Source organism: Dromiciops gliroides, chromosome 2, assembly GCF_019393635.1.
Source record: "Dromiciops gliroides isolate mDroGli1 chromosome 2, mDroGli1.pri, whole genome shotgun sequence".
Lineage (NCBI taxonomy): Eukaryota > Metazoa > Chordata > Mammalia > Microbiotheria > Microbiotheriidae > Dromiciops > Dromiciops gliroides.
Window position 1 is genome coordinate 319,763,484 of NC_057862.1, and position 132,238 is coordinate 319,895,721.

At 42.6% G+C, this 132,238-nt stretch overlaps 1 protein-coding gene and 1 long non-coding RNA gene across 3 annotated transcripts; both read left to right on the forward strand.

Annotated features, from left to right (window-relative positions):
* Nucleotides 1-25,164: 25,164 nt before the first annotated feature.
* Nucleotides 25,165-53,331, forward strand: LOC122741443. Its single transcript, XR_006354840.1, has 3 exons — nucleotides 25,165-25,351; nucleotides 44,511-44,699; nucleotides 52,998-53,331. It is a non-coding gene; the product is annotated as an uncharacterized LOC122741443 (long non-coding RNA).
* Nucleotides 53,332-53,363: 32 nt separating this feature from the next.
* NDST1 (N-deacetylase and N-sulfotransferase 1) lies at nucleotides 53,364-89,403 on the forward strand. Of its 2 annotated transcripts, XM_043984928.1 has the most exons (15): nucleotides 53,364-53,899; nucleotides 58,953-59,435; nucleotides 60,375-60,462; nucleotides 64,222-64,376; nucleotides 66,541-66,726; nucleotides 67,179-67,307; nucleotides 69,392-69,574; nucleotides 70,392-70,488; nucleotides 71,990-72,113; nucleotides 73,128-73,302; nucleotides 73,640-73,810; nucleotides 75,894-75,941; nucleotides 77,063-77,172; nucleotides 78,638-78,740; nucleotides 81,555-89,403. In XM_043984928.1, exons 1-15 carry the CDS (start codon nucleotides 53,387-53,389, stop codon nucleotides 81,672-81,674), a joined length of 2,685 nt encoding a protein of 894 aa, XP_043840863.1. In that variant the 5' UTR covers nucleotides 53,364-53,386; the 3' UTR covers nucleotides 81,675-89,403. The 2 variants fall into 2 exon arrangements, with proteins under 2 accessions (XP_043840863.1, XP_043840865.1); XM_043984930.1 differs by lacking the exon at nucleotides 75,894-75,941.
* The last annotated feature ends 42,835 nt before the right edge of the window (nucleotides 89,404-132,238 follow it).

The following is a 132,238-nucleotide window of genomic DNA, read 5'->3' on the forward strand; positions in this document are numbered from 1 at the left end:
TCACCAGCTCATTTCCTACTACCTACAAGCATGCCTCTGTTTCCCCATCCTGAAAAAGATCTTCACTTAATCCTGCCATCCCTACTAACTGTTATCCTATAGCTTTTCTGTTCTTTGTAGCTAAACTCCTTGAAAAGAGCATCTGTAATAGGTGCCTCCACTTTCTCTCCTCCCACTCTCTCTTTAACCCCTTATTAATCCAGCTTCTGAGTTTATCATTCCACTGAAACTACTCTCTCCAAAGTTGCTCATAATCGCTTAGCTGCCAAATCTAATGGTTTTTTCTCAATCTGCATTCTCCTTTACCTCTCTGGGGTCTTTGATCACTCTCTCCTTGATAGCCTCCTCTCTCTAGGTCACTGGGACTCCACTTTCTCCTTCTTGGTTCTCCTTCTGTTTTTCTGACTGGTCCTTCTCTTTCTCATTTGCTGGATCTTCATCCAGATCATACACTCTAACCTAAGGTGTCCTTGAAGGTTCTGTCCTGGGCCACTTTTTTTCCTCTTGACTACTTCACTTGGTGATCTCACCAGCTCCCTTGGATTTAATGAGCATCTCTATGCTGATGATTCTCAAATCTGCCTATCCTGCCCCAACTTCTTTGCTCAGCTGCCTTTCAAACATCTTGAGCTGTATGTCCAGTAGAGACCTTAAACTCAACACGTACAAAAATGGAACTCGTGATCTTTTCCCTGAAATTCTCCTACTTACCCTGACACCTTTCCTATTACTGTAGAGTACATCACTAGCCCAACCTAGGAGTCATCCTCTATTTTTCACTATTTCTCACCCCCAGATATCCAATCTGTTGCCAATGCCTGCCAATTTCACCTTTACAGCATCTCTCAGATACTTCCCCCTTTCTCTCCTTGGACACTGCTACCACTCTAGTGCAGGCCCTCAGTATCCCACACCTGGACTATTGCAATAGCTTGCTGATGGGTCTGCCTTTTTCAAGTCCTTCCTCACTCCAATATATTCTCCTTTCAGCTGGCAAAGTGATTTTCCTAAAAAAGAAGAGCCAACCATATCACACACACACCCCACTCCCTCTGCCCCACCCAGTAGACTATTGCCTCTAGCATGAAATACAAAATCATTTAGTTGGCATTCAAAGCCCTGCATTACTTAGTCCTTTCTATTTTTCCAGCCTTCTTATTTATACCTTACTCTCAGACAGGTACTGTTCAGTCCAGGGACACTACCTCCTGGGCTGTTCTACAAACAAGTTACTCCTTGAAGTTCCAGGGATTTTCTCTGACTGTTTCCTCTGCCTGGAACATTCTCCCTCCCCTGCTCTGACTACTGACCTCCCTGGCTTCCTTTAAGTCCCAACTACAAATCCCCTCTCCCACAGGAAGCCTTTCCCAACCCCTCTTAATTTCAATGCCTTCCTTCTATTTATTCCTATTTATCCTATATATAGCTTATTTGTCATCTCCCTGATTAGATTGGGAACTCCTTGAGGGTAGGGACTATCTTTTGCTTCTGTTTGTATTCCCCAATGCCTAACTGAGTGATTGGCAAGTAGTACAGACTTAAAATAACTAGGTGATAAGTGGATAGAGCATTGGGTTTGGAATCATGAGTTCAAATCTAGCCTCAGACACTTGTTGTTTGACCCTGGGCAAGTCATTTAATCCTGTTTGCCTTAGTTCTTCACTTGCAAAATGAGCTGGAGAAGGAAATGGCAAACCATTTTAACATCTTTGCCAAGAAAACCCCAAATGGGGTCAGGAAGAGTCGGACACAACTGAAAATGGCTAAACAAAGGTGCTTAATAAAATATTTATTTGTTAATTGATTTAAGGTGCAGCTTAGGCACCATCATCATCAAGAAGCCTTTACTGGACCACTTTCAAAGCCACTAGCAGTTCAGTGGATAGAAAGCTGGGCCTGGAGTCCGGAAGACCTGAGTTCAAATTTGCCCTTAGGCACTAGCTTCATGACCCTGGGCAAGTCACTGAACCTCTGTTACTCTTGTTTCCTCATCTGTAAAATGGAGATAATAGCACACAGGGTTGTTGCATCAAATGAGATAACATTTGAAAAGTGCCTGGCACATAGTAGGTGCTATGTAAATGTTTATACCCTTCTCTTCCCCTTCTTCTGCTTCCAAATGAGTGTTTTCATGCAAAGTAGTCACTTACAGGATACATACTTATTCCATTAGTGCAGCTACTGCTCTAAACATTGTTAGAATTCCTCTTTGAGAATGACCATCAAAACAAATCTTGAGGTGAGGAAGGGAAGAGGCTGGGGAGGCAGGTAATAAAGTTACTGAGTTAAGCTGAGCTGTCATCTACTCCATTGAGAATACCATCAAACAGTATTGCAAGGGTATGGTAGGAGCAACAGAGCTGGAGATGTGCCAGGCAAGGCTTCCAGACATATCACTTGATCCCAATTTACTACCTGGGGACTTTGGATTTAGTCTTTTCCCTTATCCTCACATCAGTAAAGCAAACTTGACATGTACTGACCAACAAAATGCCAGCTTCTTCATATTGTTCAATAACATCTATTTAAGGAGATAAAGAATAACAAAGATAATACGATTAAGAGATATCTCCCAGGGCAGCTAGGTGGCGCAGTGGATAGCGCACAGGCCCTGGATTCAGGAGGACCTGAGTTCAAATTCGGCCTCAGACACTTAACACTTACTAGTTGTGTGACCCTGGGCAAGTCACTTAACACCAATTGCCTCACCAAAAAAAAAAAAAAAGAGAGATATCACCTACCTTCTCTGGACTTCAGTGTGAAATAAGGAGGTCAGACTAAATGATCTGTAATGACCTTAAATGGTTTAAGACCTAAAATCCTATAAGTCTACTTATTAGAATACATTCTATAAACTTAAAAAGAGAGAGAGAGAGAATTGGGGAATTCCAGGAAGGCAAATTTCAGTTCAATGTAAGGAAGAGCTTCCTGACACTCAGCTCTCCAACAATGGAATAGTTTACCTCATGAGATAGTGAGCTTCCTGCCATTGAAATTCTTCCAAGGCAAATGAAGAATACTGTAAAGGGAATGCCTGCTTAGGGAAAGGTTAGAGAAGATGCCCCCTGAGATCCCTGCTAACCCAAATTCTTTTTGGGTTTTTTTTGTGGGCAATGAGGGTTAAGTGACTTGCCCAGGGTCATACAACTAGTAAGTATCAAGTGTCTGAGGCCAGATTTGAACTCAGATCCTCCTGAATCCAGGGCAGGTGCTTTATCCACTGTGTCACCTGGCTGCACCCCTAACCCAAATTCTTTAACTCTAATGGCTTTGCATGTATTATTCCTGTCTCTTCATCTAGGAGTTGAAAGATGATAGAAAATAATTAGTGCTGTAAACAGCCATTTCATGTCTACTTTTTCTGCCAAGGACAATGATCTGTGAAAGATGGTTTTATGGCATTGAAATCTGTTATATGAGGAGATGATGAGAAAGTACCTAACTGCCCACCAGCTAGGCCAGATGTATTCCATCTCAAGGTGAAAAGGACTGAAATCTTAGAGAAATCATAGAGAAGAGGAGAGGTGCTCGGAGACAGGAGAAAGATACCTTTTATCTCACTTGATCCCCAGGACAACTATGTATGGCATATGCTGTTATTATCTCCATTTTACAGTTGAGAAAACTGAGGCATGGAGGAAGTAAATCACGTTTGAAATATCCAATTGCAATTGGTGATGTGGGACTGAACCTCAGGGAAAGACTGCGGTTAGGTGTCATCTGTCCTTAGGAGTTGATGAGGTTACCAAGAGAGAGAATATAGAGGAATAAATGAAGAGAACCCAAGAAAGGACCTTGAGGAGCAGCCACAGTTAGGAAACCTGATGTGGATATGAGTCCGTAAAGGAGATTGGTCAGACAAATCAGGAGGGGTACCAGAAGTGACCAGTATCAAGAAAACCTAGAGAGGAGAGAGTATCCAGGGGAGAAGGTGGTCATTGGTGTCAAATACTGCAGATAGGTCAAGAAATATTGGGGTTGAGAAAAGTCCCAATTTCCATCATTCAGCAATTAAGATAGTGCATTGGTACTCTGGAGAGAGCACTTTGGGTTGCAAAGGACTGAGGAGGGAGTGAAGGTGAACTGTGAGTGTAAACAATTTTTCCAGCAGAAAGGGAGGATAGATGCTGAATGTCCTTTCCTTGCCCTCCTTCAAGAATTCATATTAAACAAATATTTTATACCATTTACTATGTATAAGTCAGTGTTGATGCAAAAACAGATGACATCACTTGTCAAGGTGGTGGAGTTGGCATACTCTCTGTTCCCCATTGCTACTTACGAGCTCTCCCTCTAGCACCACTACTCAGTAACCTCTTCTCAATCCATATACACCACCCAGTCAAGATTCTGGTAGCTGTTCTCTACTGACCATGAGGATGCCCTCCTAAATGAGTTTCCTGCCTCCCTCATACTTTCTTTCCTCCTTCCCAATTACTGCCTTCATACTAGGGCACTTCAACATATGTACTGATACTCTCTCAAACACCTGGATTTCCCGTGATCTCCTTTACAACACCTCAGCTGTAAGCAGAGATCGTCATACTCTGTTTTTTTTTTGTTGTTGTTGTTGTTGTTGTTGTTGTTTTTTGCGTTTTTTTGTTTGTTTGTTTGTTTTGCAAGGCAATGAGGGTTAAGTGACTTGCCCAGGGTCATACAGCTAGTAAGTGTCAAGTGTCTGAGGCTGGATTTGAACTCAGGTACTCCTGAATCCAGGGCCGATGCTTTATCCACTGCACCACCTAGCCGCCCCCCCCCCCCAATCATCATACTCTTGACCTCACCATCGCCCATAAATGTTCCATTCCTATGTTGATGAGCTCTGAAACTCCCTTGTCTAATCATAGCCTGTTGTTGTCCCAGTTCTTCCTCTGCCTCTACACATGGCCTTTTGTCTTTGCTCTGATCTTCACTGGGACTTCAGTCCCTCGACTGCTCAGTTCTTTCCCAGGCCATATCACCCCAACACTAGTTACATTCCTCACCCTTCTCAATCTATACCTTTGTTGAACTGCAGTTCAGCATCATGACCTTCCCCATTGTGGTATCAGTATATCACAGGTTGGCATCAGAAATTAAATCGGTAGGGGAAGGGGAGCAGCTAGGTGGTGCAATGGATAAAGCAGTGCTGGCCCTGGATTCAGGAGGACCTGAGTTCAAATTTGACCTCAGACACTTGACACTTACTAGCTGTGTGACCTTGGGCAAGTCAATTAACCCTCATTGCCCCACCAAAACCAAAACAAAACAAAAAAGAAATTAAATGGGAATGTTGGGGAAAATTTTGCAGAAGCCATAGATGACAGACCAGCAGACAACACACAAAAAGTTTAGAAACTCAGAAATGTGTGTGTGTATAATATTATATAGTATAAACATATTTTATCTTTTAATACCATCAGACTTCTTCTCTGGTACAAAGGAAGGACCAATAGATTTTATGTGAATTTTCCAGATCATGGGGGTAGGGGTGGGGGGCAGGGAGATACTAACCCTTCCCTAACCCTCCCATTGTTGAAGGGATAACTGTAGTTCAGCTCCACACTATCCTTTTCGTTTTGGTTTTTGGTTTTTTTAGTGAGGCAGTTGGGGTTAAGTGACTTGCCCAGGGTCACACAGCTAGTGTTTGGTGTCTGAGGCCGGATTTGAACTCAGGTACTCCTGACTCCAGGGCCGGTGCCTTATCCACTGTGCCACCTAGCTGTCCCTACACTATCCTTTTCTCTCAAGATCATGCTCTCCCAAGCCACAGACTTGGATTAATCCTATCATCTGATGCCTTCATCCCTATTCACGTGCTGCTGAGCAGAGTTGAAGAGAATCACAAAACCATGCTGACTGGGTCCAGTACAAATTTATGTTACATAATCACAATTGGATTCTCACTGTAGCAAGGCAAACTTTCTATACATTCCTAATTGATTCACTAGCCCAATCACCACATACCTTTTCCTAACTTTTCCATTTTTCCTCAAACCCCTTCTCCCCAGCCTCTCAGAGAGAACTTTATCTCATATTTTACTGAAAAAATTGAGACCATTAGCAGAGACTCCCCTATATCCCCTTCTCCTCATGTCACATCCCTTCTGCATTCTGCACTTCTCACATGAAGAGGTTGCCCTTCTCATTGACAAGACTAACCTCTTTATATGTGATCCTGTTCCATTCCCTTCTTCTCTAGCATTTTCCCTCTATCATTCCCACTCTCACTAATCTTAAATTTCCTCCTGTGTATTGCTTGCTTTTTCTACAGCCTACCACTATACTAATGTCTCCACCATCTTCAGAAAACCCTTACTTGAGCTATCCATCCTCAATAGAAATAGTCCCATGTCTCTCTTCACTTTTCTGGCTAGACTCCTTTTGGATGTTTACAAGTGCCCCTACTTTTCCTCCTCTTAAATCTCTGTGGTTGGGGCAGCTAGGTGGCACACTGGATAGAGCACCGGCCCTGGAGTCAGGAGGATCTGAGTTCAAATCCGGCCTCAGACACTTAACACTTACTAGCTGTGTGACCCTGGGAAAGTCACTTAACCCCAATTGCCTCACAAAAAAAAAATTATATAAAAAAAAAATCTCTGTGGTTTGGCTTCCAAACTCATCATTCAATTGAAACTACCCTCTCCAAAGTTACCAATGATCGATATCTCTCTCTCTCTCTCTCTTTTTGCAGGGCAGTGAGGGTTAAGTGACTTGCCCAGGGTCACACAGCTAATGAGTATCAAGTGTCTGAGGTCGGATTTGAACTCAGGTCCTCCTGAATCCAGGGCTCCTGCTTTATCCATTACCCTACCTAGCTGCCCCTCAGTGATCTCTTAATCACCCAATCCAGGAGCCCTTTTTCTTTCTTTCTTTTTTTTTTTTGTGAGGCAATTGGGGTTAAGTGACTTGCCCAGGGTCACACAGCTAGTAAGTGTTAAGTGTCTGAGGCTGGTTTTGAACTCAGGTCCTCCTGACTCCAGGGCCGGTGCTCTATCCACTGCGCCACCTAGCTGCGCCCCCCCCCCAGGGGACCTTTTTCAAGCCTCATCCTTCTTGATCTCTTTAACATTTTTGATGATCCTCTTCTCCTTGATATGCTTCTCTCTTCAGATTTTCATGACACTACTCTCTCGGTTCTCCAGCCTATCAGACTTGGACTTCTTTGTTTCTTTTGCTGGATCTTCATCCAGGTTACACTCACTAATTTCGAGTATCCCCCAAGGCTATATGCCGTACCCCTTTTTCTTCTCCCTCTCTACTTTTTTAATTGGTGATCTCATCAGCTCCCATAGAGTCAACTATTAGCTCTATGCTTATGATTCCTAGATCTACTTATCTAGCCCAAACTTCTCTCTTGGCTTCCTGTCTCTCCAACTTCCAGTTGGATATTGTGAATTGGAGATCCTGTAGACATCTCAAACTCAACATGTTCAAAATTGAACTGAATATTTTTTCACCAAAAACCCCTTCCATCTTCCTAATTTTCCTCTTACTCCCAAGGGCACTACCATTCGCCCAATCTGTCATCCTCAGCTCCTCACTCTCACCCTGTTCTGTATCCAAACTCATGCCAAGTCCTGTTAATTCTAGTGTCATAGCATCTTGCTTATATACCCCTTTTCTCCTCTGATATTATTATTGAGCTACTGCTGATTGGAGAAACCTTGAAAGGCAAAGATAGGGAGAATCATAAACAAAGGATGGCACAGGGAATGAAACAGGGATGGAGAGAAATCTAGTTTGCTCAAACAGATAGTAGGTAAAGGGGAACAGTCATTTATGAAGCACCTACTATGTGCTACTTTGTTAAGAGCTTTTACAAATATCTAATTTAATCTTTACGACAACCCTAGGAAGTAGGTGCTATTAGTATTCCCATTTTATAATTGAGGAAACTGAGGCAGATAAAGGTTAAGTGACTTGCCCAGGGTCACTTAAGTAAGTGTCTGAAGCCTGGTTTGAGCTCAGGTCTTCCTGATTCAAGGCCCAGCACTTCACCCACTATCATCTAGCTGCCTCAGAAGATGAGGCTGGAAAGGTAGGCTGTGGCCTGATTGTAGAGGATCTTAAATTTTAGGCTAAGGTGTTTGACCTTTCCAGCACTAAATCCTTTAGGAAATATGGAGTCCTTGAGCAGGGTGAGAGATGGGTGATATGACCAGATTCGTGTATTAGGGTGATGTCCATGGGAAAGATATATTGAAGATTGGTGGCAAAATGACTGCTTTAGGAGGCTATTACAGTGGGTGAGGGAAGAATTGAGGTGATGGCAGTAGGAGTAGAAAGGAGGGGCCAGATATGAGAAATTGTGATAGTAGAATCGAGAGGACTAGACCAATTTATTGGTTTAGCATGATCAGGGACAGTTTATGCATTATATGATTCCCTGGGGGCTGCCTCCAATATCTTAAACTACTATATTAATGCATAAAATAAAAAAGTTTTCTTTCTAATAAGCGTGTCTAGAAGTAGGTTTCTATGCATAGCATCAAATCTGTCATTATTTACAAATGCAATTTGAATTCACAGTATTATATTCAGTTATTCCAGTAGTTTGTTGTAAGCTTTTAACATGGATAAAAAACAATGCAAGACAAAGATTTTTAACTCTAGAATTCTGAATTCTGTATGTGAAAAAAAACCTCAAGTACCTCATTGAAATAAATACAAACCAAGTATATGTTCAATTTTTACTCCAATAAAAATTTAAAGCAATGCTGTTGTTTTTCTTTGCCCTTGACTCCCTAGTAGAATATAAGCTCCTTGAGGAAAGGAACTGTATAATTTTTTTTATGTGTGTAGCAGGGGTCTGGTGCATGTGCACAGTGTCTTCCACAGAATCTTTCTGCCCTGTTCATAGGAGAAATACCAGGAGAATCCTAATGACATGTAAGAGACAAATGCCTTGGAGAGACTGTAGCATCTTAGATATCCTGTAACTGATTGAGATCAAATAACTGTATACAGAAGAGGAGGTTTGTTTGGTTTCAGCATTCAAAAGACCTGTCATCAAAGGATATGAACAAACAGTTCTCAAAAGAAGAACTGCAAAGTATTCACAACCACATAAAAATGCTCCAAATCACTAATAATAAGAGAAATGTAAATCAAAACAACCCTGATGTTTCATCTCCTACCCTGCAAATTGGCAAAAATGACAAAAAATGGCAACAGTCAGTGTTGGAGGAGTTGTGGGGAGATAGGCACACTCATACATTGTTAGTGGAACTATGAAACCATTTTGGAAAGCAATTTGGAATTATGCAAATAAAGTCACTAAAATGTCCATATCCTTTTAACAAGAGACTTCATTACAAGGAAGCCATTGATAAGAAAAAGTTACCATATACTTCAAGATATTTATAACAAGATTTTTTGCGATAGCTAAGAATTGGAAACAAAGTAAATGCTCATTAACTGGAGAATGGCTAAACACATTGTGGTATGTGAATATAATGGAATATTACTGTGCAGTCAGAAATGATGTGTATCAAAATGACTAATATGAAAATATGCTTTACATGATTGCACATGTATAACCTATATTAGATTTCTTACTGTCTCAGGGAGCGGGGAAGGGAGAGAGGGAGGAAAAGAATTTGGAACTCAAAATTTTTTTTTTTAAGTGAGGCAATTGGGGTTAAGTGACTTGCCCAGGGTCACACAGCTAGTAAGTGTTAAGTGTCTGAGGCTGGATTTGAACCCAGGTACTCCTGACTCCAGGGCCGGTGCTCTATCCACTGCGCCACCTAGCTGCCCCTCAAAATATTTTTAATAAACATTTTTATTTAAAATTTTGAGCTCCAAATCCTATCCCTCCCTCTCTCCCTCCTTACCCTCCCCCCTTCCTGAAGCAGTAAGCAATCAGATATATCATGCATGTGCAGTTATATAAAACATTACCATATTAGTCATTTTGTGTAAGATGAATAAAAGAAAAAAATGAAAGAAAAAAATGAAAGAAAGAAAGTGAAAAATAGCATGCTTCAGTCTGTGTTCAATTAATAACAGTTCTTTCTTTGGAGGTGATAGTATGCTTCATCATTAGTCCTTTGGGATTGCTTTGGATCATTGTATGGCTGAGGATAATTAAGCTATTCATAGTTCTTCTTTGAACAATATTGCTGTCCTTGTGCACAGTGTTCTCCTGGTTCTGTTCACTTCACTATACCTCAGTTTATATGTCTTTCCAGGCCTTTATGAAATCATCCTGTTTGTCATTTCTTATAGCACAATAACATTCCATCACAATCATATACCACAGCATGTTTAGCCATTCTCCAATTGCTGGGCATTCCTTTAATTTCCAATTCTTAGCCACCAAAAAAAGAGCTGCTATAAATAATTTTGTACAAATAGATTGATCTCTCTGGTGAGGCAATTGGGGTTAAGTGACTTGCCTAGAGTCATACAGCTAGTAAGTGTTAAGTGTCTGAGGCCGGATTTGAACTCAGGTACTCCTGAATCCAGGGCTGGTGCTCTATCCACTGTACCACCTAGCTGCCTCCTTTTTCTCTTTTTTGAGATGTCTTTGGTATATAAACCTAGCAGTGGTATTGCTGAATCAAAGGGGGGTATGCACAGTTGCCCTTTGGGCATAGGAACTCAACATTTTTACAAAAAAAAGAGAATGTTTAAGATTGGTTTTATGTGTAGTTGGGGGAAAATAAAATATTATGTTTAAAAAGTGATGTGGGTGACGAGAAGCATGAAAAGATCTATATGAATTGATGCAAATTGAAGTAAGCAAAGCCAAGAAAACAGTATACATGGTAACTACAATTTAAATGTTAAGAATGACACAACAAACGAAAATTTTAAGTAAATATAACAAAATTATAAAGCTCAAGTGGGACCCAAAGAGCTATGAGAAGACACTTTTTCACAGAGGTTTTTGCACATGGTTTTGGACTTTTTCAATGCTGACTTTCTCTCTCTCTCTCTCTCTCTCTCTCTCTCTCTCTCTCTCTCTCAAAAAATACCATTTGTCATATGGGATAGCTATCAGGGATGAGGACTGAGAGGGGAAGGAATACACGTGATACCAAAGCAATGTAAGAAACAGAAAACAAATAAAAATAAAAAGCCCAGTTAGCTTCAGCTATAGCATCTTTGCCTCATTTGACCCCGGGGGATCTCAGTTACCCCTTCATTCGTGGTGATGGGTGAAAGGAGTAGGGTCTCTGACTTTGAGAGTTTTGAAGGGTAACAAGCTATAGAATTCTCAGACTTAGAGCTCAGGCCAAGTCTTTCAGCCAATCTCTCATCAATGCCTGGTGAAGCAAGGAGCAATCTTCCAGAGCGACCTCCTGGACACACACCAGCAAAAGCTCAAATTAGGACTCATGGGGCAGAGATCCTGCCTTTCAATGTAAACTTGGGGCCAATCCTTTGTAGGAACCGAGTTAAGTTCAGGATGGTAGAGAAGCATATGCCCCCAGCTATTTGAGTGGTAAATGTGCTTTGTTCTTGCTATATCTTTGAAGTAAATATCACTTTGTAAAAGCTAGTTAATGTTAAGTGGCTAAATTGAACTGGGTTGCTAATCACTGTCTCCTAATGGTGAGGAATAGAGCTGGTGAGGACTACAGCCAGGTGACCATGGAAGAAATACCCTGTCCTCCCATGAAGCCTGAGGGGAGACATAGCAGGGTTGGCTCTGAGAAAATGGGGCCAGAGAACTTTGTGACATTTGTATCCTTTACAGAGGCATAAAACAGAAAGGCATATTTGCTGAAGGTGTTTGTCACTGTCAGGAGATTCAGCATGAGGTAAAGTCAAAGAGAGGTTCCTTTCATATTATGAAGTCTTCCAGCTATGTCCTTTGCAGATCTCTTTGTGTTGATTGCTTCAGCCAATTGATCAATCAACCAATCACTGGAGTTTATGAATTGCTTGTTATGCTCCAAGGCCTGGAAATACAAATACAGGAGCTAGAGAGTCCTTGACCTCTGGGGGCTTAAGGGATACAACATGTTCACAGAGAAGTAAATATATGATATGTACAGAATAAATACAACATGACTGGGGGAAGGTTAGGGGTCAGGGGAAAAACAACTGAGAGAACTGGTAAAGGCTTCTTGAAGGAAATGGGACTTAAGTCTTGAAGAAAGTTAGAGGCTCTATGAGGTAGAGGTAAGGAGGAAGAGCAATGCAGACATGGATATAGCAGGGAGGTAAGAGAGGCAATGTCCTGTTGTTAGTTAATTGGCCAGTTTGGCTAGATTGTAGAAAGAGAATGTGTGGACAGCTGGAAAGATAGGTCAGACCATAAAGGGCTTTAAGTCACCTAGGATAATTTGTATTTTATTCTATAAGCAATAGGGAACCCATACAACTTCTTCCATAGCGGAGTAACTTGGTCAGCAACTTTGCTTTAGGAACATCTATTTGGCAGCTGTGTGGATGATGTTGTATGGAAAACAGATTGGAGAGGTGAGAGCCTAGAAGCAGGGAGACCACATGAGAGGCTATTACAATAGTCCAAGTGAGAGGTAATGAGGGTTTGAACTAGGATGATTATGGTGTGAGTGGAAAGAAGAGGGTATATGAAAGAGAAGTTGAGAAGAAAAAAAAACTTGGCAACTTGGGCATCAATGCTCAGAATGTTACAGAGTTTCCTAATGAGATACATCACCATTCTGGAATATTTGGCTTAACCATCCACCTGGGAAAAACCAAGTGTGCCTATTGTGAAAACAACACTGAAATACCTCAGAACTCTGATCAATGCAGTGACCAGTCATGACTTCAAAAGACTACTGAACTATTTCTCTTACCTCATGATCAGTCCATAAGTAAAAAAAGCACTGATTGGGCACCTCTTATGTGTAAGGCACTGTGCTAAGTGCTAGGAATACAAAGAGAATAAAAGACAATCTTGGGGGCAGCTAGGTGGCGCAGTGGATAAAGCACCAGCCCTGGATTCAGGAGGACCTGAGTTCAAATCCAGCCTCAAACACTTGACACTTACTGGCTGTGTGACCCTGGGCAAGTCACTTAACCCTCATTGTTCTGCCTCCCCGTCAAAAAAAAAAAAAAAGACAATCTCTGCCATCAGGAAACTCACAATCCAATGCATCATTACAGTGTATAATAGTGTAGAGGGGGAAGCTAGGTGGCGCAATGGATAAAGCACTGGCCCTGGATTCAGGAGGACCCGAGTTCAAATTTGACCTCAAACACTTGACATGTACTAGCTGTATGACCCTGGGCAAGTCACTTAACCCTCATTGCCCCCTACCCCAAAAGAATAGTGATATAAGAAAAAAGAAAGGAACATCAGTGAAACTCTGAAGTGTATTTATTGTCCTATTGTTCAGATATTGATAAATAGTTAATTGACTAGAAATCAGAATATCTATCACATTATCACAGAATTTCTGAGTTGGAAAGAACCTTGGAGGCTGTCTCATCCAACACCCTCATTTTATAGATGAGATAACTGAGGCTCAAAAAAATTAAGTAATTTGCCCAACGTTATGCAGATAATAAATGCCAGAGGGAGGATTCAAATCCAGGTCCTCTGACTCCACAGCCAGTGCAGTTTCTGCTATACAACATTGCTTTATATAGAAAAAATGAATCCCCACAATAACAAAAGTGGTCATCTATAGTCTTCAATCTATTCTCTTCCCTTTATGACTAATGGCATGTACTTTTATAAGATGGTTGGCCAAACTCAAGGCAGTGGAGAATGAGGAATTGATTTGTATGGCTAAGATTCAGTGCAGACTATTGTTGGAGAACCTATCTATGACTTTTTTTTTACTTTATTTTTTTTAAATTAATAAAGTATTTTAGGGGCAGCTAGGTGGTGCAGTAGATAGAGCACCAGCTCTGGATTCAGGACTACCTGAGTTCAAATCTGGCCTCAGACACTTAACACTTACTAGCTGTGTGACCCTGGGCAAGTCACTTAACCCCAATTGCCTCACTAAAAAAAAAAAAGTATTTTTTTTTTCCCTGTTACATGTAAGGATAGTTCTCAACTTTTGTTTATACAAGCTTTACAATTTCAGATTTTTCTCCCTCCCTCCCCTCCCTCCCCACTCCCCTAGACAACAGGTAATCTGATATAGGTTTTATATATATATATATATATATATATATATATATATATATATACATACAATACATACATACACATAATAACATTAATCATATTTCTGCATTAGTCATGTTATAAGAGAAAAATCAGAGCAATGATGAAAAACCTCAAAATAGAAAAACAACAGCACCAAAAACAAACTATCTATGACTTTTGCTTTATTTGAACCCATGCTCTGAATACAGATAGATCTGTTTGTGTCCAGAGTGCCAGGGAGAACTAATCTTCCCAAGCTTCTGGTCCTGTGGGCCAACGGTAGGGGACAAGTCTATAGGAACATGGAGAAACAATCCTCTGGGCAATGTTCCCAACTTGCTGGAGAGGCAACAAGATGGCAATGAGGTGGTGTATAGAGTACTAGGCTTGGAGTAAGGAAGACCTGAGTTCAAATCTGGCTTCAGATACTCACTAGCTGTGTGACCCTGGGTAAGTAACTTAGTCTCTGTTTTCCTCAGTTTCCTTACCTGTAAAAAGAAGCGGGGCAGCTAGGTGGCACAGTGGATAGAGTACCTGCCCTGGAGTCAGGAGGACCTGAGTTCAAATCCAACCTCAGACACTTGACACTAGCTGTGTGACTCTGGGCAAGTCAGTTAACCCCAATTGCCTTACCAAAACAACAACAACAACAACAACAAAGAAGATAATAATACCTACTTCCCAGGGTTGCTATGAGGATTAAATGAGATAACATTTATAAAAGAGCTTAGCAAGAATACCCATTATCACCACTATTATTTAATATTGTACTAGAAATGTTAGCTATAGCAATAAGAGAAGAAAAAGAAATTAAAGGAATTAGACTAGGTAATGAGGAAACAAAAATATCACTCTTTGCAGATGATATGATGTTATACTTAGAAAATCCTAGCGAATCAACTAAAAAACTACTTGAGATTATTAACAACTTTAGCAAAGTTGCAGGATACAAAATAAACCCACATAAATCATCAGCATTTATATATATATATATATATTTTTTTTTTTGGCAGGGCTATGGGGGTTAAGTGACTTGCCCAGGGCTAGATTTGAACTCAAGTCCTCCTGAATCCAAGGCCAGTGCTTTATCCACTGCGCCACCTAGCTTCCCCCAGCATTTCTATATATTACCAACACAATCCAGCAACAACAGATAGAAAGAGAAATTCCATGTAAAATAATTGTACACAATATAAAGTACTTGGGAGTCTACCTGCCAAGACAAACGCAGGAACCATATGAACACTTTTCACATAAATAAAGTAATATTTAAACAATTGGAAAAATATTAATTGCTCATGGGTAGGTCGAGCCAATATAATAAAAATGACAATTCTACCTAAGTTAATCTATTTAGTGTCATGCCAATCAAACTATCAAAAATATTTTGTAGGTCAGCTAGGTGGCGCAGTGGATAGAGCACTGGCCCTGGATTCAGGAGGACCTGAGTTCAAATCCGGCCTCAGACACTTAACACTTACTAGCTGTGTGACCCTGGGCAAGTCACTTAACCCCAATTGCCTCACTTAAAAAAATATTTTATAGATCTAGAAAAAATAATAAAATTCATCTAGAAGAACGAAAGTTCAAGGATATCAAAGGAATCAATGAAAAGGAATATGAAAGGTGGTCTAACAGTACCAGATCTCAAACTGTATCCCAAAAGTGTATTATAAAACGGTAATTATCAAAACAGTCTGGTACTGGCTAAGAAATAGAAAGTTAGATCAGTGGAATAGAATAGCTACAAATTATACTATAGTAAACGACTATAGTAATCTAGTATATGATAAACCCAAAGATCCAAATCATTAATAGTAAGAGAAATTTCAATTAAAGCATTTCTGAGGTTTTCCCTCACATTATTACATCTCTTTTGCCTTTTTTTTTCAATGTTGGGAAGACAGGAAGACTGTAAATTGGTCCAACCATTCTGGTTATCAGTTTGGAATTATGCTAAAAAAAGTAACTAAACCATTCATATCTTTTGTCCCACTATTGAGCACATAACTCGAAGAAGTCAAAGACAAAAGCAAAGGTCCTCTATACATACATACACACATGTATAATATATACACATTATATATAATATATACATATCAATATAATATATCACATACAAAATGTACATATTATATACAATACACACATATATAATATATACATCTTTTATTTCTATATATGTATGTATGTATGTATGTATGTGTATGTATATATATAATCTGAGCAGCACTCTTTGTAATAGCAAGGAATTGGAAACAGAATAGGTGCCTGGAAATTGGAGAATGGCTGAATTAAAAACCTTTGACATATGAAATGTAACAAAATATTGTTACATAACGATAGCATTTAATTAGCCTTTAAGGTTTGCAGAGTACTTTACAAATATTAGTTTGTTTTAGCCTTGGAACAACCCTGGGAGGTAGGTGCTTTTGTTCTCATTTTGTAGATGAAGAAAGTGAAGGAAACAGTTGCATTACTTGCCCAGGGTCACATAGCTAATAAGAAATGACAAGGATGACAGTATATACAATGACTGAAACAATGTAAATGGAAAAAATAGCCACCGCAAAAATGTTGCAATAGTATAAAGAATATGGTTGGCCCCAAAGAAGAAATATAAGAAAATAATCCGCCCCCTCTCCTTTGCAGAGGTTGGGGTCCACAGTATAGAATAGTGCCTATAATGCCATGGTTTAGAAATGTGTTGATTCGTTTTGCAGACCTTTTTTTTTTTTTAATATTTGTTATAAGTAGTAGTAGAAAAGTCATTGGACTCAATCACCCCACCCTTTATATGAGGCATAGTGGAGAACAAAGGATCCTAAGAGAATTTAGAGAAACATGGGACATTTTGTATGAACTGATGTATTTAAATAGAAGAATGAGATGACTAGAACAAAAGATCACTAAAAGAGAGCAAAACCCTAAGTGATTAAAAAACCAACGATGAGGGGCAGCTAGGTGGCTCAGCGGATAAAGCACCAGCCCTGGATTCAGGAGGACCTGAGTTCAAATCCGGCCTCAGACACTTGACACTTACTAGCTGTGTGACCCTGAGCAAGTCACTTAACCCCAATTGCCTCATCAAAAAAACCAAAAAACAATGACAACAACAAAACCCAAGAATTCAGAGGAATCACTATGGAACTGCTCACCTCCTGACACAGAGGTGATTGACTCAGAATGTAGAATAAGACTTTTTTTTCTTGGACATGGCCAACACAGAAATTTGTTTTGCTTGAATATACATGCTTGTAGCCGAGGTTTTGTTTCTCTTTTCAGTTGAATATGGTTGAAATAGAAGGAAAATTTTCTATAATTGAAAAAAAAAGAATTTAAAAACAATTCTGATCTCCAAGAACAGATAATAAAACATATCTACATCTTCAGTCAGTCAATGAACATTTATTAAGTGCCTACTATGTGCCAGGCATTGTGCTAAAGGCTGCAAAAAGGATAGGAAGGACTAGGATAAAATATTATATACTACATATTATCATATGTATTTATATCTTCTTGGCCCTTCAAAGCTAAGATCATGTGTAGTATATCAAACACGTTCATTGTATTTAGGTAGTACAGTAGATAGAGTGCTAGACTTGTAGTCAGAAAGACCTGAATTCAAATCTTGCCTCAGCCACAACTTTAGTTGCCTCTAGTTCCCTACTGACATGCTCTGGGCAAATCATTTAATCTTGCTTTGATTCAGTTTCCTTATCTGTAAACTAGAGAGAACCTAATTTGTGAAGATCAAATGAGACAACATGAAATGTTATTATTATTGCTGTTGTTATCTGTGTTTTTTGCTTAACTGTTTTTCTTTGTGCAATGGGAGGGTTTCTTTTGCCTTCAGAAATGAGTGGGATGTGGGGGCAGCTAGGTGACGTAGTGGATAGAGCACCGGCCCTAGAGTCAGGAGTACCTGAGTTCAAATGTGGCCTCAGACGCTTAACACTTACTAGCTGTGTGACCCTGGGCAAGTCACTTAACCCCAATTGCCTCACTAAAGAAAGAAAGAAAGAAAGAAAGAAAGAAAGAAAGAAAGAAAGAAAGAAAGAAAGAAAGAAAGAAAGAAAAGAAATGAGTGGGATGTGAAAACAAAAGACATCAAGGGTCTCCTGGCACAGTATATAGAGCAAAGCTTCTTAAACTCTGGGTCTCAATTCCATATGGGGTCGAATAACTGAATGTGGGGGTCAAGAAAAATTTGGCAGTGAGTGTTTGGTTTTTATACCTATTTTATATACCTGTATGCCTGAGGTCAAATAAAAATTTCTCTGACAAAAAGGGGTTACAAGTGGGAAAAGTTTAAGAAGCCCTGGTATAGAGCATCCAGCCTGGAGCCAGGAAAGGCGAAGGTCATATCTGGTCTCAGACATTTACTAGTTGTGGGACCCTGGGCAAGTCACTTAACCTTTGTTTATCTCAGTTTCCTCATCTACAAAATGGTGATAATAACAGCACTTACTTCCCAGTGCAGTCCCAGGAACAGAACACTGTGTCTCTCAGCTCTGGGCATTTTCTCTGGCTGCCTCCCATGCCTGGAATGCTCTTGTGTCTTATCTCCACTTTCTGTCTTCCTGGGCTTCCATTAAGTCCCAACTGAAATATCCTCTTCTCCAGGAAACCTTTCCCAACCTCTCTCGATTCTAGTGTCTTCCCTCTGTTATTTATTTCCCATTTATACAATATATAACTTGTCTGTATGTATTTGTTGCTTTGTTTGTGATCTCCCCTATTGGTAATTGTGAGTTCCTTGAGGGCAGGGACTGTCTTTGACCTCTTGTATCTCCAGTGCCTGGTATTTAGTAAGTGCTTAGTAAAGGTGTATGGATTGGGTGTAGGATCGTCAAGTGCCTTTTCAGGTAGTAAGTGATGTTTAACATTTTTATTGATGACTTGTATAAATTCATCGATGGCATGTTTATCCAAATCGAAGATGACATGAAACCAGGAGGGATGGCTAAGAATGGGATGACAGACTAAGGATCCACACTGATCTGCATGGGCTATAATAAAGGAAGGAAATAAGCACTTATGAAGCAACTCCTTACTATGTGTCAGGCACTGTGCTAAGCACTTTTTACAAATATCTCATTGGACCCTCACAACAATCTGGGGAGGGAGATAGGTGCTCTTATGATCCCCATTTTACATTTAAGAAAACTGAGGAAGACAGAAGTGAAGTGACTTGCCCAGAGTCACCTAGCTAGTTTAGTCTGAGGTCAGATTTGAACTCAGGTCTTCCTAACTCTAGGCTGAGTGCTCTCTCTATCCATTGCATCACCTAGTTGCAATGGAGTTGGGTTGAATTAAGATGAAATAGTCATTGTTACAGCTGAATTAAAAAAAAATGGTTTCACCAGTAAAACATGTGAGAAGCATGACTAGAGAGCAGTTGATCTGAAAAAGATTTAGGGTGAGGTCAGGAGACTGCAGGTTCAGCATAAATCAACAATCTGATATGGCAGTCCCCATAGCCAATACAATCTTAGGCTGCATTAGAGGAGGCTTGGTACTCAAGACTAGGGAGGTGATGCTCCTATTATATAGTGGTCAGACCATATCTGGAATATTGTGTTCAGTTATGGGAGGATCTTGACAAGCTGAAGATCTTCCAGAGGAAGACAACCGAAATGGTCAAGGATCTTGAGATCCTGCCATAAGGTACCAGGAGAAGATAGAATAGGTAGAAGTGTAAGGCCTTACAGCTGAATTCAAAAAATCAACTTCACCAGGACATCATGTGGAAAGAGAATTCTTGGACAGGAAATAATACCTGTTATCAAGTATTTGAAGAGAGGAATAAGCTTGCCTCCAGAAGGCAGAATTAGGAGGACTGGGGAGAGATGTTAGATCAGAGGCAAACTTCCTAACTGTTAGAGCTATCCCAAAGTGAGCAAGGCCTTAGGAAGTGTGGGTTGAAGTGGATTCATTTTCAGGAAACATTAATTTCATACTTTTTACCAGGCACACAACGTCAAGGTGGTCTCTTCCTTCAAGAAGTTTATATTTTAATGGAGGAGGGGCAGACAGGTGGCGCAGTGGATAGAGCACTGGCCCTGGAGTCAGAAGTACCTGAGTTCAAATCTGGCCTCAGACACTTAACACTTACTAGCTGTGTGACCCTGGGCAAGTCACTTAACCCCAAATACCTCACTTAAAAAGAAATAAATAAAATAAAATAAAACATTTTAATGGAGGAGTTACAGAGATCTTCAAACAAAGTCTGAGTGAGCACTTGCTGGATATGTTGTAGATGAGATCCTTGTTCAGGTATAAATCGGACCAGATAGCCTTTGAAGTCCCTTCCAACATTGAAATTCTATAATTCTGTGCCTATTTTAAGAATTTATAAGTCATTTTCTGATTAATAGAGTTAGAATTCCTTAAAATAGTTTGTCTCTTAAGTAGGTTAGATAGTTCCCTAACCTCATTTGAACTACTAGTTCATAGCCAGTCTTTTTCTCCTAAACCTATAATAGCATAAAGACAAACTTTAGCCTTTCCTTCATTCTAATCACCAGCTAATGAGTAGGGTTTGAATTAATGAGGCATTACTGTGTTAAGTAATAATACTAACTGGATTCCTTTTTGCTTTGGGGATTCAGATAACTCATCTTTCCCTTGTACATGGCAGGGAGTAAAGAATAAGAAGACTAGAAAAGTAGGAGAGGACTAGGTCATGAAAAGCTTTGAACTCCAAGCAGAGCATTTTGTATTTGTTCATGAGGGCTATAGGGAGCCCCTGGAGTGTATTGACTGACTGGGGGAGGAGAGAGAGTGGTCAGACCTGCGCTTTAGGGAAATTGCTTTAGTGACTGAATGGAGGATGCATTGAAGTAGGGGGAGGCTTGAGAAAGGCAGACCCCACCAGCAGGATTATTATAATAGTGAAGACAAGGGGTGATGAGGGCCTGTGCCAGAGAGGTGGCAGTGTCAGAGGAAAGGGCTGATATAAAGGTGAAATCCACAGGCCTTGGCAACAGATTAGATATGGAGGGGTAAGAGATAGCGAGGAGGACTCCTAGGTTGGGAGCCTGAGACACTGGGAGGATAGTGATGCTCTTTCATTAATAGGGAAGATAGGAGAGTCAGGGAAGGTTTAGGTTGAAAGATAATGAGTTTTGGGCAGCTAGGTGTCACAGTGGATGAAGCACTGGCCCTGGATTCAGGAGGACCTGAGTTCAAATCTGGCCTCAGATACTAGACACTTACTAGCTGTGTGACCCTGGGCAAGTCACTTTAACCCTCATAGCCCTGAAAAGAGAGAGAGAGAGAGAGACAGAGAGAGAGAGACAGAGAGAGAGAGAGAGAGAGAGAGAGAGAGAGAGAGAGAGAGAGAGAGAGAGAGAGAGAAAGATAATGAGTTTTGGGGCAGCTAGGTGGTATAGTAGATAAAGCACCAGCTCTGGAGTCAGGAGTACCTGAATTCAAATCTGACCTCAGACACTAGACACTTACTAGCTGTGTGACCCTGGGCAAATCACTTTAACCCTCATAGCCCTGAAAAGAGAGAGAAAGAGAGAGAGAAAGAAAGATAATGAGTTTTGGGCAGCTAGGTGTCACAGTGGATGAAGCACTGGCCCTGGATTCAGGAGGACCTGAGTTCAAATCTGGCCTCAGACACTAGACACTTACTAGCTGTGTGACCCTGGGCAAATCACTTTAACCCTCATAGCCCTGAAGAGAGAGAGAGAGAGAGAGAGAGAGAGAGAGAGAGAGAGAGAGAGAGAGAGAGAGAGAGAAATAAAGATAATGAGTTTTGGGGCAGCTAGGTGGTATAGTAGATAAAGCACCAGCTCTGGATTCAGGAGGACCTGAGTTCAAATCTGGCCTCAGACACTTGACACTTACTAGTTGTGTGACCTTGGGCAGGTTGCTTAACCCTCATTGCCCTGGAAAAAAAAAAAAGATAACGAGTTCTGTTTTAGATGTCTACTGGACATCCATTTCAAGATGTCTGAAAGGCAGTTGGAGAAGTGAAATTGGAGGTCAGTAGAGAGTTTGGGGCAGGATGGGTCAATTTGAGAATCATCAGTAGAGAGATGATGATTAAATCCATCGAAGCTGATGAGATCACCAAGTGAAATAGTGTAAAGGGAGGAGAGAAGAGGGTCCAGAACAGAAACCTGAGGGACACCTATAGTTAGATAAGATCTCCAAAAGAGGATCCAGCCAAGAAGACAGAATGAGCCGTTAGATAGGTAGGAGGAGAATTAGGAGAGAGTGGTGTCCTGAGCACCTAAAGAGAAGAGAGGATCATATCAAGGAGGAGGAAGTTATCAGCAGTGTCAAAGGTTGAAGAGAGCTCAAGGAGACTGAGGACTGAGAAAAGGCCATTGGATTTGGCAATGTGGGAGAGAGAAATTTTGATGGAATAGCCTAGGTCATTCTACTAAAGTCATTTTAAATGGACACAGACTCAATCTAGTAACCCTGTTGTGGTGGTGTTTTTGTTTGTTTGTTTGTTTTTTGTTGCTGTTGTTTTTTGTGAGGCAATTGGGGTTAAGTGACTTGCCCAGGGTCACACAGCTAGTGTTAAGTGTCTGAGGCCGGATTAGAACTCAGGTACTCCTGACTCCAGGGCTGGTGCTCTATCCACTGCGCCATCTAGCTGCCCCCTGTTTTTTTTTTTTTTTTAAGAAAGTTTTGCATGACTTTTGGTGTTATGCTGCCGTTTAAAATTTTTTTTGGGGAGGGGGGCAATGAGGGTTAAGTGACTTGCTCAGGGTCACATAGCTAGTAAGTGTCAAATGTCTGAGGCCAGATTTCAACTCAGATCTTCCTGAATCCAGGGCTGGTGCTTTATCCACTACGCCACCTAGCTGCCCCCACTTTTTAAAAAAAATAATAAACATTTTTATTTATAGTTATGGGTTCCAATTTTTATCCCTCTTTCCCTCCCTCCCTTCCACCTTCCCTGAGTAGCAATTAGATATGGGTTATACATGTATAATTATGTAAAACATTACCATATTTGTAATTTTGTATAAGAAAACTTGATTAAAAGATTTGATAACTTTTTAAGATAAGCTATTCCTAAAGCATTCTTTTATAACATGCTCCAATATTTAGCTTGGAATCAGAGTCAAAATGACTGGCCTACAATTTGAACACTCCATTCTCTTCTTTAATTGAGACATTTGGCCTTCTTCAGTTTTGCAGGTTCCCTCCTGTTTTCCAAGATCTTTCAAAAAATTGCTGACAGCTCAGCAGTCATATCTTTCAGTACTTTCAGTACCCTTGGTTATTTTTCTTTTGGCCCCTTTCTTGGATTTTTTTTCTTCTGAATTTCTGGGTGCCTTGTCTGATATCCTTCCTACACTGTAGCTGCTCTAGCTTGGTGGATATACATGCATAGGAAATCTTCTTTTTCTCCTTTTTTTTTCCTAGTTTAAAGTATCCTTGCAGATAAGATAGGATATAAACAAGATGGTCATATGGTCAGGTGGATTCATAGCTAATTTAATGACTGCCCTCCCCCCCAAAAGTGTTAATTGATGGAAATCTAGAGGGAGACGGGAGCTATCAGATTCTGTGATTGGCCTTGCCCTATTTCAACATTTTTTACCAGGGGTTGGAGAAATGGTATACCTATCAAATTTTCATATGATAGGATCATAGATTTAAAGTTGGAAGAGATCTTACAGGTACATTATCTAATCCAATTCCCCCATTAAATGACTTGCCCAAGATCATACAGGTAGTAAATTCAATTCAATAAATATTTGTTAAACACCTACTATGTAGGGCAGCTAGATGGCGCAGTGGATAGAGCACCGGCCCTGGAGTCAGGAGTACCTGAGTTCAAATCAGGGCTCAGACGCTTAACACTTACTAGCTGTGTGACCCTGGGCAAGTCACTTAACCCCAAATGCCTCACTTAAAAAAAACCACCTACTATGTGTCAGGCACTGTGCCAAGCGCCAGGAATACAAAAAGAGGCAAAGGACATTCCTTGCCCTCAAGGAGCTTACAATTTAATGGGAGCAAATCCAGAATTCAAACTTAGTTGTCTGGTGACAATGCAGAGCTGGAAAGGATAGTGAATACAGAAGATGGCAGAGTTGGGATTCAGATTAATTCAACAGGCTGAAATGATCAAACACAATTTAGAATACCAGAACTGGTAGAAACTTTGGAAGTCATAGATTCCAACCCGGATAGGTGAATCTCCTGTACAACATGCTCGTAGGGTGGTCTTTCAATTACACCCAACATTTATTGAAAGTTTACGTGTGAAGTGTATGATACCAGGCTCTCTGAGCTCCTAGACTATGATCATCCATTCAATCACAGAAGGGTGGAAATTGAAGGGCCTGAATGTCATGTAAGAGCTCACAGTGATTTCCTTGGGAAAGTGATTGAAAGAATTAGGCATGTTTAGCACTTATTCTTTATTCTCACTTGTATCTCTGAAGTAATATCTCTAGACCAGAAAGAGGTGCCTGGAGTTACACAGGCATTTGATAGAGCCAAGAACAGATTCCAGAAGTTGTAAATGGCCCCTATGCTGTGCATTTATTTTCAAGAAATGTTGTTCTCTAGTTCTCCCGGTGAGTCTGGGGTTGCTACTCACTCTGTTTTTACAACCTTAGGGCTAGTCCAATGGGTGCTTCTTCACCAATCCTTCCTCCCCCTCCCACCCCCTCCAATCTTTTTACTCTCGTCTTTATATGTTAATTTCACCCTTTCTCCTGCCCCTTACCCCTTCTGCTCTAACTTTCCCCTCTTCGTCCCTTGTATTTGTGGCTCCCACTCCATTTAAAAACCTTCCCTCCAATACTTGTACTAATGGTCTTTGTTCGACTCCAGCCCTTGTGGATCCTCTTTCTGGCTTTTCCAGAACGGTCTTCCGGTGATAAGCTTTCTTTACCCGAAATAACTTGTTAGTTTAACTAAAAACTCAGGTTGGCTTTTCCCGGGGTCAGCAGTTACTCCGGCCCCAGCCTGTCCTTGGCCCCGGCCATCGCCCTGGTCCCACATCTGACAAGCACCCCCCTCCCCCCTTCCCTCCTATCCTCCCCACCCCTTCACTCCCCTCCCCTCCCCAAATCCGCCCCCAGACAGGGGTCAAAGGCAGACCCGAGCATCACGTGTTCGCACAGCACCACAAAACAGCGAAGAATCCGCCTTTGGAGTCAGAAAATCCAGTAGGAGATTCCGGAATCCTGCTGGGCCCCGGGGTCGGAGACTCCCTGCAGAATCGGGGCTGAAACCTCGGGAGACCTACGGGATCCATCTCCGAACGCCAGAACCGGGCACGTTCCTAGTTAGGTAGGGGAGCTCATCTGGGGGGAGGCGGGGAGAGTCCCCCCCTGCGCTCCGCGTGCGCCCTATTGTGTGTGAGAACCCCCAGTCGCCAGACCCCGGGGAGCTGCAGCCCCGGGACCTTCACAGCTCAAGCCCAGCCTTTCCTTTCCTGGGAAAACTTCCCAGCCCGGCTTGGGGGTGCCCAGCTTAGAGACCGGGGGCTGGGCACCGGGAAAGAGGAAGGAAGGAAGGAGGGCGGGCTGGAGGAGGCGGTGGTGGCGGCGGTGGCGCTGCGCTGTCGGGGAAGGGTTACCCACGGCGGGGGCGGGGGGCCCGGGGCCGGCGGTTGCAGCGGGGCCCGGCCCAGGGCTTAGGCAGTCGTGGCGGCCGCTCCAGCCGGTGTGTGCACGGCCCCCAGCTCCTGGGGACGCGGCTCGGGAGCGCGGGGAAGCAGCGGCTGCAGCTGTCTGCGCCCTCTCCCAGGGGCGCCGGGAGCTCGGCAGAGCAGCAGGTAAGACGCGAGCCAGAGCCGGGGGCCCGGGAGGGAGGGCCGGGGGATCCCTCCCTCGCTCCCTCCGCTGGGCTGGGGAACCATGCAGGCCGCGCAGCCGGAGCACGAGCAGTCTCCGCCGGCAGGGAGCCCCGAACCTCCGGTGTGGCCCGGCCGGGAGGGGCCCAGAGATCGGGCCCCGGGAGGGAGCGCCCAGCCCGGGGCGGCGGAGGGGGAGGGGTGCGGGGCTGGAGACAAAGGGGAGGGGGCTCCCCGGGAACGGAGCTCCCCGGGGAAGGGGGAGAGAGAGGGAGGGAGGTGCAGGGCCGGGGCAGCGGCAGCTGGAGGTCACAGATAATGTCACTTGTGAGGAATTTTCCCCACCCCCCTGGCCTCCCTCCCCTTACCCCCTCCAACCCCCACCCCCCTTAGCCTCCTCTCCAGAACAGGGAAAACTTTTGTCTTGTGTGTCCCAGCTTCGTGGAAAGGGAATGGGCTCCTATGGCAATGCGGCCCAACCGGTTTTCCCCCCAATGGCTTTTTCCTCTTGGGAAGACAGTGTACGCACTGCTCCCCAATCTCCTCCTCCCTTCAGAACCCTTGGGAAATGTATCCCCCCCACCTTATAAATAGTGGTTCTTTTTTTTTTTTTTAAATGAAGGTCGGGAAAGAAAAGAGGTCCAGGCCTCACTGAGAGCACCTTGTTAGGCTTCAGCGACCCTTGGCTAGGGGTCCCAGGAGCTGGACTATTTGTTCTTTGGCTTTGGGGTTAAGGAGACGGCTTGAGATGAAGTTAGTTCAATTACATAAACATTTATTAAGCTCCTACTGGCTGTAAAGCCCTATAGTAGTTGCTAGGGGTAAAGAGGTGAAATAAGAGTTTGTCTCTGCCCACAGGGATGAACGTTAAACTTAACAGCATTTGTCACCGTTCTCTTAGGCTTCTGTGACACTGCTTCTTTCTTCCACCTGTCTGCTTACTCCTTTATTGACCAGTCCTTTTCTTGTCCCCAGAGTTTGACTACTCCTGAGGCTCTATCCTACAGCCCCTTCCGTACTCTCTCCTTTGGGGATCTCCAGAGGTCCCATGGGTTTAATTATCATCTCTGTGCAAATGACTCCCAAATTCGAATTATCCAGTGGCCCTAATCTCCCCTTTGCACTTGAGTCCTGCATCTCCAGCTGCTTTCTGGATATCACCACTTGGATGCTCTGCTTGGCACATCAATCTCAGCATGTTAAAAACTGAACTCTTCATAATTCCCTCCTAATCCTTCCCTGACTTCTAATTTGAAGATCTATTTTGATGGCACCTCCATTTTCCATTTTTGGAGGATCTTTGACCCCTATTTGTTCCTCAGATCAAATCAGTTGCCAAGTCCTTTAAATTGTATCTTCTCCAATTCACTTGTATTTGTTCTTTCCTACCACCTTTGGTTAAGCTCTCATCACCTCTTTTTTTGGACTGTTATGGTAGCTTTGTAACTAACGTTTTAATCGACTCCAATCCATCTTTTACACAGTTGACAAAAATCTTTCTAATGCATAGATCTGATCTAATCATTTCTTGTCTTAAACTTTCAGTGGCATCCTGTTGCCTGCCCCCAGGGTAAAATATAGAGTCCTTAGCTTGATACTTCAGGTCTTCCAAAATCTGGCTTCAGCCTTCCTTTCCAACTTGCATCTATATTGCTCTCCATTTAGCTGAACTGGACCACTGCTCTTTTTTTTTGTGTGTGTGTGAGGCAATTGGGGTTAAGTGACTTGCCCAGGGTCATACAGCCAGTAAGTGTTAAATGTCTGAGGCTGGATTTGAACTCAGGTCCTCTTGAATCCAGGGCCAGTGCTCTATCCACTGCTCTTTGAACTCGATATGCACTCTTCTGCCTCTCTGCAATAATGCTGGCTATTCTCCATGCTGGGAAAGTACTTCCTTTACTCCGAGAAGCCTTCTCTTCCCTGCAGGCTCACTTCAGATGTCACCTCCTCTTTGAACTCTTCCCTAATTCCTCTATCTCAAAGTGTTCTCTTCCTCCTCAAAATTTCTTTCAGTTCTTTTCCAGAATCTTTCCTTTTTATTTATTACATGGTGCTTTACATTACACTTTTGTCTATGCATCTTATATTCTCCCCTAAGTGGATTGTAAGCTCCTTGAGGACAGGGACTGTCTTTTTTTGTGTGTGTGTGAGGCAATTGGGGTTAAGTGACTTGCCCAGGGTCACACAGCTAGTAAGTGTTAAGTGTCTGAGGCTGGATTTGAACTCAGGTCCTCCTGAATCCAAGGCCAGTGCTTTATCCACTGCGCCACCTAGCTGCCCCCGATTGTGTCATTTTAAAATCTTTGTATCCCCAGGTTGGTGATGAGTTGAGTCTAATTAGGTCCAGAATAGCGGTGCCCCTCTGGAAGCATTAGTGACAGTTGTTCATGTTTGTTTGGCTCCATTTTGCTTTCCTATCTTCACAGTTATCTTGGGTGAAATAGGTATTGTTCTTGCCATTTTACAGATGAGGAGCCTCCTTACAGACCTTACCTTCTTGCTTTATTTTGTCCCAGAGGTAACACTGGACTCTCAAAAGATCATCCAGTGAAACCCAGACCCTACCAAGCTGGAGAGACTCCCAGGTGAAGGACTAATTTTGTCATCTGACCTAACTTTGCAGAGAGTCTTCACTGACGAATTCACCACCATCAGCTGATGGAAGTTTTTTGGCCCATTATAACTCATGAAGGCAGTTCTACTGAAGGGTTAAGGAGACGGAGGGTGGGGGAAGAGCAGAGAGAGATGTGTAATTGACATCTGTGGAAAGACTACACATGCTGGGAAACTGAGACTTGGAGAATTGAAATGACTTCCTTGGGTGACTGAAACTTGTCTTTGGACTTCAAAAACAGTGTTCAACTGTTGTCCAGAATACCATGTGCTGCCTCTTCCGTGTGGAGAAATAACTGGATTTCTTTTTCTACTCCTTACCCCCTTTTATTGTAGGAGCTTTGCTTAGGTTCAATATATTCTTGGATCTCTGGAAAAGAGGATAAGAAAAGTGCTTGAATACTTTGATTATCAGTGCAGTTAACAAAACAAACATTTGCAGAAATGCTAGGTTGTAGTAAGAGTAGGTCCAGCTACATCTTCAGTGATCAAGATTCTTGGATAGCTAATGAGTGTGTAAACAAGGGTTCTCCTTGTCTTCTTCTGAGGACACCTATCTTCCTATCTTCAGATTAGCAGGGGGCTGGAAAAGGGATATTACCTGATTACTGGTTTGTAATTGCTAGACCCATTTTGCAGCTGAGAAGAAAGTATAGAAACTCAGCTTGACCAAGAAAATAGATCAGCCACTTTGTGGCTCAGAGAACAGATTCCAGCAGCCTTCTCCTCTGAAGGGGGGTGCTGCTTAAAGAACTTATAAATGCCAATGTGAGTTCTTGGTCAATAAAAAGGTATCTGACCTTGGCCAAATCAGGACAGATTTCTGTCATTGGGTCTCAGTTTCATAGTCTAGACAATGGACTAGATGAAATCTGTGGTCTTTCTAACTTTAAAACTTTTGTGTGTGTGTGTGTGTGTGTGTGTGTGTGTTGGGGGGGGCAATTGAGGTTAAGTGACTTGTCTAGGGTCACACAGCTAGTAAGTATCAAGTGTCCGAGACCGGATTTGAATTCAGGTCTTCCTGAATCCAGGATGCCCTAACTTTAAAACTTTTAACAAGCGTTTATGAAGTACCTACTATATGCCAGGCATTGTACTGAGTGATTTACAAATATTATCTCACCAGATCCTCTTAACATAAATAGGTGCTATTATTACCCTCATTTTACAGTTGAAGAAACTGAAACTGACTTGCCCAGAGTAACACAGGGCTCTACCCGCTGGAGTATCACTGGTTACTGGTTGGATCTGGTCTAGGCATGGGTGTCCCACCTTGGTTGAAAAGCCATTTAACAGTTGAAGTCAGACTGCCCTCTGAGGTGGAATTTACCTTTCTTAAGATTGCTTAGCATTTGAAAGATTGAAGATAAAGGAGGTTGAAGATGAAGGAATAAGCTCACCACTTTTTAAACTCATCATTGTGCTGCTAATTTAGGCCTTGATTGACATCAAGTCCCTTAGCCTCCTCTCCCCTCTGACTGGAGGGTGGAGTACCAAATTCCTCCCAATGCCTTCTTTTATAGAGTGCAAACACAACTTCAGCTCACTTCACTTTCCTTCTGTTGCTTTTTCTGGTTTCAGCTCCATGGAACAAGATGCACACACCCCAGGTCTCCTCTGGTGTCCCATCTACCCCCCTCTCTTCTGCCTTCTTTTGTGGGATGTCTCCTTTAAAGTGTAAATTCCTTGAGGGCAGGTATTATCTTTTTATTAATTGTATGTCCAGCTCTTAGCAAGGTGCCCAGCACATGGTAGTGCTTAATTGTTTATTGGATTGGATTGATAGAAATCTTGATGTAGGTTACACATATTCTAGGTGGCCCTGTGGGTAGAGCCCTGGACTCAGAATCAGGAGGACCCTAGACACTAGCTGCGTGACTCTGTGCAACTTATTTACCTGCTCTCTGCCTCAGGTTCCTCACCTGTAAAATGAAAGTAATAATAGCACCAACCTCCCTGGGCTGTTGTGAAGATCAAATGAAGTAACATAGGCATAATACTTTTAAAACCCGAAAGTGCCATGCAAAGGCTGGCTATTATTATTAGTTATCACATTCTGGCATCCCTGGATGGTACAATAGTTCCTTGCAGCTTGCCTGGCCGGTGGTCAGAATGCCTGTTGACATGTTCCTTGGTGTCATAGGTGAAAGAGGCAAAGCAAAAATAAGCCTGAGAAGTTGGGTGTGCCTTTCAGGAGGCAGCATCTTGGGGGTAAGGAGATCAAATGAGATGATATTTGTCAAGCATGGTGCCTGACACCATGGTAAGTGTTTAATAAGTTCTGGTTCCCTTCCCTCCTCTGTCTCCTGTGTCAGACTTCCTCCCTTTACATTTTTATGAAATGAAACCTAGTCTCTTCGTTTTACAGATTAGTAAAATGAGGCCCAGAGAAAGCAAGTAACTTGCCCCAAGGTCACAGAGAGCTGGGACTGGAATCTTAAGTCCTTTGTCTCTGAATCCTGCTTTCTTTCCTTGATGCCACTTTGCCTCCCCAGGGAGGCAGTCTTCCCATCGGTGCTGATTGTAACCCTTCCTTATATGCAGTCCTTAGGCAGTTCTTGCCCATGTCTTTCCATAAGTCCTTCAAAGAGAATTTGGCCAGTGCACCAAAGACCTTCCTTCCTCTGGGCCTTTTTAGATCTCTGGGGTGCTAGCGGGGCACTTAGGTGGCTGTTCTCTTCTCTCTCATTTTTACCACATTTCCCTTCTTTTCTGGTCTTGTGTGTCCTCAGCCTTGTTTTCCCTGCTACTGCTCAGGCTCGTGTCATTAGTATTATCCTACACTTCACTTGTGGCTATCATAGGTTTCTCCCTTGCTTTTTAGATTACTTGCTATTGTTATTCTTCTGAGGTTATGATAGTTTCCTTTTCAAATCTTTATAGCACCACTGGGAGAATATTGGTATAGAAAAGAGGCATCTGAGACAGCTGCTAAAAGAGTGTATAGAGTCCTGGGCTTGGAGTCAGGAAGACCTGAGTTCAAATTAGGCCATAGATACCCAGTAGTTCTGTGACCTTGAGCAAGTCACTTAAACTCTTCCTGCCTGTTTCCTCATCTGTAAAATGGGAAACATAACATCACCTACCTTGCAGGGTTGTTGTAAAAGCACTTAGCATGTCTGACATATAGTAGGTGCCACAGAAATGCTTATTCCCTTCCCCTTCTCCCCTTTGAGACATCAAAGTGTTTGGAATCAGACTTTCCCAAATGTCATCCAATTAGATCTCTTTTTCCTATTTTGCTGCTGGGGCACAGCTTACTGTCCATTTGTAGTACCAATTCAAATTAAAAACTTTTGTGTGAAGAAATGAAGTATGGTGAAAAGAGGACTGGGTTTGGAGTTAGAAGTTAGTCACTCATTTGTGTCTGACACTTCATGATCCCATATGGGGTTTTCTCAACAAAGATATTGGAGTGGTTTGCCTTTTCCTTTTCTAGTGAAATAAGGCAAGCAGAGGTTAAGTAACTTGTCCAGGGTGTCTAAGGCTGGGTTTGAACTCGGGTCTTCCTGACTCCAATCCCAGTTCTTTAGTCATTAAGCCACCTAGCTGCTTCCTTGGAATCAGGAAGACCTGAGCCACTTATTGAGGAGTCCTGGATTCAAATTCTGGTCCTGTCATTTACTACTTGCATGACCTTGGGTAAGTCATGTAATTTTCCTGAACCTCAATTTCTTCATCTGTAAAATGAGGTGTTTGGATTAGATAATCCTGAAGGCTCCTCTCAGTTCTAAGTATTAGTTCATAAATGTGGAAAAGAACATCCAGGGATACCAGAGTCTTGTCAAGTTCTTTAAAATTCTAAATCTATGATCTTGTGTACTTGATGGTCTCTCTTCTTCTTCTTTTTTTTTTTTTGCTTGGCAATTGGGTTTAAGTAACTTGCCCAGGGTCACACAGCTAGTAAGTGTTAAGTGTCTGAGGTCACATTTGAACTCAGATCCTCCTGAATCCAGGGCCAGTGCTCTATCCACTGCACCACCTAGCTGCCCCACTTGATGGTCTCTCCATCTCAGCATTGCCTCACCTGGAAAATAGGTGTTTCTCATCCACTCTGTTTTATCAGTATGGCTGCTTAAACCAATCTTTTTTTCATTGGTTAGATTTTAGCACAGGCTTTGTAGTGTTCTAAGCCTTGATGTAATTGGTCCAATGCTACCTGTGGACAAGAGCAATTAGGGTAGAGGTGTCAAATTTGGAGTCTGTAAAACTCCGGAATGCAGCTGGAACCAGATGAAATGGAATTGGGAAATGCTTAACAAAATAAATAAAAACACAATACAACATAATGTTAATTGGTGATTTTCTAAGTCATTATGGCACCTCTCCCCCATTCTATTTCAGTGTGACACCACTGATTTAGAGTATCTTTCAATCAAATCTGATAGAATAGTTTTACAAATAGCTGGGCTGGAAAGACCTTTGTTTACTGAGAGCTTTGTAATATGTTGACAACAGTAGTTCACATTTATATAAGTTTTAGTTTACAAGTAATTTCTTCAAGTGTTTTGAGGTAGGTTGTGTAAATAGCATTATTCCCGTTTTATAGATGAGGAAACTGAACCAAGAGAGGTCAAGAGAATTGTCCAGCATTCATAGTGTTATAGCTATGTCTCAAGGCCAGGTTTTCTGATTCTGAATCTCTCTACTCTGCCACCACTGTGCCCCTCATCTTACAATTTAATGTTCATTCATTGAGCTGTAGGCTCCGTTTCTTCCCACTTAGGTTTCTCCCTCCTCACAGATCATCTGAAAGCATTTGTTGAATTCCTTTGTGTGCTTCCTAGGAACTGAATTGGGAGATATAATGGTGTGATGGGGAAAGGATTGGCCTGAGAGTTAGGAGACATGGCTTTTAGTCTTAATTGTGTCATTAATTCATTGTGTGACCTTAGGCAACTCACTTCCCCTTTCTGGGCTTAGACTGTCTTTTCATCTGTGAAATAAAAAAGAATTGGACTAGATGCTTTCTAAGGTCCTTTCCATCTTCTTTGTTCTCAGGTTCCGTTTAGCTCCAAGTCATTTTTTGGATATACTTTTTTTTTTGCTTAGATTTTTTTTGACCTTGATTTTTTTTTTTCACTTTACCTTTCTGGGCTTCAGTTTCCTAACCCAGAGTTTCAGTCTTTTTCCACTTGAGACCCCTTTTTGCCTGAGAAATTTTCACATGACCCCAGGGTTTATAGGTATATAAAATATGTATGCAAATCAAACATTTGCTGCCAAATATTTTTTCCTTTCTTTTTGGTAGGACAATGAGGGTTAAGTGACTTGCACAGGGTCACACAGCTAGTATCAAGTGTCTGAGGCTGGATTTGAACTTAGGTCCTCCTGAATCCAGGGCCAATGCTTTATCCACTGCACCACCTTAGCTGCCCCCACTGCCAAATATTTTGTAACCCCCAATCTCAGTTATTGGACCTCATGTGGGGTTGCGACCCACAGTTTAAGAAGTTTTGTCCTAACCTGTGAAATGAGGGGTTTGTTTTGACTGACTTCTAAAGTGCCTTCCAACTCTTAAGTCTGGGATCCTCTGAACCTGTGTCCATTTTCCTGCTTAGAGATTTTAATTGCTCCCTATTGCTCCTAGAGTAAGAATTTTGTATCCTGCCACGTGAGGTCCTCCCCAGTTGGCTTCAGCCTCTCTCAGTAACCCTATTATCTCTGACTTCTGTTTGTATACTCTACATTCCAGCTAAAGTGGGACTGCCTCTTGTGCCTGATTCTCCTACAGCTCTTTCCTATCTATATTTCATTGCTTAGGTGTGGACTTTCTTCATGTCTTTCAATTATTTTTCAGTTGCGTCCAACTCTTGGGCAGAGATGTTGGAGTCGTTTGCCGTTTCCTTCTCCAGCTCATTTGGCAGATAAGGAAACTGAGGCAAACAGGGTTAAGTAACTTGCCCAGGGTCCTATAGCTAGGGAACTGTCTGAGGCCAGACTTGAACTCAGGAAGATGAGTCCTTCAGACTTCAGGCCTGGTGCTTTGTGTACTATGCTGCTGCCTAGCAGCCCCTCTTCATATCTATGATCTGTTGAAGTCCTTTCCTGCCTTTTTTTTTTTTTTTTTTTTGGTGAGGCAATTGGGGTTAAGTGACTTGCCTAGGGTCACACAGCTAGTAAGTGTTAAGTGTCTGAGGCTGGATTTGAACTCAGGTCCTCCTGAATCCAGGGCCGGTGCTCTATCCACTGTGCCACCTAGCTGCCCCTCCTTTCCTGCCTTTAAGGTTCAGGACCAGCATTGCTCTTCCATGATGACTCCTGATAACCCCAACTATAAGTGATGTCCTCCTCCTTAAATGTATGGTACTACTCTGTTTGAACCCCTACTCTGCTCTTATTTTTTAAGTTGTAATAGGGCTGAGTATTTCTTTTATTCATATTTGTAATATTGTAAGCTCCTTTGAAGACTGTAATTAAGGAGTTTTTCATCTTTGTGTATCCTCATTGTCCAGTGTAGTACATAGCATCTTATAGGCATTTAATAAATATTTGTTGAATTGAATTAAGACCTGACCTGGGTCCTGGGGAAGTAGAAAAGAGGAGTGAAAAAGGACATTCTGCAGATGGAGATGAACGTAGCTTTTTGGGCAGACTAGATTAGTACAGATGGAGCAGAGGCTTGGGAAACACTGTTAGTAGTAGGTGAGGTAGATTGAAACCTGACTGTGGAAGGCACTGAATGCCAGGATTGAAAATTGTATTCTGTTGGCATTGGAGCAATGTTAAAGGTTTTAAAGGAAGGGAATAGCATATGTAGGTAATGTTAAATCAGGAGGTGTAGCTCCCTTTGGTAGTTAAGAAAATAAGGCCCAGAAATGTTGTGATTTTTTTTTTTTTTTAGTGGGGCAGTGAGGGTTAAGTGACTTGCCCAGGGTCACAAGCTAGTAAGTGTCAAGTGTCTGAGGCCGGATTTGAACTCAGGTCCTCCTGAATCCAGGGTCGGTGCCCTATCCACTGTGCCACTTAGCTGCCCCAATTTTTTTTTAATCATAAAAGTATTTTATTATTTTCTAGTTACATGCAGAGATAGTTTTCAACATTTGCTTTTATAAGATTTCTAGTTTCAAATTTCTCTCCCTCTTCCCTCCTTCCACCCTCCCCAAGACAGCAAGCAATCTGATGTAGGTTATATATGTACAATCACATTAAACATATTTCTGCATTGATGTTAAGTGATTTGTTGGAAATTGCATAGCAATATGTGACTGAATCATGACTAGATTTCAAGTATCTTGTTCTGAGGCCAGTTTTCATAGAAGAGGAGGAGGAGAATGGAGAAGAGTCTCTTGGATGGGAGGTATCAAAATGAGATGACATTCAGTTTGGTAGCATCCTGGGAAAACACCAGAAACTAACGTTGGGTCATTGAATGTCATAGTGGGAAGGACCTTAAAAGGTGTAATGCCTTTGTCAGAGGTAGAGGGGATCTTTTAGATCATCTGTTCATTTTCTTTCTTTTCCTTTCTTTTTGTTCTTTTTTTTTTTTTTTTTTTTGGTGAAGCAATTGGGGTTAAGTGACTTGTCCAGGGTCACACAGCTAGTAAGTGTCAAGTGTCTGAGGCCGGATTTGAACTCAGGTCCTTCTGAATCCAGGGCTGGTGCTCCATCCACTGTGCCACCTAGCTGCCCCCATCTGTTCATTTGCTAGAGGAAGAGGTTATGGTTAAGAGGAGAAGGAGGGATGTGACTTGTCCCACATCTAGTCTATGGGAGAGCCAGGATTAGGACTCAAGACTCCCGACTCCTAGTCTAATGTTCTTTCTATAGCTCTGCAGACCTTCTCTGGTCCCCAGACTCCTCCAAGCAGAGTCCTTCCCCATTTACCATTCTTTCTTCTTTGCTCCTTTTATCTTGGGCTTTCTATCCTTCCCCTGGGCCCTGGGGATGTGGCCGAGGGAGGAGACTTGTATGAGGGAGGATGCCACCATCGTCCTGTCTATGGGGAGTTGGGTTTGCTCAATCAAAGGGGTCCATTCACAACTTGCCATTTATCACACTGTTTTAGGTCAGGTGGTGTGGCCCAGCCCTGAGTGTATCTCACCTAGGGAGGAGCCTAAGGTAAAAGTGAGAGAGCCTGCTTGGTGGCTTAGTTGAAGTTTTCCTCCTCTAGGCCCATGTGGGTTTCAGGTGTGGCATTTTTGACCTGACGGTGCCAGCTCCTCACCTGCTTAACCTGCTTCTTCTTGGACCTTGTGCCATTGGGCTTGAGGGGCCTGAGCTTGTGTACACTGAAGACACAAACAAGAGGCCCTGAAAATCAAGCCAAGAGCCACCTGAAGCAGTGTTTCATCAGTTTCCATGAGGCCCACAGCTGGCCTTTTCCCAGCTTCCCTCCTGCCAGATTTTCAGGTCTTAGCACTCCACATCTGCTCCGTTCTATCTTGACGACCCTGAGCCTTCTCCTCTGAAAGGAGCAGAATATTCCCTTCCAGTATCTGGAGTTCCCTGAAAAGCACAAAGCCCACCCCAGCTATTCTGCAGTCTTTTGTCTGTGTCCCTAGCGTAGCTCAAGAAAAAGATGACAAGGTGGGAGGCCAGTGGGTACCAGGAAGAGTCAGGAGACCTGAGTTCAAGGATTCACTGGTTTGTTTTTTTTTTTAGTGAGGCAATTGGGGTTAAGTGACTTGCCCAGGGTCACACAGCTAGTAAGTGTTAAGTGTCTGAGGCCGGATTTGAACTCAGGTACTCCTGACTCCAGGGCCAGTGCTCTATCCACTGCGCCACCTAGCTGCCGATTCTCTTAAATTTTTTAGATTCTCAATTTTCTTTGAAGTGAGTGGGGCTGGAATAGGTCATTTCATTTTTTTTTTGCAGGGCACTGAGGGTTAAGTGACTTGCCCAGGGTCGGGTAATAGGTAATTTCTAAGGTTCATTCTAGCTGTAATGTTCTATGCTCTAAAACTTCCTAAAACATTAAGAATTTCAGTGCTTCATATATAACCTATATCAAATTGCTTATCTTATTGAGGGGGTGGAACAAGGGAGGGAGGGAGGGTTAGAATTTGGAACTCATGGTTTTAGAAAACGGATGTTAAAATTGTTTTTACATATAATTAGGAAAAAAAATTTTTGGAAAATAGGGGGGAAAAAAGAATTTGACTGCTTCCTGGATACCTAGTATTATACTAAAGCACAGTCAAGTACACAGAGCAACGATAAGACATGAAACTTGAGCATCTGCCAGTATGGTTGGAGATAAGTCTGAAGTGATATGAGGGGACCGTATATGCTGTCCAAGTGGTGGAAGTGAATGGCACAAACCAGAAGTACTTTAGAAGCTCAGAGAAGGGAATCAATGGGCACTGGACTGCAGCAGTTAGAGAGGACTTCTTGGAGGTGGGAGGACTTGGATTTGCAGGCCTCAGAGCCAGGAAGGTCCAGGATCAAGTCTCTGACACATATGTACTGGATTATTTTGGGCCGGGCATCATGAGTGAAATCACAGGCCCACTTCCCATTCCTATGATTCAAAAAAAGGGTGATGAATGAAGTAGGGATTCTACACAGGGAGCCACAGTATAGAGCCAGCAATGAGCATAGTGTGAGGGGCAGAGAGGGAGGGAGACTAGTGTGCCTGTGGGGAGCAGAGGAGAAGAGCTACAGAGCAGCCGTCTAGCAGGTTAACTTTGGAAGGGACCTTAGAAAATCATTTAGTATAACTTTGGGAAGATGGGGAGGCTGAAGCCCAGAGGAGAGTGATTTGCACAAAGCAAATCCAGGATCAGGATGGAGGTTGCTCCACTTGGCTATGTGATCTTTCCCCTTTCTGCTGTCTGTCTGTCTCTCTCTGTGTCTGTCTGTCTGTCTCGTGCTCTCTCTCGTGTTTCAAGGTTGAGTTAGATGGACTCATGTAGACATAGGAACCAGACTGGGACTTAACCCTTCTCTAAGACTGAGGAGTGGTCCACCGCAATACTCTAGCAGGGACTGGCAAGGATGGGGCATGTTCCTGGAGATAAAGGTGCTGCTCTTCATTGTATTAGGGCAAGGAGGAGCCCAAGTGGCTGCCAGCCAGATAGGGAGGGAGGAAGGACTGAGAAGGAGCCCAGTGCTGAAGGAAATCATGTATTTTCCAAGCTCTCTGAGGATACTGGAAACAATGGGAGAGTGGGGAGGAGGAACTATTAAAAGGACCTGATAGTGGGGGGGGGGGAAGGGGGGGGAAGAAGGGAAACAGACTCTTGGATTTGGCTTCTGTTTCTTTGAAGGATGTTTATGTAATTTCCCTAGAACTATAGGGCATGATCTCCTGTGCCCCTGTAGGGCTATACTCACTGAACAGCTGTCTTGAGCCCGGGCCTCCCTCCATTTCCCACTGAGTTCAGTTTTTCTTTGCTCAATCACTCTGCAGCCGTCGGGAGGGGAATTAGTACAAGGCTGGCGGAAGCTCAAGGCATCTCTGCCTACTTTTACAGTCAAGAAGTCCCTGATCAGAACATGTCAGAAGTGGACAGGATCTTAGAGATCATCTAAATCCAAACCCCTTGATTTTACAAGTGGGGAAACTGAGGCCCAGAGAGAAATGATTTAAGGAGAAGTAATTTGCCCATGGTTACACAGAAGGAGCTAGGAAAAGAACCCAGGTGTCCCAATTCCCATTCCAGAGGGTTTTTTTACTCCTTTCCCCATTAAATTAGTTAAGTATGATGCATGTGTGAGGAGCTATAGGAAGTATTTTAGAGATGCAGGGTCTTACAGTAAATGGTGGGCCATCTCCCACACAGGGCATTTTTGTTATTCTAGTTATTAGAACTCTCTTGAAATTAACACAATTATTTTATATCTAATTTGTATTTGCTTGTTTGCTGGTTATATGATCCCTTCTCCCCCCTCAAGGGAGGGTGTTATTTCTCTTTTGTATTTATTTATGTCCCCGGTACCTTATTTATTTATTTTTTTTGTGGGGCAATTGGGGTTAAGTGACTTGCCCAGGGTCACACAGCTAGTAAGTGTCAAGTGTCCGAGGTCGGATTTGAACTCAGGTCCTTCTGAATCCAGGGCTGGTGCTCTTTCCACTGCACCACTTAGCTGCCCTTGTGGTACCTTATTTTTAAGTTGAATGGAGAGGCCATTAGAAAAGACTCGAATGAAATTATGAAGAATAGGCCAGGCTCAGAAGGTGAGATGATAAGATGTACCCCCACCCTTTTGCAGAGGCAGAGGGTTCACAAATGTTGTGCATTGCATTTATTTTCACACTTTTGAGGTCATGATCGATCATGCCAATTTTCCCCCCTTTATATTAAAAAATACTATTTTTCATGGGATGACTCTTTGGGAAGGGGAAGAGGAAAAGATTACTAGAGGAAACTATCTGATATAAAAAAAAATCCAGCACCCAAATTACATCAGTAAAAGCTCCTTTTTAAAAGTAGAAAAGACTTGAAAGAAAGAGAAAAGAGAAGAGGAAAGATAGCTCAGTTGCAGACATGCCTTAAAGTTAGGGATCTTTGGTGGTGCTGGTGGTGGGTGTTAGGTGACTGCAGAGAAAACACTTTCAACTGCTGGGTTTTCCAGGTCTTCATTTCCACACCCTTCCCTACTCTACTTAGATGGGTGACTGAGGCCTTCTTGGAAGTGTCAGGTTAAGGGCATGAGCCGCATGTTCTCATCCTTACCCTGCTGCCTAAACATTCTGTCATATTCCCATGGTTTCTCACCCAGTGCTTTTTTTAAAAAATGAAATGTTTATTGATGTCTTTTGTTTCTTACATCATTATCATCTTCCCAAATATCCCTCTCCCTGCCCCTCCTAGAGAGTCATCCCATATAAAAATAAAAATAAATAAAAATTAAAAATAAAATTTTAGAGAGGAAAAATATTAGCACAATTGACCAATAAAAAAAGTTTGAAAACATATGCAACAAATTACCCCTGTGGACCTCCCACCTCCAGGAAAGGGTAGGTTGGGGGTGTCTTCTCATCTCTTCATTTGAATCTTCTTTGATCTTTTTTTGGTTAAATTTGCTTGATTTTTTTTGGTGTGTCTTTGTTCTTTCCATTTACATCATAGTTATTGTATTTATTGTTTTGTTTAGCCATCTTTTGGTTTTGTCGAGAATGAAATCCACCTGCCATAGTTCAACTCAGGCACCACCTTTCAATAATAGTTATTATAATTGCTAGCATGTATACAGTGCTTTTAGTTTTACAAAGCACTTTACCTAGGTTATCTCAGTTGATCCTCACAACAATCCTGTGAGGTAGGTGCTATTATTCTCCCTGTTTTATAGATGGGGAAACTGATACTGAGCAAAGCTAAGTGGTTTACCCAGAATCACATCACTCGTTAAAGTGTCTGAGGCCGGATTTGAACTCAGGTCCTCCTGAATCCAGGGCTGGTGCTTTATCCACTGTGCCATCTAGCTGCTTCCTATTTATTTTCCATATGGTGTACATGTTGTCTGCCCTGATAGGATGTCAAAGCTTTAAAGGCAGGGAAGGTTTCAGTTTCATCCTTTATCTCCAGCACTTAGTATGGTGTCTGGCTTAATTGATTGATTGACTAACTGACTGATTAACTGTAGAAATTAGCTGAAATGTTTTGTGGTCTTCCATTAAATTCAACAGCCATTTCTTAATATCATAAAAGTATTTTATTATTTTCTAGTTAACATGTAGAGAAAGTTTTCAACATTTGTTTTCCTAAAATTTCTAGTTTCAAATTTTTCTCCCTCCTTCCCCCCCTCCAAGACAGCAAGCAATCTGATATAGGTCATATATGTACAATTACATTAAACATATTTCTTCATTAGTCATGCTATGAAATAAGAATCAGAGCAAAAGGGAAAAACCTCAAAAAAGAAAAACAAGAAAAGTAGAAATTGTATGGTTCAATCTGCATCTAGATTCCATAGTCCTTTTTTTCTGGACTTGGAGAGCATTTTCCATCATGAGTTCTTTGGAACAATCTTGGACCATTGTATTGCTGAGAAGAGTCAAGTCTATCACAGTTGATTAACACACAGTGTGGTTGATACTGTGTACAATGTTTTCCTAGTTCTGCTCATGTCACTCAGCATCAGTTCATGCAAGTCCTTCCAGGTTTCTCTGAAATCTGCCTGCTCATCATTTCTTACAGCACAACAGTATTCCATTACATTCATATACCACGACTTGTTCAGCCATTCCCCACTTGATGGGCATCCCCTCAATTTCCAATTCCTTGCCACCACAAAAAGAGCAGCTATAAATATTTTTGTACGTATGGGCAACAGACATTTCTTAAGTAGATAAGGGCATTATGCTATACCGTGAAGTCATAGGGTCATAGAGCTTACTTGGGGCTGCAAGAGTCTTCAGAGGCCAATCCTCTATTTTACAGATGAGGAAAGTGAGGCCCAGAGAGATTCAGTGTTTTGCCCAAGGCATGTAAGTATTAAGTGTCTGAGGCAGAATCTGAACTTCCCAGGTGCCCCACAGTGATTGAAAAAAAGGAGGCAGTCCCTGCTCTCATGGGCTTTTATACCTTGTAGGGGAAGTTCTATGAACTTAAATAACTCCAGTGCTAAACAACAGGATAAATGTCTCAGAATTACAAAATTGTTTGTAAGATTGGAAGATTGTCTCTGACTGTAAGGGTCTCCGAAGGCTTTCTGGAGAGGAGGTGGCATTTGAGCTGGTGAAGAATGGGTAGAGTTAGGGGTAGAAAGCACTCCAGGTTGAGGGGCTTGTGTGAAGCAAATGACAGACGTTTATGGAAGCCAGTGGTAGTCCTCTTTGGCTAGGGCAGAGTAGGTGTTTTGGAATATCATGAGATAAGGCTGGATAGATGCCACAGAGGGCTTGAATGCTATGCAGAGGAGTTCAGACATGATTCAGTAAGCCGTAGTCGGGCAGCTAGGTGGCGCAGTGGATAAAGCACTGGCCCTGGATTCAGGAGGACCTGAGTTCAAATCTGGTCTCAAACTCTTGACATTTACTAGCTGTGTGACCCTGGCCAAGTCACTTAACCTTCATTGCCCTGCAAAAAAAAAAAAAAAAGGTAAGCCATAGAGTCATTGAAGGGTTTTGAGTGGGGAACTACATGATCAAAGCTCTAGATTAGTAAGATTCATCTGACACTTGGGCAGTATAGTTTGGAAAGGGGTAGGGGGGTGAAGCCTAGAGACCAGTTGTGATAGTGTAGGTGATTGGACCTTCATTAAGGGGAGAGGCAGTAGGAATAGAAAAAAGGGGACAGGTGAGAGATGCCACAAGATGGAAACTTCTAGCCACTCTGACCCCCACATAGGGTTGGCAGTGGACCCACCTCTTATGATGTGAGGTTGGTTCCAGTGATTAAAAAAAACCTCATGTGTTCCATTCATGATGGGGGAGGGCCAGAAGTCTTTTTACTTGTCCTTGTGGCAGTTCTTTGCCTTCCTGACCCCAAATGCTGTGGCTTCAGATACATTGCGTGTCATTTCCAGGGCAGCTGGGAACTCTGAGTCATATCCAGTGGACATGGAGAGCGGGAGCAACAGAGCTATTGTCTGTCATGAATTCCATTATTCTCTAGGTGTCTCTGCCCTCCCCCACTCCCAGTTTAGAAGAATCTGAAGAAAATAAATGATACCAAATCATAAATCGGTGTGCACAAATGAGACATAGCCCATGAAACCCAGCAGAATTCCTGCCTCCCTTTTTTTTTCTCCACCTTTGTTCTTGTTCAATTGTTTTTCTTTTCTTGGGAGAGACACTGGAGTGGTTTGCCATTTCTTTCTCCAGCTCATCTTACAGATGAGGAAACTGAGGCAAAAAGGGTTAAGTGACTTGCCCAGGGCCACAGGGCTAGTTAAGTGTCTGAGGCCAGATTTTAACTCAGGAAGAAGGGGGTCTTCCTGACTTTAGACCCAGAGAGCTGCCTCACCTTTATACTTTCTGTAAAGTCCCAAAGTCTCCCAGCTGTCTTCTGATTGTCTTTTCCCTGCCCCACCCCCCCTTCTCAAATTCCCCTGGGAATTGGAGGCCATTGGATATTTCTGAATTTCCATACCAGTTTTGGGGAGCAAGCCTGGGCTTGCTATCACACTTGAGGAGGAAGAAACATCAGGATTAATGTAAAGAGTGATAGACCTACTCTGGGCAGCAGGAGACCTGGGTTTGAGTGTTTACTCTGCTGTTAAATTGCCCTGTGATTGCAAACAAGCCAGTTTCTTCCTCTGAGCCTCAGTTTTCTTTCCTGTTCAATAAGGAGGTTGGACTAGATGTTCTCTGTGATCCCATCTATGCCCTGATATCTGGCACTCTCTGGTTGTCCTTTGAGTTTGGATAGTCTGTGTTCTAAGCTACTGCCTTAGAGAGCCTTGTACTTCTCTGCTGGTTTTTGGTGAATCTTGGGGACAAGGGAGGATGTGATAGGGAAGGGAGCCACATGATTTTTGAGGGCCTGAGCACAGGCCCTTCCTGGTACTGCTTTGCAAATAGCTTTGTCACTGAAGCCTGGGTTATGTAACCAGCTGATCCCGACCTGGCAGTAACTGGAAGAAGATTTTTCTGTTTCATTCTGTCTCAGGCAAATAGAGACTCCCCCAACTCTGCCTCTAAGCCTCTTTGGCAGTTGCCTTAGATAACTTGTTAGCTGGCCTTGGTGATGGAAATTGGACCCTGGCTATTCTGCTACTCGATTTGTTTAATCTCATGGTTTAACAGACCCTTCCTTGTCCTGCTGGTTTTTGTTGGAACAATGCAAAAGTATCTGCAGCCTGTGTGAGGGACAAAGATGTTTATCAATCCCTCTGGAAAAAGCTCCCCCCACAACACACACCAAGCAGCAGGCAAGAAGCCTGTTTTGCTAACACGTGACTGTCTCCCAGCCTTTCCTTCCCTGGAAGTTCCCCTGATTTATAAGGGGCCCTATTCTCTCTCCTGGAAGCCCAAGGACTTAACAAATCAGCCCCTGTGCTGGGTTCTAGTCCCAGCTCTGCTATGGAATCCTGTGTGATTTAGAGTTAGTCACTTCACTAACATTGATCCTTGGTCTTCTCCATAAAAGGTGATAGACTATATGATAACTAAGGTTTCTCCTCGATTTGTTCTGCTTCACCAATTTGCAGGAGTCACTTGCTGAGGCCGAAGGTAAAACCTGAACAGAAGGTAAAGGCAACAGGTGCAATTCTGAGGAATGGAACTGAGGCATAGAGAGTCCTGCTCCTAGCCTGGGAGGAAGGATGAGCTGACCAGTGGCTTTTATCTTCCCAGCACCTCTTTAAGCATCTTAATGAAATTCCAAGACACTTGTTCAGGTATGAGGAGCAATGCATGGTAGGTGGAGCATCCCCTCAATTATCTTCATTTTCCAGTATTTTATCCCACTAGCCTTAGGGTGCTTGCGGGTGAGGGTGGGGAGGAAGGGGGTGGGGGAAGGGGCAGCACCTGCTTTCCCTCACAGCAGAGGACAAAGAGTCCTTTTCTGTTTCATTCTCATTGTCCTATAAGAGCTATCACAGCTGTCCTAGGCTCCAGCCCACCATCTCAATGACTTGGGAGACCATAAAGGTCCATCCCTAATCCCCACCCATGACTTGCCCATGGTCATATTATACTGTCAACATACTATATTTGACTTTAACGAGGCGTTTGATGAAAGCTCTCCCGATATCCTTCTAAGCCAGAATGAAGAGATGTGGACAGATGTTTATAACCATTAGGGAGACTGAGAACTTGTTGAAGATAACCAGATGCAAAGAATTGTGATTAATGGAATAAGGTCAAGCTAGTGGAAGGTCTTTAGTGACCTACAAACAGAGGTCTGGCCTTACCTCTATCAGTGTCTTCCAGGAAAGCACAGTGACACAATATCCGTAAACAGCGCTGTGCTGTAAGAGGATCGCTAATAACATTGGATAAGAGAATTGGGATATAAAACAATCTTGGCTAAAGCAAGGGGCCAAATCTTATTATATATGATTAGATTGTATTCCTCTTATTTGATGAAATGTGTTGGGGACAAATATAAAGTCCTACGCTTGCCTGCTTACTGTAAGATTGGGGAATAGGTGTCTAGGGAGCAGCTCTTGTGATGAAGAATTGTGGGTTTTCATGTTCTGCAAGCTCAGTGTGAGTCAACAGTGTAACTTGAATAGCCAAAAAAGCTTGCAAGCCTTTGGGCTGTATTCGTAGTTGTCTAATGTCCATAACCAGAAAAGGCTTCGCCTCGCTGTGCTCCTCCTTGGTCAGAACTGAGTTCTAGGAGCCACAAGTGAGGAAGGACATGTACAAAGAAATCGAATGGCTGTAGAATGATTGGATTACAGAAGGAATGAGAGAAGGAAAGGGAAGACTAGAAAGAATGTCTTCAAGCATTTGACAGTATTTTGGATGGAAGAAGGACGAGATTTGTTTCCTTTGGTCCCTTAAATCAGAACTTAAGGTGTAATGGGTAGAAATTCAGGGGTACATTTCAGCTCAGTGTAGGGAAAAAATTATTAGAGCTGCCAATATGTGGCATGAACTGCCTTAGGAAGTAGTGAGGTTCTTGTCATTTGAGGGCTTTAACCCTAAAAGCTGTTTGGATACTCTTTGGGGATGTTGCTGAGACAGAGAGATGAAAGGAGACCTTGACCTGGAATGAGGGAATCTGAGTTCAAATCTTGGCTCTGATACCAACTAACTGTGTGTTCCCTTATCCCCTTCAACTCTGAGAGTGTGTATGAATCTTTTTGCTGGCTTTATCATTAATTGACTTACAGGCTTGAATCTCTTTTCATTTACCAAGCATTTTTTTCTCTTTCCCACCTTTTGCCACTGGGGAAAAATAATGATAATAGCTAGCATTTATATAGCACTTACTGTGTACAGTAAGCTTACTGTGCTAAGTAATACTTTGTTTGATCCTCACAACCACCCTGGGAGGTAGGTGCTATTATTATCTCCATTTTACAGATGAGGAAATTGAAACAAACTAAATTAAATAACCTCTACACTGCTATTAAGTATCTGAGGCTGGATTTGTTTTTGTTTTTGTTTTTTAGTAAGGCAATTGGGGTTAAGTGACTTGCCCAGGGTCACACAGCTAGTAAGTGTTAAGTGTCTGAGGCTGGATTTGAACTCAGGTACTCCTGACTCCAGGGCCAGTGCTCTATTGAGGCTGGATTTGAACTCAAGTCTTCCTGACTGTGGGCTTGTACTCTATTCATTGCACCAGTTAGTTGCCCCAGAATTACAAAAGCCTTGTAACAAACATGCACAGTCAACCAAAACAAATTTCCATATTGGCCACAACCAAAAATGTATGTTTCATTTTGCATTTTTAGTATAAGGATTGAATTTTACAATGTTAGAACTTGAAAGGGATTTTAGATTGAGTACAACCCTCTTGTTTTATAGATGGGGAAACTGAGGCTTGGGACTGGGGAAAGAGTGACTTTCCTAAGGCCATACAGTAACATTCAGTCTCAGAATTCAGGTCTTCTGTGTACTTCTGTTGCATGGGGTTCATCGATGAGCAGAGTCCACAGGGAGACCTAATCTTCACCAAGATCCCAGATCTTTTCTAAGATGGGGTCAGATAAGAATTAGAGTGTATGTACTGCAGTTGCAGGGGGAGGGGAGGAGAGGAGCGGGGAGTGTTTGCAGACTCTCAGAGCTCGCAGAGGCACAGGGCAGGCTCAGTTTGAAGTGGCAGCAGAAAGCACCAAAACATGACAGATTTCAGCCGAACATTCTTTGAGTTTGTGTCTGGGTCTTTGGCTCTGGGGAAATAACAGCACTGGTCCTGGAGAACCCCTTGTCACATTTAGCAGAAGTTATTGTAGGAGATGTAAAGTGCTTGTAGGGCTGGGGGTGAGTTTTATTCCTCTTCCTCCTCAACTCCCCCTTCCCATCCTGTCCCCACAAGTGAAGCAATAGGGGGCATAGTTCTAGCTCTAGTGTGGATGAATTTCTTAGCATTACAGACTGAAGGTGAAGTTTGTATGTTCACAATTCATTCTGAATGTGAAACAGGCTCTGGGACATAGACTCCGGGCAAAGCCACTTCTCTGTGAACCTCAGGAGATGCCAAGGATTATGGGAGCCAGAGCAGGAAGGAGCTTCAGAGGCCTTCTAGTCCATTTTATAATTGAGGAAACTGAGGCTTGTGGTAGTTAAGTGACTGGCCAAGGTCACGTAGGTCGTGTCAGTCATGGTGAGATCTCCCTATGGTGCTCTTTCAGCATAAGCAAGTTGGTTGCATATGTTATTAAGGATGTTTATAACCCCCAAAGTGGGTGAACCGGTCATGTAATGAAAGCAAGGAATGACAACAGCAGAGCTACATCTGCAGCTTATTAAAAGAACAACCAGGAAAAGCTCGTCTCTGCATTTGATGGCTTCTCTTTGTGGAAGATTTACAGGAGGGTATGGACAAGAGGCAGAGAAAGGAGGACCTAAATGGGCTGTAGTCTACACTTGGAGATGATAATCCCCCTAGCAGTAGAGGATCTGTGGGAGTCTTGAAGTTGACTGAATAATTTTTTTTTTTTTTTAGTGAGGCAATTGGGGTTAAGTGACTTGCCCAGGGTCACACAGCTAGTAAGTGTTAAGTATCTGAGGCCGGATTTGAACTCAGGTCCTCCTGACTCCAGGGCTGGTGCTCTATCCACTGTGTACCACCTAGCTGCCCCTGACTGAATAATTTTTAAGGTCTAATGCTGTGTGATTCTAGTTCTGCGTAGGTAGGATGATGCGGCTGTGTGAGGCAGCAGTGTCCATAGGACCGAGGTGGGCTGAGACTGGAATGGGAGGTGGGGGTGTGTGTGCGTCTCTTTCTCCTTTATGCTGCCGGCTGTGGTGATCATTAAAGCTTAATGTGTAGGGGCAGCTAGGTGGTGCAGTGGATAGAGCACTGGCCCTGGATTCAGGAGGACCTGAGTTCACATCCGGCCTCAGACACTTAACATTTACTAGCTGTGTGACCCTGGGCAAGTCACTTAACCCCAATTGCCTCACCAAAAAACAAAAAAACAAAAAAAACAACTTAATGCATGATCTCTCTGCACCAGTGGCCATCTCCTTGCTTTGCATCTCCAGGCATTGACACTAAAACTCTGGATGTCATTTCTCAGTTTGTAGCTGATCGAGCTTCTGTGATGCCCATTTTGGCCACCTTTTCCCTTGGTGCCCTAGGAAATGGGCCCCATGCCCGCAAGTGGAGGGAGGTTCCCTCTATTTGGGTTGTTTTCTTCCTGGTTTTCCTAGGAGGATAGAAATGGTCAGTGGACCAGGGAGATACATATGGTGCTTTGTGTGGGTCTTCTGAGTCTGTGTCAGTGACAGGTCATAGGATTTCAGGCTGGAAAAAAATTAGAGATTATCTAGTTAAAACCCCCTCCTTTTCCAGATGGGATGAGAAAAATGAGGATTGTGGGTGGGGAGGAGGAACGATGAGTAGTGCTCCCAACTTCGAAGGCCTTCCTACTGAGGGAGGACTCAGGGCCTGGCCCCTCCCTTCACTGTCTGACAGATCCCTCTTAGCTTGAGTGTTCTTCTGCTCTCCTTTGGAGTCTAGCTTAGGAGGAGTTATTTCAGCTTCCAGGAAATGTTTGCCTCATTTCCCTCCCTTTTCCTTGCCCTGAGCCTTCCCTGACTTGGTCAAGGCCTGGGTACAGAGGGACCTCCTATCTATGGCGTTGCTGGTGTGTGTGTGAGAGAGGGGTGGGGAGAGGGAGGGAAGGAGGGTGGGTGTGTTTGGGGAGTGTTCATTGCCCTAGTCCCATTTGGCCCTGCCTGGTACAGGTGATGGTGGAGGACCCACCTTTTCATTTGGAAAAGTTTCAGGTTAATAAAACTTGTCCCAGATCCTTTAACCTCATCACTTTTGCCTTCCCTCTCCTCCTCACTCCCAAACCAAAGGGTTTCTGAGTACAATGCAGGGAGGGGTAGGGATGGGGCCAAATTTGGTTGTATGGGTTTTTGGTTGGGTTTTTTTTTTTTTTTTTTTTTTGGCCTAGGGAGGAGAGGTATTCTTACTGCCCTGGTTACTGGGCTACTTTCCGAATTTTCAGGGTTGCCATGGTATCTCCATGGACACAGGAGCATCTCATTCATTATTGCCAGCACCTTGTCAGGTAGATTAGGGTCTAGGGGCAGAGAGCAGAGCAGTCAGGCTCACTATACTGAAGGCTAGTTTCTCATTTTGTCCTCTTCCTGCTTTGCCTGGGACTGGTAATTGTTGTGGTTGTTGTTTCACACTGAGAGGGGTCTTGAAATGCCCTCCAGGCTTGAGGATAGCTATAGTCTTTCTGCCTTATACAGCTCAGTTCTGAGACTACCTTTGGAAGTAGACTGAGGCACTTAAGGTTGTAGCCCTTATAATCCCAGCTGTCTCAAGGAGGCAAGTGTCACTAGTGGGGTTAAAAGGCCCTGACTTTCAAATGAGTGATTTAGCCCCTTATACCACAGTGCCTTTAGTAGGTGGGTATGTACAAGGCGGGCACCCTGCCCAGTCCTCTATTGGGAGCAAGCCATTTAGTGTGGGATTTGTCTGTGTGAGGGGGAGGGAGGTTGGGGCTGGAAAGAATCCTGCCTTCCTGGGTGGTCAAGGTTTTGTTTACAAAACAACTGTGTTCCCCTACCTTCCACCAGTTCCAAGCTTGGCTTTACTAAAATGTTTTTCCCTTATCCTCCCTCCTGATGAGTAAGGGAAAACCTGGCATCTTCTATATCATTGGCAGCCCTGCCCCTCCCTCCCACATGCAATTAACCTGGATAGGACTGACAGGATTAGGCAGGAAAAGTAACCAATCAGTTTTATTCTGAGAAGGTGGATGACATTAATCTTCTTTGCTGGGAAAGGGTTGTGAGACTATGTAGTGTCAGTGGAAAGATATGAATTGGAAATCTGGAGGCCTGGATTCTAGTCTCATCTCTGCTACTAATTAGTCAATCGATAAGCATTTATTGAGCACCTACTATGTGTCAGGCACTGTGCAGAGGGCCGATACCTCCTTATCTACAGTCCTTCCCAGCACAGCTCTTGGAAAGGCTTCCACAGCTCCCTTTTGCAGCGACTGAAATGGATAAACCAGGGTTTTGGGGATAAATTCCCAGGAGGAAAAGGAACACGACTCACCAGTTGAATTGAGCTTCAGTGGACAAGCTGGGTAAAGGAGCAGCAGAGATCTGGTGCTGTGGGGAAGACATCTTAACTAGCCCTGATGGCTGCCAACCCCAGCTGGCTGGCAGACTGTGTTCAAAGCTTGTGACCGGCCTGGACTTCTAGTGGCCAGTTACATATTGGGAATATTCAGCCAGAGAAATAACTACCTGTTGAGTGCTGGAAACCTGGAAACTAGCCTCTCAGAGCATGCAGGAAGAGTAAAGGTTTTAGCTTCCCCACTGCCTCCTTGCCCCCAACTTACAGGAAATAGAAAGAATGCCAGACTTGGTGTAGAGAGACTTGGCTTTGAATCCTGGCTCTGACAAACAAGTATATGAGCCAAATAAAACTCACTTAAACTCCTTTCCCCGTCCCCCCCCCCAATATTAGGGATAGTCACCCTTAGACTTGTTTCACTTGTGTCTTTGATTTCGCAGTATGTATATAGTACTTCAAGGTATCCATCGTTGCCTTTATTATCTCATTCAATCCCCAAAAGGAGGGGTGTGGGGATGTGTGCTATTTTTATCCCCATTTTACAGTTTAGGAAATTGCTGCAAACACAGGTGAAGTGACTTGTCCAGGGTCACATGGCTAGAAATTGTCTGAGACAGGATTTGAACTCAGACTCCACCACCCAGTCCAGGACAGTGCTATCTACTGTACCACCTAGCTTCCACAGTGAGCACTTAATGTTTGTTAATTGATTGTTGTGGGGAATGCACTTCATAATGCTTAAAGCATTGTAGAAATGTGAATAGCAGTTACGATTTTCCCTTTGGTATCTGCCAAGTGAAATGGCAGATGCTCTGCCTCTACCTGTAGAGAAGAAGGTTGGTGGGAAGCTAGATGATCCTTCCAACTTCTTCATTGCATAATGCAGGAGAGGCAGTGTGACGTAGGAGTTTCAGGTAGTCCGCCTTCTGAATACTGGCTCTTCTACTTGTGTGACCTGGGACAAATATTTGACCTCTCTGGCTAGCAGTTTCCTTCTCTATTAAGGGGTTTATCTATTTTGATCTTTCCCAGCTTTGAACATCATGAACCCCACTCCCATTCTCTGGGGTTGGGAATAACCTGGAAGGGATTGGGAGGTTCCCTCTCATGCCTCACACCATATAACACAATCTTTTTATAGTCTCCTAAACGTTGGAAGCAAGGATGATTAAGCCCCAGAAAGATTCAGTCCTTTAAGGGAATTTGGTCTCTGGTGGGGGCCAAAGTTGGACCAAAGTGATACCATTAGCCATTTAGAAGTGAGACATAGTCTTCCCACTTAAACAAAACAAAACAAGACAAACCAACCAACTAACCTCTGGGGAGGGCAGGACCTTTTTGGAGATTGAGCTGTGAGGTGGGACATTACCGTTACTCTAACCCGAATCATTAAGTCCCCTGCCAAAAGACCTGGCCTCTGAGTAGGTCTGCATGTCAGTCCCAGGCCCCAGAGTCTGTCATTTTCTCATCCCTTCCCCTAATGAGGGGAAGTGCCGATGGCATGACTAGACTGTGCTCTTGGGGACTGTTGTGCTGTGAAGTTTAGGCTTGGGAAGGGAGAGGCAGCTCCTCAGCAGGGCTGCTGTGTGATTAGGCTGGGTCCCTGGAACTGAACTTATCCAGCCAAGTGGGGAGAGTGCTTTCATTTATTCATTAAATTAAATGTCACTGGGGCTCAGTTCCCTTAATAGGGGAAGCCCTGAGCATGAGGCATGGAGGGGACAAAGGGAAGGTAGTATTTTGCTTCTGTGCCTCATGGATAGGGCAGCCAGGTGGTGAAGTGGATACAGCACCACACCTGGGGTCAGAAAGACTCATCTTCCTGAGTTCAAATGTGGCCTCAGTCACTTACTAGCTGTGTGGCCCCAGGCAAATTGTTTGACTCTGTTTGCCTCAGTTTCCTCACCTATAAAATGAGCTGGAGAAGGAAACGGCAAACCACTCTAGTATCTTTGCCCAGAAAACCCCAAATGGGGTCACAAAGAATTGGAAAAGACTAGACAACAGCAACAAAACCGCATGGATACTTCCAAATCCTTTAACCATCTCTCCATCTGTCTCCTCCCTTATGCCTTACAAGGTGGCACGTGCCTTAGGGTTCCCTTTGCCAAACTGTAACCTTTTGGTGTTGATGCAGGCATGTATCCTAGGAGGGATGGGGGTGCTAGAAGAGCGGTATTAGATGTCAGCAACCCCCCCAAGGAATTTTCCCCTACTCATTGGACTTAGAGTGTGAATTCCATGGTTCCAGTCATGTTTTTTCCACCTGCTATCCATCCATATGATTGTGGGCAACTCACTTCTTCCTTTGAGCCTGTTTTCCCATCTATAAAATGGGGGTGATAACATTTATATTGCTTCTTTAGTGCTTTGCTTTAGAAACTGTGAAAGGCCCTGACCTGTGCCTGCCTGCTCCTTTGCTGCCTCTGTTACAGCTAACTAATTTGATGACTTTCTCCCCTCCCAGAGCTGGCCTCCACATCCCCAGCAGGCCCACCTGGACAGCATGAAAGCCCTTCCCTGCATCAGGGTGTCCCCGGACCCCTACCCCAGTTTCCCCAGGAGGCACTGACGCCCCTGGGCCAATTCTGCTCTGCCCCGGGACTAGGAGCAGATTTGCCATGGTGACATAAACAGGGCAAGGAGGAAGGAGAACAGCCCAGTCCATGGACCACCCCCCCTGGTGGGAAGAAAAGACACCCTCAGTCCCTACTCATCCCTGTGCACAAACAGCTTCTGTTATTAATTATTTTTAATTTATTGCTTTGGATTGAATCCTTGTTTTTCTTCCTGTGAAAAGAGTTGGGGGGTGGGTGGGTGGGGGAAGTGGTTGCTAAGCAACATTGAGGAGCCAGGATGACCATCCCCCTGCGCCTAAGGAGGCTTTGCAGGCAGGCGTCCCCTCAGGCCGTGCTGCTCCTGCTGTTCGCCTTCTGCCTGCTCAGCGTTTTTGTCTCTGCCTATTACCTGTATGGCTGGAAGAGGAACCTGGAGCCCTCAGGTGAGGTCACTGGGCCTGACTGTAATGAGGAGCCCCAAATCACTCCATCACGCCTACTCCCCCTCAAGACCCTTAAGGTGTCCTCATCCTCACGAACTGATCCCCTCGTGTTGGTGTTTGTGGAGAGCCTATACTCCCAGCTGGGCCAGGAGATCGTAGCTATTCTCGAGTCCAGCCGATTCAAGTACCGGACAGAGATTGCCCCTGGGAAGGGGGACATGCCTACTCTCACAGACAAAGATCGGGGTCGCTTTGCGCTAATCATCTATGAGAACATCCTCAAGTATGTCAACCTGGATGCCTGGAATCGGGAGCTGCTGGACAAGTACTGTGTGGAATATGGTGTTGGCATCATTGGCTTCTTCAAGGTACCTGGGTTTGGAGAAGAAGGGACAGCCCTGGGAGGGAAGGGAATGGAAGGGAAGTGCTTGGGCTAGAAAGGGGTGTGTGGTTGGTTAGTGCTGGTGTCTTGGGTGCCTAGAGCGCGGTGCCCCAGTGGCCAGCATTTTTCTGTTCTCTAGCCAGTCTCAACTCTTTATCCCAGTCCTGGCCCTTGCCAGAAGGCTTAGGGGAGGGGGAGGCTATTTGCCTTAGCCAGCTGTCTCATAGATACCTGCAATGAGTTACAAGAGGTACTGAGTGCCATCTGCTAGAGATACGGTTCAAATCGTGTGCCCCATTTAGGGTGGAGTCAGAGTGCTATCTTTGGATACAAATGATGGGGCATTAAGTAGGAAGCCACAGTGACCTAACCTCTGGAGCCTAAGCCCCACTTAGGATCATAGGATTTACTTCTGGATGCCTCTAATGTCTATCAGCAAGTGATTTAGTCAGCAAATTCTAGGATTGGGGTTTAGAGTATCAACTTCATAGGAATTGGCTTGAGCACCTAGAGCTCTCTTAACAAACAAAGTTGTGTTGGTTTGTTTAGACCTTTAGAGAGGGCATCACCTGTCCGTCTTAAAATGAACTGAGGCTCAGTAAGGTCAAGTGACTTTCTCATGGTTGCCCAGGTGAATCCTGGTTCTGTGGTTTTGTTTTTGTTTTTTTAATTAAAAAAAAATTTTTTTGTGGGGCAATGGGGGTTAAGTGACTTGCCCAGGGTCACACAGCTAGCAAGTGTCAAGTGTCTGAGGCTGGATTTGAACTCAGGTCCTCCTGAATCCAAGGCCAGTGCTTTATCCAGTGTTCTTTCCCTTAGAACATGAGTATTAGTCTAGAGTTTTGTTGAGGGAATAAGGAGGAAAGGACCAAGAGGGGCAAAGGGACCACTAGGGAAAGAGATTTTTGCTGGGCAAGTAGCAGCTGTTGGAAATCAGATCTCTTGTCTGGGTTAGCAAATGAGATAAAATATTCAAAGTGCTTTACAAGCTTTAAAGTGCTTTGTAAATATTTGTAATTATTGCTATTATTGTATGCAAAGAGAGTTTGTTGTCCCTCCTTGAGCTTGGATCCTAGTGATTCTGTTAGTGGGTCAGCAGGACGGGAGGAGAGAGAACACGTATACAGGGTATCCTAAAGATCTTAATGTAGCCAGTCAGTAAACATCTATTAGGTGCCTACTATGTGTCAAGCATTGTGCTAAGTATATTTATATGTCAGTACTCTCAAGGACCTCACAGTCTAATAGGCTAGACAACGGGCAGCTAGGTACAGGATAAATGGGAGACGATCCACAGAGGGAAGGTGCTAGAATTAAGGGGGCTCAGGAAAGGTTTCCTGTAGAAGGTGTGATTGAAGCTAGGGAAGCCAGGATGTAGAAATAAGGACAAAGCATTCTGGGTATGGAGGATCGGTCAGTGGAGGGAAAAAACCAAACAAACCCGACATGAACTGTTTTTGGACACTATCTAAGGAAACACCAGTGAGCAGATGTGCAGGAGGACAGGGCAAGGTCGACAGAGAAATGTGGCAATCTCAAGGGAGTAGGAAGGTAGATACTATTGGGGGGACAAAATGGTCCCAGCTATGTAACACATCAGAGAATACTAAAGCCCTAGTTTGAAAGAAGGAAAGACTGGGTAACATGCTATGGGGTGGGGAGAGTAGAAAGAGGGAGAGAGAAGTGAGTGCTGTCAGTGAAAATGTTTGAGCAGAGGCTGGATGACAACTTGTCAGAGATATTGGCGATCTAATAATTTAGAGCAGTAAAATGTAGTGAAGTTCAGCTATCAGTGTTGTCTGACTTTTGTCCCCCATGGACTCTGAGCTATCCTCTCTGATTAGTTTAATCAGAGACTGCCCTCAGTATATGGGAGTGGAGTTGATACTGTACCCTGAAGGTGAGAGAGAGCAAAACAAGTAACCCGGAAGCGAACCAGTCAGCAAAATGCAAATCCTCAGAGTTCCTGGGGTCGGGGAAAGCAGAAACTCAGGTTTCCCCATGACCAGGAGAGTTCCCCAGCTCCCTTATCATTTCCTCTAGAACTGAAAGAGATTTTGGAAACTATCTTCCTACCTTACTGGCCCCTCCCTCCCCCCACAACTCCTTCATTTTCCTGATTAGGAAACTGAAGCCCTTCAAGGGCAGATGACCTACCTACCAGGGTCACACAGGTCGTCAAGAGTTAGGTTTTGAACCCAGTCCTAAGCCAGTGATTTTTTCCAGCATAGCATGATACCTACCACCTTTCTGGCAGGGGTCAAGGCTCAGGCCACTTCAGTTTCCTCGGGGAGCCCTAATGGGCCTAGAGACTGGAAGATCAGGAAGGTTGGCTTAGGTTGGTAAAACGCAAATGACTTAGTCATCTGGGAGAGTCAGAGCCCCTATTTCTTTTTTTCTTTTCTTTCTTTCTTTCTTTTTTTTTTTTTTTTGGTGAGGCAATTGGGGTTGTGACTTGCCCAGGGTCATCACACAGCCAGTAAATGTCGTGTCTGAGGCTGGATTTGAACTCAGGTCCTCCTGAATCCAGGGCCGGAGCTTTATCCACTGTGCCACCTAGCTGCCTCTCAGAGCCCCTATTTCTTAAGCTGCAGGTCAGGGGTGCAGGCTGTGTCGTTTTGCTCGAGTGTGTTGTCTCTGTTGGTCACCATATGTCAAAACAGGCTGTGGAGCAAAGCTGGAGCTAACCACCCTTGGGAGCTTTAGGCTCTTTTTTTTTTTTTTTGGTGGGGCAATGAGGGTTAAGTGACTTGCCCAGGGTCACACAGCTAGTAAGTGCCAAGTGTCCAAGGTCGAATTTGAACTCAGGTCCTCCTGAATCCAGGGCTCATGCTTAATCCACTGTGCCACCTAGCTGCCCCCGGCTGCTCTTTAATCTAGTGGAAGGACCAGGAGAGTAAGTTCCCAAAGGAATCCAGTGCCTGTAATTCTCAAGTTTGAGCTTCTATGGGCAGTGTGAAGGTTTGTAGGTCATAGAGGGACTTTCAGAGATGATCTTCTCTCACCCTCACATTTTACAGGTCAGGAAACTTGGACTCCAGGGAGAACAATACTTGCCTAAGGTCTCTTAGCCTGTCAAGTGACAAAACCAAGTCCAAAAGCCAGGTCTTCTGGCATCCTATCTGAGCCTCTTTTTGTTATAATATGTTACCTCCCTTCTGGCTCTAAATAGTGTAGGCTTCCAAAAAATAAAATATGATCCCCCTCATCTCAGGAGGCAGCGATCAAATTGGGAGGGACAGGACATCCAAACACCTAACAAAGTCAGGCAGCATGTGAGAAGTGTAAAGAGTGGTATAGAGAGTAAGTGCTGTATACAAAGTTAGAGAGGGAAGAGGTTATTGTGGAATAGTCACGGAGGAGGAAATAGGCTCAAACTTGAGGTTTGGAATAAAGGGAAGAAAAGGGGCCGGGCACTCTAGCCATTGGGAATAGCATGGGCAACAGTGCAGACGTAGACATGAGCAAGGGGATGAGGTGTGCTTGGATCAGTGAGTAGATGGGTCTGGTGTGGCTGGGCAGGGGATATATTTTGAGTAATAGGAGGAGATGAGATTGGAAAGATGACTTGGAACAAGATTCTTGAAGGCCTTAGAGGCTGAATGGTTTGGAGTTTACCTCTGTGGTCACAGAAGTTTTTAAAGCAGGAGTTGTCTTGAGAGGTTGTGGGTTCACTCAACAGTGACCTTGAGTGTTAAGTTAGAGACTCCTGGTTGAGATGTTTTAGAGGAGTTTCATTTATCTGGGCCTGGCTGTAGGGTTCATTGCCAGTACAGAAGCACCTGGCCCATAGGATGGGGTGATGGCACACACTTGGGAGCTTGTGTGTGTCCCATATAGGGAGTTCTTAGAAGCAAATGTTGAGAATATATTTAAAAAATGCTTAGCTGTGTAATTGTGTCTAAGCCTGTGGAATCGCTGGTTCTTCAAGGTGGGCATAGCCTCTCAATCTTCCTGCTCTCCACGCTCTCTTTTTAATTAATTAATTAATTAATTTGTCTGTTTGTTTATTTATTTATTTTGGTGAGGCAATTGGGGTTAAGTGACTTGCCCAGGGTCACACAGCTAGTAAGTGTCAAGTGTCTGAGGCCGGATTTGAACTCAGGTACTCCTGAATCCAGGGTCAGTGCTTTACCACTATGCCATCTAGCTGCCCCCTTATTTTTATTTATTTATTTATTGGTCCATGCTCTCTTTTGTGGTGAGGGGTGTAAGCCTATCAGAAGGCTGTGCTGTAAAGAGCCCTGGCCCAGGAGGGAGGGGCCTCGGCCTCACTACAGGCCCCTTGCTCCTGGAAAGGCAGGCAGGTCAGTCTCTAACTCGGAGCCTTGGTTTGCTCCTTTGTAAAGTGGGGGTAGTGGGCTATCTCACAGGGTCGTAGTGAGGATCACTAAGGTAGCAGGAGCCCATGTAATCATCGGCTGCCGTGTCAATTCCAGCCTTCATAAGGCCGTTCCAAGACCCTGGCAAACCAGGTGGTCGCTCGGGGCACTCTGTTCTAGGGGCCTGCCAGAAATGACGCCCTCCTTTGCCTGGAATGCCCTCCCTCCTCACCCCTGCCTCTCAGCTTCTCTGGCTTCCATAGGAGGTCCCTGCTGCTCTTCCCACCTGCTCGTGCCTTCCCCTCTGAGATGTCTTTTAATCTACTCTGTATACGTCTTGTATGGACCTAGTTGTTCCCACGTCGTCTCCCCTTGGAATGTAAGCCCCTCGAGGGCAGGGAGCTCTGAGCACTGTGTCTGGCACAGAGGACCATAAGTGCTTGTTGATGGTCTGTGGAGGCCTTGTGGGGTGTGGTGCAGAAGGCATTGAACCTGCAGTCAGGACACCCTGGTTCTGACATTTATTAGCTGGCTAACCTAGAAGGTTTCTCTGAGGAAAACTCTTTACAGACCTCGAGAACTTGACCGCTCTCAGAAGGTGCGGGTGTTCATCTTTCGGGGGGTTTGGCCAAACTTCTCTTGGGCTTTGGTTATGTGTAAATGAGCCAGTCACTATCGTTTCTCCCGTGTCCCTTACTCTTCTCTCCTTCCCAATAGGCCAATGAGAACAGTCTGCTGAGCGCTCAGCTCAAGGGCTTCCCTCTCTTCCTCCATTCAAACCTGGGCCTGAAGGATTGCAGCATCAACCCGAAGTCCCCACTGTTGTATGTGACCCGGCCCAGCGAGGTGGAGAAGGGCCTCCTGCCTGGGGACGACTGGACCGTCTTCCAGTCCAACCACTCCACCTATGAGCCGGTGCTGCTGGCCAAGACCAAATCTGCCGAGTCCATCCCCCACCTGAGTGTCGGTGCAGCCTTGCACACCACGGTGGTACAAGACTTGGGGCTGCATGACGGCATCCAGCGGGTGCTTTTCGGCAACAACCTCAATTTTTGGCTGCATAAGCTGGTCTTTGTGGATGCTGTCGCTTTCCTCACTGGCAAGCGCCTTTCATTGCCCCTGGACCGCTATATCCTGGTGGACATTGATGACATTTTTGTGGGCAAGGAGGGCACCAGGATGAAGGTGGAGGATGTGAAGGTAGGGATGGGGGCCTTGTCTTCTGAACCGGGAGCCACTGCATTAGCCTGTGAGGGAGGACTCCTGGGAGACCTGTTATTGAATGGCCCAGGCCAAGGCATTGTCTGTGCACTTAGGTCCGAAGGGCTAGAGGGAACCTGGAGGGACCCTATCCGTGTGTTGTGTAATGGAAAGAACATTGGATTTGGAATCAGGAGGCCTGGGTTCTAGTATTGGATCTGGTACAAACTTGTTATGTGACCTGAGACAAATTACTTCTCTTCTGGGGGCCTCCGGTTTACTCCAATGCAAAAATGGATAGCAGGGAGGAGTCGGGTTTGTACTAGAGAATCTCTAAGGGGTCTTGAAATTCTATGATTCAGTGAAATGCCACAACATCCCCATCACGTTGTTAGGTAGTGTCTCACCAGCTGTCTTACCTTATTCCTTCCTGCCATTCCTGAAGCCCCTTCCCTCTTGTGAAGAATGGGAGTTGTGAATCTTCTTGCAGATGCCACTCATTGAGTCTAGGTTAGGAGCTTCTGTTAGGGACTTGCTATGCAAGTCCATTCCCTTTTGGGGTGCTCATTATTCCCACCTTTGGAAAATGAAAGGAGTAATAGAGTCCGGAGTCTGAGCTTGAGTGAACTCTCAGGGCTGTGGAAAGGACAGCAGGAAGATAGAGGGTTTTTTTTTGTTTGTTGTTGTTTTTTGGTGGGGCAATGAGGGTTAAGTGACTTGCCCAGGGTCACATAGCTAGTAAGTGTTAAGTGTCTAAGGCCAGATTTTAACTCGGGTCCTCCTGAATCCAGGGCCAGTGCTTTCTCCATTGCGCTACCTAGCTGCCCCCAGGAAGACAGAGTTGTAACCAAGAGGGGGTGGTGGGAGTGAACCCAGTGAGCAGCTGGGTAAGGGGGCAGGAGTGGCTCTCTTACCCTTTCCTTCTCCTCTGGTTCCTAGGCCCTTTTTGACACTCAGAATGAACTGCGCACACACATCCCAAACTTCACCTTCAACCTGGGGTACTCAGGGAAATTCTTCCACACAGGTAAGTAAGTGTCCTAGAACCATGACCTGGCCCAGGAGAGCCTTCCTCCTGTGTACCTTTAGCCTACTGTCCCTGAGTGTTTGGAAGTAGGGGTGATAGTTTTATAGACATCCACTACTTTACATCCCCCTGACTAATGTCAACTGAGTGTGATAGGCAGATGTCTAGGGGTTCTAGGGAGGCAGATATGAGTCCCTGATTTGTGGCAATGACTGAGACTACCCCATACAAAAACTCAGGGGGATACCCCCTTTACCGGCCTGAAGTTTGCTCATTTCAGTGCTTTCTGCTATCCTCTGGAGTTGAACTCATGCTCCACGTGCTGAATCTGCATTTTGTGAGCCCTGGAAGTCTTGGGCTTCTAATTACCCCCATTCCTATTGAGCAGGGCCCAGTGTGGATGGCACAGCCTCGTAGAATGGGTCTGGAATCATGGTAGCGATTGAGGCTCCCTGTGGATTCTCTTCAGGGGGGAAATCTGAGATGGAGGAGCAGGAGCACTTGACTCAAGTAGATTCTAGTCCTGACTCTCCCTAACTTACTGTGTGACCTGGTACAAGTCATTTCCCTTCCCTAGACCTCAGTTTCCCCATTTCTAAAATGAAGGTGTTAAAATCAGTGGTTTCTGAGGTGCCCCTCTCAGCTCTAGCATTGTAAGCTCCTGTTGCAGGGTTCTACATAGAAAAACTCTTTATGCTCCTGGCATGCAAGAGTCTTGGTCGAAGCTCGGCTGGATCACTCACAGTTATTGAGGCTGGGGGGGGCGGGGGTGGCAAACAGCACCTGATTTTCCTTTCCAAAGATCTGTTCATTCAGGATTTTGCACAGCAAGCCACGTGGGCAGCAGAAAGGTACAGTTTTGTGGCTTGGCTCTCCCTAGGTTGTTGTCTCCCTTCTGTGGATGTCTTTGGATGGTAATTACTGTGTTTGCTTAGATTGAGGAAACACTGGTCTTGTTAACTGCTTGCCAGTGGGCGTGTGTGCATGTTAGGAAGAACTTCTTCTTAGGTCACTTTAAATCTCCCTTTAAAAAAAAAAACAAACAGATTTGTGTTGATAGCTTTTTATAATACCTAGATTTCCCATTGTATTCTCCCCCCCATAATAAAGAGTAATTCAAAATAATAAGTAATAATATAAGAGGAGAGGGAGGGAGATAATTTAGAACTCAAAATTTTTAAAAATGAAGTAAAAAATTTATTTTTACACATATTTGGGAAAAAATAAAAGATTCCAAAAATGTTAAAAAGAAAATAAAATTGGGAAAGAAAAAGAGTCAGGCAGATCTGTGTTTAACTCCAGCCTCTGGTAATTACCATTTTTGAGACCCAGGACAAGTCACTTGACCTCTTAGTCCCCCTGCGAACTCTTGACTATAAGTTATAAAACACCTGCTACTCTGTGTTGGTAAGGATAATTTCCCAAACTAATTAAATCATAGAACTGGGTCCTGCAAAAGTAGGTATTTGAGTAGGAATTGGCTTTTTAAGACTGATTATAGATTACATGGCTGAAAGAGAGTGGGCGAGAGATATAGATAATGAAGTTATCACTGACGTTTGAGTATATCTAGACGTGTTCTGATGGCACATCCTTGACCTCATCAGTGCCCAGTTTGCTGATCTCCTTTGGCAGTTTGGGACCTGCTTAGATGTTAGAAGGGAGTTGTAAATGCATAGAATAGACCACTGAGAGGTGGCTGGACTCACCTTATTGGGGAAGGTAGGTGTAGGGGCATATTCCAGGATATGATACTGATGCATGCTAGGAAAGATTTAGTGGCAGCAGATTATATAGAAAGGGACAGGGAGAAGGGTGACCTTGAAATGACAGGAAGATGTTGGTGCAGGCATCAGTTGTGAGGGCCAGCCACAAACAACCTCCTGAGCTGTGAGGGAGAGATTGATTATCTTGGACATGAGGGAGAGGAAGAAGAGGTTGGGTTTTCTGAAGGGATGGAGGGAGACATAGGAGGGGGAATAGATCATTATACAATTACAGAATCTCAAGAGTCATAGACTCAGAGTCAGTAGGATAGAGAGTGACCCTTCATCATTTTAATCAAGGCTTCTCTCCAGTGTAGGAATATTCTCTTTATTTTGGGGTGGTGGTGTTCATATTTTATTTTTTCCCAATTACTTTAAAAACAATTTTTAACGTTCATTTTTTTAAGGAGTATCCTTTTTTAAAAAAAAATTTATTATTTAAAATTTTTTGTTTGTTTGTTTTTGTGGGGCAATGAGGGTTAAGTGACTTGCCCAGGGTCAGGCTGCTAGCAAGTGTTAAGTACAGTGCTCCCCCTCAACCCCACCCAGTACTCAGTTGACTTCATAACACGCCCCTTGGGAATATGCCAGTTCTTTTGTTCCTTAAAGCAAACACACTTCCCTTGGGGCATATGTCACTCTCGTAGTCTCTGTCATAATCAGGTGGTGGTGAAAAGTGTTGTTCTTTACCTCTTTTTTTTTTTTTGAGGCAGTTGGGGTTAAGTGACTTGCCCAAGGTCACATAGCTTATAAGTGCCAAGTGTCTGAGGCTGGATTTGAACTCAGGTCCTCCTGAACCCAAGGCCAGTGCTCTATCTACTGTGCCACCTAGCTGCCCCTCTTCATCTATTTTGAATCTCAGGAAGTAGGGGTTCATGGTTCACATTCGGTGTGACTATTGTCTCTCTGTGTGCACTGATCAGAGGTGACTGTTTTGTGCCTCAGCTAGGCCTGTATTTGCTGGTGCTCTTAGTTTGGCATCAGCCCTCCTAAGCACCCTGGCCCATACTGGGTCCCTGCTTTTCCAGCAGGTGTCAGGAGTTTTTCCTGGTCCCCTGCTCTCTGTTGGGGTGTTTATATGTGTGCATGTTGGGGAGAGGCAGGGAAGGCAGACAATCCTATTTGAAATCTCAAGGGCAGTTAGAACCTAATGAGAAAGGTAAATGTGTCAGGGGGAAGAAATTTTAGATCATATTCCCAAACCAAATATGGCTGATTGGGGGGTTATCTTTGGTTTGGGATTGTTTCCAGCTCCTCCCTACCCTTTGAATTAGCATGGATAATTAAAAATAGTTCTGTTCCATAAACACTGTTATTCAGATTATCTTTAATAGCAGTGACATAGGAGGCAGCATGGTAGAGTGGAAAGAATATTTGCTTTGGAGTCAGAGGACCTGCATTTAAATCCCACCTCTGATACCTGCTACCTGTGTGACCTTGAGCAGTTCCCTAATATTGTAGTTGTAGTAGTAGTAGTAGTAGCAGTAACAACTACAACAACAACAACAACTAACATTTATAGATTATGTGACTTCTTGCCAGGCACTGTGCTGGTAATCACTCTCCAAATATTCTCTCATTTAATCCTCACGACAACCCTGGGAGGTAGATACTGTTATTACCCCCATTTTACAGATGAGGAAATTGAGGCAAACGTAGTTGAAGTGATTTACTTGCCCAGGGGGTTACTCGGCTAGGAAGTATCTATGGCCAGATTTGAGTCTCTGGGGTAATCCTCAGCTCTAAAGCTATGATTGTTCTTTTTTTAAAAAAATAATGAATTTATCTTCATTTAAAAAATAGCACCATGCTATATATTATTTAGCCTTTTTCCTTATTTCTGGGGTTTTGCAGCTCTGTCCCTTTCTTCCCATCCTACCTCAGTCCGTGATCTTAAGGCCGACTTTGCTAAGCTTTTGTTGGTCTCGCATACTCCCCCAATGGCCAGTCTGACTAGGGTATGACCTGATCTGACCTGACCTGACATCACCAGGTACAGATGCTGAGGATGACGGTGACGACCTGCTCTTGTCCTATGTGAAGGAATTCTGGTGGTTCCCACACATGTGGAGTCACATGCAGCCCCACCTTTTCCACAACCAGTCTGTCCTGGCTGAGCAGATGGCCCTCAACAAGAAGTTCGCTGTCGTGAGTAAGACCCCTTCTCTGGGTTGGGGTGCATCCTGATCCCCCTCCCCCTGCCCTCACCCCACTACTCCTCGATACCTTACCCAGGGCGCATGCTCAGCCTTGCCGGATGAGACAAGGGAAAGAGATGTGGCCCCTGCTCATAGTTTAGCAGAAGAGGGAAGATTCACACTCATTTCACAGTGAGAGATGAGTCCAAATCAGTATGTGACCAGATATTAAAATGAATGAATAGATGGCTCAATAGATAGGAGTGTGGGATCAAGGGTACTTCCTGGGAGATGTGGGGCTTGGAAAAGGGGCAACATTTGATCTTTTTCTTTTCGTGAAGGGGTGAGAAAATAAGTTTGTTTCTGTGTTAAGTAGATTATTCAAACAAATTAAATATGCAGTTATAGCTGTTTATATGCAAAATATCTAAAAAAGTTTCATTATTCCTTTTCTCTACTAAAGGGTCATGTGTAACTAGAGAGGGAGGAGTGGCCTGGGGGAGGAGGCACTCCAATTTTTCATGTTGCGTGTCTGCCCCACACCTCCCAGTGGCAGGATCTGAGTCACCTTGTATGTCCAGAGATGCACATGCATCTCTTCCCTGCCTAGGACTGAGAGCCTTGAGGAAGGGCAGTGTTGAACCCAGCGGAGCCTGGGCAGAGGTGGCAGAGGATTGGTAATTGTGCCATCCCTCCCCCTCCTCTGCTTAGGCCCCTTGCTCTTCAGCCTCATTAGCCGTCCATTGAAACAGACTCCTCTGTTCTCACCCTGCTTCCAGTGTCAGATGACCAATTTAAAGTAATCCCCTGGGTTTGCACTGATGCTAAATGCTGCAGCCAGAAACCTTTTCAGTCTCCTTTGGAAGCTATTTGAGATTAGTGTTGGACAAGGAGGAGAGACAATGGTGGCTTAGAACTCCAGGAATGGGGTTCCCTAGAAACTCTAGCTCAGAGCCAGACCTAGAGCACTCCAGCATAAGCAGGCTCTGAGCTGGAGAGAATAAGAATAGCAGTAGATCTCCAGTAGGGGCCCCTTCACAGCTTAGGGCAGGGGTATGGACAGTGGACCCCAGAATTGGTTCCTGCTAAGCTGTGTGTGTGTGTGTGTGTGTGTGTGTGTGTGTGTGTGTGAGATACTATAAATATAAAAATAAGAGAGAGCTTTGGTATTCAGCCAGTCACCACTGATGGGACGCATAGAATCTTTTAAATGGCATCATAATAGAGTCAGGTGGGTCAGGAAAAGGTACTGATGGGTCGGAAGATGGGTAGAATATCAAAGATAGCTTTCTGGATGGGATGTCTCTGACAGGGGTCCGTTCTGTGTGCAGGCCAAACACACAGAGACAGGACTTCATCCTGGGGAGAGAGGGAGGTAGACTAGACATAAGGAATTATAGCCAGTCAAAGAACTTGGGAGAGCAAAATCAGAAATTTGATCTGGAATCTTGTGGGAGGAAGTGATTGAAGGAACAGATGTGGAAGGGAACTTGAGGCTTGGTATAAGGAGAGACTTGAGATTAAGAGCTGAGCTCAATCCAGATGTGAGGTAGGACATGGGATTTGACCCAGGAAGCTGTGTCTGCTTCAGATCTTAAGTTAAACCAGTTTCCTGAGACCCAAGAAAAACTTTTCTTCAAGTCAGAAATGTTCCATAGGAGAGGAAGAGATGTACACTGGAAAGCCCTTTGCTTCTAGAAACAGAGGACCTGGGTTCAGAGCCTGCTTCTAGTGTTGGCTGCCTGTGTGGCCTTGGGCAGGGCACTTATCTTTCCTGTACCTCAGTTTCCTTATTTGTAAAATAGAGAGGAAAGGACTTAGTTGGCTTTTGAGGTTCCTTCTAGCTCTAGACCTATGAACTTATTTTTATCTTCTGTCTCCTTGGGGTAGAAACCTGTCACTTTCAGTGTGCTTGGTATGTAACTATTAAAAGTCTCAGTCGGGGGCAGTGGATAAAGCACTGGCCTTGGATTCAGGAGGACCTGAGTTCAAATCCAGCCTCAGACACTTGACACTAGCTGTGTGACCCTGGGCAAGTCACTTAACCCTCATTGCCCTGCCAAAAAAAAAGTCTCAGTCAACTCCTCAATAGAGGGGGAAACTGAGGTCTTCAGAGAGAGACATTCCCAATGACTTATGCTCATTGCCCTCCCTTGAACTGTCCCTGTTTTTAGGAGCACGGGATCCCCACTGACATGGGCTATGCTGTGGCTCCCCACCACTCTGGCGTGTACCCTGTCCACATGCAGCTTTATGAGGCCTGGAAGCAGGTGTGGGACATCCAGGTGACCAGCACAGAGGAGTATCCCCACCTGAAGCCTGCCCGTTACCGCCGTGGCTTCATCCACAACGGGATCATGGTAGGTTAACGAGGATTGCCTCTTTCCTTCTGCTGCTAGAGGGATCAGAGACTCACAGTGGATGAGTGTCAGTAATCAGCAGCATCTTTGCCCTGTTCTTCACTGTTATCTTAGAACTCTGTTCTAGGCTGTGAGTGGTAATTCACCCTGTTGACTGGGGCATAGAAAGGGTTGTCCAGACTCCTTGGGGACTTTCCCTGGAGAGGGCTGTGCTGGGGCATCTGCTGCTTCTGCCACCTTGTCCCTGGGCCCTGGCTGCTCCAGCCAGTTCAGTAGGAAGCCAGTGCTCAGTCCATTCCCATTGGGAATGTGTTTGCCTTTAGGGGCTCACAGGAAAACCCTCCCCCATGGACAGCACTCCCTGGCCCAGTCCGCTGGAGACTTGGTGGAGTGGACCTGCCTCTGCTAGCAAGGTGCCAATTCCTTTTCTTCCCCTCCCTTTTCCCACCTAGGTCCTCCCCCGGCAGACCTGTGGCCTCTTCACCCATACCATATTCTACAATGAGTACCCTGGAGGCTCCAGCGAACTGGACAAAATCATCAATGGGGGAGAGCTTTTCCTCACCGTGCTGCTCAATCCTGTAAGTGCTAGCCTCCTGCTTACTGCAAACTGATGGGGTCCTGGACAGCTTCAGCTCTGTCTGTGGCCAAAGCAGAGTGGGTCCTGTGGGTGCCGAGGAGGGATGGACATAGTGCTGTGTGTGTTAGAAATGGCTGGGGAGTCGGGAGATCCAAATTCTAGTCCTGTTTCACTTTGGCTGAGTCAGTTACCTTCTCTGGTGCCTAATTTCCTCATCCTTAACATATAAAATACTACAGATACTAGTAATACTTGTCTTTAAAAAAAACAACCAGAACTGAGATTTCCTAAGCCTAAGAAATTCCCAATTTGTGATCTCCCTTCACCATGGCAGAGTTGCAGCAATTCCTTTGGAACTTAGTCTGCCAGGGGCACTTAGAAGCTAAGGGATTTGCCATGGGCTATCCAGCTAGTATGGGTCAGAGGCGGGCCTTTGACCTCCTTATGCCAAGCTTTGGCTGTATTCACAATACCTCTCAAGCCTTGACGTGTCTTATAAAATACTATAACTTTTGTGTATAACGTGTGTGTACACACACACATACACACACATAAGTTCTCTCTCTCTCTCTCCCCTCTCTTCTACCCCCACCCCTACCCCCCAATCTTTCTTTCCATTTAATTTGTCCACCTGTCTGTTTCACTCATTTTGACATTTGTTTGCAACATACTGTCTTGGACTCTTCTCTAACTGTAGCATGTCTGTGTGTTCATACACATTATATATATTTATGTGTGTATAGTTGTAAATATATATGTATGTACTTATACATATATGCATGTGAGTGTGTATGTGATTAGGATATGTATGTGTGTAAGGATATGTACATGTATATGTGTAGTATATATATATAAGTGTATGTATATTTGTATGTGTTATAAAATATGTGAGCTATGCATATTTTTTTGCTTTAAGGAATAATTCCATAGTCCCTGCCCAGCAATCTTACTCATGGGATTAACTTGGTCTTTTTGCTACAGTGCCTGGCACACAGTAGTCATTTAATAAATGCTTGTTGACTGATGAGTGAAAGGCATAATTCAATGCCAACATGTCTAGGGCTCTACCTAGGCACCATGTTCTTTAGTTATAGACTTTCAGAGCTAGAGGAGATCTTAAGAGTGTAGAATTTCAAAGTTATTAATGACATTAGAACCTAGAACATCAAAGCTAGGGTGGATATTAGAGATCATTGCTATTTTACTAAATATGAAATTATTTAATACCAAAATATTACAAGTGGCAAATTTTTTAATGTTAGAAATTTGTTGCTTTAATTTGTCCCCAAATTGGGGCAGCTAGGTGGCGCAGTAGATAGAGCACCGGCCCTGGAGTCAGGAGTACCTGAGTTCAAATCCGGCCTCAGACACTTAATACTTACTAGCTGTGTGACCCTGGGCAAGTCACTTAACCCCAATTGCCTCACTAAAAAAACCAAACAAATTTGTCCCCAAATTTGGTTGACTGCTCCCTTCCTTCCCTTATACAAGAAATAGTTCCTTTTACCAGCCCTTCCCTGGTCAGCACTTAATTCATAAATCTATCTGAAACCCAAGAATGATTATTTTTATTTTTAAATTAAAAAAAAAAATTGGACCTCCCTATATTGTCCAGGCTAGAAAATGCAGGATTGACTCACACTCTGATTGGCATGGGAGCTTAAACCTGCTTCTTTTCCAAATTGGCCTGGTTTGCCCCTCCCTAGTCAGCCTGGCAGCCCCCTCTTGCAGAGACCCACCATATCAATGCTGAATTGAATGAGAACACCTGATGTGGATGCCTTGCCCACTGCAACTCAGAACTCCCCAGCTCAAGAGAACCATCAACCTCATCCTTCTGGGTAGCAGGGATTATGGGATGAACTACCATTTCTGGCTCCAAGAATGTTTTGTGCTATTCTTAGTTTGGGAAATGCTTGTCTAGTATCCTGATTTTAGAAGGAGAGGGGAAACGACTCGCCCAATGTCAACCAGCCTGTGAGTTGTTTGTCTTTGGCACACTTTGGTCTGCATTTGGGAGTGGTGGGAGTTCCTTCCCCTCTTGCTGAGAGATGCTTGCTCAGCTCCCTTCTCTCCGGTCATTAGATCAGCATTTTCATGACCCACCTGTCCAACTATGGGAATGATCGTCTCGGGTTGTATACCTTCAAACACTTGGTGCGCTTCCTTCACTCTTGGACCAACCTGAAGCTACAGACGCTGCCACCAGTCCAGCTGGCTCAACGATATTTTCAGATCTTTTCTGAGGAGAAGGACCCCCTGTGGCAGGTAGGGGGAGTGGGGTTCAGGGTCCCAGGATGGAGGTTAATGTCAGTGGGAGAGTTACAGGACAAGAAAAGGGGCATCCCACCTTCTCTCTGCCTCCCCCCAAACCCCCCAATCAAGCTCCAGACTCATTTACCCATTGCCAAAGCCAGAACATGCTTTCACTGAATAGGAGTACTTTAAAAGACCAATGTGCTGGATTTTGTGCAAGATACCAGGGTAAGTGAGAGAGTTTTCAGCCTTTTGGTACTCACAGTTGGGTACTAAGGGTGAGGGGAGGAGAAAAGTTCACTGACCAAAAAAAAAAAAAATGGGGCAGCTAGGTGGCGCAGTGGATAAAACACCGGCCCTGGATTCAGGAGTACCTGAGTTCAAATCCAGCCTCAGACACTTGACACTTACTAGCTGTGTGACCCTGGGCCAGTCACTTAACCCCCATTGCCCCGCCAAAAAAAAAATAAGTTCATTGATACCAAGTGGAATAAACTAGGTGCTTAAGGTATAGAGGAGGGGTTCTTAAACTGGAATTTGTGAACTTAAAAAACATGCGTGTATACAAAGTGTATGAATGATTAATATTAATAATAATTAATATTAGGTAAAACTTTCAATTTAATTGGTTTCCATTATAATCTTATTTATTTTATGCATTCAAAAGCATTATTCTGAGAAGGGGCCCATAGACTTCATCAGACTCCCAGAGGAGTCCATGATACACAGGTTACAAACCGGTGGTATACAGGGTCAAGGTATGGGTGGAGTAGGTGGAACAAAGGACTGAGTTTTGCCCCTCTCCACATTTTGTCCCCTTGCTTTTAAGGATCCTTGTGAAGACAAGCGACACAAAGACATCTGGTCAAAGGAGAAAACGTGTGATCGGTTCCCAAAACTCTTAATCATTGGACCCCAAAAAACAGGTATGCTTCCCTCCATGCCCCTGAAGCCTGGCTGGCTTGGCCTCCTTGATGTTCCCTGTGTCCCAGGGACAACCGTGATAGGATATAGGACTTCTCCGAGTTTCAGCTTGATGAATGAATCTACATGCACCGCCCAACTTGAGTAACAATTCAAGCCACAGTGTATAGAACGAGGCCCTGGGAGAAGGGGTGCCTGCCCTCATGGAGATGACCATTTCAGAGGGGGAAAAGACAAATGCAAACAACTGTAACATGCAAAATCATATGACAGGTGCATTAGACGAGGACAAATGAAGTGAGAAGGCCCAAGGAAGGTTTTTATCAAGCAGAAAGATCAGGAAAGGCATTCTGGAGAAAGTGGTATTTGAGTTGGGCTTTAACTAGAGGAACCAACCAGGCACGTTGATTGAGATAAAAAGGTTTACTTCAAAATAAAAATTGTCATCTCTATTTTCTTTATAGCTTAAAAAAAAAAAAGCACAGTGTGTCAATTGATACAGCTTGGCCCTTTGAGGTTTTCTTTAATTTTTTTTTTTTTTGAGGCAGTTGGGGTTAAGTGACTTGCCCAGGGTCACACAACTAGTAAGTGTCAAGTGTCTGAGGCTGGATTTGAACTCAGGTACTCCTGACTCCAGGGCCGGTGCTCTATCCACTGCACCACCTAGCTGCCCCCTCTTTGAGGTTTTCTTAAACTCCCAGTCCTTCTAGACTGGGAGTTAAGGGACAGGTGGGAATTTCACAGACAGAGGGAAAAGAGAAGCCCTGTAGACAGAGGGTCATATGAAAAGATCGGAGAATGTCACGTGCCAGGTTACAGAGACCCTTGAATACCAAGGGAAGACATTGAACTTTACTTGGGAGACACCTAGAACCACTGAAGATTTTTGAGACCAGATGTGTGCTGGGAAGTCCCTTCATGTGTCCTGTCTCTTGGTGTAAAAGGAAGCTCTGCTTTGGGACAGAATGTTCTCCTTGGATGACCAGCTCAGACTGACTCCATGGACTTTCCTTCCAACCTGATTCACCAGAGTTAGACCTCTATGAGTAGCTGTGAGAATGAGTATGTAGATGTAATAGGAAACTAGAGAGCATTTAGGCCAGGGGTACTTAACCTGGGTTCTGTGACTTTGTTTTTTGCTTTTAATCTTTGGATAACTATATTGTAAAATAACTGATTTTCTTTGTAATCCTATGTATTTCATTTTATGCATTTAAAAGCATTATTTTGAGGTATCCATACACTTTGCCAGGTATCTAAAGGGGTCCATGAGACAAAAAAAAAAAAGATCCATGGTCTAGAATAATAATCCATTTATTTGCAGGTATGAGAAAACTCAGATCTAGAGAGAAGTGATTTGGTCCAGATCATATAGCTAGTTAATGGCAGAGTGGGTACAAGAACATTGGTCCCCTAAGCCTTAGTCCTCTTCCTAGTATGGTGTCCTCCTTTCAGTACACTACTGTTGAGGCCTGAAAACCACTCCACTTCTCTATCTTGCAGGCACCACAGCCCTTTATCTGTTCCTGGGAATGCACCCTGACCTAAGCAGTAACTATCCAAGCCCAGAGACCTTTGAGGAGATCCAGTTTTTCAATGGCCAAAACTACCACAAAGGCATAGACTGGTGAGTGAGGCTTTCCATCCTTGTTGGCCAGCCTGGGCCGTCAGGTCGGAAGCTCTGCATCGGTGTCAGGAAGCATCTGGAAGCTGCTTATGCACTGAGGGGGTTCCTGTTGTAGAAAAACAGGGGGTAGAGTTCAGGCAGGCTGCACAAAGACAGGGGCCCATCCCTCAGAGGCCGAGGTGGCAGTGCCTGGGTCTCAGGAGCCGAAACCATAAGAGCAAGAGAAACAGTGATTTCTGAAGCACATTCTTGGGCCAGTGTCTTCTTTCCCCAAGTGCTTATTTCTGAGGCATTCCAAGTATTTTATTTGGTTAGTGTCCCTGGGACCATCAGGTAAGGAGAGTAATTGGAACTTCCATGGCAGGAGAAGTCAGGGTAATCAGTCATTGACAGAGTTGAGAGATGACCTCAGGTCTTTTTTGTGGCTCCAGCTAGATCTTACTGAGGGAGGTTTCTTAACTTCTTTTTTTTTTTTTTAGTTAGACTTTTAAGCATTTTTTAAGGAGAATGAGAATTTGGTAAAGAGAGAGAAAGGCCTACATTCATCTATCTATTAAAGGGAGAGCGCATTTCTAGCTCCCCTCTCCACCAGCGTCCTCAGGAAAGAGAGTGAGCCCGAGCCGCCAGTCTCTTCCTTCTTCGGTTTCTTAACTTCTTAATCATTTCCTACTTGGTCTGTCTCTGAACTGCCTTTAGGCCAGAGGTGAGATCTCCCCTTGAGTTCTGACCCCCATCCCTCAGGCCAGAGGTAGAATGCCTTGATCATATAAAATTCTTAAACTCCTACCACTCCAACCTTCCCCAAAAAGGAATGGATTGGGAAGCAGAGACAGTGGAATACCCATCAGGTTCCCAGCTCACCTCTGGAAGAGAAAATGCAACCCAGCTCTCATTCTCAGGAAAGCCCGATCCCAACCTACACTCCACATGGCACTGCCATTGGGACCTGGTCCTTCTGGTCCTGCTCTTACTCTTCCTGTCCAGCTCATATTTCTCTCTCCTCGCCCTGAACAGGTACATGGAGTTCTTTCCCATCCCCTCCAACACCACCTCTGACTTCTACTTTGAGAAAAGCGCCAACTACTTTGACTCTGAGGTGGCCCCGCAGCGGGCAGCTGCATTGTTGCCCAAGGCCAAAGTCCTCACCATCCTCATAGACCCAGCTGATCGCGCCTATTCTTGGTATCAGGTGAGCCATGTGTGGGGATTGCCAACTCCTTGGGAGGCTTCAGGAAGGTGCTTCACTGAGGGTTTGGCCACGGCTTCTTTTTTGAGTTGTTACACTTTGTAGAGGGGGACGGTGTCTGCTGTCCCACAGCTGCTTCCTGCCTAGGGTTTAGAGTGGGAAGGAGGACTTCCTGCCTCCCCTTCACCCTCCATGTTTCTTAGGTAGAATGTAATCTCTCACCAGGAGGAAGTAATGTTTGGTTTAGTTTTTGTCACAGATTGAGAAGGTGGTGGGGGCCTTCCAGGTCCTGGGTAGGAAGAGTGAGCATTGCTAACTTGAGTCTCTTGCTACCCCACAGCATCAGCGAGCCCATGATGACCCAGTTGCCCTGAAGTACACCTTCCATGAAGTAATCACGGCAGGGCCTAATGCCTCCCCAAAGCTGCGGGCGCTTCAGAATCGCTGCCTTGTTCCTGGCTGGTATGCCACCCACATTGAGCACTGGCTTAGTGCTTACCATGCCAACCAGGTACCTACTCCCTCAGATCCTTCTAGCATAGTATGGGACTCAGGGTTGGGTTTTATATACAAGAAGCGATTCAAATATGGATATCAGACATGGGCCCCAAGTATTTCCTCATTGTATGTCACCATGTCTTCACCAATGGAGATTTATGCCTTTGGATCTTGAAGGCCTTTTGATTTCTTATTAAAAGGGGAGCCCCAGGTCATAGGCAGGTTGATTGTCTTTGGGAAGTGGAAGAGTAGCTGATTTTGGAGGTGCCTGAGCATTATTCCCCCTTTCATCCACCCCTTTGAATTTTCCAGTAGACTTAAACTTAATATACCCAAAACAACTCATTATCTTTCCCCCTAAACCCTTCTCCTTCCCTATTACTGTAGAGGAAGGGCAACACCATCCCCCTAGTCCCTCAGCATCACAACCTAGGAATCATCCTGGACACCTCAGCCTCTTTTGGCTCCCCTCACCCCATAGCCGTGTGGTTGCCAAGACCTGTTGATTTCACCTTTGCAACTTCTTTAGAATGCACCCCCTTCTCTCCTCAGATACTGCCACCACTCTTACAGACCTTCATCACCTCACACCCCGACTATCCAATAGCCTGCTGGTGGGTCTGCCTGCCTCAAGTCTCTCCCCACACCAATCCATCCTCCATATAGCCACTAAAGTGATTTACCTAAATCACAGGTCTAACCATGCTACCCCTTTCACACAGACTCAATACAGCGGCTTCCTCCAACTCCCAACTAAAATCCTGCCTTCTACAGGAAGTCTTCCCCAACCCTTCTTAGTTCTAGTTCCTTCCCTCTGTTAATTATTTTTAGTTTATCCTGTATATAGCTTGCTTTATATGATATTTGTTTGCATGCTATTTCCCCTATTAGACTAGAAGCTCCTGGAGAGCAGGTTCTATCTTTTGCCCCTTTTTGTATCCCAGTGCCTAATACATAGTGGGCATTTAATAAATGTTTATTGGTTGATTGAGTGAGGTCCAGCATCAGAAAGCCCCAAATGACCCCGTTGCTCTGTAGGGGGAATGCTTCTTAAGCACTTGCCCTCAGTTGTCAGCTGACATCATGAGGGACTGGAGCTCTATAGAATGGGACACAGAGAAGCACTGGGAGGCGCAGGGCAGTCACAGAGGAGGTGGGGGGATGAAAGGTAACCTTCATATTTTGCCAATTTGGCCAGCTCTGCTGCATCTTTGCTCTTTTTGAAATACCTATTTCTTTTTTTTTTTGTGAGGCACTTGGGGTTAAGTGACTTGCCCAGGGTCACACAGCTAGTAAGTGTTAAATGTCTGAGGTCAGATTTGAACTCAGGTCCTCCTGAATCCAGGGCCGGTTCTCTATCCACTGCGCCACCTAGCTGCCCCCCATTTCTTTTTTTCTTTTTTTTTTTTTTTGCAGGCAACGGGGGTTAAGTGACTTGCCCAGGGTCACACAGCTAGTAAGTGTCAAGTGTCTGAGGCCAGATTTGAACTCAGGTACTCCTGAATCCAGGGCCGGTGCTTAACCATTGCGCCATCTAGCTGCCCCCCTTATTTCTTTTTATTATAAAAAGAGCTAGTTAGTGCAGAGGATAGTGCACTGGGTCTGGCGTCAGGAAGACTTGAGTTCAAATCTAGCCTCAGACACTCCCTAGCTGTGTGGCTCTGGGCAAGTCAACTTAACTGCAGTTTTCTACTATAAAAAAGGGATAATAACAGCATCTCTCTTCTCCCCACCCCCTACCCCCCGCCCCCACCCCGGCAGTTCTGAGGATCAAATGATGTAATATTTGTAAAGTTCTTAGCACAGTGCCGGGCACATAGTAGGTACTTAATAAATGCTTGTCCCCTTCCCTTCCTACCCTAATGTTCCTCCCTTTGTTTTCCCCAAATCCCTGTGTCCCATCCCCACAATGTACTCGTGCCAGTATCTTTATTTATATTGGTGTGTTTTCCCTCAAAGAGGGTGGTTAACCAGCTCCTGGGGGGTGCCTTTGTTACCCTGCTGAAGTATCAGGTTCCACCACATGTTTCATAGCTGTACAGATAAGTACAGGAAACTACCAGCTCATTGTGTGCCCTTGGTTATTCCTCTCTAAGGGACTGGATGCCTGGCCGAAAAATGTTTCTTATCCTGAACAAGCAAAGGTATGAATTCACCTGTGTCTGCTTTCCTAAAACTTCCTGCAGGACACACAACCATCTCAGCCTTCCTCATTGGCCTAGAATTAGAGAATCATTCAATCTCAGAGGGTACCTCATCCAGTTTGTACTTTAGCTGGAATCCCCAGTGTGGTCTAGTAGAGAATGTACTAGACTTGGAGTCAGGAAAACCTGGGTTCAAATCCTGATTTAGATACTTAATAGCTTTCTGACCCTGGGCAAGTCACTTAAAATGAAGGGATCGGACTTGATGGCTCTTAAAGTCCCTTCTAGCTCTAAATAATAATAGTTAACATTTATATATCACTTTAGGGATAACAGAGCACTTTACAAACATGTCATTTGATCCTCATAACAACCCTGGGAGGTTATTATCTCTATTTTATAGCTGAGGAAACTGAGGCAAATAGAGGTTAAATGACTTGTCCAGGGTCACACAGCTAGTATCTGAGGCTGAATTTGGACTCAAGTCTTCCTGACTCCAGGTTCAGCGCTCTATCCACTGTGCCACCTAGCTGCCTCATTTTATACTGACCAATGATCTCTATGCAATTTCCGTAATTTCTTTCCAAGTTGTCATGTCTTGCCCTTTGGAATTATTTTTACATGTCAGCCCTTCAGATTTTTGAAGGCAGCTTTTGTATTCCTTTAAGTCTTCTCTTACACCAAATATTTATTCTCAGTTCCCTTAGCTAATGCTCCCATTACATGATTCCATGTATATCCTCTCTGATCTTGGTCTTCTTCCTCTGTGAAGTTGGGAAAGGTTTTAGGTTTTTTGTTTTTTTTAAATTTAAAAAAATTTTATTTTCAGTTCTAAATTCTCTCCCTTCCTCCACCCTCCTCTCCAACCAATTGAGAAGGCAAGAAATATGAAGTCCAACATTTATATGAAGTCATGCAAAACAGACGTCTCTATTAGCCAGAATGGCCTTCGTTTGAAGTCGGATCCATTTGGTAGGAAGTTAGCTGGCCCAGACTAGTTTTGAGAATTTGAAGCCAGTACTCTTCCCACTGCCACAATTGGTCACACTGGTAGATTATGGGGTAGGAAGGGAGTAGGGAAGGGACTGGGCCATACAACATTCCCCTTGCTACTCTTCCAGATCCTGGTGTTGGATGGCAAACTGCTTCGGACTGAACCCGCCAAAGTGATGGATACTGTGCAGAAGTTCCTCGGGGTGACCAACATTATTGATTACCATAGAACTCTGGTGTGAGTGTTAGCCTAACCCCCAAATCCCAGGATCCTTCTGACCTACCCTCCCTTGTTCTGCTCTGCTTTGGTGTCAGAAGCACATCCCCAAGCCCTGCAGCCGGAGTAGCTGGATCCCTCTGGCCTCTTTAGGATAGGCAGTGTCCCTTGTGTGCCAAGATGTATAGCTGTTTCCTAGGCAGGAGCGTCAACATTCAGAGCAAATAAACACAATTGCTTAGTGTTTGATAAACCTAAAGATCCTGGTTACCAGAGTAAAAACTCACTATTTTGCAAAGACTGCTGGGAAAAATTGAAATCGGTCTGGCAGAAGCTAGGTATAAACCAACATCTCATACCATATACCAAGGTAAGTTCATTTGCAGGAACTTATGAATGGAAGAAAGACTCCCATCACATCTGGTTTCATATTTACCAGTGTTCCTCTCTCTTCTTTATGTATATTGTTGAATGTAGTAAAACCACTGAGAGAAATCCTTGTAGTTGGAGCCAGGAAATCTGGATTTTAGTTGTGCCCCTGACTCGCCTTGGGACCTTTAGTTAATCACTTCTTTCCGGACCTCAGATTCCCCATCTGTGAAATGAGAAGGCTTGGTGATAATAATTCTTGAGGTCCCTTCTGGCTCCAATATTCTTCAGCTTATTTTGGGGAAAAGTACCATTTGTTTTTGTATCACCCTTATTTCTCAGTATATCCCTTCCTTCCTTTTACTCACCTTAGAGTGCCATCCCTTTTAACAAAGAATAAGAAAGAGGAGGAAAAAACCCAGTTCAGTAAAACTAAGCAGCACATTGATCAAATCCAGTAGTAGACACAGTGTTCTACATCCATAGCTGTCTGCAAAGATCCTATCAGTTGGTTTAAAAAAAAAAAAAGCAAAGCCCACCTTTGCAGCTGGCATGTTGTCAGCCTTGATATCTTCTCCACCTGTCAGTTTTTCTTCCATTTTTGGTTTAAATATTCCTGTTCTCCCCTTTTAATAGTCCTTCTTCTTCTTGGGGATAGTTGGTACCCATTCATTATAGCTTCAACCTGTCCCTAAAGATGTTCTATTTTGTAAGCCTTCTAGGCAGACTGTTATCTTTTCTCCTAAGATGATGATGACAGCTGCTCAAGTTTCTATAGCATTACAAGGTTAACAGAGCCTTTCCTCACAACCCTGTGAGGTCGGGAGTACAATTGCACCCGTTTTACAGATGTGGAAACCCAAACCCAGAGAAGTGAAATACTGTGTCCAAGATCCATCACTAGTTAGTGACAGGCCCAGAACTAGAACCCTGGCCTTTTTACTTCCAAGTCCAGTGCTTATCCCATTATGTCACAGAGGCTGCTCCTGGTTTGTCTCTGTCATGCTGAAGTGTTCTGCCTATCTCTAGGGACCTAGGTTTGAATCATTCTCTAAGAAAATGTCTATGGTATGGGGAGATGTTTTCGGTGGAATTAATGTATTCTTCCTCCCTGCAGATATGATGCAAAGAAAGGATTCTGGTGCCAGCTGCTTGAAGGAGGGAAAACCAAGTGCTTAGGCAAAAGCAAAGGCAGGAAGTACCCAGAAATGGATTTGGATGTAAGTAGCGGGAGCTGCTTCTTTGCCTCAGATTGGCTGATTTGGCAGGTGATGATATAGCTCTGTTAATTCAGATCGAGGAGACTTTTACTGAAGTGTTATCAGGCCCTTGGAAACAAATAATTTCTTGACTTTTATTGGAGTTTCTTGGAGATTGTATTTATCTAGAAATAGTAGAACAGAAAGAAAGACTAGTTTATGACCCCAAACATACCCTATGCTCTCCTGGCTCTGGGCTTTCTCTCATGCTAATCTTTATGTCTTGAATGCCTTCCCTTTCCCCTTTGCCTTTAGAATTCCTACTCATCTGCTGAAGCCCAATTCAGTTGCCTTATGCCCTCATCAGCCTTTCCCTTAGGTCTTCCTTCTCCCCTCCATGAGTAATGGTCTTCCACTTCCACTTGGATTTCACATAGAAGCACTTTATTCTGCACCCCTCCAACAAACTTATCATATAATAAACACTTATGAAGTGGTCACTATGTGCCAGGTACTGCGTTAAGCTTTGGGGATACAGATAAAAAGCAAGAGCTTGCATTCTAATAGGGGAAGAAAATGCATAGAGAGGGGCCAGAGGTAGAAAGGTGGGGACATGAAGCTGAGCATTGTTTCTGGAGCTGGTTAGTGATGGGGTGGCCCGATGTAGGACAGGATAAAATGAAAGCTCACATGTCTAGCACAGGTCCCCAGGGCAGAGCCTCATTTCCAGTGAGCAGCAGAAGGGGAGCAGTATGGCCAGAGCTTAGATGGTTTCTCTGGAAATGTCTAGGAAATGTCTGTAAAGTCCTTTGCAGACCCTGAAGCACCACCTAGATGTTCACTATCATCATCGTTGTCATCATCACCAGCATATTATATTATTATTGTTGTTGTTGTCACCCTTCTAGACTGTAAGCTCTTGAAGGCAGAGAGCATATCCTTTAAAAAATTGTGTACCTCACTGTAATGATTGGAACGATGCCACCTACTGGAGACTTACTATAGGAAAGCTCCACCATGAGGAAAATGCCTCAGAGGGCAAGGCCATGTGGCTTTTCCTTGGCGTCAGGAAGTGACGTTTGCTCATGGGTGCTGTCTGTCAAGGCTACCTGCCAATCAACTTGAGGAGCCTCCTATTTTCTGGGAGGGGACAGGACAGAGGAAAGAGGGCCTGTGCAGAGAGCTCTCTCTTTTGGGTTCCTGACTTGATGGTGGTGGTGGTGGCAGAGGACTTCACAGGAAATTTGAGGAAAGATAGGAATGCCAGGCTGTTGGAATTCTGTTCTCAATCTTTCTCTCTTTATTTTTTCAATAAACCCTTAAAAACCTAAACTCGTTTTATCAGTGATTTTAGTCAGTTTCCCCCAAAACTGGGGGAACAGATTAGAATCCACATTTAGAATCTTAAATTACACATCACCCAGCAACTAAAACAGTTGTTTTGTACATATTTTTTGTTAAGTCTTTTCTGTCACCTCCAACTCTTCACAAGCCCATTTGGGGTTTTCTTAACAAGGATACTGGTGTGCTCTACCATTTCCTTCTCCAGCTCATTTGACAGATAAGGAAACTGAGGCAGGCAGGGTTAAGTGACTTGCCCAGGGTCACACAGCTCGTAAATGTCTGAGGCTGGATTTGAACTCATGAACATGAGTCTTCCTGATTCCAAGTTTAGTGCTCTATCTGTTGCACCACCTACTTGCCCTCTGTGCATATTAGGTGGTTCTTAAATGTTTATTGATTTTGATTCCCCAGTTTTTTTGATCAGATACCAAAAGAAATGCCAGACAGTCTCTACCCCTGCTTAACTTTATTTTATTTATTTATTTTTTTTGGTGAGGCAATTAGTGTTAAGTGACTTGCCTAGGGTCACACAGCTAGTAAGTGTCAAGTGTCTGAGGCCGGATTTGAACTCAAGTACTCCTGAATCCAGGGCCGGTGCTTTATCCACTGTGCCACCTAGCCGCCCCCCTGCTTAACTTTAAAATCCTTTTGGGATAGACAGACCATGGAACGGAGGGCAGAGAGCTAGTCTTGGAGTCAGAAAGACTGAGTTCAAGTTCTAACTATTACACAGATCGATTTTGTGATTTTGTGATTGTGGGCAATTCACTTAAGTGCCTCAGGCTATTCCCTAAGTCTATATATTGGAGAACAGATACAGACCAGCTTTGTGCAGGGAGTTTCCTTATTAGGAGTTTCCTAGTATGCCAGTGAAGTCACAGACCCAGTGGTCCAAAAGAATCCAATTAGGGAGCTAGGCAAAAAAAGATTTGTTGTTGTTCAGTTGTGGCCTACTCTCCGTGACCCCATGGACTGTTCATGGAGTTTTCTTGGCAAACATACTGGAGTGGTTTGCCATTTCCTCCTCCCGTGTGTCACCATTTTACAGATGAGGAACTGAGGCATTAAGTAACTTGCCCAGGGTCACCTAGCTAGTAAATGTCCGAGGCCACATTTGAACTCTGATTTTCCTGACTCCAGGTTTGGTGCTCTATTCACTGCACAACCAAGCTGTTCCACAAAAAAAGGATAGTGACACTTTGAAAGAAATAATGTTTTATTAAGATTGGTTTGGTTTTTTTTAGGGAGGCAATTGGGGTTAAGTGACTTGCCCAGGGTCACACAGCTAGTAAGTGTTAAGTGTCTGAGGCTGGATTTGAACTCAGGTACTCCTGACTCCAGGGCCAGTGCTCTATCCACTGAGCCACCTAGCTGTCCCTATTAAGATTGTTAATAAGTCATGATATTCTGAAGGGAATGGGATGAATAAAGGGAGAAAGCAATGAATTCCAAGAAGACAACTGACGTTTTGGTTTCCCTTTCTTGTTACAGTCACGAGCCTTTCTAAGAGACTATTACCGGGACCATAACATCGAACTTTCTAAGCTGCTGTATAAGATGGGCCAGACATTGCCCACCTGGCTGCGGGAGGACCTCCAGAATACTAGGTAGCTGCTGCCACCACCATGACCAGAGTGAGCGTTCATCATGGCCAGGGAGCCCCCAGCCTCACACTGAGCCACCCCGGGGGTGTGGAACATAGCCCAGAACTGCCAAGCATTTCTGAGCAATACCCCACCAAGGCCTGACCTGGGAATGGGAAGAAGAGCCCAGTGCAGCCGAAGAGAGCTCCAGAGCCTCCCACAGCCAAGGCCTACAACCAGGCATGTGGCCCCCAAGCACTTCCTGAGACCTGCTCGAAGCTTCCCTAGGTGTAAGGTTGCTTCCAGTTTGTGTGATGCCACTGCCTTGTTCGAGGGATTCTGTTCTACTCCTCACTGTGCCCCTAGGCACTATCCTCTTCCCCCAGGCAGGGCACTCCCTCAGTATTAATCGCTGTGTTTCCCACCAGCCGGACTGTGATGGGGATGGGGTGGGGCAGGAAGACCTTTTGCTAGACTGGATGGAGGGGGGATGGGGACACCCCCCTGTCCATTTCAGAAAAGGCCCTTCAGAGAGATAGGTCTGGTACTCAGCTGGTTACCAGGCTGGACTTAAGTCTGATGGCCTCCAGAGAGTTCTGGAGCCCATCTGATCAATACCTTCCCCTCTCTGTCCTTAAAATGTCTTCGGTACCTGCAGTATCCACTCAGTCCCCAAGGAATCTTTCTAGGGGATGTTTTTAACCCCTCCATCCTAACATCCTGACTCCTAGGACCAAGTCCTAGAGTTGTCCCAGAATACTCACCCTAATCTCTTGCCCCCGTCCTTTCCATATCATCAGATATGACTTACGTGGTGTTTTCTGTGGTAAAAGACTGAGGTGACCCTAGGGTCCAGCTACCAGAACCCATTCCAGTGTACATAAAATGTTCCCTCCCGCCCCAAGCAAAGGCTATGGGCAGTGAAGATGGTGCCTACAGCCCCGGTACCTCTGCCTCCATTCCTGCTTTGAGCAGGTGGAGGCTTCCCGGAGAACCTTTTACAACCTCTCAAATACTAAAAGCTGAAGTATTTTAATATTTTGGTTTTTGTTTCTTGGTGCCAGAGTTTGTGCCCTGCTTAATGGGGCTACACTGTGTTATTTTATATAAACTCTCTGTCTGTATCTCTCTCTGTCTCTCTCCCTCCTTCCCCATCTGTCTCTTGTCTCTCTTCCTCCCTCTTTTTCTCTCCATTTCTCTTCCCCCTTTCCTTTGTTGGGTTTGTTTTAATCCAGCCTGCTATCATAATCCAGGGGGCAGGGTATCTAATGGGGTCAGAAAGGTAGCATTTGCTACCAGTAGCTCAAAGGGCAGTAACTGTTTCTCTATCTCACCCGGAGGCTGCCTGATTTTTATCTCCTGCAGGCAGCAGATAAAATCAGGGAGAAACAGATACTCTAGGCTGGTGTTTATCACACTAGGCTATTATTCTGCAGTTGCATATATATTAGGAAGAAGGAGAGAGAAAGAAACAGGCCAGACTCCTACACCAGGGCTATGTGTTTGCAGGGACCTGGTGTTCCTGATCTGTATGTTTTTGTTACCCCTGGGTTCCTTTGGTATCTGGGGAGGTCTTGTGTGCTGGGTAAGTTGCCTGAGGTCTTGGCCACAGAGAGAACAAACATAGAAGGGTTTTAATAAGGATGACTATCACAAGGTCTGGAACCCCAGTGTTCTTGACAGCCCCTTAGTTCTTCTATATTCTTCTGGATATGCCTGTGTTAGAGGTCATGAGGCCCTGGCAGTAACACCAATTTATTAATCATCTAGAAAATTAGAAGAGGAGACATGCATGGGACCAATATGAATGTATGGGGTTGGGGGGGAGGTGCTGCTGGATGAGCAAGAGAGCCCTGAGCCTATGTAACTGGGCATCTGTCTGCTGGCAGAAACAGGATTCTCAGCATTGGTGATACTAGATTCATCATGGCTTATGTTTCTAGTTCAGCATCCTTGATCATCTGGCCCAGCTGTGGAGAAATGGAGCTTGTGTGGAAATGGTTAAGCAGTGTTGTAAGCTTAAGCAGATTAAGGTGAGTCAGAATCTTGGGTTCCCAGCACGCTTTACTTCTAGGGCCCACCAGAGCCAGAGCCCATGTTTTTGGTGTGGTAGCCCCAGTCACTTGGCCTGTTGGTATAGCTGCCACTATCTTTGCCTCGGTGGGAGATCAGGTCAATGTACCTCCCCTTGATTGGACTCTCAGGTGAATCTGAGGACCCTTCCATAGCAGCAGTAGTTCGGTTCCTGAAGTCATCTGGGAGGTAGGGCCTGCAAATGACAGTATGAAGCCTTAGAGTAGCATAAAATTATCAGTGACTTCTGCCCTGAAAAGGGTAGTCTGAGAAGCCCTGTGTCTGGGAATATGTGGTGGGAGATGAGGAAAGAAAACCAATGAATAGTAACTTAAATCCAGGCCTCCATCCTGGGTGGAGAGAAGCCAGGAAGCGAAAGACAATGCATTCCCTCTGGGAGAATTTGGAACATAGAGAATGGGTAGAGGGAATGATTGGAGTGGTGCTTAGGACCACCTGGTTCTTTAGAAGGACAGGAATGAAGGTGGATTGAAGGAAGAGGAAACTTTAAAATAGAAACTACTTTGGGCAAAATTCTTTTGACTTGACTGCTGGGGAAACTGGAAAAGTTTGGCAAAAATGAGACTGGCAGCCAACACCATATGCCATAATGTATTCTAAGTGGATAAGTGACCCAAATGGAAAAGATAACATCACAGAAAAAAAGAAAAAGGGCAAAGTACTAGACCAAGCCCACTCTGAAGTGGGCATTTACATAGGCAGTGCCACAGGGCCAAGAGAAGGCAGAACAGGGAGTGGTCAGTGTGCTGTTTTGTTCTGTTCAAAGCACCTGGAGTGTTCCCTTCTCCCCACAAAAAGAAGTCGGGCTATGAGGGGGTGAGGATGGTAGGATTGGGCAAAGCAGGGGCAGAATTGCCTCAGCCACACAGCTCACCTAGTTAAGCTGTAAGGACTGGAAAACCACACTTGCTATCAGTAACTAATGAGGTCATTGTGCTCTCATTTTGAGCCTGCCCATACACAGTAGCTCTAAGTACAGAACTGGTGTTTATTATAATCTAGCTCTGGGCTGACTGGGAAAGAATGGGAGAGGCAAGGCCTGGCAAGAGATCTTCATGAAAGAGCAATGCAACTTCTGGGGGCCTAGGTGTCTCCTTATTGCTTTTCCCTAGTGTTCTTGTATTGTGTTTGGACCATCATAGGACCCTGCTTGTGGGTGTGGCCAACAACTCTCTTGATAAGGCAGTCACAGCTACAACTGTGACAAACCCTGAGACCCCTGCCCTATGCACTTGAGTGAATGTGTCAGAATTCATGGGACCCAGAATAGCTTCTATGTCTGGGGCCAGATCTTTCTGATCAATGGAGGAGACATGACGGAATAGGAGGATTGTATTGGATGTTTGGGAAAACACTGATCAAGTGTTCCTGGTGAACCTTCCCCATTCCTTCAAGATACAATGTCAGAGGGCAGCTAGGTGGCGCAGTGGATAAAGCGCCGGCCCTGGATTCAGGAGGACCTGAGTTCAAACCCAGCCTCAGACACTTGACACTTACTAGCTGTGTGACTCTGAGCAAGTCACTTAACCCTAATTGCCTCACCCCCCCCCCAAAAAAAAAGATACAATGTCAGATGCCAGGAAACGGAAGCCCCTAGGTCAGTCTGGAGGAAGGAGAGGGTGACCAAAGATGGCGGATTATCTGCAGAGTTAAATTTTCTCATTTTTGGAAACCTGACAGTTTGACAGGTCCATGCAGCTCAGATGTTGGCCAAAGAAAAAAAAGTTACACGGTGATTAGGGTAAGGTGGAATAAAGTTGCAAAGACCAATCCTGGATTGGAGATCTGTGGAGCCAGAGCTGAGAGCTAGTCCCATTGGAAAGCCCAAGATAGAATAGGATTCTCACCCAGTACCAAGTTATTTGGATGATTAGAGCTTTGTAGTATAGTTTGAGGTCTGGTCCTACTAGGACTCCTTTCTCATTTTTGTGGGGGGGAGGGGGGGAATATTTTGATTTTTTTTTTTTATTGATTCTCTTGCTATTCTTGACCTTTTTATAATGGGATCCTCTAAAAAAGATCTCACCCCATCTCTTTCTTAACTTGGTGCTAGAGTGAGATTTACCTAGGATCCACAATTGCTCTCTTAGTGGGCAGAATGCTATAAAAACTGATGGGTGATAAGAGAAGTCTTGGGTCTCTGAGTCTGGTAAGATATGCCTTTTTATTGCCTGTCTTGCCAGTAGTAGGCATAGTGGTATCTTCTCCAGCTGGAAATCTTGGCTGGGCCATTGGGCTGAGGGAAGAGAGCTGACTGTCTTCCTCTTGTCTGGATGCCCTGGGTTATCAGGGCAAGTTTATAGACACAGCCTATTGACCCATCCAGATGTTTTATATTGTTCTGAATCAGGAAGCAAGCCCATGTGGTGGTGTCTTGAAGGCTCACTTTAGGTAGTAGAATCTCAAAGCTATTTACTGATTCAGAAATCAGGTATCTCCCCACTAATCCTAACCCACTTGTAAAACTGTGAAGTGACTCAAGTGTAGTGTCCCCATTCCCCCCGCCTAACCTCCACCACTGCTAGGTTCATTCCTTTACTAAAGTCCCTAGAAGACCACTCTGGCAAAAGGGGTAAGAGAGCCCTGTCTGGATCATCTTGCATCAGCACCTGGGACTCACTGGTACTTTTCAGGTTCCCTCCCACCTCCTCACCTATTTACAAAGCCAAATAGAAAGAAGTCACTTCTTCCAGGCCAGGACGGCTGTATACTGGCTTTTACTACCCCCGACTTTGCATTCTGTCTGGGACCTCTTGCCTCTGAAGGGCTTTCCAGCCTCAGGTTTCTGTGGCTCCTGCCACAGTTCTAGTATATTCCTGTCTTGTTAGAGTCCTGGTGGTGTTGGATCTGAGATAAGGCAGAGACAGTACAGTTCTAGGCCTGGCTATCCAAGAAGACTTTCTTTAATTGTAGAGAGCTACTTGAAGGAGGGAAAACTCATGTTCTTGGGCGAAAGTAAAGGCAGAAAGTACCCAGAAATAGACCTGGATGTGAATAGGTCGAGCTGCTTCTTTCAGATACCATGCTAGTGGAATTTAGCCAAACCCAGTTGTTTTGGTGGGGGACAGTTGTAATTTCCATTTAAGTCCAAATGCAGTAGGCAGTGTGGACCTGGAAGGGGAGGAGAATTTGTTGGGGTGGCTATTGTAGCCCTTGAAGTTGAAGGTAGTCCTGCCACATTTGGGTGGGCAGCTAAATGACACGGGGCCTGTTGCTGTGGCTTAGCCGGGACACACTGGAGATGAAAGAACTGTGACATGGAAACTGAGAATGGAAAATGAGAGAAGAGCCAGGTCAAACTGTAATCGCCAGACTAAGATCTGTGATGGAATAGGGAGACATGAGCTTGGGCTCTCCGAAGCAAGGCAAGTTGACAAGGATCCTGTCTGCTGCTGCTTCCTTTTGATAGAGCTGGAGAATTCCACCTTTTAGGAGCTGCCGTGTGCTAGGCCTAGAAGCCTGAACCTGATGGAGTAATGTCATGATTATAGCCATAACAATCCTGCTGGTGGAGGAAGGGCACAGACATAGAGAAGCATTCTCATGGAAACCCTTGAGTGAGATGTCTTTCTGCCCTGAGCTCAGGGCCCCTGTGGTTTGGGCTGGGGACTCAGAGGTCAGTAGGGTAGGTATGATTCATATTGCCCTTGGCATAAATGGCCTCCTTAAATTTTGTTCTTCCAAACCTCCCTCCTGTAAGCAAGTACCTCTTCCCCAATTGAGGAGCAGAGTTGGGGGAGCCAAGCGTAGAGACTAAGTTTGTGTGTTTTCCATTAGCACCATTCAGATTCTGCATGATTTGCATTTCCAATGTCCCCTTTATAGGTCTCCCAATAATCCTTTCCTTTCCCAGTCCCCTCCCCCAAGTAAGGCATACCTGAAGGATGGACTCAGCCTGGCAAGGAGCCATGAAATCTCAGTGATTGGTACCATCAGCTGGACTTTAGAAGAGTATGACCCTGTGGCAGCTAATGGTCAAAGCTGCTCTGACCATGATTGAGATACCTAAATTCATTGCAGAACAACAACAAAGCCATGTGGAAAAGAGGGATCCAAAAAGATCTCAATAGGCTAGAATAATGAGAAACTATATTAGAATAAATTTAAAACCTTGATCACAAAAGCCAACTTCACAATTACAGGATTGGGCTTGGGTGGGTGGGCAGAAAAACATATTCGTGGGGAAAGAGTGCTGCAGAGGTGAGACCCACCCCCACCCGGGGAGCTTTAAACTCATCTTGAAGAGTCCCCAGACCCCGCCAGAGGGAGTGTTCCTCTTGGACTCCCTCTGCCTTTGTGCAGATGGAAGCTGGCATCTTGGAAGGAGGCCCCTTCTTCATCAAGAAACCTTCCTATATTAGGAGCAAGATTGGCAGAATCAAGAGGCGATGTTAATCCATTCTTTTGGAAATCTGGACTCCAAGCTCTGCCTGCTTCTAAGACTGAAGGTTTTGTTGCTACCACATGGGTTAATCAACAGTATCCATCTGGGCTGCTGCTGGTATTGGTCCTCTTGTAAGGAAGCATTTACAAAGCACCTACTCTGTACACAATCACGTAGTTGGTGCAGCTTGGGAGAAAGGCATAATAACACCTCCTCCTGCCCATAACAGAGTCATAGTCTAATAGAGGAAATGCTTTTAAGAAACTAAAACAACCACTTACAAAATGACAGCATCTGCTTCCAGTGTCATATGAATGATCCGCATAGTAAACTCAAAGCGGAGGTGGGGGAAGTGATCCAGGGCAGAGGCAGTTTAGAAAGGCTTCACTGAGGTGGAATTTGAACTCTTAGGGCATTCAAGATGGATAGAAGTTCAGGTGGCAAGTGGGACAGTGTAAAAGTGCTTAGGAAAGGGAAAGAGGAGGGAGAAAATAAATCCTCACTACATCTTTCTGCCTTTGGTTCAGAGAACTAGCCACAGCTCTCAGAAGAAGGGATCTATTGAGCTTGGATTCTGCCCCCTTGTGTTGCCTTGCACTCAGGGAGAGCCTGGGAAACATTTGCTTTGGCCTTTGGCCTTTGGGTTCATACTGGCTGGAGCAAGGCCTGGTTTGCTCACATGCCTAAGAAACAAGGTGTCTGGTTCATGATTTCTGCATATCGTGTTCCTCTGGGCACTGGGCAGGAAAAATAGGGAATAGAAACTCAGGCAATTGACTCTCTATAGTCTGGGTGAAATGAGCTATATTTTCTCACTAGAAAGCTTCCCCTATCCCACTTCCCTTCTCCCTCTGGCCCTGGTTCAGTGACCCCTACATATATCCTAGAAGAGTCTGGGGGTGGGGTATGGAGCAGAAAAGGTTATATGAAAATTGCAAAAAAGGAAAAGAAGGGTTTATACAACTCTTAGTTTTTATTATCGAGACCCCTTTTTCCCTTTTGCCAATTTTTTAAAGAATCCGTGTCTCTTCCTAGGGAGAGGAAGCCCATACTTGGGATGTCAGGGGAAGGGAAGAGCAGTGTTAGCAGAAAGAGAAAAAAGGATCTCTTCCTGTGTTAGGAGGGATGGGGGTGGGGGGCAGCAAGATAAAGCTCAACCCATCTCTCCTGTTTCCTAGTGCTCTTATACCAGCCTTTTGGTTTCATTGGAAAAGAGAACCTTCATCACTAATGTACAATCTTGAACTAACTGCTAATAAAATGGGATTGTTTGTATTCATTTCTCTGGGCTGTTTGTTTTTCTTTTTGCCAAGTGATGTTTGAGAATAAAGATTTATCATTGTTAGGATTTCCCATTGTTCATGGATAACTTTTGGCGATGTGCACAATGTAGAGGGCAGTAGTCACTTGGATACCCCCAAAAATCTTTTCTTTCAATTTGAAGAAAATAGTTTTTGTAGTACTTTAGAAATGTCCTAGGAATTTGTAGGGTTTCTAATGAATGTGCATTAAGGTCAGTTTGGCATCCCCAAATGAAAGCTGTTAGGTAGTCTCTAGATAGATAGCCTAATAGGAAGAGCCTTGAACTGGGATCAGGAGTTCTCTGTTCTAGGTCATGACTATGTCATTAAACTGGCTTTTAAAGGCCACAAGGCCATTTCAGGTTGCTATAAGCCACACTGAGGGACATGGTGGCTCAAGGCTATAACTCCAGGGAAGAACCAATCATCTTCCTTCTCCCTTTTGAGTATCCCTGGATATACTATATCTGAGAGTGAAAAGAGCTCCAAATTAGGACTTCTGTTCCTGACTGACACTAACTCAATGGGACAATTGGCAGTCATAGAATTGTAGACTTTTAAAAAAAGACATTTTTTGTTTTTACACCACTTACATTTCTCATTGAATACATTCTCTTGCCACCTCCTAAAAAGCCATGCCTTTATACCAAAGAATTTTTAAAGGGGGCAAAGTTAAGGAACTAACACTTTGAAAAAGTTCTCCATCATCTGTATGATTCCAAACCCAAGCCCATATTTCCCCAACTCTGCAAAGAAAGGAAAGAGCTTCCTCCTCATTGTTTCTTTGGTACTAAGCTTGGTCATTTATAATTTCATAGCATTCAGTTTAAGCTCTTTGGTTGTTCTTGCAATTTACATTCTTGTGGTTGTGTATAGTTTTCCTTCTGCTTATTTCAGTATGGATCAGTGACCATGTCTTCATCTGCGTCTCGGTATTCATCATATTCCTCATATTGTACAACACAATAATGTTCCTTTCCACTAATGTATCACAATTTGCTGAATCATTATTATTTGATGAATTATAGACTCTTAGAGCTGGAAGGCACTTTAGAGGTCAGTCTAATTCTTATCGTGAATTACATAAATAGGGGATCATCCAGCATCTTTCTTAAAGATACAGTGAGTGACAGGGAGCTTCACCAAGCAACCCATTCCACTGGCAGGCAACCAAATGATACCAAGAAACTCCTATCAAGGTCAAATATGCCTCTTTATATTTTTCTATTATTGGTACTAGCTCTGTTCTGCAGGGCCGAGCAGAACAAAACAAACATGATTCCTTCCACTGGAAAGCCCTTCTGAAGAGAAGGCAGACATAATCACGGGTGTAAATGAAATCTTTTCAGGCTAAATATTGAGAATTCCTTTAAGTTTTTATAAGAATACAGGTTCCAGCCTCCTCCCCATCCCAGGTATCCTCTTCTAGACATACTCCAATTCACCAATGTTCCCAAAATGTGATGCCCAGAACTAAACACAAGACTCCACATGGGATATGAACAGAATAGAAGACATTGTGCCTTTCTCTGCATTAACTCTTTTGTCTGATACCAGCACTGTTGATTCATATTATGCTAATAATCGGGGGTGGCTAGGTGGCGCAGTGGATAAAGCGCTGGCCCTGGAGTCAGGAGTACCTGAGTTCAAATCTGGCCTCAAACACTTGACACTTACTAGCTGTGTGACCTTGGGCAAGTCACTTAACCCCCATTGCCCCACCAAAGACAAAAAAAGCTAATAATCACTAATACCCCTGGGGCTTTTTCACACCAACTGTTGTCTAGCTAGGTCTTTACCTTGCTGTGAATGTGTACAATTGATCTTTTGAACCTAAGTTATAGGACTTTCCTGGGTAACAGACCCATAAAGAGTGATGAATGAAAATGAGGATATTGGGGGGGGGGCATCCTTCAACTTTTAGGTTCATGTCAAAGAGGACAACCAGTTTGCTCTATAGTATGTACTTTGATGTCTTTTTCAGAGGCAGAATTCTGGGCTATAGGGTGTTTTGGGGTTTTTTTAAGTTTTAAATGTGATCTTAGAACATCAGATGCTCTACCCACTCAACCAAGCAAGCCTAGTGAGAAAAACTCAGCATACTTCTTTGACCTAGTTGGGTATCTTTGGGGAGAGATTTTTTAAAAATCTACTCTACTGCTTTATATAGCAGTGATATTGGATCAAAGGCAAAAGATAAAAAAACAAAAAGATATGGCCCATATACCCCAAATATTTATAGCAGCACTTTTTGTAAGAGCAAAGAAACAAAATACATATTCATCTGTTGGAAAATGGGTAAACAAATTGTGGAACATGGACGTTATGGAATATTAATGAGGCTACAAACATTTATTAAGTGCTTGGTGCCAGGTACTATGCTAAGTGCTGGCAATACAAAGAAAGGAAAAAGGTTTTTGCTTTCAAGGAAATCACATTCTAATGGGAGAAGACAGCATACATGCAACTATATACATATGAGATATACATACATTGAGGATGATCAAGAAAGACCTCTAAGAAGGCAGAATTTGAGTTGAGACTTGTAGGAAGCCAGGAAAATCAGGAAGCAGAGATGCAGAAGTGCATTGCAGGCATAGTGGACAGCCAAAGAAAAAGCACCGAACCAAGAAATGGAGTTTTGTTTAAGAGGAACAGAAGGAAGGCTGGTGTCAGTGGATCACAGAGTATATGGAGGATTGTAAAATTAAAAAAAACTTTAGAGGTAGGAAGGAACTAGCTTGTGAAGGGCTTAAAAAGTCAAGCAGAAGGGGCAGCTAGGTGGTGCAGTGGATAGAGCACAGGCCCTGGAGTCAGGAGTACCTGAGTTCAATTCCGGCCTCAGACACTTAACACTAGCTGTGTGACCCTGGGCAAATCACTTAACCCCAATTGCCTCACTAAAAATAAAAACAAGTCAAGCAGAGGGGGCAGCTAGGTGGCGCAGTGAATAAGGCACCGGCCCTGGATTCAGAAGGACCTGAGTTCAAATATGGCCTCAGACACTTGACACTTACTAGCTGTGTGGCCCTGGGTAAGTCACTTAACCCTCATTGCCCTGCACAAAAGAAAAAAAGTCAAGCAGAATATCATGGGGAAAGGAATAGGATGGAAAGGAAACAGTTAACAATAGTAATCATGAAAAAGAGAAAAGGGGAAAAAATTGTACAAAAAATATTTATAGCAACTCTTTGTGGTGGCTAAGAATTGAGAATCAAGGGAATGTCCATCAGTTGAGGAATGACGGAAGAAGCTGTGGTATATGATTGTAGTGGAATGGTATTGTGTTACAGGAAATGACAAATAGGATGATCCCAGAAAAACTTGGAAAGACTCATGAACTGATGTATAGTGAAGTGAGCAGAACTGGGAGGACATTGTGCATAGTGACAGCAGTATTGTTAGGTGAGCAATTGTGAATGACTTAATTACTCTCAGCAATACAATGATCCAAGACAATCCCAAGGGACTAATGAGGAAGCTTACAATCCACCCCCATAAAAAGAACTGATAAAAAGAGCACTTGTGGATTGTACATATTGTGAGAAAATAATGATTAATAATGGATTTCTTTTGCATGACTGCACATATAAATTTATATTGAATTGCTTGAGTTCTCAGGGGGCTGGGGAGGGAGGAAGATAATTTGGAACCCCAAATTTTAAAAATTGATGTGAAAATTTGGGGGAAATTCTAAATAAATAAATAAGTAATGGATTTATTGGGGGACCCAGAGATCACTTTCTCAGTTCTTTCTCCCTCCCTCCACTCCAGAAAGTCCAGTTCCCCTTGAGAAACTTCATCAAATCTCATATGGGGCACACCCAAGGGAACAAAAGGAATGGAGATAGACACCTAGATAATGGACTTTGCTTTAAGCAACTTGAGGGAGGGGCTTTTGCATTCTTTTCCCTGATGTCATCTCTAGAGTTCATTTTAATGTAGACCACCTTCAAATAATGTCAGCTAATGGAATTGAATGATGCTAACCAATTGGCTTTGATCAATGTATAATGACCGGCCTCTATCAAAAGAAGATAAATATAACCTTTAGAAGAGGCCAGGAAGGGCCTTTTAGGACAGCATGGGTCTGTGGGAGCTTTTATACTTGTGCTCACTGGCATGTTGAAGCTCTCCCTGCTTTCTACCATTTGGCCTGAGACCATGAGAAGTTAGGGAGATACATGGTCAATTCTTTACTGGCATAATATTAATAACTAATATATGTTTATCCCAAACTGATATCTATAGCAATAGCAATCAATTTTTTTGTTGTTGTTTTGTTTTTTTAGTGAGGCAATTGGGGTTAAGTGACTTGCCCAGGGTCACACAGCTAGTAAGTGTAAAGTGTCTGAGGTCAGATTTGAACTCAGGTCCTCCTGACTCCAGGGCCAGTGCTCCATCCACTGTGCCACCTAGCTGCCCAGCAATCAATTTTTTAAAAACACATATTTCTTATCTGTGCATGCACGATACTATTATAAAAGTTGAGCACATGCTTAATGCTGGCTCAAAGAACAAATCATAGAAATAATGGAGAATTTAATATAAGGAAACGAGAAGATATCAAAGCTTTTGGGATATAAGCAAAGCAATCTTGAAACATAAATTTATATCTCAATACTTTCAACAACAACAGAGAGAAAAAAACCAGATCACTGAATTGGGTGTGTAATTTAAAAAATAAAACAAAAAAGTAACAAAATTTTTAAAACCCAACTAAACATGAAAATAGAAATTCTGAAAATCTAAGATGAGATTAGCAACATTTAAAATTACAACTGAATTAAGTAAATTTTGGAGCTGTTTAAAAACAAATATATAAAAATCTGATTCAAAAAAGACTGGATATTCAAATTACCAATGTAAAAATTGAAAAGTACTTGTGACAAATGTAAGAGAAATAACAGCAATTATCAGAAAATATTTGACCAAGTATATGCCCTCCAAAAAAAAAAAAACCCAACCTTGAAAAGGGATGGATATTTGCAAAAAAATTTTAAGACCCAGATTAACAGTGCAAGAACTTGAGCAAGCCAAATAAATTACTTAAATTTGTTAATTCCCAAAAGAAAAAAAACCCGAGGCTTGATGGAGTTATAAATTAATTTTATTTAGTATTATAACAATATCAAAATGTCATAAACTGCAAAAACAGAAAAAGAGATCCTATTGAACTCATTTTATGATGCAAATATTTTCTTATAAGTAAACCATGGAGAAATAAAGCAGAGAAAGAAAACTATAAACCAATATCCCTAATGAATATTAATGCCAAAATATTGAATAAAATCTTAGCAAAGAGGCTACAGCAACATATTTTAAAAGATTATAATAGGTTGCACATAATATCAGTTTAAAAATGTATTGATTGGGGGCAGCTAGATGGCGCAGTGGATAGAGCACCAGCCCTGGAGTCAGGAGTACCTGAGTTCAAATCCAGCCTTAGACACTTAATACTTAACTAGCTGTGTAACCCTGGGCAAGTCACTTAACCCCAGTTGCCTCACTAAAAAAAAAAAAATGTATTGATTGGTTTTACTGAATTTTATTTCTTCTCTCTATTAAAAATATTTTTCTTATAAAGGATAGCTCTCTGGGAAAACCTGGGAAAGAGATACAGGAGAAATCTGTCATTTAAAAAGAAAAGATATCAGGTGGCGCAGAGGATAAAGCATCGGCCCTGATTTCAGGAGGACTTGAGTTCAAATTTGACCTCAGACACTTGACACTTACTAGCTGTGTGACCCTGGGCAAGTCACTCATTGCCCTCATTGCCTTGCAAAAAAAAAAAAAGATATCAATAAAATTTTTTTGAAAAATATTAGCCAAAAGACTATAGAATAGGGAATTGGCAAAGATATTGAGACAAGGAATGGCTTCAGCAAAGTTCCAGGCTACAAAATAAACCCTAAAAAAATCAACATTTCTATATAATAATCACAAAATCCAAGAAGCAATAATACATAGGGTGATCCCATTCAAAATAAATGCATAAAATATCTGAGGATTGACCAATGGAAGCACAAAAAGATTTGTGGGCTTTCAATTACAAAGTGCTCTTTAAGGAATAAAGAACTTAAATATGTGGATGAATATTGAGTGTTCATGGCTAGACTGTGCCAATATGATAAAAATGACAATGCTAGGGGCAGCTAGACGGCGCAGTGGTTAAAGCGCTGGCCCTGGATTCAGGAGTACCTGAGTTCAAATCCAGCCTCAGACACTTAACACTTACTAGCTGTGTGACCCTGGGCAAGTCACTTAACCCCCATTGCCCTGCAAAAAAAAAACAAAACACACACACACAAAAAAAATGACAATGCTACCAAAGCTAATTTATACTTTTAGGGTAAAAATTATCAAAATAAATTTGATAAAATAATAAAATTATTTTGGAAAAACATAAGATCTAGACTATCAGGGTGAGAACACCCAGTCCCCTCTTTCCCAGACAGATGAATTGCCTGGGGCTGTCTTTGTCATTTCCAGACTCTTGATGGACTTGTGGACCTTCCCCCAAGTAACTTATCCTCTCTCAGTGTTCCCTACCTTACTCCCTGGACTTTATGTTATTATGTAAAAAAGGTCCACCTACATTAAGTAGTTTCTATTCAGAGTCAGTAACGCCTATACTTAACTTAGGAGCACTTCAATTATTTCTTTTGTTAAAGGTTCATTTACAGCAATCTTTTTGTTCCCTTTTTGTTCTGTTACCCCATAAAAACCCTGTGCTCTATTCCTATCTTTGGGTATTCCTAGCTTCCAAGTTTTGCCATACCAGGAGCTATAGTTCCTCTACCCCGATTAAAGACCTTATTTCTCCTATATTGATTGTTTCCTTAATTTCCAGGTTAACAAGGAGAAATGCTGAAAAGAAGTAGGGATGAAGTAGGAGAATAGCACTCCCAGACCTCACACTAAAGTAGCAGTCATCAAAAACATCTGGTACTGATTAAAAAAGAGAGATAATTAAATGGAGCAGACTAAACAAGGAAGAATCTGAAATAATGAAATTCAGTAACACAGTATTTGATAAAGTAGAAAACATAAAATTCCTTGGAAAAAACTTATTTCATTAAAAAAAACTGCTGGGGCCGCTAGGTGGCGCAGTGGATAAAGCACCGGCCCTGGATTCAGGAGGACCTAAGTTCAAATCCGAACTCAGACACTTGACACTTACTAGCTTGTGTGACCCTGGGCAAGTCACTTAACCCTCGTTGCCCTGCCAAAAAAAAAAAAAAAAAAGAAAAAGAAAAACTGCTGTGAAAACTGGAAAGCAAACTGGCAGAAATTAGGCTTAGACCCATACCTTATACCAAAATCCATAATACATCTAAATGGATATTCAGCCTTTATATTGAAGATCAAACTATTAAAAAAAAAATTAGAAGAGAAGTAGATCATATTCCACTCACAGCCATAGGTAGGAAATGTATTCTTTTTTTTAAGCATTTACCTTTTTAAAATTTAATTTAATATTTTTAATCATAAAAGTATTTTATGGGGGAAGCTAGGTGGCACAGTAGATAAAGCACTGGCCCTGGATTCAGGAGCACCTGAGTTCAGATGCGGCCTCAGACACTAGCTATGTGACCCTAGGCAAGTCACTTAACCCCCATTGCCCCGCAAAAAAAAAAAAAAGGTATTTTATTATTTTCCAGTTACATGTAAAAAGTTTTCAACATTTGTTTTCATAAGATTTTTAGTTCCAAATTTTTCTTCCACTCTCCCTTCCCTTCCCCCCTCTCTAAGACAGAAAGCAATCTGATATAGGCTATAAATGTACAATCAAATTAAACACATTTCTGCATTAGTCATGTGAAAGAATCAGAACAAAAGGGGAAAACCTTGAAAAACAAAAACAAAAACGTAGAAACAGTATGGTTCAATCTGCATTCAGAATCCACAGTTCTTTTATCTGGATGTGGAGAACATTTTCCGTCACGAATTCTTTGTAATTGTCTTGGGTCACTGCACTACTGAGAAGAGCCAAGTCTATCCCAGTTGATCATCACACAATGTTGCTGTTACTATGTACAATGTTCTCCTGGTTCTGCTCACTTCGATCAGCATCAGTTCACTTAAGTCTTTCCAGGTTTTTCTGAAATCTGCCTGCTCATCATAGGAAATATATTCTTTTTTTTTATCACAAAAGTATTTTATTATTTTCTAGTTATTTGCAGAGATAGTTTTCAACATTTGTTTTCCTAAAATTTCTAGTTTCAAATTTTTCTCCCTCCCTCACCCCTCCCCAAGTGGCAAGCAATCTGATATAGGTTATATATGTACAATCACATTAAACATATTTCTACATTAGTCATGCTGTGAAAGAAGAATCAGAGAAAAAGGGAAAAACCTCAAAAAAGGAAAACAAAAAAGTAGAAATAGTATGGTTCAATCTGCATCTAGATGCAGATACTGAATGACTTAGCTTTCCTCCATCTCAACATTCTATCTCCTCTCTCTTGATGTTCATTCTTCCCATCCCCCATGCCTGGAATGCATTCCCTTCCTCATTTCTGCCTCTTATAATTTTGAGCTTTTTTCAAGCCTTCATATATATCACCTCCTCCATGATCCCCCTCAATTGTTAGTGCTTCTGCACTCCTCAATATTTTCTTTATACTATACTTTTTTGTGTGGGTAGGTCGTGTCTCCTCCTCTCCCCACTCCGTGAGGGCAGAAGCTGTTTCATCTTTTTTCTTGGCCTTGCCAGGAATAGGTGTTTAATCATTATTTGCCAAGTTAAATTGATAATACACATTGACCTAGGTTCAAAACGTCACTGATTCTTTAATCTGCATCCATTCAGTCACTAAACACTACCAATTCCAAATCTACAACATCACTCCTGTCTCTTCTCACCTGGACTATTTTAATAGATCTGACATTTGTCCCTACCTGTGGTTTCTTTCCTCTCCAATCTATCCCTTACACATCTACCAAAGTTATATTCTTAATGCAAAGATCTGACCATTTCATGCCTCTTTTTAAAAATTTTCAATGATTCCCTATTGCTTCTAGGACAAAATGTAAGTTTCCTAGCCCAGCATTTAAGGCTTTACACAGTCTAATTCTAGACTCCCTTCCCACCTTATTTCAAGATTCTCCTTCAAGGGAGACAACTGCTGTTGAACTGAGCTGTTTCCGCAACTCACCGTGCTGCCTCCTGTCTCTGTACAATTCAATCCCTATGCCTGGAATATACTTTCTTATCTTTACTTTTCAGAATGTCACCTTCTCCATGAAGCCTTCTTTCCTCAATAGCTAAAATTGTTCCTTCCTCAACTCATTCATCAGGTTCTGCCACACCCAGAAGGGAATTTGGGAGGGATTCTTTGATTGGAGAAAAAGGAGGTGACCCATGGCCACATGTGTTTTCAATATGGGAGCTTCAGTACCTTCTCACCTCGAGTCTGTGTCACCTAAGGGACCTTGTGTAGAGATGGAGAGTGTGTCTCTGGGTTAGAATATTTTGTATCTTTGTATATAAAATTTGAGCTAAATGCCCTCAGGAACTTAGTGTATCCAAAGGGAGCACCTTAGGTTTGGGTAGAAATATTTTTGTAACTTCTGCTCTCGTTATACCTCCTTCTGAAACATCCCTTTGTAAAAACCAACACTAGTGGGATGGAGGTGGGGAGAGGACAGGAAGCACACTGGATGGGGACTGGGAGCAATACTCCTAGAATCTCCAGTCCTTCAGGATTATTCCTAATGGGAAGGGATACTTAGCTGCCCTCTGGGGAGCCAGCCTGTTCATGGAAGTGGGATCTCTCCCCCCCACCCCCTAACTTAGCTCAATGCTTTTCATATAGGGGATAGGGAGCAGACCTGATTTCACTGATATGGTAAATTCCCAAATGAGAAACTCCCTGTACCAATGCAGATCAGTACCTTCTGTGAAGTTAAGCAATTTCCCCAAGGTCAGAGCCAGTTTATGTCAGAATTTCAACTGTGAACTGAAATCTTTCTGGCTCTGAGGCCAGTGTTCTATCCCCTACACACTCTGTGCTGCCTCTGGGACATAGCAGATGCTTAATGAAGCAGCTAGGTGGTGCAGTGGCTAGAACTCTGGACTTGGAGTCTGGAAGATATGAGTTCAAATTCAGTCTGACACAAGTTATGTGATCCTGAGCAAGTCAAGTCACTTAACCTTTATCTATCTCAGTTTCACCATCTGTAAAATGGAAATGGTAATACCACTTACTTCACAGGGTTGTGAGAATAAAAAGAGAGAATATTTGTAAAGCGCTTTGCAAACTTGAATATACAAATATTAGCTATTATTAATAGATATTTGTTGACTGAATATTTAATGTTTCTTATCAGCCGACAAAACTGTTAATAACCTACTACCATGTTTTACAATGAAAGATGTGTTTTGCACATAGTTAAGTGCTTAATAAATGGTCATTGGGGGCAGCTAGGTGGTGCAGTGGATAGAGCACTGGCCCTGGAGTCAGGAGTACCTGAGTTCAAATCTGGCCTCAGACACTAAAACACTTACTAGCTGTGTGACCCTGGGCAAGTCACTTAACCCCAACTGCCTCACTAAAAATTTTTTTAAAAAATTAAAAAATTTAATAAAGGGTCATTGAAGGAAAGAATGAATCCATCAAACCTGATGAGATTTTTGGTTTTTGTTCGGGGCAATGAGGGTTAAGTGACTTGCCCAGGGTCACACAGCTAATAAGTTGTCCAGTGCCTGAGGCTGGATTTGAACTCAGGTGCTCCTGAATCCAGTGCCAGTGCTTTATCCACTGTGCCACCTAGCTGCCCCCAAACCTGATGAGATTTTAAGGAAGCACTGTAGTCTCCTTTATGAATCTCAGGCAGAAAGAGCTAGTTTAATCAGGAACCTTTTTGAAAACCATCCTTTAGGGTATATAATTTATGTATCTGGCCAATAATATCCAGTTAGGTGGTGCAGTGAATAGAATGCCAGGTGTGGAGTCAGAAAGACCTGAGCACTAAGGTGGCCTCAGATACTTACTAGCTGTGTGACTCTGGGCTAGTTCCTCAAACCTTTCTGCCTCAGTTTCCCCATCTATAAAATGGGCTGGAGAAGGAAATGGCAAACCACTCCAGTATTTTTGCTAAGTAAACCCCATATGGGGTCACCAAGAATCAGAAACAACTGAACAACAACAGTAACAATCACACGCACCTTAGTTTGATTCTTAAAGAACCACAAAATGTCAGAGCTGGAAGGAATCTTACAAAACAGATTGTCTGAACCAGAAGGGACTGCTTAGGCTGCCTCCACTTCCTTCACTTCTCAACTCTCTACAATCTAGATTCAGTCCTCATTGTTCAACCAAAATTATTTTCTTCAAAATTACTAGTGATTTCTTAATAATTATTCTCCAAGTTATTAAATATTAAATGCCAAATCCAATTACCCTTTCTCAGTCTTCATCCTTTTTGACTTCCCTACATCCTTTGACATGGTTGATCATCCTCTTCTCTTTGATATTCTTTTCTCTTTAGGTTTTTGTGGCTCTATTTTTATCTTGTTTTCCTCCTACCCACAGCTCCTTCTCAATATCCTTTGCTGCATCTTTGTCCGGGTCATGACCACTAACTGTGAGTGTCCCCCAATGCTCTGTCTTGGGTTACCTTCTCTTTTCTTTATATATCAGTGGTATGTTGTTAAATGTTTAACAACTAGCTCTCTAAGGGAGGAAAATGTACACACAACATACTTTTTAAAAGTTTGATATGCATTATTAACATCATTTTCTTAAATCCAGACAATCAGTGAAACAATTAATCAAGCCCTCATCTGCAGTGTCTGTTGATTTCTTTTTTTTTTTTTTTTTTTTAGTGAGGCAATTGGGGTTAAGTGACTTGCCCAGGGTCACACAGCTAGTAAGTGTTAAGTGTCTGAAGCTGGGTTTGAACTCAGGTACTCCTGAATCCAGGGCTGGTGCTCTATCCACTGTGCCACCTAGCTGCCCCGTCTGTTGATTTCTAAGGTGTAAATGTTCACACTGAAAATTTAACAACTGGCTCACAAGGTGCTGTGAAGTAGCTCTTGTACCCCTGTGCTCTATTTCACTTGGCCTCATCAGTTCTTTTTTCTTTTTTTTTTTTAGTGAGGCAATTGGGGTTAAGTGACTTGCCCAGGGTCACATAGCTAGTAAGTGTCAAGTGTCTGAGGCTGGATTTGAACTCAGTTACTACTGGCTCCAGGGTCAGTGCTCTATCCACTGAGCCACCTAGCTGCCCTGGCCTCATCAGTTCTTACAGATTCAATTAGCATGTCTATGCTGATGATTCTTATCTCATCCAGCCCTAACTTTTCTCCCAACCTTCAGATTTGCACCTCCAACTGCCTACTTGACATTTTTCTTTTGGGGGGGGGACAGGGCAATAAGGGTTGAGTGACTTGCCCAAGGTCACACAGCTAGTAAGCATCAAGTGTCTGAGGTCGAATTTGAACTCAAGTCCTCTTGAATCAAGGGCTGGTGCTTTATCCACTGTGCCACCTAGTTGCCCCAACAATTTCTTTTTTTTTTTTTTAGTGAGGCAATTGGGGTTAAGTGACTTGCTCAGGGTCACACAGCTAGTAAGTGTTAAGTGTCCAAGGCCGGATTTGAACTCAGGTACTCCTGACTCCACGGCTGGTGCTCTATCCACTGCGCCACCTAGCTGCCCCTGCCCTGACATTTCTAACTATATGTCTCAAAGACATTTAAAATTTGATATGTTCAAAACAGAATTCCTAAAGACCTATTTGTATAAAAATATTTATAGCAGCTCCTTTTGTGGTGGCTAAGAATTGGGAATCAAGGGAATGCCCATCAATTGGGGAAAGGCTAAACAAGCTGTGGTATATGATGGTGATGGAATATTATCGTGCTATAAGAAATGACAAACAGGGACAGCTAGGTGGCACAGTGGATAAAGCACTGGCCCTGGATTCAGGAGTACCTGAGTTCAAATCTGGCCTCGGACACTTGACACTTACTAGCTGTGTGACCCTGGGCAAGTCACTTAACCCCCATTGCCCCGCAAAAAAAAAAAAAAAAAAGAAATGACAAACAGTATAATTTCAGAAAGGCCTGGAAAGACTTGTATGAACTGATGTATAGTAAAGGGAGAAGAACCAGGAGAATGTTGTGTACAGTGACAGCAATACTGTTTGATGAAGAACTGTGAATGACAACTATTCTCAGCAATACAGTGATCCAAGACAATCCCAAAGGACTATTGATGAAGCATACTATCTACCTCCAAAGAAAGAACTGATATTGATGGAACAGACTGAAGCATGCTTTTTCACTTTCATTTTTATTCAAGTTTTCTTACACAAAATGACTAATATGATAATGTTTTACATAATTGCACATGTATAACCTCTACCTGTTTGCTTACTGCCTCAGGGAGGGAGGGGAAGGAGAGGAGGGATAAAATTTGGAATTCAAAATTTTAAATCAAAATGGTTATTAAAAAAACCCAGAATTCCTCTAAGCTACCCCCTCTTTCTATTATTCCTATTACAGTTGAAGATACTATATTTTCCAGTCACTCAGGCTCAAAAACTAGGTATCTTTTAAAATTTCTTTTTACCTCTGCCCTCACCATATTCAATCTCTTGCCAAGTCCTGGCAATTCTACCACCATGACATCTCTCTTATATACCACCTTCTCTCCTCTGATACTAACATCATCTTGCTGCAGGTCTTCTTTGACCCATACCTGGACTACTGCAATAACTTGCTGATTGGAATCCCTGCCCAAGTCTCTTCCCAATCCTGTCCCACCTCCACTCAGCTGTCAAACATCTTCCTAAAACAAAGGTCTGACCATGTTACTCCTCTATTCACTAAACTTCAGTGATTCCCTATTACCCCCAGGATCAAATACAGAATCCTATATTTGGTATTTAAGGTGCTTCATAACCTGGCCCCTTCTTACCTTTCTATTTTTCTTATACCTTACTCTCTTCCATCCAGCCACAATGGTCTACTTACTGTTGCTCACACAAGATTCCCAGTGTCCTGACTTGTACACTTTCACTGGCTGTCTTCCATGCCTGGAATTCTCTTCATCTTCAATGCTTTTTTTTCCCCCCAGGGCAATGAGGGTTAAGTGACTTGCCCAGGGTCACACAGCCAATACTTGTCAAGTGTCTTGAGGCCACATTTGAACTCGGGTCCTCCTGAATCCAGGTCCAGTGCTTTATCCACAGCGCCATCTAGCTGCCCCTGTCTTCCACTTCCAGCTAAAAGCCTACCTTTTACAAGAAGCTTTTTCTAATCCTCCTTAATGCTAGTGCCATCTCTACATTGATTATTTCCAATTGAGCTGCCGATATATTATTTTTTTTGCTTCCCCCCAATATATTATTTATACATGATTGTTTTCATGTTGTCTCCCCATTAGACTCCTTAAGAGTAGGGATTGTTTTTGTTGTTGCAGTTTGTTTTTTTTAATTCTTTTTGTTTGTTTGTTTGTTTTTGCAGGGCAATGGGGGTTAAGTGACTTGCCCAGGGTCACACAGCTAGTAAATGTCAAGTGTCTGAGGCCGGATTTGAACTCAGGTCTTCCTGAATCCAGGGTCGGTGCTTTATCCAGTGCACCACCTAGATGCCCCCTGTTGTTGCTGTTTTTACCTTTTTTTTTTTTTTTTTTGGTATCCTTATTGCTTAACATAGGGCCTAGCCCATAACAGATGTTTAATAATAGAGACTGAACTTGATTCCTAACTAGGGGATTTAGAATACAGAACACAATGCCAGAGCAGCCAAGCCGACTCCCTCATTTTGCAGATAAGGAAATGAAAGTTTAGGCAAGGAAAGTTGGGTGTTCAATGTTATTTACCAAAGCTGGGATTAGAAGGCAGAAGAAATTCACCCATTGTAAACACTTTAAGATTGCTGAAAGAGGGGGCGGCTAGGTGGGGCAGTGGATAAAGCACTGGCCCTGGATTCAGGAGTACCTGAGTTCAAATCCGGCCTCAGACACCTGACACTTACTAGCTGTGTGACCCTGGGCAAGTCACTTAACCCCTATTGCCCTGCAAAAAAAAAAAAAAAAAAAGATTGCTGAAAGAACCCTGAGCCTGTAAGTAAGAAGAGTTGGGGGGGCAGCTAGATGGCGCAGTGGATAAGCACCGGCCCTGGATTCAGGAGGACCTGAGTTCAAATCCGACCTCAGACACTTACTACCTGTGTGACCCTGGGCAAGTCCCTTAACCCCAATTGCCTCACCAAAAAAAAAAAAAAAGAAGAGTTGGGTTCTAGTGCTAGCACTGCCACTTTCTTTTTCATTTTATTTTAAGACTTAAAATAAACTTTTAGCGGGGCAGCTAGGGAGCACAGTGGATAAAGCACTGGCCCTAGATTCAGGAGTACCTGAGTTCAAATCTGGCCTCAGACACTTGATACTTACTAGCTGTGTGACCCTGGGCAAGTCACTTAGCTCTCACTGTCCTAAAAATAAATAAATGAATGAATGAATGAATGAATGAATGAATGAATAAACTTTTATTGATACCTTTTATTTCTATATCATTTACATTTCCTTCCTTGAACCACCTCCCCAGGAATTACTCTTTATAACAAATGTAACAACACTGGGGTGCTAACCTTCTCATTCTCTGATGGGTCCCCAAACTTTGGGATCATGCTCATGGCCACAGTTCAGTCCTAGGAAAGCCTGGAGTTAGGAAATTTTTTTTCTCTTCCCAGGGAGAATCATTTAAAACTTAGGTTTGGGGACAGCTAGGTGGCGCAGTGGATAAAGCACCAGCACTGGAGTCAGGAGGACCTGAGTTCAAATCCAGCCTCAGACACTTGACACTTACTAGCTGTGTGACCCTGGGCAAGTCACTCAACCCTCATTGCCCCGCAAAAAACAAAACAAAACAAAACAAACAAAACAGAACTTAGGTTTGGTTCATGACTAGGTTCTCCTTAAAAGGAACTGGGATAGAAAGTACTCAGTGTACACTGTAGGTCAGGTAAATGACAGCTATGTATTTTCTCCACACAAAAGAAATGATGAATACAAAAATGACTCACAAGCACATATTGACAAAAACTTGAGCACCAAGTGGTAACATAATTACTAGCATACTCTGCCAGGAGACTAATACTTAAAACATGAAAACATGAGACATTTTGTGACACTGGTGAACTTATATTTCACCTAATTTTTGCCTTTCCACTATAGTTAGTTCCTTCCAGTTCCTTGTCTACTAGTAAGTCATGTCAGTGTTTGTCTTCCAAGAAGCACTGTAGTAGAGAGAGGGTACCTCCGATAGGGCAAACAAGGGATGTAGTCATACCCAACTTACAAAACTCACAATGTTGCTTTCAAGGCTTCAAATATCCCATCTCAAGATGACTTTTATTACTTGTGCTCCTCAGGGCACTCTCCCCTATCATATAGTATCAAATCCTTTAACACCTACTTCATGCATCCAGAAAGGGCCAGGGTGCAATTTATAGGAAGTGCCTCGGCCAGAACACATCACTAGTAGTCAGGGCCCAGGCACATACCCAGGCCTATTTCACTTTACACGAAGAATAAAAAAAGAGGGAAAAGGGGGCAGCTAGGTGGTGCAGTGGATAAAGCACTGGCCTTGGATTCAGGAGGACCGAAGTTCAAATCCAGCCTCAGACATTTGACACTTAGCCAGCTGTGTGACCCTGGGCAAGTCACTTAACCCTCACTGCCCTGCAAAAACAAAACAAAAAAAGAGGGAAAAAAAGAGTATGGCAAAGTTAATCAACCTACCAAAAAAGGTCTAACATTATACATAGTGTTACACATGCATAGTTCCTCACCTCTGTAAAGAAGGGAGGGGATACCTCCTTATATCTCTTCTCTGGAGACATTTGGTCATTATAATTTCACAGCATTCATTTTCTTTCTTTTTGGGGGGGGGAGTGGGGACAAGGCAATCTGGGTTAAGAGACTTGCCCAGTGTCATATGGTTAGTAAGTATCAAGTGTTTGAGGCTGGATTTGAACTCAGGTCTTCCTGACTCCAGGGCTGGCACTCCATCCACCATGCCACCTAAGTACCCCCATAGCATTTATTTTCAGTTGCTTTTCGTTACTCCCTGAATCCAAATTAGACTGTTGTAATCTGTTAGGATGCCCAGGATTTTCTCATCCTGGAACATCCTCCCACCACCCTTCATTCTTCTCCTGGCTATGCTTGTGCCTCTCCAGACTCCACTACCATCATTCAGTTACCTTCTCACCAGGGAACTTCCCTTAACACCTAAGGCTTTCTGGACCTGGAACACTCCTCCACCAGGCTGGCCTCAGTCTCTCACTGAATTCCTTCTAGGGGCCTCCATTTTGGGAACTGGTCTAGATCAACCATGCTTTATCTGCTTCCTGCTGTGCTTCTGACTTTCTGGATTGCACCACAAGTGAGCATCTTATGCCTCCTACACACACTATGTTTCTTAGCTCCCTAAAAAAATGCATATAAAAGCATAATTATATATTATAGTTATATATTAATATGTTTATAATATATATTTATATAAAATATATATTTATATATATTTGTTGTCTCCCCTCCTTAGAACGCAAACTCCTGGAAGGTAGGGGCTATCTTTATGTTCACTTGTATTTATATCCTCAGCATTTATCACCATACCTGGCGAGTAGTAATAAATGCTTTTTGCCTTACCTCGTCTATGTTGTTTTCCCTGTCCTGCTTATTTTACTTTGTATCATTTTGTATAAATGTCCATGCTTCCCTGTATTTCTCAGGTCCATTGTTTCTTTTTTTTTCTTTTTTTTTTTTCGTGAGGCAATTGGGGTTAAGTGACTTGCCCACGGTCACACAGTTAGTAAGTGTGTAAAGTGTCTGAGGCCGAATTTGAACTCAGGTCCTCCTGAATCCAGGGCCAGTGTTCTATCCACTGCACCACCTAGCTGCCCCAAGCCCATTGTTTCTTATGGCACAGTAACATTGCATTAAATCCATATGTTCAGCCATTTTTAAGTCAATGGCCATATAAGTTGTTTCTAGTTCTTTGCTCCTACAAAAAGTGCTGGTATTTTTTGGTGTATAGAGGACCTTTCATTTAACATTGACTTCCTTGGGGTGAATGCCTAATGTGGAATTATTAGGTCAAAAGGTATGGACTTGTAGGCCCTTTGTTTCTTCATTCCAAATTGCTTTGCAGAACAGTTGTACTGATTCCCCACTCCACCCTCAGTGCATCAGTGTGCTGATCTTTTTACTGCTCCTCCAAAACTGACTCCTCTCCTTTTTGTTATTTTTGCCAAAGGTGTGAGATGAAACTTCAGAACTGTTTTGGCTTGCATTTCCTTCAGTACTGATTGAAAGCATTCTTTCAAATGGTTTATAGAAATTCTTTTGAGAGTTGTTATTAATATCATTTGATTGTTTATCTATTAGAAAATAGATTTTGTTCTTGCATATTTCTGTTAGCTGCTTATATATCTTGGATATTAGACCTTTATCAGACAGGTCTGATGCAAAGATCTTTTTGATACTAGTCCACTAGTTCTCACTATCCTAGTTGCATTTTTGATTTATACAACAACGTTTCAACTTCACATATTCAAAACTATCTCTTTAATTATTTGCAATCCCCTCTCTGACTTGTTTGGAAAAACATTCACCACCTAGTCATAGCTGTGAAAGTTAACCGATCTGGTTATATTCTAATTTTTAATGGTATAATTTTTAGTATTCAAGTCATGTAGTCATTTTGAGTTTGTGATATATGATATAAAATGTTGGCCTGAACCTAGTTTATTTGTTTATTTATTTTTTGGTGAGGCAATTGGGGTTAAGTGACTTGCTCAGGGTCACAAGGCTAGTAAGTCTGAGGCTGGATTTGAACTCAGGTTTTCCTGAATCCAGGGCCGGTACTTTATCCAGTGCACCACCTAGCTGCGCCCCCTGAAACTAATTTTTACCAGACTGCTTTCTACTTTTCTTAGCAATTCTTGCCAAATAATGAGTTCTTTTCTAGGCAACTTATATTTCCAGGGTTATTGAGGACTAGGATATAGATAATTCCTGATTCTTCTTTGTCCAATTTACTGATCTAGTTTTCTTTCTTTCTTTTTAAACCAGTACCAAATAATTTTGGTGATTATTGCTTTATAATATAGTCTGAGGTCTAGAAGTATCATCCCATGTGACTAACCTTTCATATGGCCTTGGACAAGGAATTTGTCTTCAAGTTTCTTCCTCTGCAAGATAAGGTCTATGTGACCTTGGACAATAAACTGGACTTCAGTTTCCTCCTCTGCAAAACAAGTTAACATTGACTTAATCAGGGCTTCTTAAGCTTTTTCCACTCCTGATCCCTGTTTGCCAGAGAAATTTTTATGCAATCCTAGGTATATAGGTATATGACATGGTTATACATAACCTTTTACTGTTGCCCAATTTTTTGTGACCCCCACATTCAATAATGTGACCTCCATAGGGGATCATGACCCACAGCTTAAGAAGGTAAGGACTAGGGGCAGCTAGGTGGCCCAGTGGATAAAGCGCTGGCCCTGGATTCCGGAATACTGGAGTTCAAATCCGGCCTCAGACACTTGATACTTACTAGCTGTGTGACCCTGGGCAAGTCACCCCCAAGGATTTCTTCCTGCTTTAACTTTCTTGAATCTAAAATCACAACTTTGTTATAATAAATGTGAAGATACTAAGGGTACAAAATATTTACAGATAAGGTAATCACAGGTACATGGAATAATTGCAGTCAAGTTTCAAAGAAAAGTGCCACTGATTTCCCTTGTTTGGATAGTTCCTTCCAATTAGTAACTAATGAACAAGCCTTGCTTACCCCTCAGCCCCAAGGCAACTAGGCCTGCCTTCCTAAGCAGCTGATACCCTCCTTCCTCAGAACTGAGCTCCTTCCTCCCCAGTCAGCTCAGAGTATAGTAAATAGAACAAAAGGCTAGATCAGGAAGATGGTCTTTTCTATTTCTGGATTTGTCATTGACTTGCTATGTAATCTTGCAGACCATTGTGTATAGTGACTGGGTAGAAAAAAAGATAGTATGACTCCGTCCCTGCCCTTACAGGACTTAAGAGTTTAATAAGGAGATGTGATGTATACACCAATATACAACATAAAATTAAGCATAAAAATTGCTACTCAAGGTCCCTACCACCTTATTCTACTCTTAAAAAAAAAAATTTTTTTTTTAAATTTTGGTGAGGCAATTGGGGTTAAGTGACTTGCCCAGGGGCACACAGCTAGCAAGTGTCTGAGGCCGGATTTGAACTCAGGTACTCCTGAATCCAGGGCTGGTGCTTATCCACTGCACCATCTAGCTGCCCCCTTATTCTACTCTTACTGGTCACCTACACTGCCACTGGGTGGCAGTTCTTTATCTTTCCAGGTGTCACCCTGCTTTGACCTAAACCCAACTCCTGTTCAAAGCTGGCTCTTCTCAGCACTCAGGGATTCTAAGTGCCCTGACTTAAAAGCTCCAACTTTCAACATTTGCTTTTATAAGATTTTGAGTTCCAAATCAAGAGTATCTTTTTATTATTTTTATTTTATTTTACTTTTTTTTTTGGTGGGGCAATGAGGGTTAAGTGACTTGCCCAGAGTCACACAGCTAATAAGTGTCTGAGGCAAGATCTGAACTCGGGTCCTCCTGAATCCAGGGCTGATGCTTTATCTACTGTGCCATCTAGCAGCCCCTTAGAAGCCCCAACTTTAACAAAAATTGAGCAAGACTCCATCTGTCTTGCTAGGTTCAGACTGAGTCCATGTCTCACAGTTTCTCTTCAGGGAAATATTTACTTGGCCTCTCTAGCTTACAGTATGTCTGATGTGTTTTCCAGCTCTGACATTCTAACTTCCAAGCCTCAGTCGGCTTTAAAATTCTATAAATATGAGGGGCAGCTAGGTGGCGCAGTGGATAGAGCACCAGCCCCGGATTCAGGAGTACCTGAGTTCAAATCCGGCCTCAGACACTTAACACTTACTAGCTGTGTGACCCTGGGCAAGTCACTTAACCCCAATTGCCTCACTAAAAAAAAAAAAAAAATCTATGAATATGGAGGATCCCTATGCGTCTCTTCCCTAAAACCTCTGTTCCAATGTTGATTCATTAGAAACTGGGCTGATGGTCTGGACCAATTGTAATGTCTTATCAGGTTGAACTAGGCAGGATGAGGCAAAGAAAGGGCTAGGGGACTCTTCCCACCCTCAGTACAGGTCCCTATCATAATTCAGGAGAATGCCAATATGCCCAAGGCAGGTAATTACTGCTGATTTCTTCACTGGTTGGGAAAATGAATGGCTTTTAAAAGATGCTCTCTTGTAACTTGTCTCTTAGGGACTGGGAGCATCCCCTATTCCTTGGGTGGATGTTGGACTAGTCTTGCTCCGTTCTGACATCCTGGAGCCCCTGATCTTTTTGTCCCCATCCTCCATGCAGTCTGCAGCACAAACACCAGGGGGCATCAACATCCCAGTAATGGCTGCTTTGGGTTCTGGGAAGGGAGCAGGCAGGAGGAGTAGAAATAGAATCTACAACCTTTGGTCTTTTGGATGCCTCAGTGGTGGGTGGGCCAATCACAACATTGAACTAGATGTTTTGGAGGGGAAAGAAGCTTAGAGATCCTCCATATTCATAGGCCTTTAGAGCAGGACACTTAGAGCAAGAAACACCTCGGCAGGGCTGTTACAAATCCTCTAATCCAATGTCTTTAATTTACAAAGAAGGAAAATGAGGCTCATCAAGGCAAGATGCCCATCCTTTCATGGCTGATGTGGGCAGGCAGGCTTCCAAGTGTCCAGGAGTGCAACTGGAAGCAGGGGCAGATGATTAAGAAGGATACTCTATTTTTTCTGCTCTGTGCCCTTACACCTCAGACTTGTTTCTGGCTGAATTTGGGGTGGGTAATGTGGAGTTCCTGACCAATGCATTCATTCAACAAGATGGGTCCTGAAGTACTTCTCAGGGAGCAGGCCCCTAGTATGCTATTAAGAAGAGTGAGAAGAAAGGTCCTACCCCTTCAAGTAAGTGCTGGCTTAGGACTCTTGAAGCTAAGCCTTGCAGTGGATGGAGTCAGTAACACCTGGGTTCAAATCCAGCCTCAGACCTTTCCTGTGTGACCCTGGGCAAGTCACATAACCTCTGTCTGCCTCAGTTTCCTCAACTGTAAAATGGGGATAATAATAGCATCTACCTCCTACCTCTCAGGGTTGTTGTGAGGATCAAATGAGACAATATTTATAAGGGTTTAGCACAGTGCACACCTCATAGTGAGTGTTTAATAAATGATTACAACCGTCTGTCTTAAGTCTTACAGGAAGAGGAAATAGCTCTTTCTGGATCTGTTTAAATTTTCCTGCAGAATTTGAGACTCTTGAGGGTGAGAACTATTTATTTTGTTTTCCTTTTATTCCAGGCACCTAACACAGTGCTTTGTTCATGGTTGGTGTTTAATAAATGTGTGTTGATTTGAATTTCTATCTGGGCACATGTATATTTTCTTTCTTTCTTTTGCAGGGCAATGGGAATTAAGTGACATGCCCAGGGTCACACAGCTAGTAAGTGTCAAGTGTCTGAGGGCAAATTTGAACTCAGGTCTTCCTGAATTCAAGGCTGGTGCTTTATCCACTGCGCCACCTAGCTGCCCCCCACATGTATATTTTCTTAGTTCATAAAGTGCTTAATATTTTTGAGTGTTATCATTTAAAGTTATCTTCCTTTATTTAATTGTAGTAATTCTTTATCTGTTTGTTCAACTCTGATCATTTCATAAAAATATACTGACTGACCCTATTTCTTTGAATTCTTCATATTTATCATGTCTTTTGACACGCAAATATGTTATTACATGCATATGTCACAATTCATTCATTTCCCAATTTGGGGCACACAATTTGTTTTCAATTTTGGCTATGTCTACATGAACATTTTCCTACAGATAGAATCTTTTGTTGTTAGTAAATTTTTTAAAGATATAAATACAACAGTAGGATTGCTTAGTCAAAGATTATGAACACTTCTTTTTGGATGGGGAATAATTATGATTGGGTAATACCATACAGACCCATTCAACAAAATGTCAGTCAACAAACATTTAAGTGCCAACTGCGCTAAGGGTAGGGAATTGAAATAAAAGAAAAAAAAAACCAGTACCTGCTTTCCAGGAGCTCAGTCTAGTGGGTAGAGAACACACACAGCTATATACAGACAACATATACACAGTAGAGGTAATTCATCAGCATTATGAACAATTAGGAAAGGCTTCTTGTTAGAGGATTTTGAATGGGACTTGAAGACAAGCAGGGAAGTCAAGAGTCAGAAATGAGGAAGCAGAGAATTCTAGGCATGAGGAATAGCCAGTGAAAATGCACAGATTGTCAGACTTGATAGATATATTGATTAGTTTTGCTGAGTTGCTTTTTGCCTCTCTTTTTTATTCTTTGTTATATGGGATAGTTTGCTAGGTAAGGGAGGGAAAGGAATATTGGGAAATGGGAGTAACATAAAACCAAAAGATACTAATGTTAAAGCTAAAATTCTAGCTAAAACTGTATAAAATATCTAATGAGTGGTCACCAATAAATTATAAGCTTTAGCAAGAGTTAGGCTTTTAAGCATTTATTAAGGAGAATAAGAATTTGGTAGAGAGAGAGAAAGGCCTACATTCATCTATCTATTAAAGGGAGAGTGCATTTCTAGCTCCCTTCTCCGCCGGAGTCCACAGGAAAGAGCCCGTCAGAGCGCCAGGCTCCCCCTTCTTCCTCCCACAAGCAAACATCACTTCCTGACACCAAAGAAAAGACGCGTGGTCTTGCCCACAAAGACCTTCACTTCATGGCGGAGCTTTTCTACAGTAAGTCTCCAGCAGGTGGCGTCATTTCAATCGTTACACTAATAAAATTAATTTTAAAAACAATTGGGGGGGCAGCTAGGTGGCACAGTGGATAGAGCACCGGCCTTGGATTCAGGAGGACCTGAGTTCAAATCTAGCTTCAGACCCTTGACACTTGACTACTAGCTGTGTGACCCTGGGCAAGTCACTTAACCCCAATTGCCTTACCAAAAAAAAAAAAAAAATTGGGGCAGCTAGGTGGTGCAGTGGATAAAGTACCAGCCCTGGATTCAGGAGGAACTGACTTCAAATTCGGCCTCAGATACTTGACACTTACTAGCTGTGTGACCTTGGGCAAGTCACTTAGCCCTCATTGCCCTGCCCCCCAAAACAAACAACACCCCCCCAAAACCCAAAACAAACAAAAAAAAATTGTGAAAGATTTTGTGAGCTTCATTGCATATTTCCAAATTTTTTCAAAATATTTGTATCAATTTATAGCTCCACCAACAGGGAATGTACTTTTCTATCTTTCATTTTACCATTTAAAAAAGATTTGCCAAAAAAAAAAAAAAAAGATTTGCTAGGTGTGAGGGATGAACTGCATTATTTTAATTTGCAACTCTCTGATTACTAGCAACTCTGAGCACTATTTTAGGTGGTTGTAGATTATTTGCATTTCATTTTTTGAGATCTGCCTTTGACAGGAGTTGGCAATAACTCCTAATTTTACATGTTTGTGTGACATCTCTATAGTTTTAGGATGCCAGACTTTTATCAAAGCTATTTGGTGCAAAAATTCCTCCCAGTTTGCTTCTTTGCTTTTTATTCTAGGTATGTTTATTTTATTTGTGCCATAGCTTTTTATTTTAATATAACAGAATAGCATAGTGGATTGAGGGCTGGCCAGGAAGATTTGTGTTCAAGTCCCATCTCTGACATACTGCATGTGACACTGAGCAAGTCACCTCACCTCTTAGTTTTCTAGGCCACACTATACTACTATAAATTTGTTTTTGTTTTTTGTGGGTCAATGGGGGTTAAGTGACTTGCCCAGGGTCACACAGTTAGTAAGTGGCAAGTGACTGAGGCCGGATTTGAACTCAGATACTCCTGAATCCAGGGCCGGTGTTTTATCCACTGCACCATCTAGCTGCCTGCTATACTACTCTAAATTGCAAAGATTGTGCAATAGGGCTTATCCAAGCCCTATACCAGTGAAATCAAAGGTCCTGTACTTATCCCCGTCTATTACAAAAGTGCTACAAGAAATATTTTGGTGTATATAAAGCCTTTCTTTTAAAACTGACCTTCATGGGACATATGCCAAATAATCTCTATGTTAAAGAGTATGGACATTTTAATCATTTTCTTCTCATAATTTCAAACTCCTTTCCAGAATGGTTAGACCAATTCACAGCTCCACCCCAGTGTACTAACAGGTGTGCTCACTTTTTTTTCTTTTTTTAGCGAGGCAATTGGGGTTAAGTGACTTGCCCAGGGTCACACAGCTAGTACGTGTTAAGTGTCTGAGGCCGGATTTGAACTCAGGTACTCCTGACTCCAGGGCCGGTGCTCTATCCACTGCGCCACCTAGCTGCCCCAGTGTGCTCATTTTTAAAAACCAATCCAAAATTGACTTTTCTTCTTGTCCTTTTTTTTTTTTTCCCCAATTTGCTGGGTATAGGGTGAAACCTTTGAGTTGTTTTGCATTTTTCTTATTATGAGTGATTTGGACAATTCTTTCATGTGATTGTTAATAGATCATTTTTTTTTGAGAACTATTCATTTCCTTTCATCATTCATCTATTAGGAAATGGTCTTTTCTATTTGTTGCCTATATATCCCTCCTTCCTCCAGTCTACCACTTCTTTATTTGCTTTCATTTGGTTGTTGGTTTTTGGTTTTTTTTCATAAGCTTTTCAGTTTCACATAGTCAAAATGATCTCTGGTGAAGTGGACAGAGTAGCCAGTCTAGAGTCAACAACAATGAGTTCAAATTTCATCAGAGGCACGCCTACCTATGTGACCCTGTGCAAATTACTTAGTCTTTGTTTGTCTCAGTTTCCTCCTCTGTAGAATGGGAACAATAAAAGCATTTACTTCCCAGGGTTACTGGAAGGATCAAATGAGACACAGTGCCCTGCACATAGTAAGTCCTATATAAATGTTAGCTACTATAAACATTCACCTCCTGCCTACAGCTATGAAAATTACCTGATATAATTGTCTTCTAATTTTCTAAATAAATCATCATTCAATTCAACTGTAGTCAGCAAATAGAGACGATTCTGGTTTGTTTGTTTTTTTTTGCCAATTCTTATTCATTTTTCTTGTTTTATCTCGAACTATAGAGAAGAAACTAAGAGTTACAGAAAAAGTAGCAGCTTACACTGAGAAAGGGCATTTCCTCACCTGGGAGTTCCCTATTTCAATAAAATATTCCTATTTCTAACATTTTTACTAGTATGTTAAGCAATGATAACACTAGGCAACCTTGCCTCACTATTGATTTTATGGAAATATTCGTCTTTCTTCAGTATAAATAGTGTGAGCTCTTGGTTTTAGAAACATGGTTGGGGGGCAGCTAGGTGGGGCAGTAGATAGAGCACTGGTCCTGGATTCAGGAGGACCTGAGTTCAAATTCAGTCTCAGACACTTGATACTTACTAGCTGTGTGACCCTGGGCAAGTCACTTAACCCTAATTGCCCCACAAAAACCCCCAAACAAAAAAACAAAACCAAAAATCACAGTTTCATTCCTTATCCCTATATATTTGTATATATTCATCTATTTCATTTTGGTTTTTAGTTTTGTGACCAGTATAGTAGTTTATGATAATTTTAAGTTTACTCATTTGTTGTGAATGGTTTTTAAATTCTTGATTTTGTTAGTCTTGTTCTTTTTAATCAAATTACCTAATGTTTTATCTATTTTGTTAGTCTTTAAAAAAAAACAACTAGCTTTGTTTTAATAGTCCAATTATTTCTTTTTTGTTGTTGTTGTTGTTCTTGGTTTTTTGTTGTTTTTTTTTTTTGGTGAGGCAATTGGGGTTAAGTGACTTGCCCAGGGTCACACAACTAGTACTTGTTAAGTGTCTGAGGCTGGATTTGAACTCAGGTCCTCCTGAATCCAGGGCTGTTGCTCTATCCACTGCTCCACCTAGCTGCCCCTAGTTCAACTATTTCTAATATTAAGGTGTTTAGATTGCCTTGATTTTTGAAATGTGTTTTGTACTTGTTTTGGGATGACTAATTCAATGGTTTTCTGGTTGTTTTTTAATTGCATGCTTAATTATTATTATAAGTTCTTTCTTTTTCTCTTTTGTTATTATTAGTGTTCAGGATTATACATTTTCCTCCAAGGACTGCTTTAAGCTGTTCACCATACATTTTGGCATGTTGTCTCTTTTTTCATTATTCCCTTCAAAATAATTTTCAATGGCTTCTATGATTTGGTTTTGATTCATTCACCAAAGTAAGATGTCTGTCTGCATCTTTTGTTGCCATTTCCTTGTTTTTGTCTCCATGTCAGTTTTCATCTTTGTTCTGATTTCCTCATTTATAATTACAAAAAATATATTACACATGGTCTATAAAATATATATTTATATCTTCTTTTCTGTATTTGTTTATGAGTTCTTTGTGCCCTAGCATGTAACTAATTTTTTTTTTTTAGTGAGGCAATTGGGGTTAAGTGACCTGCCCAGGGTCACACAGCTAGTAAGTGTCAAGTGTCTGAGGCTGGATTTGAACTCAGGTACTCCTGACTCCAGGGCTGGTGCTCTATCCACTGTGCCATCTAGCTGCCCCGCATGTAACTAATTTTTATAAGTTCCATGGTAGACTGAGAAATACATACAGACTCTAATTTTCTAATTCAGAAGTCTCTATAAGTCTAGCAAATCCAATTTTCCCAATGTTTTGTTCACTTTTAATTTTCTTCTTATATACTGTTCTGTTGAACCTGTCAAGCTCTGAGAGAGGAAAATTTAGATCACCTAAAATTAGTGTCTTGGTGTCTGGGTCTTTTTTCATTTCAGTTAACTTTTCTTTTAAGAACTTGGTTAATACAAAGTTTTAAAAATAGATATTAAAATTGTTTTTATATTTAATTGGGGAAAAATAAAATTCTAAACAACAACTAAACCAAAAGAAAAAAAAATAACTTGGTTACTGTTACTGGTGCATAAATATTTAATATTGGTAATGGTATCTTTAAGTGTTTATAATTTCCTGGCTTGTCTAGATTAATGGTTGTCTACATCTGCTATCACCTTATAACCCATCCCTCAGCAAAGTGACTGACACATTTCAGGTGCTTAATAAATGCTTTTTTGTTTTGTTTTGGGTTTTTTTTTTGGTGAGGCAATTGGGGTTAAGTGACTTGTCTAGGATCACACAGCTAGTAAGTGATAAGTGTCAGAGGCTGGATTTGAACTCAGGTCCTCCTGAATCCAGGGCCGGTGCTCTATCCACTGTGCCACCAAGCTGCCCCAATAAATGCTTTTTGAGCTATTTGAAGTTGTGACTGTACCGCCTGCTTTAAAAAAAAAATTTAATGGGAGCATCATACTCAGACACTATATAGAACTCAATACTTCTTAAATGTATTTTATAAGCATGAAATTTTTAGATTTTGGAGGGGATTTTGTATGATCAACTAAATTTCCTTAGTAATTATTTACACTAAAATTAATTTCTCCACATAAAATACCAAAATAATTTCTCAGATACTTCCTAAGTCCTCAGGACTTAAAAAAAACTAATCCAGACAATTTAAATTTGCTTTTCCTTTTATACAGTTGTAGTTAATGTGAACCATATTCTTCTGGTTCTCTTCACAAATATCCTTCCTAATTTCTTTCTATTCCTTACATTTGGTCTTAATTGCATTATAGTATTCTATCATATTAATGTTTTTGCCTTTCTTTGCATCTCTAGCACTTAACACGGTGCCTGGCAGATAGTAGTTGAACAATAAATGCTTTTTTATTGATTTAATGTAACAATTAAATTAATAATTTCCCTACTCTTGAACATTTAGGATTCTGTTCAGGAACCTAAATTCCATTCTAGTTTTCTTTGCAATTATGTATAATGCTTCGATAAAAACCTATGAAATCTTCAAATATATGTTTTTTGTTTTTTTATATTTTTATTTTGTTAAAAATTCCCCAATTACATTTTGTTGAGTTTTTTAAAAAAATAATACTTTAGGGGCAGCTAGGTGGCGCAGTGGATAGAGCACCAGCCCTGGAGTCAGGAGTACCTAGGTTCAAATCTGGCCTGAGACACTTAACACTTACTAGCTGTGTGACCCTGGACAAGTCACTTAACCCCAAATGCCTCACTAAAAAAACCCCCCAAAACAAAACCCTTTAAAGTTGTGTCATTTTCTAACCTATTCTTTAGTCTAGTTCCCTTTTAATTAGTCAATTCATGTCATTAACATTTAAGGAGAGAATCAGTTGAGAAATAGTTGAACAAATTATGGAATGAATCAAATATTATTGTGCTTTTGGAAATGACAAATTAAGAATTCAGAGAGACACTGGAAAAACTTGTATGAACTTATATAAAGTGAAGTAAGCAGCACTTGGAGAATAATTTATATGATGACCACAATAATATAAATGAATATTGAGAGACTTTCAATCATATGATCAAACAACCCTCTCTCCTCTCAGCAATGAGGTGGGTGATCTATAGGTACAGAATGAATTCCCCATTTTCTACTTTGGCTTATATATTTATTTTGCTTGACTTAGCTTTTTTGTTATAAGGGGTGGGGCTTATGGAGGAGGGACTTGGGAGGTGATGCTGATGTAAAAAAAAAATCAATAAAACATTTTTTAAAAATCAAGGAGATGGGGGGGGGCAGCAGCTAGGTGGCACAGTGGATAAAACACCGGTCCTGGATTCAGGAGTACCTGAGTTCAAATCTGACCTCAGACACTTGACACCTACTAGCTGTGTGACCCTGGGCAAGTCACTTAACCCCCATTGCCCTGCAAAAAAAAATCAAGGAGACGGGGCAGCTAAGTGGCACAGTGGATAGAGCACCAGTCCTGGAGTCAGGAGTATTTGAGTTCAAATCTGGCCTCAGATACTTAACACTTACTAGCTGTGTGACCCTAGGCAAGTCACTTAACCCCAATTGCCTCACCAAAAAAAAAAATGGTCTCTGCTCATTCGATCTTAAATAGGAATATGTGCTTTGGAAAACACTCTCTTCTAAACCCCCCCCCCTATCTCCATAATCAATCTTTACTTGTGGTGTTCAATTTATTTTTATTTTTTAGAGCTGTACTGATTTTGTATTTTACAAAACAATTAAGAAAAACCTACCTACACAGGGACCCTGTCAGGTATGGAAGTGATATTCCACACCCATATTCCCCCACCTGAAAGAAGGGAAATCTATTTTATCATGTCTTCTAAGATTAAACAATGTATTTTAATTCTAGTTCTGCTTTCTTTCCTCTGCATCATTTCTTACACTTTCCCGATATTTTTTAAGGCCATCATATGCATCAATTCTTACGATGTAATGCCCAATTTTAAGAAATATTATTATTTTGCTTCTTCAACCCCTTTTAGTCAGTCCTCCAGATGATCTAATTCTGCCTAAACTTCTTTCAAGGAATTCTTACCTCAAATTCCCAGCCTTTGTTTTTTAGGGACCCTTATGCCAATTGTGATTTAAGAACTACAATAGACATGATCTTCTAATTGTATATTAACATTGAGTTTTATTTTACTCTTTAACTGCACTCAGTTCTAAATTACCCTTTTTTAGGTGCATTGGCTTGGTCAATTTGCATTTTTAAAACCCTGTACAGTTCCAGATTTCTCATCAAGAAGTAAAATTTCTGACCTCATTAAAGAGCCACTTTTCCCATGATGGAGTATTCTCACTGTTTCAGAGAAGATAATTTTGAGACGCAAGCCAATTTCCCTTGCTTTTTTTTTTAGCACATCACATTTTAGCATATTCTTTAATTCTTATCCTTAAATGTAATACTCCTAATCCAGCATTATTTTATTCCACTCCTAGATTGAATTTAGGGGTTATTGGGTTCAAGATACTCTTTAGATCTAACACTCCTGAACACTCCTGAGGTTCCACAGGTGTATTACCTTTATAATAGTCGTTCAGAGTATACAATTAGCTCAAAGCAAATGGAAGGGTGGAAAGGAATGAGCATTTATATAGGGGCCTAGTATGTGCCAGAGATTGTGCTATGTGCTTTTTAAAAAAAAATAAACATTTTTATTTAAAGTAAAAAAAAAAAATTAGGTGGGAAGCAGCGGTACAGAACTAGAAACAACGGGTCCAAATATTGGAGAGCAGATCATCTGTTGTAAAGAAAATAATAGGGGCGGCTAGGTGGCAAAGTGGATAGAGCACCGGCCCTGGAGTCAGGAGTACCTGAGTTCAAATCCGGCCTCAGACACTTAACACTTACTAGCTGTGTGACCCTGGGCAAGTCACTTAACCCCAATTGCCTCACAAAAAAACAAACAAAAAAAATAATATACATTATAGTAACATGACAAAATGAGATGCTTTCGAAAGCAGGAGGTTCCCAATCACTAAAGGTGTTCCAAAAGAGCTAAATTATAACTTGTTTGGGTTTTTAAATTTAATGCTGCATTTAAAAAGCACAGAGAATTTCCATACATAAATCAAAGCATGCAAAAAATAGGACTGTATGTGAAATTATGATTTCTATCTCATACCAGTTGCTCTAAGTATATAATTCTATAATTTCATTTTTAAAGTTCTGCATGTCATGTATTTGATATTCCTTTGAGTGAATCTGAAATATTACAATGACTCCTTAAGACTATTATTATTACATTATTATTACTAACAAAACCTCCCATTAACCTTCCTTTTTTTCCTCCCAAATTCTCCCTCCACAAATGGGGAAATGGAGGTTAATCCACGCCATGGCCATGTCTAAAAATACTCCTTTTTCCATCTGGTGTCCACTCCTTCTGTATGAAAAAGGGTAACATGTTTAAAGTATTTTCAGGTCTCCTAGAGGCTTGGTTCTTTGTATTCATTAGTTTCAAAATTGTTTTCTCTTTATCTTGTCCTTATACTGGTTTAAATTCTTCTGACTCTGCTCACTTCACCCTGCATCAATCAGTTCATACTACCCAGGATTCAATGAAATCACCTCTCATCACTTCCTATAATGAAACAATATTTTTCGAATCATTTTCCCAATTATCTAAGGCTATCTAAAAGACCTTTGGTACCACTTAACTTTTAATCCCCACATTAGAATAAGGACATGTTTTTATGATGACTCTTACCTCCCCAGTACTTTCACCTTTTTTTTTTTTTTGGGTGAGGCAATTGGGGTTAAGTGACTTGCCCAGGGTCACACAGCTAGTAAGTGTCAAATGTCTGAGGCCGGATTTGAACTCCACTGTGCCACCTAGCTGCCCCTACTTTCACTGTCTTAATGAAGTACTCCCTGTTCCCACATTAACCTTAGTTTTACATACTTTTACACCAAAAATTTTTACATCTGTGATCAATCTCCTTTGTGTATTTATATACACCTCTCATTTATGTGGCTATGTGCTTTTTTGGGGGGGTAAAGTAAGGGGTTAGTAAGTTTGGGGGCTAGTAAGTGTCAAGTGTCTGAGGCCGAATTTGAACTCAGGTCCTCCTGAATCGAGGGCTGGTGCTTTATCCACTGTGCCACCTAGCTGCCCCTTCTGAACAACTTCTAACCTCTTCTACTTAAGAAGAAAAAAAAAATTCTGTGTCAAATATCTGTAGTTTTAAGATGTCCGTTTTTATCCTTTGTTTGGCTTTTAAAGCCCTTGATAAGCCTTCTCCTTTCTACCTTTCCAGTCCTCTTATGTTTTACTCTCCTCCCTGTACTCTAGGCCTTCTGTTCTCCTTTACACACAAACATTTCTTTTCATGGGCTGTTGTTGCCCATGGCTGGAATGCTCTCCTTCCTCACTTCCAGCCTTCTGGTATTCTCTGGACTCCTTCAAAATTCAGTTCAAATATCACCTTCTTCAACAGGCCTTTTTCCAGATCCCTACTGCTAGTGCATTTTCTCAGAGATTGCCTCTCAATTCCAATCTACTAAATTTATATGGACATAGCTGTTTGCACAGCTGTCTTCCCCACTAGAATGTGAACTTCTAGAGGACAGGAACCACGTTTTTGCCTTCCTTTGTATTCCCAGAGCTTTAGCACATAGGAAGCACTTAATAAATGCTCTAAGTGCTGTTGACAGACTGACTTGAGTGCAGGGACTGTCAGATTTTTGTATTTGTATTCCCAGTGCTTAGCAATACTTGACACACAGTTAATAAATTCTTATTCATTCAAAAAAATGCTTGTTGATTGATTAATTGATTAATCCTGAGAGTGGCAGAGCTAAGAGTGAGCTAAGAGTGTAGAAAGGGAAGCCACAACTATTAATGGCTGTCTTGGGACAGAAACACATGGGATGGCAGATAGTCCTAAATTTATAAGCAAGGAATTCTAATTCCATCTAATCCTAAATGCAAGGAGACTTAAAATAGTAAACTCTTCAATTGATAAACCAGGTAAAATCTTACAGCATTAGGGATACAATCCTGCTCTCAAGGAGTTCACATTCTATCTGTTATAATTAAACTTTACATATGTAATGATATATAGCATACAAAGTAGTTTAATGCAAAGTACCTTGGAAAAGACAGCACTAGTACTTACAGAGATGAGGGAACGATGTTTGAGATGTATCTAGAAGGAATTGATGGATTCTATGAGGTGAAAGCTCCCTCTTCTCTCTCCTTATCTCACATCATCGCCCAGTTGCCTTCTGATAATTTTTCCTTCACTCTTGTCTCACATGAAGAGGTAGTGGCCCTTCTCTTTGTCATGGTAAACCCTTCTACCTATGCAAGTGATGCTCTTCCAGCTGGTCTCCAACAAATTTCCCTATCACTCCCACTCCCACTTATCTTCAATTTCTCCCTTCCCACTGGCTGCTTCCTTACTGCCAACAAACAAACCCATGTCTCCCATATTCTCAAAAATTCCTCAAATGACCTGTCAATTCCACAAATTTGTCTCATAGAGTCCTTGAGAAGACCATTTACAGAAGTCGATTCTACTTCCTTCTCACTTTCTTCTAAACTCCCTACAGTGTGACTTCAGACCTCTTCAACTGAAACTGTTCTCTCCAGTTACCAAGGATCCCTTAATTATGAAATCTAATGGCCTTTTCTCAATCCTGATGCTTCATGACTTCTCTGTAGCTTTCGACACTGTCGACCACCCTCTTCTCTCTCAGTTTTCATGGCATTACTCTATCCTGGCTCTCCTCTTACCTGTCTGACTGCTCCTTCTTGGGTAGCTAGGAGGTGCAAGTGGATAGAGTGGGCCTCAAGGCCAAGTGGGCCTTGAGTTGGGAAGACTTGAGTTCAAATACAGATTCTGATACTTATTAGCTGTGTGACCCTGAGCAAATCACTTAACTTCTTTCTTCAACTTTAAAGTGAAGATAATAACAGCATGTACTTTGAAGAGTTGTTGGATCAAATAAGATATTTGTAAAGTGTTTAGCACAGTGCCTGACACATATTATGTGCTATGTAAATGCTTCTTCCTTTCCTTTTCCCACTTCTCAGTTTCCTTTGCTAGATCTTTGTCCAGATCATATCCACTAACTGTGGGGGTTCTTCTCCAGGGTTCTGGGTTCTCTTTTTTTCCTCCCTCTATACTATTTTACTTGATGACCTTAATCAGTTCACATGGATTCAGTTATCTCTATATTATTGATTCTCAGATGTACTTATCCAGACCTCTCTCCTAACTTCTAGTCTCCCATCTGAAATTCCAACTGCCTTTTCAACAAATCTTGATTTCCACAGACATCTTAAATTTAACATGCCCCAAACTGAACTTATTACCTTTCCATTCCAACTTCCCTATTACTGTCAAGGCTACTACTATTCTTGTCATCTAGGTTTGTCATCTAAGTGTCATTCTTGACTCTAGACTCTCACTCATTTCCTCATAATCCAATCAGTAACCAAGTCCTGGTGATTCTACCTCAATAACAATTTCTTATATGTCACCTTGTCTCTTATAATACTATCACCTTCCTGGTAAAGGCCCTCATCACTTCAAGCCCAGACTATTGCAATAGTGGTTGGACCCCCTGCCTCAAGTCACTCCCCATTCCAATTCATTCTCCATTCACTCAGCTATTAATCTTCCTAAAGCACAGGTCTGACTATATCCCCTTTTCCCCATGCCCATTTCAACAAACTCTATTAGTTCCTCATTATCTTCAGGATCAAATAAAAAATCTTCTGTTTGGCATTCAAAGTTCTTCCCAACCTGTGTTCTTCTTACCTTTTTAGGCTTCTTACACCTTAACTCCCTAACATATATTCTGTAATCTAGTTCCTTGAATAAGACACTCCATCTCTCAACTCTTTACATTTTAACCAGCTGTCTCCCATGCCTAAATTCTCTCCCTTATCTTCATCTCATGGTTTTCCTGACTTCCTTTAACTCCCAGGCAAAACCCTCCTGTCTTCTAAAAGTAGCCTTTCCTCATACCCCTTAATGCAAGTGCCTTCCTTAGTTGATTATCTTTAATTTACCCTTTATATATGTTGTTTACACGTAGTTATTTTCATGTTGCTTCTCTCATTAGATTGTGAGCTTCTTAAGAAAAGAGATTTATTTTTTGCCTTTCTTTGTATGGCCAGCATTTAACATAGTACCTGGCACATAGAGGCCTTCAATAAGTGTGTGGTCCAACTGGAGGTGAGAAGGAAATGCATTCCAGGGAAGAGAGATTGCCAGTGCAAAGGTAAGGAGACAAGATAAGTGTATCATGTGAGCAACAGAGAAAAGGATAATTTCACTATACTACAGATTGGTGGGAGGAAAGTAATGTAGAAGGAGATGAGAAAGATTGGTTATTGCCAGGTTAGGAAGGTTGGGGTTTTTTTTTTTAATCTTTTTTTTTTTTTTTTTGGTGAGGTAATTGGGGTAAAGTGACTTGCCCAGGGTCGCACAGCTAGTAAGTGTCAAGTGTCTGAGGCTGGATTTGAACTCAGGTCCTCCTGAATCCAGGGCTGGTGCTCTATCCACTGTGCCACCTAGCTCCCCCTAGGAAGGGTTTTAAAAGCTAAACAGAGGTGTTTATATTTTCTCTTAGAGGCAATAGGGAGCCACTGAAATTTAATGAGTAGAAGAGTGAGACAGTCAGATTTGAGTTCAAGGACATTTACTTTGGCAGCTGTAATGGAGGATGGCATTGAATCTGATTGTAAAGAAATGGGGCAAGGAGATCAATTTGGAGGTCGTTGCAATAGTCTAGGTGAGAAGTGATGAGGGCCTGTACTAAGGTGGTGGTGAGAGATATTGTAGTAATAGAAATGGCAAGGTTTGGCAACTGCATGGCTATGTGGAATAGTGATGAGTAAGGACTCTAGAATACCCAGGTTAAGAACCTGGGAGAAGGGGAAAGCACAGGTGCACTTGAGAGAAATAAAGAAGTTTAGCAGAGAGGAGGGCTTTCAGGGAAAGGAAATATATTCTGCTTGGGTAATTTGAGTTTGAGATGTCTCAGGGCCATCTGGTTTGAAATGTCCAGTAGGTAGTTGGGGATTTAAGACTAGAGTTAGGAGAAAGAATAAAGCTGAAAGCTTAGGTCTATGGTTTATCTACATAGAGATGATAATTAAAACCACTATAATTAATAAAGTTATTAAGGAAAATGTAGAGAAAGAGAATAGGGCTCCTGGACAGTCTTGGGGTATACCACAGTTAGGGGTTGGGAACAGATCAGTGGTGTCAAATTCAAATAGAACAGGGGCCACTAACCCTAAGGATGCTTTCAGGCACACAGACTTACAAAACCACATAATAACATTATTTATGTCCTACTGTATTTTTATTTATTTTGTTAAATACTTCCCAATTATATTTTTATCTGGTTCAGGCTGTGGAATGTTGCAGCCCACAATTCCATGGAGGGCAGAATGTTTTGATACCTCTGATAGAGATAACTGTTGTTGAGGGAGGGCTGTGCAAGATCACCAACCATACTGTCTCCTCAAGAGCCATCTAGGGGGGCAGCTAGGTGGCACAGTGGATAAAGCACCAGCCCTCAATTCAGGAATACCTGACTTCAAATCTGGCCTCAGACACTTGACACTTACTAGCTGTGTGACCCTGGGCAAGTCACTTAAACCCCATTGCCCCCCCCCACAAAAAAAGCTTACACCCCCCCCCCAAAAAAAGAGCCATCTGGGTCTAGTGGCAAGATACATATCAGGATGAATGGAGATGGTACCGGATGTTTAAGGCAATTGGGGTTAAGTGACTTTCCCAGGGTTACACAGCTAAGACAACACTAAGTGTTTGAGCTAATATTTGAACTCCGGCCCTCTTGACTCCAGGGCCAGTGCTCTATCCACTGCACCGCCTAGCTGCCTCATAGAGGTGATAAACCAGCAAAGATGACTAAGGAGCCACGAAAAAAGTGGGAGGAGAACCAAGAGGGGACTGATACAGTTTAACAATAATGCAGTTACCCAGCTCTAATGCAGGAAAGAAATCAATGTTGTCAGGGAGTCCTGCAACCTTCCCTTTTGGAAAATCCCACCATATAACTCACAGAACTAGTGAAGTGGTACATCTGGGTTGTTACTCCATCACCGTGAAATCAGTAGAATAGTCCTGGATTTTGAGTCAGTTAAAACCAGACTCAAATCCCACTTCTGACATTTGATAACTGGGTGACCAAATCAACTAACCACTCTAAACCTTAGTTTCTTTATCTCTAAAAAGCAGGGGGGTCTCCTTAATGTGGACCTTGGCTTATTGATGCTCATGGCTCTATTAGGATCAATCATCAATTCATATCCATATGTATGAGTTCCCTATTTATAATGACTTTCACAAGACCAAACCAAAAGATACATAAATTCAAAGCAAAATGAATGAAGCAATACTTGACTTAGTCACAAGTTTTTCCCCTAAAGGGGCCACCTTCACAACTCCAAAAGTGAGTAAGTCTAGTCTACCAGTAAAACCCACTGCCTTGCAAACACTATCAGAGAGGGACAGAAACAGTTTATATAATTCATGCACTGATGATACAACATGGAATGTTACGTGAACTGTGCTGTAGAATTACTTCTTTACTCTTTGCCTGGCCATATACAGAGTGCTGCTGGTCAGGCCCTGACATGCTACTCTTACTTCTCCACCATACCTAATTCCTTTTGGTTACCTACAAATGCTAGAGCTCAGGACATGGCTACCATTCTTTCTCCTTATCCACATATTCAACCCCAACCCCACCATTCTAGCCCTGGGAGACTTTCTTCTCTTTAAATTACATGTGCTAAGTTAAAGCTCTCATATTCAAGGTATGTAAGGGACAAGTTTACATTTATAAGACCAAGAGTCATTTCCAAATTGATAAATGGTCAAATGACATGACAAGGCAGTTTTTAAGGGATCAACAATCACTTAAAAAATGCTCCAAATCTATAGAATTAGAGAATTGCAAATTTTAAAACTCTAAAGTTCTACCTCAGATGCATCAGATAGGAAAAGATGACAAAATAGGAAAATAACAAATAGTGGAAGAGCTAAGGGAAAATAGACAAATTAATTAACAGACAATTAATTAAAAATAGACAAAAAAATTAATACATTGTTGGAGATATGAATTGGTCCATCTAGTCTGGAAGGAAATTTAGAACTATTCCTAAAAATGTTGCTAAATATGTATGTTTGATCCAGTTATTTCACTATTGGGAAGACTTATACAAACTGATAAAAGTGGAGTGAATAGAACTAGAACAATTTATACAATAACAATATTATCAAGACAACTTTGAAAGATTTTAGAGTTCCCCCAAAAGAGAAAGAGACCCATTTGTAACAAAAACATTTCTAGCAGCTCTTTTTGTTGTGCTTAAGAACTGGAAACCAAAGGAAAACCCATCAATTGGGGATGGCTAGGCTAAACAAGCTGTGGTATATGATGGTGATAGAATATTATTGCGCTATAAGAAATGACAAGTAGCATGATTTCAGAAAGGCCTGGAAAGGCTTGTATGAACTGATGTATAGTGAAGTGAACAGAACCTGGAGAATGTTGTGTGCAGTGACAGCAATATTGTTCAATTAAGAACTGTGAATGACAACTATTCTTAGCAATACAATAATCCAAGACAATCCCAAAGGGACTAATGATAAAGCATACTATCTACCTCCAAAGAAAGAATTGATATTTATTGAACACAGACTAAAGCATGCTATTTTTCACTTTCTTTTTTTCTTTTATTAAAGTTTTCTTATAGAAAATGGCTAATAGGATAATGTTTTACATAATTGCATATGTATAACCTCTATCTGATTGCTTACTGCATCAAGGAGGGAGAAGGGGAGGGAGGGAAGGAGGGATAGAATTTAGAACTAAAAACTTTAAATAAAAATGTTTATTTTTCTTAAAGAAAGATATTAGAGTTCTGATCAAAGCAATGATAAACCACAATGCCAGAAGACTGATGATCAAATATGTGCTATGCTTCTTGCCAGACAGGTGGGAGATGTAAGTTTTTGGACATGGCCAACGTGAGAATTTGTTTTGCTGGACTATGCATAGTTTTTGAGGATTTTATATTTTATTGGTTAGGGGGGGTACTGTAGGAGGGAGAGTTAATAAATACTTGTAAAAATAAAAAACAAAACAAATTTCATTCTAGAAATGCATCTACGTAATTGTGCTAAATTATGCCATGAAACAAAGACAGAAAAAGAGGCAAGGGATTAGGGAGGGGACACATGGATTACTCTTGGGTCATGCCAAATACATAATTAAGGCTGCCCCTACTTTTTTTTTTTTAATAAAAGTATTTTATTTTTTTCCAGTTACATATAGATTGACAATTACTTTTAATAAAGATTTCTCAATCAAATATAACAGGCAAGTACTAGAGGAAATTGTTAAGCCCTAGGTAAGCTTCATCTTCTCTATGAGCTTTTTCCTAATTATCTCAGTTCATGCTGATTCCCTATTCCACTTATTGTACCATTTAATTATCAACTTATTAAATATCATCCCATTGTTTTTCTCTACATAACAATATAGTTCTTTATTAAAGCAGTGTTATATTTCCATGGACCTGTGATCTCATCCCTTTGTATATTTATTTGCTCTAGGAGTTTTCCTCATAGGTAATTCTTGTCCATGTCCCTCCATAAATTTGTCATAGATTTATCTACCCAATAACCCTGAAAGTCTTATTCTTGATTGAATCTTGATTAATTTAGAAATTCATTAATCGGGGCAGCTAGATGGCCCAGTGGATAAAGCACTGGCCATGGATTCAGGAGGACCTGAGTTCAAATCTGACCTCAGACACTTGACACTTACTAGCTGTGTGACCCTGGGCAAGTCACTTAACCCTCATTGCCTCCCCCCACCCCCCAAAATCATTAATCTAGTGAAGCATTTGGGATGTACCTCTGTTATCTGCTGCTCTGTAACAGCACAACAGTATAAAACTCCTACTATATATTTGTATAGTTTTGTTCACTAATTTTGAATCCTGAGTGGACTCCTACCTTGATCTCATCATTTTAAACAATGAAAACACCCTTTAAAATGAGGCTAATATTTGTATATTTTTCTTTTCAGTGAAAACAGAATTGTAAAATGACTTAAGTCTGGACAAATTCAGAAGTCATTTAGACATTTCACTAAATGCAATTAATTTATATTGTCTTGTTGACTTTTTTTTTTTTTGGAGAAGTATCAAGGGTCTTTATTTACATTCGACTGAGAATGGGCCAGCTCCCTAATGGAAATGGCCCTCTTGATGACATGTTAACGAATATTTTGAAACCCTCTACTAGATGGAAATTTCCTTATAGACAGAATAACATTTCTTTTGTATTTCAGGGTACTTAGCATGCATTATAATAAATGCTTATTTGATTATATGGGACAAAGACTTGTGAACCCAATCTAATCACTACCTATTTTGTAGTAAGGATTCAAGACAGTTTAGGTTTGCAAAGTGCTTTGGTACAACAAAAGGTTGTTGTAGGTGGATGTAGCACTTCCCAACTAGGCTATGAAAATCCTTGACCAATAGTTAAGCTCTAAAATGGGCTTCCTACATTTAGTCTCTTTCTCTTCTACCCTACCACTAATATTCAAATATTGTTTTGATTTCATCACTTTCAATAGTGAAATGTGTAGTGAGCAAATGACAGATTGGGCACTGGAGGACTGAATTTCACCTTTATTGATGGGTAATAACTGGCAAATTCCTTAAAGGGTTAAATGTTAAATCTCATTTGCTCCCTTCTGAGATTCTAAAATCATCTGTGGCAGAAAGTTGATTATAAATACAAATTTCTGTTCCTACCTTAGAGTGCCTGGTGCTTTGTACACTTTGAGCACTCATTTTAATAGCTGGACTAAAAAAAATAATGTGTGGGTATGATAGAAAGTACATATGAAACATGAAAACTGAATTTCTTTTCTCTAATCTATACTCTCCGGGTCAATTGGTGACTCAGCTGCTATGGTTTTAATTATCATCTCCGCACAGATGATTGCAAGATCTATCTATCCCCAGTGTCTCTCTAGAGCTTCAGTCCCATATCACTGACTGCTTATTGGGGAATTTCAAATTGGATGTTCTAGAGACACCTCAAACTTTTCATGTCCAAAAGAAATTATCTTTCCCCCTAAAGCCACCCCTTATTAAACTGTCCTATTTGCTGTCCAGGCACTACTACTACAGGATCCCTGCAGCCTGGGATACCTTATAAAGAGCTGGCCTCAGAGCCCACAAGACTTGAGTTCAAGTCCTGCATCTAACACATAATGGCCACGTAACCCTAAAAGCCAGTTTTAACCTCTCAGTGTTCTGGGCAATTCTCTAAGAACATAAATTGCAGATGCTAATCTGCATTGATAGATTTTCCTCACCTGGGAGATGCCTATACCAATGAAATCACAAGTCACTATTCCTATGGGAAGAGTCAACAAGCGCTGGTTAAGCACCTACTATCTATCTCCCAAGCAGGGTGCTAAGCATCCTGGTAATTGTAAGGGAATACAAAGGCCTACTATGGCTTCAAAACCAAATTGTTGTGGCCCTTCCAGTTTCTTTAATCCTTACCCATCTTTTAATGTCCAGTTTCCCTAATCCCTCTAAAATTCTAAAGTTTGTCACTCCCCTGAATTTAATCATGCACTTTGCATATTTCACTTTTCTGTGTGGATGTCTAGCCTCTCTCATCGTTAAGTAGGCTTTCTGAGAGCAGGGAATAGTTCTTTCTCCTTCCTATACCCTCGTAGCTATGAACTCTACCCGGCTATCAGGTGCTCAAAAAAGGCTCTCAGAGCAGGATAAACTGGGGATTGATTCCCTACCGTTTTTGAAGTTTACCAGCAGCTCCCAAGCCCAGTGCCAAAGGGACACCACCCGGGATCCGGGGGTTGGTGGGGCTCCGTAAAGGGAGGGAGGGGTCGCCCCATCTCCTTGCCAGCAGGAGAGGTCCCCTGTCCTTGCAAACCAACATTTATTAAGCGCCTACAGTGCGCTAGGCCTGGGGGGGGGGTAGGGGAGGGGGGGAGGGGGAAGAACAGGAGACCAAAACCAAATGTGGGAGCTGGCCTCGAGGAACTTCCATTCTCTTGGGTTGAGGCCTTAGGACCCACAGGGTTCCCGGATCCGGGAGCCTCCGCAGAGGAGGGCCTCTCACTCGGTCTCGGTGGCCCGGCGGGGCTAAGGGAAGGAAGAAGGAAGGCCCCGCGCGTGCCCTGAGAGGCCGCTGGGGGAGGGGGCGCTAAACCCTAATCCCAGAAAGGCCCTGACGTCTGCGCCGGGCCCGAAGCCGAGAGCAACTCTAAGACATCGGCTATCTGCCCCCACGGGCCCAGGAGCTCGGGCCTCGCACAC

Bases quoted from the DNA above. Each gene is read 5' to 3' on its own strand.
- NDST1 (XM_043984928.1), top strand. From the start codon at position 53,387: ATGACCATCCCCCTGCGCCTAAGGAGGCTTTGCAGGCAGGCGTCCCCT. The intron at 53,900-58,952 runs GTACCTGGGTTT...CCTTCCCAATAG, and splicing joins GCATCATTGGCTTCTTCAAG to GCCAATGAGAACAGTCTGCT. The intron at 69,575-70,391 runs GTAGGGGGAGTG...CTTGCTTTTAAG, and splicing joins AGAAGGACCCCCTGTGGCAG to GATCCTTGTGAAGACAAGCG.